The sequence below is a fragment of the Amblyomma maculatum genome, chromosome 1 (assembly GCF_055883805.1).
Source record: "Amblyomma maculatum isolate TAMU_Amacu chromosome 1, ASM5588380v1, whole genome shotgun sequence".
Lineage (NCBI taxonomy): Eukaryota > Metazoa > Arthropoda > Arachnida > Ixodida > Ixodidae > Amblyomma > Amblyomma maculatum.
In genome coordinates, this window is record NC_139344.1 from 219730345 (window position 1) to 219874523 (window position 144179).

A 144179-nucleotide genomic window follows, 5' to 3' on the forward strand; every position below is an offset into this window, starting at 1 on the left:
TATGCCTGTTTCCAAGGGATAGAGGAGCTGCACTGGTTGCCTTATGATGGCCCCGGGTGGCATTTTTCTCTGCTTTCATGCCTCTAGTGAGGCAGTCCGCTGGGTTACTGTTTCACGCGCAATGCCGCCATCTCTCCGGGTTGGTGGCACTTTGTATCTGTCACTCTGGTTTGCGCAAATGGTTTCCAGTTTTTCGCTGTGCTTCTAATCCAGTGAAGCGTAATCATTGAGTCAGTCCAAAAGAATACATTCATTTGATGATGAATTGCGCCTTGTAAGTAGGAGGCCATGCGTGATCCATTTATAGCCGCGATCAGCTCCAACCGAGGCAGCAACAAGGCTTTCAGAGGCGTCACGCGTGACATGGCAAGGATGAGATTGACGCTCACCGTTTCGTTGTCTTCTCCGATGCGGGGTAGGCACAGCACCCGTAGGCCATCAGACTTGCATCGCAAAAAATGTGGAGCTGCTAGGAAACTTGGTCGTTCTGTACGATACAACGTGGGAAGGAAAGTTGTCTCAGATTGGCGAGGTCTAAACACCAACTTCTCCATTCCGCTTCCAAGTCGCTCGGCAATTGGTCGTCCCACTCGATACCTCTGTCCCATAGCCTTTGAAAAAGGATCTTTGCTCGCACCCCGAACGGTGCGACGAGGGACGGCCTGTCTCGAGGAAGAGAGCGCGCGCTCTTTCTCACGGCCTTCTCAATCGCCGCGGGAACAATGGGAACTTTTCTCCTTGAGTTACGCTCTCCGCCACCGCAAGGGGCACGACCTGCTCACTGTTCGCTCCGCGTCTGCTTCAGCGGCGGCGGGTGGCTTTTACCCGGTTTGGCACGGTCGCTCGCGATTTTCGTGCTGAGTGCAGCCCCGAAATTAAAGAGCACAGAAGGTAGATGCTGCAGTGGCATGTCGTCAACGTACCACACGTGAACGGATATAAAAAACACTGTCGTTCAGCAAACGTTCGACAAGCATGGCATACACTGCGGCACGGTAGCTGCTTTTGTCCACTTAAATCCGAATTTTCCCCAAGCGTGTACAAGAATAGGAACAAAAAAAAAAAAAAAACTGAATGAGCAGTGATCACATCGAAGCTTCTTCAAGGCTAACATGACAGCAGATCGTCTGCAACAAAACCATCTTTCAGCGCTAGATGCGAAACCATTTATGTAGCACCTAAGATGAAAATAATTTCATAAAAATGCAATGTAAATTGCAAAATGTTTGCATGATATAAAGCATTAGTATAACAGTCAAAGTAAACGTTGTAGGGTTGAGTTTTAAATGTTATTACAATTCATATATTAGGCAATGTGTGGTATTATAAACATTATTTTAATTTTGGAAATAAACATTGTTTTAATGAAATTTTTGGATATTATGTTTATTATGAAAACAAAAAATGGTTTGATATTCATGACACCACTTGTGCTCGAAGTGGTAAAAAAAGGCCAATAAATGATGGTGATACTTGATGCAGTGACTTACAAATGAGTTCACCTGCTATATCGAAAGTATGCAAGAAACTTCTAAAGCGTTAAAGAAGTACACTCTCACTGAAGACACATTTTAAGCCTTATATAGCGACCCATTGATCTCTTCAGGAAAGTAAGGTTAATATGCGGAAGGGAATGACATATGCTAGATGCGAGGGCCGTAACAGCTAGCGGCACGACTACATTGTCAAACGGGCGTTTCATCTGAGAGCAAAATCAAGGCACTGAAGGAAGTGGTGGCATCTCCTACCATCCCATTCCCCACTGTCACATATTCCGGTTCACCTTACGTCGCTGGATATATCGTTTAGTTAATCAACTTCAGGTGTGACGCTTGCGCTATTCTTCTTGAAACTAGCGAAAGAAGCAGCCCCATGTAGTACACTCTTCTATATGAGGACAATATTCTAGTGGATTGCATTATCCGAAACCAGAGCTTGTTGCCCTATTGGACAAGCTTTTTTTTTTTTTTTTTTCGAAAAAGCTGCCGTGCACCTACTACACACAAATGTACTCGAAGTACTTAAGATCCTGATTCAGTCAGCATTTCAGAACTCAACACTGAGTTGTCCGAACGGAATTGACAACAGCTATGTTATTAGGTCCGCTTCTTTGATATTTGAAACATTTCTCAGAATTCTTCTTAATTAATTATGCCAGGAAAGTGACGGAGAAGACCGAGAGGCGAACTCCTTATGTGCATAAGCCGTGCAGGAAGATTTTGAGCCTGAATTTTCTAGACGCAGGTCGTATTTTGATGAATTGATGAGTATATAGTGCAATGTGCAACTTTGAAGGACAATTTTTTTATTGTTTGCCGCTCTTTTCGATTCTGCCTAACTGTTTATGCCCATTTCCTCGATTAAAAGTAGTCGCGAGACTACATATACATCTTCGGTCTTTCAACCAACTGATATGATTTGAATGAAGCTAGAACAACCCATGCCACTAGACAAGTGAAATTTTTACTATATGAGTAAATTTTTGTTCTTTACTCTGAATCTGAGACGCGCCATGAATTTTTGCCGGTGCCTCTTCTGATCTAAACGAAAATGGTAGCGGTTGACAGAATCTCCACCCAACAGTTCACCATGCACTACGTCAGGTCGCTCTACACCTGCTTAAAATATTCAAAGGCAGATTGCATAGCCTGGTAAATTTAGTTTTGTACAAAACTTAGGGGTAAAAAATGTTGAAGTGTACCCAAAGCTTCATTCGACCATGCACGGCCGCACTGACCAAGGAGCGCGCGTGTGAGCGGATTGTTGACTGTATTTTATTCCTCGTACACGATAAATGTTCGATGTTGATGACGGACTTTGTATAAACCATAAGGGGCAAAATATCAGGACCTGCCGTTTACAACTGACGCGGGCGAAGCTAAAAGCGAGCGCGCGTTTCCCTTGCGCGTGAACAGCTGTAGCGGAGGAGCAGCAGTGGGGCGGTGGCGACCCCACAGAGGCGCGGCGGGCGGTGGAAACAGACCCCATTGGAGAGGCCGTAAGAGAAGAGAAGCGCTCTCTCCCTCGAGACCGGCCGTGGACGAGGCCCAAGGGGTCGAATATTCTTACAGACGCCTGCAGCACCGCGCACTTCGACACAGCTCCGCTAGTTAATGCGCTGATCACACTGGCCAGGGATATTGCCATCTTGCCGTCAGTTGCGTTCCATTTCATTCCCAGGATCTTCTGTTCACTGTTTGAGGGTGTAGTTTCGTCATCCCCAAGCGCCGCGCGGACTGCATCGGGATTCGAGGACCATTTCATTAAGCACATCCCGACGTCGTTCATTATGTCGGTGGCTTCAGTGGCTATTCTCAACGCCTCGTTTACTGTAGCCGCTCCCGTCACCAGATCGTCCACGTAAAAGGAGTCCTTCATGAGGCTCGCCTCATGAAGGCCTCACTACGTACGACTGGCTGATGTGGCATGTAATAAACTTTCCTAGACACTACTTCTTCGGTCACCCACTCCGCATGCCCTGCCTCGAAATAACTCCTGATGGCATCGTCGTATTGCTCAGCGAGTTCTGGACTGCGGCATAGTCGCTTTGTCAGGTTGTCGAGTCGCCAAATTGCCATATTTTTGTTGTCGTTGAGTTCGTTGGATGAGTCTTTCCATGGCAAGGCAACTTCATAGCGCTGACCTTTCTTTTCCAACTTTACCTTGTCCAGTGCTCTCTGGCTGGGTGCCTCTAGGGAATCTTTATGCCTATGGCGTCTAGTTCCCAGAAATTCTGCAGCGTAGTGTGGACCTAGTCGGCCGTTTCCAAGCCTATTCTTAGTATGCAAACATTGTTTGCGAGTGCGAGGTTTGAAGTCACACTGAACGGTCCCTGGATCGTCCAACCTAACTTTGTATTCACCGCTGCTAATCCTTCATTTTCGTTGCATCTTTGCACCTCTCCCGTTTGAAATTTCCAAAGGTGGTCGGCTCCAATTAGTAATCCAATCCCTGGCACTGAAGACATGCCCGGATGAATCAGTCTGTCTGCGAGCAGTGCTCCTCAAACTTCCATCTTTTTCACAAAACTGTGATCTGCGGGCACCTGCCCGATGTCCCTGCATATGGAGGGCACCTCAATAGCCTCTATTGCTATTTCCTGATCTCCGTATTGGCTCCGAAGGCGAAGTTCTACCAGCCGGCAACTTTGGACTTGCGCGGCCGCAGTCCCAAAGGTGTTTAGGTGGAAGTCGGCCTTTCCTAAAACTTTCAAATCAGGTGTTTTTGATACGTCTGCTCGAATGAATGTTTTTTGACTTGCACTGTCCATTGCCCCCCGGATGTAGCCGTATTTAGTGCTCCCCAAAGCAAAGGCACGAAAAGTCTGCAGTGCCGTCTCTTGTGTTTCTTCTGTTTTGGCTTCTGCATGCACATTAGTGGCGGTGACCTCTGTTTTTACGTCAGTTTTGATCGCTGCCCAATTGGGGTTACACATTGACGTAGCATGCCTTTTTTCACAATTCCCGTATTTTATCTTTCGCCTGCAGTCTTTTGATCAGTGTCCCCACTTTGTGCATTGAAAGCACCTTTTCGCCCAGGCAAGTTTTTCGGTTTTTTCTTCGTTCGTCAGTGCAGCAGTGCAGATCTGTGTCGTGCCTGTTCGAATCGCAGAATGCGGATTTCTCTGTTTTGCCTAGTTACGCATAAAGAACAGCGGCACTCAGAGTCAGCTGCTTGACGCATTTGCCGAGATTGCCCCTGTAAGCGGGCTTCTCAAAGTCGGGACCTTGCCTACATCACTCTCGACACTGTTTCTACCAGCAAAAACTGTAGCACCTCCTCTAGCCTTCTGCCAGATCTGTCTGCAGCCTGCGTCGAGGCGGAGGACTGCTGCGCTGGTGACGCGGGACTACTATCGGGCGGCGACAATACATCTGTCTTGGTTGCTCGGCTTGCCAGACGGTGAAACTCCGCCATTATGTCTCGCGGCAGCGCCGTCAGGATAATGTAGAAAAGCATTGCGCAGTAAGCATGTTTGGTCACTCCGAGAGCAGTTAGCCCGCAAATGTGTGCTTGAGCATGATCATAAAGGCGGCAGAGTCCTCTTACATCTCCTGACGACGACACGGGCGGGAGTGTCCTTAATTTGGCAAGGTGATCTTGTTCGATTAGCCCCTTGTCTCCGAAATGGCGCTGCAATACCTGTACAGTGTCGTCATAGCAGGCCTCAGTCGCTTGTAGCCCTTTAACTGCCAACGCGGCAGGCCCGGTGAGGAGGCTCTTTAAATAGTGGAACTTCTCCGTTTTGGACAGGGCCTGATGATCATGCACCGCTTCGCGGAAACATTCCCAAAAGGACTGCCAGTTGGCAAGCTCACCATTGAAAGACTGGATGGAGCTGCAGCTTCGGAAGCCTGATTCCAGTGAATATGGGCGTCGGCACCGACGCTTGCGTCGATTCGGCGTTGTGTCCAGGCGCAGTTTGTCGTGAAGCTGCGATCCAAGCCCTCAGTTGGCCGATGAAGTTTCTGGCCCGGTCGTCGTATTCGACGCTTTCTGTAAACTCGGTCTCGAAAGCTTCCTCCGGTAGATAGTTCTCCAACACGTTGTTGATCTTCCGCAGTTCATCATTGCTGACTTCCAGTCTGTGATGTAGAGCTGTCAACTGTTGGACGTTGGCTGTCGGCAGTGCTGTTGTGGCCTCGTTGATGATAATCGTGTTCTGCCCTCGTCGACTTCGCCTCTTCACTTTGAGCTTTTCCATTTTGTGTCCGTCGTGGTCTTTTCGGATTTCCCCACTATTTTCTGGTCCCGGGTTTCGGCACCATGTAGTAGATGTTGATTTGATATTAGACTGAACTTTGTTACTACAACTTTAAACTTTAGGGGATTCGAAATGAAAGTGAAGACATCACACACGGACAAAAACTGGTTAACGGTAACAAAAATACTGGATATATTCAGCCAAGTTTACACGCGTCTTTCTCGGACGAAGTCTCTTTTAGCATTGTCCCGTCCGCTCTTCTTCTCTCTCTCTCTCTCGGCCAGTCGTTCTTATGCAGGACTCGCACCCTGCACGCGCGCACAGCCTCGTCGTCGCCGGCCCAGGCCCCTCGTCTCCTCAGCGGGGTGCCACGCCGACTCTTGTTGTTCCCAAGCGCGCGCTCCCCGATCGTTCCGGGAAAGTGGACCATGCCGTCGTCGGTTGGCAACTTGAAACCTAGGAACACGCTGACTTTTGCTGGCTGTTCCTTTGGGAGCAAGAGCTTGGCATTTTTCCTCTGCTTTGTGCTCAGATTTATGGCCCTTTTTTCGTTTTTGAAGTGGAGCTTCTTGTCGGTTGTTCTATTTCTTTATATGTTCTTTAAAACCACCGTCACAAATTATCTACACTGTTTGCCAACACGAACTTCAATTATTCCAGGGGCCGAATCCACGAAAGAGTTCGCTTTGGAACGCATTCGCTTTCTCTCTCGCCGCCTCGCTCCATTGGTCGCGTGCCGCCACCGCTGGCGGTGACGCCATTTCACGAAGGCGGGACCACGGATTTCGTTGACGTCACGAGACATGTCAATCAAATGAAAGCGAACGCGTTCGGTCGCTGTGTGTGGAACTCGGTAAGTGGCGTTCGCTTCAGCGCGGGAATCATGCCGTACGTGCCCCCCGTCACCGCGCTGTTGTTCGCAGTGCTCAGCGAATGTGATCGGTGGCTTCGGCGGTCGCACGCACATGACGATCCTTTCGACATGTCTGACGATGCCTTCCGAAGGCCCTTCAGACTGTCGAAGGGGCTTGTACGCGGGCTATGCGAAGAGCTAAAACCCCACCTTGGTCCGACGAGGAAACGCGCTCACAACAAAGAGGAAAGTACTCGGCGCGCTGCGGTTCTTCGCTACTGGAGGCTTCCAGGCGGCAGTCGTCGGTGAGCCGGACAAGTTTGGCCGTCGCTCAGGCAATCGTGCGTGTCTGCACGGAGAAAAACTAGGTGTCGTTTCCTCCGACTCCCGAGGAGAAGGCCCGCGCCAAGGCAGAGCAACAGAGATGGGACCGCCCAGCAAAGCCGATTGGCTGTTCTCTGCCCCCAGCGTTCATCCCACCCTTCTCCTCCCAATGCCTACGTCAAATCGACGTCACGGCAAAGCGAACGCATTCCAAAGCGAACTCTTTCGTGGATTCGGCCCCTGCCAAGTGGAACAATCTACCACCGCATGCATTTACATCTTATAATGTTCTTGTTGCGATTGAAAGTGTGTTTGACACAAAGTTTTCGCTGATCTGTCGCAATTTGTTTCTTTCGAGCTTTGTTTTCTTCATTGCTTGTGCAAAACCTGTGTTTGATATTGTGTCACATTGGTCATCTGTGTTACTGTTACCCCACTCCTGCTCGGGCTTTTTTTACAGCCTGTAGTATTGTATAAATAAAACTAAAACATCACCATTTTTATAAGTGCCATTGCCAATGCACGGCACTGCTCTACAATGTATTATGCTGGTACTGTTGCAATTAATAATTGCTCATTCTTGGTCACTGTGACTCTGTGTATTGTAGAGATATGTGTTATGCTGGTGTTATTGCAAACAATTGCTCATCCTTGGTCGCTGTGGTTGTGTGTATTGTAGAGATTGCTTTCTTCACGTGCTTGTTCACTTATCGAAATGTGACCTCTTTTGGCATGATAACCTTTACACTGATGCTCGTAGCGACTTGGCATATGCTGGAATCTGAGTTGTGAAGATTTAGTTATTAGTGAATTGTTAGACTTTTGTGTTTATGTGCCATATCTGGAAATGTGCACTGTGGTTTCACCTGTGCTGTACCAATGCAATGCTCAGTACCTGCTGTATGTTTTCTAAATACAGTTGAACCTGGATATATCGAATTTTGATTATATCGAACTCACGGAATATCCCCTTGAACATCCCATGTAAAAGTATAGGAAAACCGCGTCATATATCGAACTCAATTTCACCGGTCGTTCGATATATCGAACTCCGCACCTCGCACTGGAAAGTGTGCCTTATCGCGCGCCCTATCCACAAAGACGCGCGCATCTGCGGTTATCGTTTCCCGCACGCCAGCACGTGACGTTTGCAAGCCATGTGCGTGAATGAACCAGAGAGAACCGGTGGGAACGAGAGGGGGAAAACGCGATAGAGCGAAGCGTAAGGGTGTGCCCATTCTTTTGCCGAGCTATCTCTCTTCTTCCTCTTTCCCGGCCTTCGTTCGCAGTAGCACCCGCTACGCAAGTGCCGAGCCAGCTCAGCCCGTTTTCAGACAGAACGTCGGATGCTTTCTCCAGCGTGTGTTGCGAACCCTCTGCGCGCGGCGGCTGACGTGGCTATGGCGCCTGCGGAAGTTAAGAAGCGGCAGACTTTTTTTTTTTGCGAGTCGTTTGTTCTTATCGTTGTGCTGTACGCGCGGCGCGGCATACCGTGAGATATGAAGTTACGAATCGGCTTTTTTTTTTGAGGGAGTCGTTCATTTTTGCATGTATGAATTAACGAAAGCACGCGGTCAGCTGCGATCATGACACCGGCTTTTAGCACTTTCCGCTTTAAACAGCATTTGCAGCTACTTTATCACGCTTTTCAATGATTTTGTGGCAGTATACTATGCCCGCCCCAAGCGCGGCGTGATAAATCGAACCAGGCTTGTGCAATCAAGCCATCACGGGCAGTCTGCCAAGTTCGCTACCCGCCGCAGCAAGAGCTATCAAAAGATAAACGCGCCGCGACATTATCGCTGCGCAGCATCTTGGCACGCTGCCAAGAAATGAGCTGTGGAGGAGACGACCGAAACGGAGTGCGACATACAAGCGATAATGCTGGCGATTTCTGCCGCGGCGACACAGAAACCTTGTTTTGAGCTGCCGCGGTGGCTCGTACGGCGGAGTTCCAAGTTGGAAATTTTTTGCTCTGTCGCTGCTGCTCGTCGCTGAGATCGATTAACGCTTGCATGTGAGCGAGCTGTTCTTAACGCTTTTTTTTTCCCAAATTCTCGAGTACAAAAGTGGAGGGTGGGTTCATTATGCGAGTGAGTTGATTACACGACAAATACAGTATCGTTTTTTCGCATCGTAAGTGCCGTCCCAAGCCGATTTCTGTACATCGAATTATCGATATATCGAACTATTTCGCACTCCCCTTCGAGTTCGATATATCCGGGTTCGACTGTATATACATACCACCATCCGCTTCTTTTTGTTTGTGATTTACTTTATTTTTCCAATACTCGGCATACCTGAATCCTGTGTAATGCTGAGACGGGAACGCACTACGAATTTTCAGCACTACACAGCTCTGCAAGGGTTTTCGATTGTGCTTGCCTAGTCTGTGCCATATCCAAATGGCAAACTGGTAGTATGCAGTGCTCCTGTACCTCCTGCAAAGAAGAAATAGCAGAAAACATGTGCATATGCAGGTTATTTATATCTAATAGGGAATATGTGCATCATTTGCATGATTTGCCTGTGGATGTCGGCTGCATAGATTAATGAGCGGTTGAGGTACATCATGCTCAGATATGCGATTTCTAATGCATGTATGTTCACGCATGCTGCTAGAAAAGTGGGATGGCTGGTGATGCAGTTCCTACCCTCCAGCTTTCCTCTTACTTTGGGGATGCTGTGGCAGCAGACATTTTCAGTGGCCGTTTCTATTAAATGGCAGTTACCACAATGACACCTGCAAAAAAAAAAACCAAAAAACGTAGCAATCCAAGGAACAATGCAGTGTTATTAAGGTGGCGGTCCCACTCAAGCGGTGAAGAGACGACATTTTTGGTGAAATTCATACCTCTACTGTGCCCCACTCGTTTAGTTTATAAACGTGGTTTTAGTATCGTTGTAAAGCTTATTTTCTCTGCTTTTGAATGGTGCATTTGGTTTATAAATAGCTGCGAAGATATTTAAGCTGTAAAGAAAAACGCAAAGGTAAGAAACTGCTTTTTAGCTCTACTTGTCTCAGGAAAAGCAAAATTGTGCAAAATCTTTTGCACCTAGAACAAAACCGTTCGAGATCTTTTGAGATGAGATATTAATGAACAAAGTTAAGCATTTTTATTACTGTGTATCGCATAGTTTATTAGCCACGCACCTGTGAAAAGTGTATAAAACAGGTAATTATACATACAATAACTTTCAAGATATGCATTCTGCTGCAGAGCTTTTTTGCGCAGTTGGAGGTCGTACATAGTTCGCTCTTTCCTGAAAATATCATCTGTCTGCTTCATTTAGTGTAAAAGTTATTTGTTATCAAATTTAGCGTTTTTTGTAAAATGGCTAAAAGTATATGCAAAACTGTTCAAGTAATAAGCTTTTATATGTGCTGAAATTTCGCGTGAAAAAACTTTACACCTTGCTGTCAGAGGATAAGCATCGGTTTTGTTCTACGACTCTCGAGGAATGTGCACTGTCAGGATGATTTCAGCTAATTTTTTCGTGGTTCACTTGAAGCGCGCGAGCTCTTCATGAAGTATTTTAAGCATGATTGAAATGCTCCATGGCTTGTTTTTTTTTGGCGAATATAACTTCAAGGTTCGGGCTTTCGTTCTTTTATTCAACCGGTAACAATTATCAACTACAAAGTCTACAAAAAGCCAATAAAAGTGGAATAACAAAGCCAGGTATAATAAATGTAGTAGTTAGCGCCATCTATGAAATTTCATGTGCAGTAAAATGTCGCAGTTCAGAAAAATTACGAGGATGGCGCCACAAACACCCTGAATCGAGGGGTATTTACGAGAGGGTATTGTGCGTCTACAACATTTTTCCTTTGCCCTTTCCTTTCCATCGGGCGAGAGAGGTAAACACTGGCGTGACGGGTCGAGTGGTCGGGTCGGGTCGGGTGTAGGTGCTTCGCGCGCTCAGGTGCTTCGCTCATGCGCAGTAGCGCTACTTGAAAATGGTCCTTTGACAAATGTACACTTGCTTGCTTTGATATTTATTTATCGCCTCGAATTAAGTGTGTCATACTGTTTGTGTGCCGAAACGTTGCCAGCTAAGGCTCTCGCGCGTGCAGCTGAGGTGCGCCGGCTACAATCAACACTGTACCCCGGCGAACGAAACGTGCTTCTTGTCCAGTACAAGTAGTGGCTTTCGTTACTAGAAAGATATATGCTTGTGTTTGGCAAAAGCAGGCATCTTTCTCCTCGTAGGGCTGCCACGCACGAGAAGCGTATTACCGCTAACATGGGAAACCAACGAACAAAAGAGGCCTCTTTCCTTCTTCTGAAACGACTAAGCGGAATGAGCAATTCAAAGAACAGTGCTGCCATAATTTGAACCTAGCAGCTAGAGATACATCCAGACAACGCGAAATCTCTGCATTCTTATTATCGAGTCAATCTTACACTGAAAGTGAGACAATGAAATCTTGCGCGTTAGAGGGTCGGTACCATGCAAGTACCCTCAAAGGAAAAATAGAACTTGATGCTATGGAAATTATCAAATAAGAATAAGAGGTTACGTGCTGCACAAATTTATTGCATGACATGAAGGTTTTACGAGTTTACTACAAAGATAGAAACGGTAAAAGAAATACTAAAATTCTGCTTCGCTCTGCCCACATGATAAAGGATGCATCGGCTACTAAAGTGTAGTTTATTTACTGGTATCAGCCCAACTGCATTGCTGTTTGTTTATTTTCCATATCTTAGGCAGGACAGGAAAAAAAATTACAAAAGTGTGAATAAATTTGGCTTTGCCGCCGCAGCCGAGGGAGGAAAAAAAGTGGTTGGAGGGTCGTAGTTGCTAAATGACCCGACCTCTGTCTTCTGTGCTCAGCGTTTCTTCTGCGCGTCCCCTTTCTTTTGGACGGGTTTGTTTATTTTATTTGCGCGCTTTTTTTCGCTAAACTTGCCCTCTTAGTTGTTTCCCTGAGTGGCAAAGAAACGTTAGCGGTCAGAAACAGCGATCTTGTGTACTTTACCGTTCCCGTCATGTTCCGTGAGAGTGGAACCAACGACATCGGTCTCAGTGACTTTTTGCAGCTACCTGTTGGGTCGGCAATTATCAAATGGGCCGTTTTTAGGCTTTTCATCATCACGAGCACTGAGGTGGTTTCGTAGCTTCTGTTCCTGCTCCTTGGTCGTTTTTACAGTTTTTTTTTTATTATTTTCCCTTCGAAGCCTAGCTATAGCGATTGTGCCCCGTTCCACTGCATCTGTTTTCTCAACAGTACCAGTGGAAGACAGAGTATGCTGGCCATTTGTGTCTTTCATGTTCGCCGGCTACATTTTGTTACTACAGAAACTACGCATCTCGTGAAGCATTCGTCCTCGCCCTCAAACTATCTTTCGCAGCCTATCCCTCACCTCACCGCCTCTGCCTACCTTCATCCTCGTCCTCGCTAAAAAGATATACAGGGTCACTGACCAAGTCAAAGTTTCATGAAAACGTACTAACGTTTCGGAAGCCCTACAGCTTCGTTGTTCACAATGGATAAATCAGACATAAAGCATTCGTTTATATCTTCTTCAAATACTTTGACTTGATCAGTGGCCCTATATATATATATATATATATATATATATATATATATATATATATATATATATATATATATATATATATATATATATATATATATATATATGAGAGAAAACACTTAATTGGTTTCCCGTTTGATGCTTTTATTTGCGCTTATTTTATTTATTTTATACGTGCATGATGTCCCGTCCTCTTCCCAGCTAATTCCGCTTCGTGAAGGGGGATATACCGCGGATTGTCCGAAGCATTACGGCGTCTAGGGTAAACCGTAGCATCGCCCGCTACCGCGCTTTGCCGCTGTGGCCGGGGGCATGGAGCGTTCGGTCTGGTTTGCCCAGGCACAATGAAGACGGCGATATTGCTAGCACTGTTTACGATTCTTAGAAAAACGCGCCACTCATGCAAGTGAGCAACAGAGCTAACGCTCTAAAAGCCCGTCGGCAGGCAGAAGAATGGGGCCCTTATCTCGAGTAAGGTAGATACCGTGTCACCCAGGCGTCAACTCACCCAACGTCTCAACGCCCAATTTGTTGACTTTATATTTGAACCTTGTTTTGAAGCAACTCGACTTCCTGTGCTCTGAAAGCGGTCTGATCATGTTCCCAAAACTGACATAGCATGTGAAAATTTCGGAGCATACAATGAACGTGCTTCCGTTTGACCACATGAAGTAAAACCACTGTACTGCTTTGGTATGAAAAAAGTCACAAATTATAGCGCATGCCAAATCTGACAGAACGCGATCTGATCGCTGCGTCTAATCGTTTGGCGTTTGCAGGAAAACATTTGGTAAGCATCGGCGCTCTTGCATGGAGTAAAAGTGGGACTCTGATTATTATGTTGCAAATGTGTGAATGTACAAGTGCCACATCACGAAATTATTTACTACCAACACATGAAGCCGAAAGGCGGGCTCAACAGTATACTTGTTGCATACGTGTGTGTGCCCTGTGAAATGAGTACAATAAAGTCAGGCTCCAAGCTAATAATGAACAGTAGTCCATCCAATATATTGGTTCAGAAAGCGCATGCATCATCACGGGAAGCTGCAGCAGGACAGGTCAGGGTCTTCCATAGCATGCTACTTTTCACATCAGATTTCAGTGTCGAGTGAAATTCTGCAGGAGAAAAATGTTTCCAGGAGACTGATTGTTAAAATTTTATTCTAATTGACTGAAAATAGTGTGTTCCTTTAATTGCACACACACACACACACACACACACACACACACACACACACACACACACACACACACACACACACACACACACACACACACACACACACACACACACACACACACACACACACACACACACACACACACACACACACACACACACACACACACACACACACACACACACACCCGCGCGCGCGCGCGCGCGAGCGCGAGCGAGCGAATAAATACAATGAGGACTCTGTGGAGCATCCAATTGGCAGTGGAGAAGTGGCCGCCATAAGCGCCTACAAAACTGTCCCCGTTAGGTCCTTTCTTCTGGCAACATTCCTTTACAACCCCCTCTCCCCTTCCCCCATTTCTCACATAGTTTAGTGTGAATGCGCCTCCTCAGTGCCGAAGAGAACATGAATACATGCCGGCCTCCTGCGCGATACATAGCCTCTTGGTGGATTTCACATCTATTTCGAAATATCGATTCATCTCAAAAGGAAAAAATTAGCAATCATTCACTTATTTGCACATTGTAACTTACCAGGTCTAGTTTCGAAGATTGGACAAGCACGAACAAAAAATAAACAAGGGCGATTGTTGACTGAAGTTCAGCTAATTATAGCCACATTATCATATTTGTAATCACGTTTGATAAAGCAAATTTCTGTTGACCGCAAGAGCTGGCAGCTTCCACTCCAGTCAAGGAGTGTTCCGATCCCTACTATATCTATGGCATCAACAATAGGGAGGTTTAGAATATGGTACCCCTACCGCTTAGGGGGACAGGGTAATAGCGGGGGGTGACAGTAGGAGCACAATTCTCTATTATTGTGCACACGCTCCGCTATTACTCTATCCCACGAACGGATAGGATCGCCGTATTCTAAAGCTCGCTAATGATCACTCGATTGTATAGCCCAAAAGACGAGGATCAAAAGAACAAAAGACAGGCGCCGAATTCAACTAAGGTTCATTGACGAAGTCTGCAGAAATAATGCAATTCGCTTTTCCTTTTCACTCGTACTAAGGTTGCACTGTGCAATCATGTTGACACCCTGTTTTGTGTTCAGTCAAGCTAGCCTACTGCAGTCTAGTCCAACACCCCACGCTCGGCGGGTAAGAGCAATCGGGTTTGTAGCTCTACAGCGGTAACTATACTTCGTCTCACAAGATATCTGCAGCCCTGGGAAAGGCAGAGGAGCCCTTTCAATTGTGCTCCTAAGTGCCTCTCGCCCGTGCGCACTATAATAGAGAATTGTGTTCGTACTGTCACCCCGCCAATTTGAGGGGGCGAGAGGCGCTTAGGAGCACAATTGCCTATTGTACGCCTGATCCTGGTTGGACCGGCTGGGGTGCCTCTGCCTTTCGCTGTGCTGCAAACATCTTGTGAGACGAAGTATAGGCAAGAGAGGGAAGGCTCTTGACTCATTGTTGGGGAGCGTATTGTTCGGAGTAGTGGTGCGGTGGGGTGAAGAGGGGAGTTCAATGGGGCAGCCCATGCTGCGCAGGACGGGGACAAAACCCCTCCCCTTCTCTGCCTGGACACTGCTGTGGAGCCATAAAAACTTTTGGAAGTCCGCGCAGCAACACAAGAAAAGCGTTCAGGCAGCGCAAGTCGAGAGGGCTGGGTACTCAGTTCCTCACTCATGGATAAGTGGCGTAGCCTGGTGGCAGAATCTGAACTACATCCAAGATGGCGACCGTGGAACCGCCACCTTAAATGAAATGTATGCTTGACGCGCAATCGGGTCGAAAATTTCGCGGAATCCGGGTGCATGTTTATTCTGTGTTGTTTAATGAGTCGCATATATGCTATCGGCCCTGTACAGCAGCATTTGGGCTTCGCGCTGATTTAGTGACTCCAGAGTTTTTAATGCTCACTTGCTTTCTGCAAACGAAAGCTGCCAATGCATATTGATGTTAGTTCCTCAGTACTAAAATAAACGAGCTTGACATCAGGTCCGTCGATAACAACTAACGCAAATGCCGCAGCTCGATGTGCTAACGATCGTGCCCAGCATGACGCGCGAAGGCACGAACGTACAAGCAAGTTTGATGCAAGCATTGTGCGAAAACTGCGCGTGATATGCAAAACTCCCCAACTTTACAGTTGTGCAGGGTGGTAAAACGCACAGATCGAGAACTATAGCAACACTAACACAACACTCGTGCTACCAATTAGAAGGCTTGCTCATTTAAACGGACGTGCATGACATCACTTGCGGCAAGCAGCTTTCAACTTCAGATCATACTCTGAGACAATTCAACAGCCATAATAGGCAACCTGCCGTGGCCAGGCGGCGCTAGTGGAGCGCAGCGTTCAGCGCCGCCAACGGCGGCGCCGAGTATTCTGAGTAGGCTGGCGCGGTCGGGTTGCGTTCGCGTTGTACGGCTAGAAGCATCTCGGCTCTCATTTTCTGCAGTTTTAAGGCAATCGAATGTCTTGAGAGCTACTTCCGAAAACCAATACTGACGAAAGGACACCGCCTGTTCGAGAATGCTCATGTTTAAAACGTGAACGGTGTCGACGTCACCGCGAAGTGCGCGCCGCTCGCGACGGAACACCCGCGCGCACAGCTTTGAATGTCGCGTGAGTAGACGGAATTTTTTTTAACGAAATTTATTCTCTCAGGGCATTAGTCGGATATGTGATGATGAATTAAGAAATAATTAAATGAATGAAAAATGTTGTAAACGTAGCTTTTCATTCACCTATTGCGTTCACACCTCATACCCAAACATTGAAAGTGCAGAGAGAACCTGAGAAGAGATTGATCGCCGTTTCTTCTTTTTTTTTTTTTGTTCTTGCTGTTTGATTACAGCAGCATAATAATTTCCTCGCGGTTTTGCTTTAAAGTTTAATACCATGACGAACACTTTTGTTCGTGGTGCACCTTTCGACAGTGCTGCGGAAGTTACAGGAGGCATGGTGCGGTACCCGCTACGGATGTCGTGGCGATTGCAAGCACTGTGCGGTTGTAGCGTGCGTCATCAACGAAAACTGTGCGTGCCGGGGGCGGGGAGTAGGGGGCCTCCTACACCGTTGGAAAAATAAAGCCCTTAACAACAACAATAACTGGCATGCATTTTGTATCTCCGTACCTCAAGCTTGGGGAAAGCCGGCGGGAAATGCTGGCACTCAACGGCAAAGCTTTCGTAACGGAGGTCGTTAAGAGTTAGAATTTTTTACTGTTGTTACTAATGATGAAATATTCTATCGTCTGAGACAAGAGACTCTTGAGTAGCTTGAGCAGTCGGTGAAAGAAATATTTGGCGCGGAACAATAGAACGAAGTTCCATTCTCAGCGTCCAGTATCACGGGCCTCTATACACTCCGCCACTTCAACTTTTTCAGCACCTTAAGAGCTAATTTACAGATAAATATGCTTATTGAAATCTGTAATTGGAAGTTTTGAAGATATTTTGGCTTTGTGGTTCCGAATAGACACCGCATTAGAAATCCGGTTCACAGATCCACGAACATTTTTTTTTTTTTATTTCGCCTCCGTTGAAATGCGGCTGGAATACGATGCTGCGGCTGCACGGCTTTGTTGATTTTCTGGACGTGTGCCACTCGATCTTGCACAGCATATACCAGTACACGCCAAATTTTACAGCGCGTACTGAGTAGTGTGCCCCAACCAGCGTGCGACTCCCCGAGTCAGAAGTTTATACCGTTTCCTCCGCTCACGGGCAATCGTCTTATTTTAGCTTCTTGGCGTCTGTACGCCAATGGCCCCATAACAAAACAAATTTCAGTTACATTACTCTCTCGCAGCCAATATCTCCTTCTCTCATCATTCTCCCAGCAAGCGGTACGCTTAGGTCTCCTTCGTGATTGTGGTAGTCTTTCTCGCCGCCCTTGCGCTTATTTTTATTCTTGTTCACATCCGTAGTAGTCGAAGCATCGCACGAGACCACAGAAGTCACTAAATGAGTAAATCACACTCACTGGGATAACAAAACGCGAACGCAGAAGGAACACAGCGGCCGCAACATATACGGCGTCAGCTTCTGCGCCGACTCAGTATTAGCTCCCGTCGGCCGCCAGGTGGCGCCACATGTCTCAGCAAACTCCATTGCAGGTTGCCTATACTCACCATGGTGGAGGAACTTCCTCAGCACCTCTCGCGAAGCCGAGGTCATTGGCAACATTGTCGCCTGCATTGCCGTCGACACGGTCATCGTCGTTGCTCAATTCGGATGCGCTTGGGTCGAAGTCGAAGTGTGGCATGAACCTGGGGTTTTCATTCTCGCTCGGAGAATCCAAAAACTGGTCGGGCGACGACATAGTACCAGCGTATGAGGCTCAGTCCTCCAGCGACAGCTGTAAAGCTCGCCGCAGTGCGTCGTCCGCGCCGACCTCACGTGGTGTACAAGCGGTAAACAAAATTTGTAGCAGACGACGCAGCCTCTGCGCTGCCTCTATGACATCGCTGGGTGCCTTTCAAAATGGCGGTTGCCGCTGGGGGCCGAGCTTGGCGACCGCAATTTCAATTCACAAATTTACTATAAATATTGCATTTAATGTTCGTAGTTAATTCACTCTAGCTAGAGGAGCCAATCTACCATTGAATGAAGCCAAAAAAGATGACACGATCAGGGGGCCTGTCATCGCCCCCGAAATACTGGCCACTAGAAATGATGCACCTCCTGCTGCCTCTCAATTCATACGTATAGAAGTGCCACACACACACAGAAAAGTCCGGTTGTATCTATCCCCCGCCATACCTCGCCCATGCCACTTGGGCACATCGAGAATCTACCCTTTGAATTAGAGGGTTGATGCAGCTTTTAAATTTGTCACGAAGACCACGCCTGGCCAAATGTTTAGCAGTATCCCCCAAGGTGAAGTGGATTTGTAATAAGGGAGTAACTATTCATTGATATCCACCCCGGCGCAGCCATACAGCTACAGAGGAAAGCTATACAGGTTTCTCAGAAACTTCGTAGTTAAAGAAAAATTCGTCCTGCTCTGGACAGGCGGTGTCCTGGCTTTTCCCCTCAAAGAAGCAATGCCAGGTATAAGAGATGAAAAGAGGTGCAACGTGGCTTTAATGGATGAATGCTGGCCTCGTAAGCATTGGTCAACACCACTGGTTGAAGTACTTCCTTTGAGAGGTAAGTGCCATTATTTTTCTTGAGTTAATATCTGGCTACATATAACTAGTTCACCTGGTACTTGTTTCTTTTTTTTTTTTCCACGGTCATTCTAGTGTTTTTCGTTATTCTTTGATTAACTGCTGAAAATGCACAAAAAAAAAAAACACTATGGCGAAATTGACCTCTCACTGCAACATACAGTTCAGCAACAGGTAGTTTTATATCCTCAGTTCCAACAATACTCAAAGAGATGAAGTGCATGGAAACATTTGCAAAGTAATCAAAGAGAAAAGCTTGCTTTTATTCAAGGCTCAATTTAGTATGTCGCACTTGAAAGTGATATTCCTTTGAGGAGCACATGCACGTGCCTTTAACATGCACAAGTACTGCTGCCAAATTCAATCGCACATGGTATTCATTCCACATCCATTCACACTTTCCATTCCTTAACCTAAAAACCACTTTCATAGGAAAGTAATAACACTTATTCAGGGGTGGAAGCAGGCTCGAGCATTTTGGAGCAGCTTTGGGAGCAATAGTGAAGCCATTTTGGAGCAGCTTTGGAGCAACAAAACGAGTATTAGAGCATTTGAATTGTGTTTTGGAGCCCGTTTCCAAGGTTAAACGCCTATGATAATTGCAGGTTTCTTTTTCTGAAATACAAAATCTTCAATCTGATTCCTTTTTATGCAAGTTTAATACCTTTACAATTTCGCACTCACCTCTGACATGACAAATGGCTAAAGCACGTAAAGATGTAAAAACTTGGAACAGACTAGCAGCAAACGTAATACTTGCTGGTGCGCTTCATACCTGAACATCTAGTCCGACTTAATTTGTTTACCTATTTTGACTTGATAGATTCAAATGTCGAGTATCACTTGGATGCGCTCTAGTAGCGATACTAACTTGGAATTCAGATTAATGGGCACGACATTTCTGCTCTCTATTTTGTGCATATCTTTTTTATTTTATTTATTTAGAACACACCTCAAAGCCCCCAAACATAGGGTATTACATGATCCCTTTTGACCCTATGCGTGGGCTGACGAATTTCTGAGCACATGGATATTTCGTCTGCCAAAAAGGCGCCTTCAGACCACAATAACGAGCATTGACAAGCTTAGCACCGGTGCCGCTTCAGTGCTTTTTGCCTACCGTGGGATCGCAGACAACTGCAGCACAACCTTGATCGTCTTGTCCGTTTGTAAATATGGTGGAGGTCTACAGGAGTGGAAGCAGGCTCGGGCATTTTGGAGCAGCTTTGGGCTACAGATAGATGGCATTGAAGGATAGCCTTTCCATCCCACAGGTTTTTTACTTCACTGCCTCCTGCCAATAGTTTATCATTCTTTGCTTGAGCAATGCTACGGCTCCTTTTTAATTTTTTGGCGACAGGCCCAGTATGCCTTTCAACACTCTTGAGAAGCTTCCTAGTGAGTGACAGCGTTGGCGTACCAACCCATAACGCTTCAAGTATGGTTTTGTCTGCCGTAGGCCTGGCAAGTTTGCCACTGACAAAGAAGCTCAATGGTGAAGTACCTGCTTGTTTTCACAGCAGAACCCTTAGAATAACACATGCAGTTTTTGCAGTCAGACAAGTTTTCTTCCTAACGGCTCACAATAGTTTGCGCTACCTGCTTCGCTTGCTGATCTCGCTTCTCTCCAGCGGCAATTCAAAAGGCTGAGAGGAGGTGCTACGTCACATGCACAGTGCATCTTTTTTCCGCAATTATCTCTAACCGCCGGTGGCTCATACTAAATTTACTTGCGAACAAATATTTATTATACTCCATGCTTTCTTCCCTTACAAAAAGCTCATTTGTATTAAGCCCAGTGCAAGATGCGTTATATCTTTGCCATTGATGCAATGACATTGTTCCCATGTTCTGCTAAATTTGATGGCAAAACATCAAAACAGCCAGTTTGGAGCAGTTTTGGAGCAATATTGCATTTTAGAGCAGGATGGAGCAGGGAAAGCAGTTTGGAGCAGAATGGAGCAATAGGAGCAGCACTTCCACCCCTGCGAGTCATTTTATTTAGTGATTAATATAATTTAGCAGTGTTGATACAAAATTAATATCTTGAGGCATTTAAGAGGGGAAGAGGGTCTTAGGTCACTTAAGAAAGAAGATGAAAAGTGTTTTTAGTGATAAAGCCAGATAATAGAACTTTCAGGGAACATGTGTTTTTGAATGCTAATTCCAAATATGCAATTAAATTTTATGTAAACGAAGTCATTATTCACCTGTGAAATTTTTCATATACTTTTTACCACCAGCTTTCAAGAAATTTTATGGCAGGGAACTTGCTAAAATACATGCCATTGGTTTCTTCAAAGTCAAAGAATGTAGTAAGGCTAAAATGGTCATTCTGCCCATCTTCAACACTGATTTACAGCATTTTAAACGTGTCCCTTCAGGAACGACAATACGAATTTTCCTTCCAGTTGTTAAAGTGGCAACTTCAAAGTACAATAACTCGATTTTCATGACATGCAGGATCAACTGATCCCACGAGCAACCAATGCCATGCATTCTAACAAGTTCCCTGCAGCAAAATTTCTTGAAAGCACGACGTGACGAAAAGTTACATATCACCTAAGTGCAGAACGACTCGTTTTACGTGGAATTTAGTAACATGTAAAAATCAGCGTGCAAGAACACATGTTCTTTCAAGATTTTGCTAGTGTGACTTCATTACTAAAGACTAGCTTCCCATCTTATACCCATGTCACACGAGCAAGCAAAAACTCTTTTACCTAAGCGGTCTTTTAACGAGTTGAAAGACTTTTATTCAAAAGGAGTTGCATAGCAAACACACGGCGCTGGCTATCTCTTTTTAGCGTTTCCTTCGGAGGACGCTATTGAAAGCGCGGCGCTACATCTTGAAATAAAACTACTCAGAATAAACCCAATAAACCGATGTATCGCAACATATAAATCTAATACGTGTGTTATTACACGTTGTTTATAGTAAATGTAGCTACAGTATGTTCACAAACAGTAAATTAAAAAAAAGATGTCGCGCATCAGCATCGGCGGTTAGCATCACGTGACATCTTCAAACTGCACACGAGAGTGCTGTAGAAGAAGTGCATTATTGCGTCTAGTTAATCTTCTACGAAGCATAAATATCTTTTTTCTACTGTGTAAACATGACACAAAAATAAACTGCTGCTTTCTTTCTTTACTAGATAATCACTGATGTCCACTGGTGTGGAGGCTATGCCTTTCCAGCCGTCAAAGAGATTGGCGATCTCCAGTTTTGGAAAAGACCGCTTCTGGAAAAGCAATTGAACTTTGTTGTGTGTCTGCGGATGAAACTCCTTTTGAGGAGGTGTCTTTTTATTCAAATGCCTTTACAGTGCCCGTGTGACACGGGTATTAAACACAACTTGCTAGTTGCAAACTCATATATTAATGAAAGGTTTCAATTAACCACATCCCTCACAATAACGAGCAAGGATGTCAATAGAATACTAATGCATAACCACGAAGCATAATAAAGGTAAAAATATATGTAATAAAACATTCACCATCCAAGAACATATGCACTTATGCACTGCAGTCCACACAGTTGCTGCACCATTAAAATCCAGTTCACTATTGTCAAGCATCAAGGAGATCATGGCCCCATTAACACATGAAAATCGAAAATAGCAACAGTTGTACTGGGTTAGCAGGATCCGAATATCCTACGAACACCTTTAAAGCCATTCTTTTCGGCCACAATGCACTATCAAAAATGAACTAGCCCAAGCCATCACTCCACTGGGCGACAGAACAGTTGAGGAAAAAAGCTGATGTCACACAAGCACTTTTGATCCTAATCAAGCTGATTAAAATCTACCATCACTGTTAAAAAGCCATTTCAATCGCAACAGTGCCTGACACTGCGGCAACATCAATCTGGTTCTTGATGCACGAGTGAGATTTTTTCATTCGTATTAGGGAGCTGCCACCACTGCATTTAAAGCCAAGAAACACTGAAATGCATACTAATTAGTGGCCACACTGCTTGGTTGTATTAAAATTTAAGACTGCATGGCTTTAGGTCAGGGTTCAGGGATTGGTCATCTGACTTCCACCCAACCAGTCACGACATGAAAAAACTTTGCCGAGTCGCTTCTGCCTTGATATTGCCTTCACAAACCATTAGTCTTTTGATAACCCTATTTGCAACATTTGTGGCAGTGAGGAAACAATTTCACGTATTCTTGGTAAGTGCCCCTAATACAGTGAGAAAAGACTATTTCTAAACCGTGCACTAGAGACTCTAGACATATGTCCACTGACAGAGGAAAAGATCCTCGGTAAAATAGCAGCGAAAATAAGCCGAGGTGAAGACCTGCAAGGCACTTCTCCGTTTCCTAAGAGCGTCAGGCCTGCTCGACAGGTTGTGACTTCATTGTACATGTTTCGCCTAGTGACTTATTTGCCCCTTTTACCCCTTTCCGTCTTCTTAATAACCCTTCAACCCTTTTCTCCAGTGCAGAGAAGCAAACCGGCTTCTTTTTTCGGTTAGCATCCACATGCCTTCATCCCTTTTCCCCAGTGCAGGGTAGAAAACCAGCTTCTTTTGCCGGTATCCTCCACCTTTCCGCCTTCTTCTCCTCCTAAAGGTACATGACAACACCTTTTTCAAAACAAGTTTGTTTAATTTTAGGTCATTAAAAATTATTTTTCTTTGCCATTACTATACAACTATGCATGCATGTAGTGCCACCTGGTATGTAGCAAGTCAACTCATTGGTGAGGGTTAGGTGGAAACATGTAGCAGTGTTACAAGTCAGGTGCACACAAAATTTCAATCAGGATCAGACTCAATCAGGATCCAAAGTGTCTGTGTGAGTTTCTGCAAGGACCCAGAGTGAGAAATACAAGGACGATCATAAAACAGCAACAGCTTCCTGTTTTACCTCTGCTGAAGCACTACACATGCCAAAGAGAGAATTGCTATAGGAGAGTGGATGGCTCTACAAGAAAAAAAAAAACAGTCGGAAACAAAAAACATACAATAAGCGTCACGTTGAACCCTTTCACAAACCAGCGGATGATGGATGCCTGCGGTGCTTTTTATTACCACATCTAAGATGTTTGCGTTAATTTAACTAATGAAAGGATTCTGAGAAAAAAAAGCAACAATAAAACAGTGCTCACTTCCTACAAGAACTCGTCTCTATAGCCAAATTTTTGTTGCAGCAAAACTGAAGTTTAAGCTCACAATTTGACGACTTAGTGTCGCGACTACAGAAAAAGAAAAAAAACTGCAGTTCACAAACTGCACTTGCCTAATATCACCGTTCAAATTCTGGCTCCCTTAAAATCATATTCAGCTCGAACTGTACCGGCACAGTCTATGACAACGTGAATCTTTCAGTGTCGCCTGCTCTTGCGCTCCAATTTCCTCTGCTTTTTGTCATCTACTTCTGGAGGGGCAGGCTGGAAGAACCATGGTCCTAGGACATTGACCCAGAGTAAGTAGAATGCATAGCCAGGAGCCTGCATCAATAAAACTTTGCATCAAAAACAGCTCGTACATAACCATGCTACTATTAATTTGCCACATTCAGTCCTGTCTCTTTGTTTTCACTTCTTTTACCTCTACGATTCATCCTGAAAGCCTTCCAATGTCTTCTGGCAATATGATCCTTCAGCCTTGATATGCAGCTTAACAAGAACGACGGCCATGCTTCTATGCAGGCGAAACACAAGCCGTCCGTGTACTGTGTGATGTCAGTGCACAGTAAAAAAATCCCAGGTGATAAAAATTACAGCAGCCTGCCATTATGGTGTCCCTCGTAGTCGATGTCACTTTGAAATGCTAAACCATAAGAAAAGAAAATGTACAAACAATGGCATTCACAGCAAAAAGTGCTAGGTGACGTTTGGCATCAATATGAGTGTTAAATCATGTTCTTTAATGGCCAGTATCAAAATTGCTTAAGAAACAGAAGTCCTAATATGCTTCAATACACTACACAATATTCTTTAGTATGTGCGTATTTCAACACACACTGACAATCCTCTTGAATACACACTCCACACAAGAGCACCAGCAACTTCAAGGCTAGAAAACCAATGCCGACTGTGGCACGTGGGCCCATCATATTCATATGCAAAGTTCTGCTTATTGCCCGCAGCAGTGGCTCGGTGGTTAGCACACTGCTACCAAGCAGGATAACAGGACAATCTAATGCATTTCATAAGGCTACACTTTCTTTTTTCACCAAATGAAAGCACCAAGCAAACAAATACAGTGCAGTCCACTTATAAAGATATTGAGAAAACCGGAAATTCTAATTGTTATAACAGATTATGCCCCGCCGGGGTGGTGCAGTGCTAAGACGCCAGACTACTGATCCTGACCGCAGCGGCTGCGTTTCGATGGAGGTGAAACGAAGAGGCGTCCGTGTGCTGTGCGATGTCGGCGCACGTTAAAAATCCCAGGTGGTCGAAATTACTCTGCAGCCCTTCACTACGGCTCCCCTTTCTCTCTCTACTTTCACTCCCACCTTCCTCTCTTCCCTTACGGTGCAGTTCAGGTGTCCACAAAACAAGTGTGACAGATACTGCACCTTTCCCTTCCTGTGAACCGATTATTTTTATTATTACTATAACCGATTATCATTATATCTGGACCAGTAAAAAAAAAAAAAAAAGCCCACATCCACATATTTTCCCATGCATGTAGGCTTGCCTACTTGCCAGTGATGAGTAAATAGGGTTGAACAGCGCTAATCATCGTAAAGAGCACTAAGCACTTTATTACAGTATACATCAACAGCCACAAAATAACTTAAGCATACTTAAAAAAGTCGGAATTCACAGCCGCTTCAGCAGCAGCTGTAGCTGGACAATCGCTATGAGCACTGCTTCCAGTAGCGTGTACGCTGGCGGGAGACTATTTTGCGTGCGCAAAACCGATTAGCGACTGCATGAACTGCAGGACATCCCCAGCCTTGATGATTGTTATAATTGTAGAGTGCGAATTCCCGTATTTTTTCACGAGACTTCCAGCCTTGAAACCCTGCCATAAATCCAGATGAATCTGCTGTTTCATGTCAAGAGCTATTGCTCCATAAATGCGGTGTGGCGCCACCTTCCACGGACGCACAATCGGCGATGGCGATGACGATAAGGCCGCACCCTTTGCACGGCAACAGGCAGCGACTGCGATGATGATAGTGCTTATTTTCTAATCGCATGCAATCGCACTCGCGGATTTCTCCACGACAGTCGTTTTCGCCGCATGTTGAGTTTTTATGTCATTCGCTCCTTAGTGGTTTATTTTTTATTAAACATTCAGACAAATTTTCGGGTAGACATCTACTGGGCGGCGATAAAGCTATCATTGTATCCGATGTACCCCATATAATTGATCATTATATCTGGTTTAATATTACACTGGGCCAATAAAAAAATTGATGAAGCCCAAGAATTTCATTGTTATAAGCGATATATTGTTATATCTGGTATCGTTATAAGCGAACTCTACTGTACACGTTTGTGACGTTGAGGAAAAAAGTGGAACAACTGAAAACCTGGAACCTAGGTTTTCCCATAGGTAGTCTCGCTTCCTCATGGCAGTCAGCATCTGTGAATCCTGATGTCGGGGATAAAATGTTAATAAAGTATAGTAATTCTCTACAGTATACAGTATAGTAATGGAGAGCACTATGGCTTGTTGCTGACTGCTACACTGTGACTGAGAGCACTATGGCTATGACTTGTTGCAATAGAAAGACCTAAGATGTCTTGATGTTCTTAAAACAATGTTACATAATATGCTCAGTCCTATTCAATAAGTGTAGTGTACTAATGGTTTGGTTTAGTTTGTGGGTTTAACGTCCCAAAGCGACCCAAGGCTATGAGAGACGCCGTAGAGGAGAACTCCGAAAATTTCGACCACCGGGGGTTTTTCAACGTGCACTGACATCGCGCAGCACACGGACGCCACTCCGTTTCGCCTCCATTGAAACGCAGCCGCCGAGGCCGGGATTCGATCCTGCTTCCTTGGGCACAGTAGTCGAGTGCCTTAACCACTGCGCCACCCCTGGCGGGGCTGTAGTGTACTAACTCCCAAGTGACTATGCTCAACTACTACTAGGACAGCTGCAAAGTTTCAACAAAACACAGTGTAGCAGTCAGCTCTGAACCAACTTTCTTTGCCAATTTCAAATATAAATCCTTACCAAATACAAAAGTTCTGTTTTTGCTACTGTCGCAATAGAAGAACATCTACAAGAACATGGTATTTTTAACCATGTCTCCAGCATTAGAACAGCTTCTCTGTTCAAGAAACACAGTATAGTACTTCAGCACACCAATTTATTATTTAAAAGCATTGCAAACAATACATCAGAAGAAACTTCACAGAAATGAAGACTGAAAATGCTCAATATCTTTTAAGGAACCTAAAACTTAGAACATCAAAAGTAGTAACAAACAATGGAAAGCAAGAAGTGACCTATCAAATACCTGGCATTAATAACAAATTTCAAGGAATGCTAAAATTTGAATGTAGAGTCTTTTTCAAAACTGTAGAGATCAGGGGGCCTGCTTCTGAGCCACTGTGTGCAGCTTGAAATGAATTTCCAGTGTCCCAAATCTCTTTATTGTAAGATGTTTTTTTGTACCAACCACTCCAATGGGAAAGACCACCATTAATGCTAAATTAGTGCCAACCATGGCTCAGAAGCAGGCCCCCTGGGCTCTACACTTTTGACAAAAGCTGTATTTAAACGCCATGCTATGGCGATATTGTTGTCTGCTGGCATAAAATACCCACAGATATGATCTTTTTTTTTTTTTTTTCGTAAAATAATTTTTCTGTAACACAGAAAAAATCATTGTGTATTTTGTCTTGTGACCGTGTTATTCTTTTCATCTTTCGTTATGTGTAAAGTTTTCACAGTCTACAAATGCAATGGGCCGTATTTTGTGATATGTCGAGTACAGCTGAACCCCACTACAGCGAACGCCGCATCAATGAAATTTTCATTTCAACGAAATATTTCCTATTCCCCGTCAGCTCCCCATAAAAACTAATGGAAAAACTTTCCGGCCGTGATCAATTTTTGGGATGCGTTTCTGCTTCAATGAATATTCTGCTAAGTGATGCTGGATTTAAAAATGTATTTGTCAATAAAATAAGCAAATCACTACCAATATGTGCACTTCCGTACGTCCACACTCTTTTGCTTTACTAAGAACTTCCTATCGCTTCTCTAGTGACCCATCCGTTCAGAGACACACGAAGATCATCACTACTAAGTGGTGATGATGATTGGGATGACTGCCTTGGGAAAGGCACAGGTGTCACTGCTGCCATTTCTTTCCAAGCCAGAGCCGCAATCAATCTATCTTGTAGCACCAATGTACTGCACTAAATGTGATGCAAGCATGTTATGTGGTCCACTGTTTTTTGGTACCCACGACAATGACTTGCGATGTGACTGCTCACAGAGAGTGTGAAAATCTCCCCACGGTGCTTATGGCAAACAAAGAAAAAAAAAAGCAGCTGACTGAAAACCTTTAAATAAATCACATTTTTTGGTTGTGTAGTCCAATCTGATAGTGTTTTTTGGGCAGATTTCACCCCAATAAAATTTTCACTTCAACAAAAAATTTTCATGCGTCCCGTCAGGTTCGTTGTAGCAAGGTTGAACTGTACCAAGTAATGTGTAATTTTTTGCACGTGCTACTTACTGTACATTTGAAGTATTCTTGTAATTCTAGAACAGTGTAAAATGTCATGTTAGTATATACCTTGTCTTGTTCAGAAAAACAGTTTTTTTAATGTACGTAACAGAACAGGGTTCGTACAGATTCAGAACGGGCAAATTTAAGGACATTCAAGGAATTTCAAGGCCCAGTTGGAGTACTTTCAAGGACTCAACGCTACATGCAGCCGTTTTCAATATCAGGTACCAATTTGATTGAACAAAATCAAAAAAGAAACATTTCAAGAAACAGCTTGTATTGCACTAAGCCACCACTGTACTAAGCCAACATAATTAAAAAATGTTCTGTCTTGAAAAACACCCTGCAGTGCATTGCACCAATGTTGAAGAGCAATCCATTCTGCAAAACTGCTAATGGCAACTTCAGGGGAGCTCCTGCCGCTTTTGCTGAATCTTCTCGTTGAGGTTACACAGTTCCTCAGTCTTGCTTCGTGCAGCCTTCCTCAGACTATTGGATCTGACAATGTACTTCACATTGTTAGCTGCCTCTGCCTTTTCAGCATACGTAGCTGCTGAAGCCTGGAGATCAGCTATTGTTGCCTCGAGTTTCTTTTTTTTTTTTTTCAACACACCAATCTCTTCGTCGATATAGCGCCTCTTTGATTCCCTGACATCATCACACTGATTCTTTTCTACTGCCTCCAGGTGTGCAGCATACTGCAACCGGGCAGCTGATACAGCAGTCCTTAAGTCTTTCGTAATACATAGGAACGTTAAGAACGCCCCCTGCCTTATCCACAGCTTCACATACAATACGTTGCGAAATATACAAGAGGTCCTTCAGGTTTTCTACGGAAACCTGGCGGTTCACACGCTCCACAGTGGTCTGCCCATGGCTGAGCACAAGCAAAAGCTTGACAACTTTCCAGAGTTCCCCATATGATGAATTAAACTTCATCAGCTCAGACAAGGACTCGTCCACCCTGTTTACATTCTTCTCAAACATTCGCAGGTTATGCATCTCTTCCTGCAGGAACTCAGTGTACTCCCCCAGTACAGTGTCTCTTTGGAGCTCAGACATTCTGCCTGCTGTAATGAGGGCATCCAACACTCTTCTGAAGCCGGCCAGGCACTCATCTGGTTTAGTACACATTTGTGGTGGGTCTAGAGAGGACAAACTCCTAACGATTGAGAATCTCAGTGGGCTTCTCTAAGCACCTTCTTTGTCACACTGATCAAGAAGTTTTTGCATCCCATGCGGAACTGGAACACGTCCTTCTGGCTTGCTTTAGTTTTCCTGACAGTCTGTTCAGCGGCATGGCCTACATCCATCTTTTCAAGCGGAGTGTGGTTCTCGGTGCTTTCAATGTCCACCATCAGCAGACCAGTGGCTCCTTTTGCTGAAGACAAGACCGAGCACTTCAGAAACTTTGTCAGTAGCTTCCCAACTAGTGGTTCCAAGTCCCTTTTCAAGAAAGAACACCATGGGCTGATCTGTTTGGTACTCAGTGAGGAATGGTTTGAAGGTCATGGCCACACCTAGTGCAAATTGAACCTTTAAATTATACACATTTTAGGGGGCTTACTTTCTTCTTCCTTGCAGCTGCAATAAACTTCTAAATATCACACCACAATAGCAAGGCTCTCTCTATTACAGGGACATTCTCCAACCACCGGTGGGAAACAAATTTTGGGAAACAAACCTCAGGGGAAAAAGTCTCCTGACCGGTAACTGCTGAGAAGTTTTCCCTCCTTGCAGGAGAACCATGGAAAAGCGCGTTCAGACTGGAGAGCAGACATTAAACTCTCCACTTACTTGCTATAACGCCTGCCCTGTAGGCGTTGTGCATGGTGTGGAGGCCACAGGTCCCAATGTCCAGACGTTGAACTTGGTATGCTTGATGCAGGTGCTCTTGGAAATTCTTGAGTAACCTAAGGTTAACATTGAGACCATCCATTGAAATCTGAAGAATTTTCTCAAGAGGGAAAAGCTCGAGCACACTCAGCAGCTTTCCTTAAATGTCCTCGAATGTAGAGTTCCCCATAAACACCGAGGTATAGTACCTTGTTGCCACCTAGCGAGATGAATTCCAAAACCGGATGCGAACATCCATTTGTTTCGGCTGGAGATAGTCATTTGTGGACTCGTCAAAGAGTACCACGTAGTAATCACAATCTTTTATCTCCCACTGCAAAGCAGATAAAAAGAAGGGCCTCAGACCATGGTATGTCAAGTAGGCACATTTTTTCTCTCCGCAAGAAAATGCTTAGGCCACGGCACTGTCCAGGAACATACACTGGAATAGCTGGCCTGCTTTCGATGATGACCGATAGGAGAAATGCGATGTGACAACCTTCAAAGTCCACAGAATCTCTGCGTTCGTCACCAGCTCGTGTGCCTTGCAAGCATCGTCTAGCTTTCCTGATTGCGAAGAAGGCGGGACGGCTAACTGTTGGCTGCAATCTTCATGACACCGGCGTGCTTAGCACTCTTCATATAACTCTTGAACGTCGACTCGCCCATGGTGGTGATATCGAAGGTCTTGCTGCAAGGCCTGCATCTTCCGCGGTGCTCACTCGTCGTATCTGGTGCAATCCAGTCTTCGTAAGCGTCGTTGTGAAACCACGCGCCTTAAAATTCGCATTTCCCAGGAATTTGCTTTGCAGTCGGATGCTTCAGCCGCAACAAGTCGGGTGCAGAACCGACGTAAAAATGCAATGCCGTCAACCACCATAACAAAGCGGCAAAATCAGATTGGATTGAATCAGCTCAAGTTGGCTTTAAAGCGAGTGGCTCCAATGTGGCTAACCGACGCACAACGTTGGCTATATTAGAATAAACTGATTTTTTACGCCTGAAATTCAGATACTGAAACCGGATATTGAAAACACAAATATTTAAACCGCATTTTTTTCTGAATAATAACCATTTGCATGCAGAACGCTAGGAATTCAAGGATTTTCAAGGAGCAGCAAAAGTTCCAGGATTTTCAAGGGCCTTTAAAACGAAATTTTCGAATTCAAGGGTTTTCAAGGACCTGTGTGCACCCTGCAGAATCACTCAAACTGCATACTGTCACCGGCCTAGTCAGGCACCAACTACCTTTAGCCACAGTCCCAGCACCAGGCTTTGTATTTTATCTTGCTGAAATTGAAATAAAGTAAACATCTTTTTTTAACCCACGGGCCTTCAGTTTGTTGCCAACAGGCCTCCATGCTCCTCTTATTATTTTTGAACATGCACTTTAAAAAGGCATCATTAAACACTGTAAACAAACTCCCACATGAAGAAGAGTGATATTAGGTTTCAAGTTTTACTAAAATTACTCTGCGCAGGAATTTTGTTAATGGCAGCAAAAAGCTTGATAGCGCTCGTTAACGTGTGCCAGACAATGAAGCTCAAAGATTAGACAGGCAACTATTTTTATTCACAAGCAGACAGTTCTGCTTGAAAGCTGGAAAATTTAATTTGTCTTGGTTAAAATCACGCACTTCCCCTCTGCACTCAACAAGCAGACAAAAATATCCATGGGCCATCCTGTAAGTACTGGGACCTTGTCTATGGTAGCAGGGCAGAAAACAACAAAGGAGCAACAAAGAAAAGCCAACCAGGTAGAAAATACCGATAAGTCAGTGCCAGCAATAAAAACAAGAACTAACTGCAGCAAGAAGTAAAACATGATTAATTAAATGAAAATAGCACAGAAAGACCACTGCAAATATACTTGGCAACTTCTACAATAAATCTTCAAAAAATGACTTAACTAATTATAATTAAGTATTTTGACCAATACAATGACAGGCTTCTTTTGTACAGCCACTATGGTGAAACTATGAATACAGCTGTCAGCACGTTGTCAGAAAATGTCACTACCTTAAATCCATGCGAGCATCCGCCCATGCTTGAGCATCCGCCCCCCTTTTCCTTGAGATTTCGAATTTTCCTAAAAGACTGAGCAAGCACCCATGTTCCATGTCCGGAAATAGCTTTAGGCAAAAGCACTCATACACTCACAAACCTCGACCAAGAAATTTGTCCAATCTTGTTTGTTTGTGTTGTCGCTCTGATTGGCTGACGGGTCTTTTAAGTTTGCCAGCCAACAGAGAGAGTGATGAAGCCTATATGACTGACTGACCAACGACTGACCATTGGCCTCTTGTAGTACTTTCACAATTAAAAAAAAAGAAAACCATTGGAGTGGATAGGAAACGGTCGGGTTTAACCCAATACTCGGGTTCTGTAGCCAAGCGTCTTTACCACTGAGCCACTGCGGCGGGTGCTTTTCCTCGGTACAACCAGGTTTAAGTAGGGGCAACATTCACTATCTGACACAGCGGCTCCCAGATGGAGCCGCATGTACAGCTGGAACTGCAGCACATCAGGCCCATGCCCACGCTATAATCGATTTGAAAAATATACCCGTGCCAACTTTTTCCATGTATTTCCATGTCTTCTAATAAACTGAATTCTTTGTCTGGTATTTTCTGTGTTTACGCTTTTTAATCTAGGTTTAATTTAATTTAAACTAGGCGAATGCCTAACTGAACAGAACATACAACTTTCTCCCTGCATACATTTTTCAGCTAGAGAAAGTCTGCATTAGCAGAAAGCTTAAACAGCATATGGCGTGTAGAAAACAATGTTTGTGTGCGTATACGAGTCGACATATATGTGGGAGCATGTGATCAATCTTCTCCATTTTTTAAACGGGCTTCTCTGTGTCAACTTCAGCAGGGTGTGTTCATACTTTTAATTTTGAGTACTCATCTATAACCAAGAAAGATTGGCAACATGCCAAATGACCTGATAGGGTTGTGCAAAGTGATATGGAAACAAGTCACAGTTTTGTGTTTTAGTTCAAAGGCTCATAAACGTTCTTATTTCTCTTCCGTTTCATTTCAGCATATGTTTATTTTCTTTACACTTTCCTTTTACCTCATTTTCCCCAACTGTGGCCTGCTGCATGAAAAATGGGTGCAGATAGCCACAATGTCATCTTGAGGATGCCGAGGAAAGTAATGACCAATGTTTGGCACTTCCTGAGGCATCACCAGAGCCAGTAAAACACTTCTAATCCAACTTGAAAAGTACCGTATTTACTCGCATAATGATCGCCCCCCTGAATTTTGAGGTCAAAATTCCATTTTTTAAATTCCCCGCGTAATGATCGCACCCCGAACATGGAGCCGCCTGGTGGTTGATCTGCAGTCATCCCGCAGCGAATGCATTCCGACGAGTTCCCAACCTAGTCTAGTAACGTTGGAGTTCCCATGATTCCATGCTTTGCGGCGTTCGCCATTTTGCAATTCGGCAGCGTCGTAGCGTGCTTTGCGTTTTTGTGCGAGTTTACGCCATTTCATCATGGGGCGGTATGCCAGTTACACCGCCGCATTCAAGCTCAAGGCTGTCGACTATGCACTGGAGCATGGCAACCGCGCTGCTGGTAGGCATTTCGGCGTGGACGAAATAAGGATACGCTATTGGAAGAAGCAGCGCGAGAAGCTGATGGCTACGAACAAGACACGGCGGGCTTTCCGTGGACCCTCAAGTTCCCTCGTGTTGAGGAGGCGGTCCTAGAATACGTGAGGGACCTGCGCAAGGATGGTTGTGCGGTGTCATTAGAAATGATACAGACGCAGGCGCGCACAACTGCCAGGAAGCTGGGGATCGCCGCAAAGGATTTCCGCGCTAGCTCCGGTTGGACGACTCGCTTTATGCGACGGAATGGACTTTCCCTGAGGCGGCGGACGTCGTTGTGCCAGCGGCTCCCAGCCGCGTATGAAAGCAAAGTGATAGACTTCCATCACTTCGTCACTAGGCTTCGCGAAAAATGCGGTTACCTCATGTCACAAACTGGAAACGCCGATCAAACTCCACTGACGTTCGACATGCCCCGGAATACAACTGTGAACGAGAAGGGAGAAAAAAAATAAATGGACATTGTGCACTCCATGTGATGCTTAATGTGCGTGTTTATTGCGAAGGTAAGCCTTACTCAGCTTTTATTTTTGGTTGTAATCGAGATATATGTTCTAAGACGTCTGACCTGCAACTTATTTGCGTTTTCGGTGGTCAAAAATTTTTTGTAGAAAATTTGCCCCGCGTAATGATCGCACCCCGAAATTTGCGTCAGTATTTAAAAAAAAAAGTGCGATCATTATGCGAGTAAATACGGTATATAACATCCTCAAGCCAATTTTTGTAGTGGTGTTAACCGGTGTCTCTCCATGCCTATGATATCTGTTCTAATTCTGTATATAACGACCCAACAGCTGATGGTGTCAAAACTACACTCTTGCTTGCATAAGGCAGCGACTCGGAAGAGTCACAGGCCATGCTTTAGCCATCTCAGGGGCTGCAACCTCTTTTGAGCCAAATGTTGCTGGAAGACATCTAATGTCCCTAAGAAAAGCATGCTACTGGGCAGACATAACTAAGCTTAGAACTCTATCAATCCTTAAAAGAAGGACTGTGCACACAAACAGCAACATCAGAAGACATTCTCCAAGTGCAAGTAAATGGGTCTGTTCACACAGCATGATCGCCAGCTGTCGCACTGCATCTATTTTTTTTTTTTTTTTTAATTCTAAGCATTCACGAGGCTGCTGAGAGGGACATCAACTGATGAAGGTTCCAATGGACTGCCTCAAACTTATTGTGTGTAGTACCACAAATGCCTGCAGTTCTCAATCATTTTTGTGGGTAACCCCAAAAGCTTTGAAAAGGTGCCGAGGAACTCCATGTGGCCTGCCTTCCATACCTTCTCGCCCTACATGCATAAAACAAAGGTACGCAGACACATGGCACCTCAACAAATACCAAAATTCAGTTAACAATATGTGGCTGTACAGAAAAGAAAACTTGGCTGCCACTTAAGCTCCCCCTTCAAGAGTATTATGCAACAGCATTAATAGATCCCATCTGTGAATCCCGTTGTGGACCTTCGTTCGTGTATGTGCACTTTGCTACTCGTCTAAACATTAATCCCTTAATTTAAGCGAGCTTTTGTTGTGCCAAAAACTTGTCACTGTATCCCAGCTCAAAAGGGACCGTGCAAGGATAAGGAAAACCGTGCCATGAAAACACAAGACAGTGCCAAAGCGGGAACTGCAATCTGATACATCTCTGCCAACACATAAGGCGCTACGCCACATTCTAGTGAGAACCGCTAGGCCCAGATTCTAAAACACTCCTCACCTTACTAAGGGTGTCTCACAGCCTGTAAGGCACCCTAAAACCAATTCCAAAACACCCCTTACTAAGGGACACCTGTGCACCACTTCCAAGGGCGAGTCGAAAAATGCGCCAGAAAAGCAGCTTGGTTTGGTTTTGGGGTTTAACATCACAAAGTGACTCAGGCTATGAGAGGCACTGTAGTGAAGGGCTCCGGAATTTTCTACCTCCTGGGGTTCTTTAACGTGCACTGACATCGCACAGCACACGTATTGCCACTCCATTTCTCCTCCATCGAAACGCAGCCGCCGGCGGTTACGATCGAACCCGGGAACTCTGGCTTCCATTCCGACCGGAGCCTGCTACATTACAATGCAGGCGAAACGGAGTGGCGTCCATGTGCTGTGTGATGTCAGTGCACGCTAAAGGGACACTGCGGCAGTTTTCAAATGTGCTAATACTCTACATTTTTGAAGGAGATTATTTATTGATTACGTCTGCGAAGTTATGTTTTCGAATTGCCGACTGAAAGCACGCAATTCAAATCTTCCGCGCCCTACGCAACTGCTACAAAGGAGGAAAGCATAGAGAGAAACTGCGCTTCTCCGCCTGTTGTGACGCCACTTTGAGAAGCCGGATGCATTCAAAGCCACCCGAGGCAGATTTCGGCGTGCGCTATTCTTCGTCTTGCGTGCGTTGGGTACACACAAAACATGTCAACTTAGTGTTGTGTGCCCGATACAACACAGTTCTGCATGCGTTCATATGCACGAACAGCTGTGGGCACGACAATGCCGTCTTCCATTGTTTTTCGCAATGGCAAAAGCTCATGGTGCAATGCGAGGCTGCTGAGAAGAGAAATAAATTCAAGCCGACAAAAGGAAACATTCTACTCGAAGCATTTTCATGACTGTGACAACACGCAGTTTGTTCCTAATGAGATTTCTATAGATTTTTGTCAAAAAGGCATGGTTGAACCATGACGCTGTTCTATGTATTTCCTCGCACAGAAGAGTCGTGCCAGTCACAATTCCATAGAATCGTGTTTATTAAGGGAAGAAAAGGGAGGTAAGACTTGTATTTCTGATTATAGTTCATTACTTTCTGACTATTCAGGTCTCATCTGGATGTGAACCGTTGCGTTTAGGGTTGATTGTGATCTGTTCACAGAGTGTAATCTCAAGATAGTACGGGCAGACAGCATCGACGCGTGGTTGTACTTCGTGTCTCGTTTCCTTTTTGTTTTGTTTTTGTGCAAAGGTACGCGGAAGGGCTTCTGTGCAAAACATTGGACAACTCATCAGCAGCACACACTGATGATCCTTTGCGAACAAGCAGATGATTAAAGAGAGCCCACTGTTGTGTCGCAGCTTCGCAGCTAGGTTGTGACGGCTTTGCAAGATCCTTTCCAGCACGCCAGTGCCTGATATGTTCGTGGAATCCCTACAGGAGCGTTAGGAGGTGAGGCAAGTACCACTCGGTTGAGTATGGGAGCATTCAGGTATGGAGTGCACAGAACGAGATTTCCTTCAATGCGTCCAAGTAAGCAATTATCGAAGTTGTTCTTATATGGGCTTGTGATTTTGCACCCATTGCTGCCTCGTCATTTTACAGTCTTTTCTATTTTGAGGATGATAAATTAAATTAGAAATGAAACCGAAGAGGCTCTTGTAGAAGGCAGATTTCAAAAAACATGCTTTTCTCATAAAGGTGTGGGTGCTGTGGAGCAGCAGCTTGGCTTTCAACATACGTCAGCCGTCATTTTACTAAATTTATATTGTGAGCGTATGATAAAATTGAAAAGTTCTCTACGTCAGCATGTTCCATGACCCAAGCAGCACTCTGCACATGTTTGACTTGGTCTCCAGCACAATAGCTCTGTCAATGCCTCGCATACATCGCAGAGTTCGGCAACCGCGCTTCGATTAATTTCATTTGTCTGGTGGCGCAGCTGTGTACTGCTTCACCCTTTCTATAAAATTCATTTCCCCAAGGTACTATGCCTGGCACTCAAAGCAGGATTTGGTACACCACCCCTTGGGACCCTTTTTCACAGCAATAAAAGCAGCGCAATGACGGAGACGCATCGGCAGCTTCCTCGGCCCTCAAAATGTTGTCACGTGACGTCTTGGCCAATCACAGGCAGTGGCGCAACCAGGGGTGAGCCCTGTCGCACGGACTGCGTACTTCTGATTAAAAAAAAAAAGAAAAAAAAGTTTTCTGCTTTTCCTGCCTAATTTCAACCTGATATTCAAGTTCGCAGCATAAAAAACTGTGGATTTCTGCTGAAAGCCCAATTTTTGGAAAAAGTGCCGTAGTGTCCCTTTAAAGAACCCCACGTAGTCAAAATTTCCAGAGTCCTTCACTACAGCGTCTCTCAAAGCCCGAGTATCGTTGGGACAACCTTACAAACCAAACCAAACCAAAAATTAGGCATCTATACTCCTTTAAACTTTGCCTTAAGAGTAGACGTAACAGTGGGCGCACTCATTACCTCACTTTTAATGCCCATACCTCGGCATCTCACCTTCACTTCAACTATTTAGCTGTCTCTTGCCAAGCATTTTTCACCTTCTCGGCATTCATCTTACAAGTTTCCTTGGTAGTCGTGCACCACCATTTGGGTTCGTGTTATAATTTGTAATGATACGTAGGAAATTACTGCACATAGATCCGCCCCGTGATTTACGCCTATAATTGAATTTCTTCTCTCGCCAGTTTCGTTTTTGGTTTTAACACCCAAGCGATGGCTGCGACATCAAATTCAAGTCCAGGCCACATCAGGGATGAGGAAAATATAATTGTTCCTGTGTCGTTTGAATTCAGTCTGCCTGCCAAAATTTTGCCAGTGGGTCCGAGTGAGTCCTCATGATTTTGCCAAGGAAAAGAGAGGACTGATGATATGCATGACCAAAATATTCCAATATCCACTTTTACAAGAGACTGAAAAAGTTCACAGCTATCACAAGAGCACTGAAGTTTTTCTGGTGGTCTGATTCATTAGTGAACTACCTCTAAGCAATGAAGCATCAATTTCAGTCCTGTTAGCAAAATGCTGGGTCACCAAACAATACTGAAAAGGTAAACCACAATGAAAAAGCATGTGCTTTGCAGGCTGAGTGTGACAGAAAGGACTTTGATGAAATATACCCATAAATATACACAGAAACAAACCAACATTTAGCACAACATCGACCATCAGTTTCTGTAGTAAACTGACAAAGGATAAAAAATAATAGCATGGACAAACTAAAATTTTTTATAGGGAATCCTGTTAGCTTCATTACTCCTCTTTTACTGGAGCTCCCAGCCTGAGTAGGAGTACAGTCAATAGAATACCACTGCACAGTTTAACCTACTCTGGTAAACACCAGCAGAATGTAGAGCTTTGTAATTAAAGTAGAGAGCCACTAATTCTTTAAAAAAAAAAAAAGAAAGAAGGCTTTCTGAGGTATAAAGAGGGCTTTTTTTTTTTGGAATAGTAATAGCAGTGTTTGTGGATGTCAGAAGACAGATCAGTCATGTAACCAGTGAGCTGGCTAATCTGACTGAAACAGTTCACTTTTTAGCCATTACTGTTAAGCACATCATTGCAATCTAAGATATACAGCTGGCCATTAGTAATAGCCATATCCTATTAGATTTTCAAAAACACAATTGCCTTTGAAGCCGTGGCTCAAAAAGTTTTTGCTATCTTGCATGACTTTCCTGTGCCTTCGAAGCATGCACAATGCCCACCAGTATTCATCACTCAAAGGAACACATATTAGGTGACCTACTCTGTGCTGTCTGCGTTACAACGGCAAGCAGCAGCGAGCACCACGGCACAGGCATAACAGAGGAGACCACGTTGCTTCTTTTACACCTCGAAAAGCCTACTTTTAAAGACTGGTAGCAGACAGCGTATTTTCAGGTGCATAAGACATACCTTTATATAAGGTGCCTACCCCATATTTAGAGGCTTTCAATGAAAAAGCTAGTTATAGGATGCATCCTTGTATAAGACACACCTCAATTTTCCCAGTTAGGGCAATGGGCCTTGACTACACTTGCTTGTGCTATCACTGCAAAATGCTCTGCACCTGTGAGAAAACTCGTTATGCTAAATGATAGTAAAAGAAAAAAAAAGAGGCAATGCTTTTGCCCAAAAATACCTTTGCACAGGCAGAACAATAACATTTTATCTTTACTCAAACCTTGTAAAGGCGTCATCTTTGGACGTGCCATCAAAAAGTTCACCAATTTATGGTGGCAACGCTGCTGAGACACCCTTTTTGTGTGGACGTCGCCATTGCTTGGCATATCGTTATACAGTAAAAGCTCGTTAATTCAAATTCCACGGGGCCGCCAGGCCAGTTCGAATTAACCAAAATTCGAACTAATGAAAGTGAGCAAAAATGAAGGCGTTTGATGCCCGGAGGGCACGAAAAACATTTATTTAGCAAAAAAGTCTTATCATCTTCTGCTTCTTCTCTCTGAGGGCTATCGTACTCACTCGGTCTTCTAGCATGCGAATGCGACGCAGGGAGTCTTCTTCCCCCTCTTCAAAGCTGAAGAAAAGGCGCGCGACATTCAGCGCTCCCATAACTTCTGCCGCGGATGGACGCACGGGCTCTTGCTCCTCGTCGTCGTCCTCGTCTTCTGCCTCTTCTGGGACAGACTGCTCCCCAACAATTTCAGCGACAATGTCCTCATCACTTAGGGCACCGCACACTGCTGCATCGCTGTCTACTCCAACGTAATCATCAAAACTGACGTCCTGCAGCACAGCACGCACAGCCGCAGGCAGAGGCTCCGGACTCCCATCATCGCCACTTTCTTTCATACTTCCGGCAGCAAAGCCACAGTGGTGGAAGCAGTTTGCAATTGTGGACGGCGTGACCTGCTCCCATGCACGCACCAACATGTGCATTGCTGCGAGCAATGTGATGGTGCTGGTTTTCTGGTTTCCAGTGCACAAAGTCATGCGCTCGATCATGTGGCGCCTATAGAAACATTTGATGTTTCTGATCACCCCCTGATCCATCGGCTGCAAGGCCGCAGTCGTGTTGGCGGGCAAAAAGACGAGCCTTGTGGCTTTCAGCTCGGCGTCGACTTTGTGTGCCGAGCAGTTATCCACAATGAGGAGAACTTGACGCTTCCCTAGCTCCATCCTCCGATTGAATTTCAAGAGCCATTTTTTAAACAATTCGCCCGTCATCCACGCCTTGCTGTTGGCGGAGTATTCCGTCGGCAGCGTCCTAATGTTCTTGAAACATCTAGGCTTATGTGCCTTGCCGACAACAAAAAGAGGGACCTTCTCCGTCCCGGTCATATTAGCGGCGACCAGAACAGTAATCCGCTCTTTGCTTCGCTTGCTGCCAGCGCAGCTGTCCCCTTTAAATGTTACTGTTCTGTCGGGCTGGAGCTTATAAAACAAAGCCGTCTCATCAGCATTGAATATATCATGTGCCGAGTAGCTTTCTAAGTACTGCTGCAGAGCACCGCTTCGCCACGTGGCACAAGTTTCTGCATCCACTTCTTTGGCTTCTCCAGACAACACCCGGAAGACAAGATTATGTCTGTCTCTAAAGCGGTGAAACCATCCTTCGGAGGCGACAAAATCTTCCACATTCAAGCGCAGGGCGAAATCGGCCGCCTTCGCCATGATAATTGGGCCGCTCAGTGGAATGTCAGCGCTTCTCATTTCTTTCACCCACGTGATCACAGCGGTCTCAATTTCCGGATACTTGGCTAACCGAAGCCTTTTTCTGTTGCTGGCGAAATCTTCGGCTTCATAGGCATCCTCGATGGCCTTCCTATTTCGGACGTACGTCGACAACGTGCTTGGTGGAATCCCGTGCTTTTTCGCGATTTCCACTTTGCTGGCCTTCCGTTCATCCACCTCGCGTAAAATAGCCACTTTCTCCTTCACCGTCTTGGCACAGTATTTCCCACGCGAACACATCTCGCGGACACAAGCTCACAACAAGCGGCGTGCAAAACGAGGGCTCACGAAATGCAACACGAAACCGTGGTCGATAACACTAAAACGTCGTTCCTCGAAGGAGTCGCGGCAGGAAAGACTGTTTAGTACTTGTTCCAGCACCCTAGCGGCGCCCCGATGGTTGTGCCATCTATCGTTCTGCCGTGAAAGCTTCCAACGATGGTTTTTAACAGCGCCGCTTGGTGGCGCGCAGTTCGAATTATGGGTGGCGGCGCCAATTTTTGAGTGAATTAACAAGCTGTTACGCGCATAGACTTCTATGCACTGCGGACCGGACCACGATGACTATTTCGAATTATCAAAAATTTCGAATTAACGAGTTGTGAATTAACGAGCTTTCACTAATGCCTAGGGACTGTGAGACGAACATAGGCTTCGTAATCGCGGCAGTCGCTACTGCTGCCATTTCACCATAAATGCATTGAAAAAAATATATATATATATGTGTGTTATACATTGAAAAATATGGCAGCTAAAATATTATGATCTGTTTCAATAGTCGCGCCATAAACCGCCAAGATAGCAGGATGGTACTTACCACAAGCCATAAGAACCAGGCATATGTGGACACAAGTGAAAGTGTTTGAATGCACGCAGTCAAGATGATCAAGTCTTTCAGGTGCCTAATAAGAGGATACAAACAAAAGAAAGAATTAAGCAGATGCACTGGCAGTTGGGATGACAAAAAAGCAGTAGCAGTACTAGTGTTTTTGTTGAAGAAAATGCAGCATGTTCCACCATTACGTGGCAGAAAAGCCATGCAGAATCATACGTTCCATACTACACTCACTAGTACTACACTCAAGGCTTTCATAAAATATGAACCATTTTGTGCAACACCGGGAAATGCCAAGTCACAGTGGTGAACATTTTAACTCTGTCGGGCCGTGGGAAAAAGCCGGCGATTCTGAGAGGCCTTGGAGAAGGCTTTGCATATATGCAAACTGTCACCAATCCATATGTGACATGTATTAAACTATGCATGAACTGCATATAATGTGAAAAAAAAAGGGAAAAAGAAAACTCATTTCCAAAACCTGGGGGGGGGGAGGAATTACGTGCTGAATAAGCATGCTTATAAAATTAAGAAATGGTAAAAAAAAAATTTCACGAATACAAAAGTTGACATAAGCCTCCCTTCTTACTTTTGAAAATATAGGTTAAGTAGGTGTAATTTTCCTTCTCTGGTGTTAAGTCCTTCAGGACCATGCAGTCAAAATAGGTAACCCTGAGAAGCCTTGGTAAATTTTATTAAATATGTCTGCATGATTCTGTTGTAAAATATGCTAAAAAGTGGTTAAACGGTCTCTCACATGCATACAAATTCGTTTACTTTTATAAATGACAAGAAAAAAATCTGATTTTGAGAACTTGCTGGGAAAAAACCTTGGGAATGTTAAGAAAGAAGGCTTGAACATCAAAATGAAACACTGCAATAAAGATATTTCAGGACACCGAAGAAAAGCTACATTGTTTCATCTATTAGTTGTAAACATTTGGCATGCCTACCTAAAAAAATTGTAAACTGATTTATAGAAAAGGAAAGGCACAGTATCTTTCACACTTTCACATGACAGTGACAAAAACTTGGAGCTCCTATGTCCGTACATTCACGAGCTCAAAGTAAAGGGAAAGCTGTGCAGGGTCCTTCGGGCCAATTGTGCCACAGTCAACATTGTTCATCCTTCCTATGTTAAAGAGCAGAACTTTACTGGGGAAGTGGCGTGGTTAAAACAGGTGCTAGAAGATCAGTGTGCACCTTCCGATGGCAATGGTAGTGATTTCCGGCCAGTTCGGAGAGCTGTAAACGGAAGCTGCCGTCTCGCGGGCAGTCTCATTACAGTATTCGTAATAGACTGAATCAGTTGCTGCATGAACGGGGTCAGAAGCTAGTAGAGGGAACAAGGTCGAAATCAGGCAAGCTGGCTGCCAAGCTTACATACAACCAGACATCAGGAGCATCTGGTGAGGGGAAAGACATCCCCAACAACAAACGAGTCAATTGCAGTGTGAGCAGACGAGGGACAGCCCGAACCAGTGGCCAAAGAAAAGCTGTTGAATGGCAGCATACGAAAAATGCACTACAGGTTAGGTGTTGCCGCCGACATCTCCTTTCATGGACTGCCTGTTAAGTGTTAACAGATTCGGTAAGAGTTCAACAGACCTGTCAAAGCTGCACTTTAAAGCTCACAAGGGCATCTTTAGGCACAATGTGACACTGTACCACAAGGGCAGACTGCTGTAACAGCCCTACAGAGACAAAGAGGGAAGGACACTAAACCAGCTGGTTGCCCCTGAAAAGCATCAATCTGATATATTAGGTTTTGCCATGGAAACAGTTGGTCAGGGCACCTAGGCATGAACAAAATGAAGGAGAGGCTACTTGGAGAGTATTACTGGCCAGGCTGCTTCAGAGATGCTGAATGCTACGTTCAATTGAGCGACACTTGTCAGCGCCCAGGAAAGCCAGGTGGAAAGATGGAAGGCTCCTCTAAAGCTGGTTCTGCTGATTTCAGAATCTTTCCGTTGACTGGTCATTGACACCGTGGGATCACTGCCTAAAACCAAGTCCGGATATAAGTTCGTCCTCACTATGATAGACTTTGCTACAAAGCTTCTAGAAGCGGTACTTCTAAGGGAGTTTAGTCCAGTGAAGATATTCGATGCACTCCTTTCAGTTTTCGCTCGAATCGGCTTTCCAGCATAAATTCAAGCTGACCATGGGAAAGTTTTCACGAATGCACTGACGACCACGTTTTTGCAGAGGTGCAGTGTAAAGTTCATACATAGTTTGGCTTATCACCCCCAGTCCAACAGTGTATAGAAGTGACACTCCGAGTTCAAAATGGTGGTGCATGCTTCATGCTATGAGCAGAAAGACGACTGAGAAAGTTGTCTGCCAGCAATACTGTTTATCCTGGTGTTTGAGGGCAGCCGTCAAAATAGGGTGTGGAAAAAAGCAATTTTTCGACACAGGCTATCACTCAAACAGATGAAAAACCTCCTCACACTGTTAGAGGAAGACGCTGAAAATGTTGAGGTTGAAGATTGTGAGAATTTTATTCACTGGGTGAAAGAATGGGTGATGAAGTGCACCGAGAAGTGGAAGAAGATCAAAAGGATGGTGGGATCAAGAAATAGCAGAGGCCATACACAGGAGCAAGAAATGCTGCAGGGAACACCGCCATGCACTCCGAGGAAAAGAATCATCTCGGATAGCAAACTCTATGGGAGCAGTATAGAAGAGCTAAGCAAATGGCTGCACAACTTGTACAGAAGAAGGTCCATAAACTCAGAGCTAAACTTACTGAAGACCTCAAGGTGGCTGGTCGCGATGCCCCAAAAAAAGTTTTGGCAGCCTATCCGAGCAGAACAAGCCCAGCCAACTCAGACAGCGACTACCCTCAGAGATCATGTCTCTGGGGAGGTACATGAAGGTCTGGCATGCTTGAGGTATGTTCAAAATTTCACGGCACAGAAGCTCGCCCAAGTCATGCCAGGAGAGCACCACAGTACTGAAGCGCTGACAGCTTTGTGTGACCGGGAGTCTATCACACAGCATGAACTAGAGAAAGCCCTCGAGCATATGAATGGACACTCAGCTAAAGGCCAGGATGGTATACCAGTTCAGCTGTTGAAGGCACGGCAGAGTACGGCTGATACCGAAGAGGGGTGGAGATGCCCAGTCACTAGCCGACAACCAGCCAATTTCAGTAACATCGGTCCTATATAGACTTTTCGCACACATCGTCAGTACTGGACTACACTCCTGGGCAGAAAAAGAGGGCATCCTTGGGGAGCTGCAGATGGGCTTTCGGCCAGACCCTCACGACTGCCTGGTTGTAGTCACCCAAGCTTGGGAGATAGCAACGCAGGAAAACAGGGCTCTCCTGCTAGCTCTCCTGCAAGGAGTTCTAGACATCTCTCAGGCATACGATGGTATAGTGCACAAAACACTCTGGACAGTATTGAATGACCTTGGACTTCCAGCTCAATGGATATAGCTGCTTCAGGAGCTGCACAAGGGAAATCTGGCTGTCATACAGTGGGGCAGCGATTGCTCGGAATCAGTGGAGGTACAGCGAGGTCTGAGGCAAGGGTGCCCGTTGTCCCCTCTTCTCTTCATGCTGTTCATATCGCTATTGACCCGACGGCTAGAGACGAGTGGCCTTCGTTTCAACCTTACATACATGGAGGAGGGAATAACCAAAGAGCGATATCTTCTGGCGCTCCTATGCCGATGACATTGTTATCCTGGCGAACTCGAGCCAAGAACTCCAAGCACTTTTGGACATCTGCTCAGAAGAGGGCAATAAACTCGGCCTGACATACAACCAGAGAAAGTTGGCTATTATGGTGGAGAACGACGCCAGCACTGACACTACACAGAAAGGAGCCATGCTACTCCAGAGGAATGAGGTAGAATGGGTAGATACCTACACATACTTGGGCGTCCTGCTCACCAATGACAGAAAATACCTCCAAGATTATGAGACAAAGCTGAAAGGCAGTGCAGCAACGGGCCTACCTCATGCACGGAGCCCTTCAAACTTTTAGTCGTTTCGAAGTAGTGTGCGCACTGTGGAAGCTAGTGGCTGTACCCTCTCTGACCTTTGCGAATACGGTACTGTGCCTCTTTTCTCCTACATGACAGGCCCTCAAAGTTCGTCAGTGAGAAGCCAGACATGTGGCTCTTGACGTATACAGATTCGTCCCCAATGCTGCCATTCAAGGTGATGTTGGCTGGTCCAAGTTTGAGACCCGAGAAGCCAAGGCCAAGCTCCTATTCGAGCGAGAACTCAGCGCACTACCGGACGGCAGGTGGGCCAGAGAGGTTTTCAAGTATGTGCATCTACGATGCCTACACACTAGGTAAAATAACCTGACCTGGTGGCTCAAAGAAAAGTTTGAGATACTTGGAGTGGCACTGACAGCAGTACGCGAACCCACCTGGTGCCGAAAGGTGTGTGACAAAATCAAAGAAGTTGAGACGGCTGTGTGAAGACTGGAAGCAGCACGCAAGTCGTCCCTAGTACTCTGCAGCACCAATAAAACAGTGATTAAAAAGGAGGCCATCTACAATAACACCACTGGAAGTGGCCTCCTAGGCAAGGCTAGGGCTGGCGTGTTGCGCACCCGACGACTTCGAGAAAAGTTCTCCTCTGGGCTGGACACGGCACGCACCCAGTTAACTTTCTTATATATATATATATGGATGATGTGGTGTTCCAGATGGTCCGTTGATCCGGGGACACGTTGCAGGAAACGGACGGGACAACTTTTCGAGCGCTATGGGCACTTTATTGAACGGGTCAAAAACACATTTTGCTTTAGCGAACACAGTTCGCAACTTCCTGCCACCAGTTGTAAGTCGGCAGTCAGTCTGTCTACCCGTCTGTCTCTTTTCTCCCCAAACACCCGTCTTAAGTATACATTTTCAACATCCTGGTGACCAACCTCGTGGCCAATCGGAGGAAAAGAGCTTCTTCAAGATCAGAATGACAAAGCCACATTTTAAATAGCCAATGCAATATCGGCACCTCCGAGATTGGTCCTTCGCGAGCCCCACGTGCCTCCCACCAATCGTTCGCCCTTTCCCCCTATGGGGACGACGCACAGATACTCTCTCAAAATCAGGGGCGGGACAAAACAAATTAGCAAAGACACGTGAATGCCACTTTCACTTTCACCAGCAATGCACACACGTGCAAGGGCACACAGGGCAGCAAGAAATACGAGGGTAGTGTCCGGGCCCCGCCGGCCGTAAGAAGAGAATTTATTGCTACCACGCTCATCAACACGAGCGCCGTGGCTGCGGCGATGTTTCCGTCAACTTTAGAACCGACAGCACCGGATGTGCCGTACTGTTCTCCCGCGTCTTGGCCGGCTCGGCGAGAGCGCCGCGGGGATATTTATGTTCACGCGGGAGTCGACAGCTCGACGGCGCGGTGCGCGCCTTTCCACTCGAATACTACGAAGGCATCACATTAGAAACGGCACCCCTGGCCTCGCAGCCAGAAACACGAGACCGCTTGTGTGTAAACGTCGCGCTTCCCGAGCGACCGTCCGTTTTCGCGTTTTGTTTTTACAGCTTACGGTTGCGTCGGTGCCGTCCCATCGGTAATGCGCTGATAAACCTTCGCCCTTTATTGGTCTGAGCTGATAGGTTAAACGACGACGCGGTTCGCTCTCCGCAGTCTTCGCGTCGCCGGCACGCCTGACTTGTACGGATCTGTCTCAAGGATCTGTCTTTGAAACTTAAACAATGTGTGCTACCCGTAAGACGACTCTGGGTTTCCCACGCGGCTGCAACAGCAACCAGCGCACTCCTTCGGTCGCACAGGCCAAAGGTCACTGCAGCGTGCACATTTGCAGGCCCCTTAAGTGGTACGAGTGGCAGATGCGGCGCAGGTTGTTTTCCCCGAGAGTCATAATTCCCGCGTCTGGCACCGAGCTGCCTATTCTGTCTCACGGTCTGACCACCACCTCCCAAGGTCTCAGCTCCGAACTCCCGGTAAAATAACTTTTCCTCGCATATTTCAAGTTCAACGGGCGCCCGGACGCGTCCTCATAAAAAAACCCTGACAACAAAGTTAACAATCAGAAAGAAAAGACAAACAGAAGAAGCGAGCCGGCTGTTTTGGAGTGCTCCCCTCCTCCACAACGGTCCAGCAACTTAACACACCCGATGTCAAATTGCAGAGGAGACGATCAGCATATTGTGTTAGAACGCCCACAGCTGTTGCCACCACTCCCTCCAACCGTGCACGCCATGGCGGACATGGACGACATGCTGGCGATAGCACTCAGGGTGCGCCATCAAGTGCATGACACAAGCGACAAAAACAAGGCAGTGGAAATGACCAAGCGACACCTTGAGCACTGGTAGCGGGGACGTCTGTACAATAAATTTTGTGAATAACGCACTGGCGTTGTACGGAACATTTTTGTAGGCCTGATCCAGAACCCGCTGTGATCACCCGTCAAACAGGGTTTGGGCCATGCAATCATCATCATCATCATAAGTTCAGCATGAAGCCACAGCTTTCACTCCTGCCAAACTAATATATGGAAGAGCTCTCCATTCCCCGCTTAGATTGCTAAGAGAGATGTGGGGAGAGACCAGCGGCAGTCAACCAGTCGTGGAGTATGTGCTGCAGCTGTTAAATCATCTGAGTACCATGTGAGAACTAGTGGACAAAAACCTGAAAATGGCTCAGGAAACTGCCAAGCCGTACTATGACAGGAATGCTAGAGTGAGAACCTTTAAGGTAAGAAATAATGTGCTGATTCTCAGGTCCGCGCCGCAAGAATAACAAGCTGCAATTCATTGGGATGGACCCGTAGAGGTTCTAGATCAACTTTCTGAAGCTACCTACACTCTGAAAATGCCTGGGAGAGGCAGCAGATAAAGAACTGCCCCTGCAATCAATGAAACCCTATGGTGAAAGGAGCTAGTGGTAAACATGGCAGTAAACACCCCTGAGGAACTACTGACCAAAACCCTCCGAGTGGAAAAAAACCGCAGCGAAAATGCTAGCAGCAGCAGCACAGTTCTCGTGGCTCGTTCCATGAGCACAAAGGTTCTAGAGCCAACTCAATTGCTGGAACTAAAGCAGCTGCTTTGCAAATTTCAGGATAGTTTTAGTGGCCAGCCAGGTAAGACAAACCTCCTCAGGCATGATATAGAACAAAACGTCTACTAAGCCAGTGATGTCGAAGGCCTACAGGGTTTCACCCAAAAAAAAAAGGAAAAAGGAAATAACCTGAGGCTAAGATCAAACACATGCTAGCATTTGGCATGATAGAACTGGTGGAAAGTGATTACACCTCTCCTCTGCTCCTCGTAGAGATACCAAGATCCTCGTCTCTGTGTGGACTACAGAAAGCTTACTGCCACAACTAACTACCAGCTGTATCCTATCTTAAATGTAGAGGAAAGGAGAGAGACCATTAGCCCTGCCCAGTACATCTCCAAGCCGGACCTAGTGAGGGGCCACTAACAGGTTCCTTTCTCGAAGAACGCACCCCAATAGGCGGCATTTATTTCACCTGTAGGCGTATTCTGGCCTCTAGTTCCGAGTTTCAGGCTGAAGAATGCGCCAATTAGCTTTGCTAAGCTAATGGACCTTGTCCTCAAGGACTTAAGAGGATTTTGTGCTCCCATATCTCGATGACATAGCTGTCTTTTCTAACCTATGGGAAGGCCATCTTTCACATTTAAGGAGAGTGCTGACCATGCTGCGTGATGCAGCATGGTCATTGTGGTTGCTCACATGTGACCTACCTCGGTCATGTGGTAGGCAGGGGAATGTGAAGGCCGTCGGATCCTCAAGATAACCCTTACAGACCTTATGCAAAATTGCTGCCATCTATCGACCGCCGCACGCGTTTCCGCCATGTTCAAGGGTAGCTGCATTGAGGAGCGGCAAGTGGCATAGGGGGCTGCGCAGCCGGCAGCTTTAATGCTCGTTGTTGCCGATAATATCGACATACTGTTGTGCCCCTTGTTGTACGCAAAATTAAAATAAGGGTGTAGAAGAAAAGAAGCAGCAAGTTACTATTGAGCTTTTTTTTTTTTCTTGAGGCTTGTGTTAATCTGCTCTCACGTGGTTGTCGCGCTGGGTGCACATTCCATCAACGGCGCGCCTGAATTGTAAGATATCTTATTTAGCGTGCATTGTAAGTTTGCAAATCAGTACCCGGTGCTAAGGCAGACGAAATATATCGCCCACGGTGTGTTAAATTTGCCTGTAGACAGACTGCGCATTGCCTTTTTGCATAAAAGATGTGCAAGAGTGTTGTTCCTGATTTCCTTGTTGCGCTAATTCATCTCAGCTTTTAAGGTTTCATGCATACAAGTTGTCAACAGATTTTGCCCGTATGTATGCGTCCAGGTATCCAGATAGAACAGGTTTCGGCACTTCAAAGGCGTCAGACTGCTCTCTTAAATTCCAGCGCAATATTCTAACGTCTTTACGCATTCAATTCATCGATTAATTGAATATAGCCGATACGTCCAGGCTTCAGTTGCTGAGATGAGTCTCCAGAACACGACTTGCAAAAGAAATGACTAAGGGTATATAGATGGCAGCAACTGCCCCTACTGTTTAGCTGCTCTCGCCCACTACGAGTTCGCATGACTGTTGTTGCTATAGGGACCGGACAGCTGAACGAGTGGCGCCGCCTCTCGGCGCATCGCTCAATCGCTGGAATGCGCCGGCTTGGGGCCGGCGCATTGCCAGCGCATTGGAGCGTGCTGTTTGTCGCTGGTTTGTGGGGAAATTGGAAATCCCAAGGTTTAGATAATGTTGTGCGTGAATATATCTTCAAGAGAGCAGAAAATTGAGCTAGTTGTGTGAATGTGTCCAGTGAAACGAAGTCTGGCCAAATAAGGGTGGCGAAACGTGGTGTGTTGTTGGCTGCACTGGCAGCTACGCAAACTCGTTGGACGCTTTAAGGTCGATTCATTTCTACGGGTTTCCACACAAGCATGAGTAGCGGGTGACCTAAGCATGGTTCTTTGAAAGGCAGAGGCATGAATCTACGTATTTGGCTACTGTGTGGTCAGAGAAAGTACCAAATGTTTAAAATTCCGGTCTGGATGCTTCGTGCCTTCTGTTCCCCAGGAGTGACAGCACAAGAGTCTCGGAGTCGAAGCTGCACTCCTTCATCTGTAGTTACTTTATTGACAATTGGAAAACGAAGGAACCCAACAGCGTAAGTTACAACGCTAGCATTTCCCCGCCTGTGTACAAGAAAACCCCAGCACGGAAAAAGAAAAGGCAGCTCCACCACAGTCGTTCGGGCTGCGTTACAATCTTCAGTGATGGGCAGAGACAATGTTTGCGCAGCTACTTTCCTGACATAGCCATAGATAATTTACTTTTTCTCTTAACAGAAAGAGCAGATAGGAGACATGAACAATACCTATTACCATGATCTTGTACTTTTTCCTCTCTTCGTTTGTCAACTAATGAAAATGTGCTGAGAGTTCTGCGTTAATTATCTTGGAACTTGTTAACATTTGTTTGTGGCATGTCTATTTCGCCTAATAAAATCACTCATTTCACAGCTCAATCAACACCGCACGGTCATAAAATCTGCTGTCGGCTTCATATAAAAGTCGAACAAGAAAAAAATACAGTATAGTAATTTGAGGAAACGAGCATAAAGGTAACACTTTTTTTTATTTTTAAGGCCATGTAGCAGTTTTCTTTTCGCATTCACGTTGCACCTGACACGGGTTTACGTATTTTCTCAGCAGTACCCATTTCCTGGCCCGCCTAAATATGTGTTTCTCATTGGCGTTTTAGTGAACGTGAGATTTCCCGATTGTGGCGTAGTAAGACAAGACTGTTTTACCTCTCTGAGAAATTGCTTCTATGGCCAATCTAAACAGATTTAGCCGCAGTCCGGCAAGCTGTAGTGACAAAGTTGTAAAAAGAATGGCTTTCAGTTATCCGGATTCCTTTACGTGCAAATAGAAAACTACCTACATGGCCGTGTCCCCTCGCACTCATCAGGTATCGAGCGGGTCAGGTATCGGCCCCGCAAGTTCGTGGTATGCTAAGAAAGTAGAACACCTTAGCGAACGAGCCATCAGGATTCATTTAACAATAGAACGCTCTCTTAGTTGTCGGTGGCTTATCTTACAACACATCACACTGTGTGTGTGTTTTTTTTTTTTCGATTGTATTTAACAGTTTTACAGTATTAGACTATAGCCTTCAAATGTTCAAGGCAACTGCGGTCAATCGCATTGAACTTCCTGCGCTGAGAGAACGCCTAAATAAGCAAAAGCCAAATACTACCAAGATCTCTCCATCATAGCAGGCGTCCGAAAAAATAGGGCCGCTGATAGCAGGAAATTTAATTTTTTTCTTTTCACAACCTCCGCAGCATGTCGAGAGAAAGGTATTTATAGTATAATATTTTCTAAGTCAACTACATGTAGCAGCTCCGACGTGTTCAACAAGAGCATCGTCGTATATGTAAAAATGATGCTGAGGTGGTATTACTCATGTGGCTTATATTCTGATTAAGTTTGATAGTCTCAAGGCCGGGTTCAGTGAGCTATTGTAGCGTAATTGTGCAGTAAGTCCTGGAAGTATATGTGTGTTTGCTTTTCCAACCATAAATAGGATCCTACTTTTGCCTTGCTTGTTTATTTTTCTCCTTTCCAGCTCTCGTTGCAAGGTTGAAACTGGAATGTCATTTGCAATTATTCTACTCTGAATCGTTTGAGCCTAGCTATTACCAAAAATGACAGGTGCAGCATTTTTTTCATTTTACATGAACGCTGACCATTACAACTACCACTACTACGGCGCCACGGCTACACGGCTCAGCGGTATTTGATCTTCAGGCGGGTTTCGACTAGATTTAATATAAGTTGAAAGCGCAGTGCAGGCGTAATTCCCGTCTTTGAAGTCGTCTTTACAAGCGCCTAACGAAGGTGTTCCTAGCGCAATGAAATCACGCGCGCGGCATTTTCGAGTATATAACACAATACCATGCGCCGGGCGGTTTAAAAAAAAAAAAACATGCACGCCCCGCCGAGGACAGCCCTTTCCTTTTTCAAGATTTCCAGGTCGAAAAATATTCCTTGCGATTACTCAAAGCAGCTCAAAGTTCTCAAAGCCACACCGCAAAACAACGGGTAGGGGCGTGCTCAATAACGGCTCGCAGAACGGAAACGACTGCGCGCTCAGCTGCCTTGGCACTCCGCTGCTTCGGCACTCCGCCGCGGGCGGCGCTGTTCCACCGAGGCGACGGTGCCGCCATACAACGGGTGTCCGGTCTCTATAGTGATGACGATCACCGCGCTGTTTGCTTTTTTTTTATTAGTACGAGATCTTTTTTCTTCGAGTTGTGTGAGGTGCATCGAAAAGGACTTGTGCCTTAGTTTGGACCACGCCAGTTTTCTTTTCTCCCATCCATATCACTGAATAATGCCGTTTCTTCGTTTAACCTTCATGGCGCGCCATGAAAACAGTGTAAAGAGGTAGGAATTGAAACTGTTAACCATTTGACACTATCCACAGAGCAATATCGTTTGTAGCGAGCCTTACTGCGCTTAGCAGTGAGGTTTGCTACTGCGGCTATCGCAGTAGAAGCAAGAATGAGCGCACACGTCTTCCAACTTTATTTTGTCTAAAAGTATCTAGCCCTATACATGATGCATCACATTTACTGTATGCCCATTGCTTGGTGCATTCTACTACTTCCCTGAATTGCTGCTGGCAACTAAATTTGTTGTTTTGCAATATGCCAAAAAAAAATTCCATGCATCACAGCTCCACACTGAAAGCATTTGTGTTCTTTCAGGTGTCAACTGACTGGACGCCCCATAAATTCGGACTTTGCAAAATATCTTCGGCAGCTATAGAAAGAAAACCGCCATTTAACATTAGACCGCCCGTATATGTTCGCTACTTTTTCGCAAAACGATTTCGTGAAGAATGTCGCTAGAGCCGAGTATTGCATGAGAATGCAGTGCGATTAGTTTTTCATTCAATATCTTCACAAGCAAAGAAAGCCATTAAAACTCGTTTGCCCCCCCCCCCCCTCTTTTCCTGTCTCACTACTGAGCTCATCCCTGACATGGACAACGAAGAACAATTGAAATATTTTAATTCCGTCAAGAATTACGGAAAGAAAAAGAAAAAATGCGGTATTGGAGAGGAGAAAGACTTTGCTGCAAAAACTGCGCATTGCACAAAGCACTGCCTGAATATGCGTCCACGAAGGAGCTTGACATTGTGTCTGGGTATAAGGCAGACCTCTGCTGTGTGACTTCGCAGGCAGCAGTATCTGCTATATATCGATTTTCACGAAACAGAACCACGGTGTGACGGCAACAGGAGCTACATATCTGAGGAGGATCAGCGCGCACGAAATCACGTCGTTGACCTGTCGCGTTTCGCCAGCAAATTCACGTGGTTGGGGGGTTTTAGCCAGTAACATATAGAATATGGGATTTGATATATGGTTGATTACATGGCAATGAGATACATCAGCTGCTAAACGTTGAGACAGAGGATGGGAACAGTAGTGCGCGCGCTTCACTGGGAACAGTGAAGGTCCATCAGAGCGCAGTAATTATTAGGCATCAGTCTTATATAAAAAAAACAAAAAAAAACATTAAGCTCCTTTGTGTAAGCGTAATGACATCGCAGATATGTTTTACACCCGGAAGCAACATCAATATGTTTTGCACTTTCATGGACACCTATTTGAGTAGCGTATCAAGGAATGCCCCGGTGCTACAACGAAGGTTTTGCCATTTGCAGCTACACTGTCACCACCATTCGCTAGAAGTTTAGGCAGTGCAGTATCGCTTCACGAAGTAAAATTGGAATGTAGGCAGATAGGACAAGTCAATTATCTATTATTAAATCATTTTTTACTTTGAATGCGAACAAATACATGGAAATCACAGCACAAAACAGACGCAGCTAACGCGACGGCAGCAGCTGTAAGCGCAGCCGACACACTCAACCCTTGAGCCAGGCGTCACGAAGCGCGGTTCGTTGAAGGTCTGATAGATGGCAGCAATTTTGCATAAGGTCTATTAATGAGTTTCCGGAGCCTAGGACTAAAGGAGAAGTAAAGTCCCTCCTAGGGCTTGTGCGGTACTACCAGAGGTACACACCTAACTTTTCCCAGCTGGCATGTCGCTTGATTGATGCGCTTCCCAAAGGAAGGCCAAATGGCGTAATTTGGGATGCGGCAAAGGAGAACGCTTTCTGAACGCTGAAGAACATACTAATTTTGCGGCTCGTGCTATGCATACTGAACTGCACTAGGAAATTCATAGTCCAGTGTGATGCTAGTGACAGAGGAATGGGGGTTGTGTTGAGCCAAGTCAGAGACAATGAGGAGCGCCCAATCCTCTATGCAAGGTGGAAGCTAACCATGCGGGAGGAAGCCTACAGCACTCTGGAAAAGGAATGGGCTTGCTCAGTTTGGGCAGCCCAAAAGCTGCCTTGTTACGTGTATGGGGCGAAGTCTGTCTTCGAGACTAATCACTGCTCATTCACTTGGCTGCATCAAATGCCACCCAAAAATGGCCGCTTGCTCTGAGTGAGTCTAGCATTCTGACATCTTTGCCATTCGGTACGAAAAAAAAAATGCAATGGCAATGCCGACGGACTGAGTAGGACATCCCCGTAATTGAGGTAGTGGTCCCGCCTCAATCCAGAGTTGTACTGTTTTTGTGTATGTTTTTCAGTGGGTATACAGTATGCATCTGTTTACTATCTGTGCATTTAGCCATTATTTCTTCCCTCTTCTATTTTTGTTTTAAAGTTTTGCTACCACTCTTCAAAAGGTTGTGAGTGGTTAGGCTCAAGCTTATGAAGCCTTTGTATTGTATATTGGCCTGGCGGCTTTCATGTGAATTCCCTCCACAGCCCGGAGAGTGGTGCTGTGCCGTGTGATTGGTTTTAACTACTGTCTTCACTGTGAGAGGCCTGGGATACCTGTTTGGTGCTCGCAGAGAAAACAAAACATCCTACAGCAGAACCCTGACCACCTCCTTCAGCAAGTGATAGCAACCACTGGCCAATTGAGATTTTCCCTGGCCGTGGAGGAGCTGTTGAGGATGACAACAAGTCGAGCGCGGAAGCAGCTGCCTTGGACCACTGAGGCAAGAGCTCAGAGCCATCTAGCTGAAAGCTGTGAAGCTAGTATGGACGGTGACGACAAGACACAACTTGAAGCCGCCAACACAGCCCAGACAAAGAGGAGCTTGGCATGGTTTGCCTGGCTGCAACTCGGCGAACAGACAGTCGGGAACAAAAGGGCCCTTTCCCAGTACTCTGCGGCCTTCTCCCCCTTCCGGTTAGCCTGACGAGGGAACAAAGTGACCATTTCTGGCTACGATTCACTATCTGCATGACGACAGTGCATGCCAGCTCCTTTGAAGCCGGTATGCATCCCGAACCCGAAAGTAAGCCACCAGCAGACACTGGGCATTTCTTGTGTCGCCATGTACACCACCTCAATGACTTCCTCCTCACCACCACGCATGGGGGGGGGAGTGGAAGTGTGAAAGTGCATGCAAGTGTACAAAACTGAAGTGAACAGGACACTCCATCTACTGATCTGCCCTTCACCTAGGGAAGCTAGGGAATACTAACCCTACAGAACTCTGACTGTGTCAGGGCCTTGTTCTTGCTTCATCCCTGTTAAGATGTAAATAAACTAAGTCTTCTTCGCCTCCAATTCTGCACTCCTGCACTTCTTTTCCAGGAGGAGCGGGTATTGATGCGGCCGATGATCCGTCAAGCGGCACCCGAGTCCCACCTCTAACACAAGGCAGCAGATCAATTCTGTTTGATCCCACTTTTTCATTTCAATGAAAGTTCTTTTCTTTCTTCAGAGGCACTTTGTAATGCTGTTTGGCTGAGGTTGCAAGTGGATGGTGTTATTAATCTGCAGAAACCCCTGAAACCAGGCCATATCACGGGGTATTGCGATACGACAAACCAGTGACCAATGTGTGCTCGGCCATGTCTCTTGCTAACTGCCATTTGCAGAAGCGCCTGCCAACCTAAACTACAAAATTCCCTGATTGGTTGAGAGGCTGATGGCATCACAAGGTCCTGTGACCTGGCTGATCTTCAGGTTGTGCGACGTCAAGAGACCATGTCGCCACTCCTGACCAATCAGGGGTTTTTATGACACATGCAGGAAGCTCCCTCGACCAATCAAGGATTTTTGTAACAGATGCACGGCACCTCCAGGCGTTTTGTAGGAATTAGGACTCGAATGTTATGGCATTAATACTTTGGCCAGCATGCACACCTCTCTTGCAGGTTTTATCATACCACTAGAGTGTACACAATGCTCTAGATACTGCAACCAAACCAGCTTGACAGACCAAGTGATAGACTGCTACCCCAATGATTGCCTCTGAATGTACCAATGAGAAAAATGTTTGCTGGAAGAGACGGTGAAACCAATTCTAAATAGCGCTGAAGAAACCCCAGGGCCCACACTAGACCACAAGCTGCCTTCACTCTCTTATTCAGGTGCAGCCTCATTTCCTTCTAAAGTGGCTCTTCCTATGATGCCTCGAAGACCTCTGAAGGATCCCAGCAACCTGATATTCGTGGGGTTATTCTTTGTGACAATAATAAAAGCAAGGCCACATTACAATGATAAAAGTCTTCTGCTGAGCCAGCCCTAGCATAGCATTCACTCGACTGACAAATTGATACATGATGCAATTGAAGCCCACAACAACCTAATAAACCTGCTTAGAACTGCTACACGCACACAACAGTAGTAAATGTTTTGAATCAGAATAGAGACGCATGCAGCACATTGCCATCGGCCCCATGAAGTGGGCAAATGAAGCCATAGAAAACCATCCAAAGCATTTTTCTTTAACATATGTGCACATATCTGCACATGTGTGGATAACTATTCAATTGGAAGTCGGTGCTTTGTGAGTCCGTCATGCCCTTCCTTATCCCATCTCTTCTACACCATGTAGCTTGGCACACAAAGTACTGCCTCGCCCAAGCTTACATCTAGCCAAGCTAAAGCAGCATGTACACCTGGTGTCAAAAGTTTACAGGGCACACAAGTCTCAATAAAGGTCAATTTCTTCTGAGCCACTGCATGTAACCTTAAATCAAAAAGTGCAGCTGCACTTTAGAGTGGGATCACAGCAAATTGCGTGCAATTTTTAGGCTTTGAGCCAAGGCTATCAAGGTAATAGCTTTTTGCAGCTAACCACATGGCCCACAAACTTTAGATGCCAGGTTTACATGAACTTATAATTGCTCCCAGTAAAGATTCGTGCAAGCATTTGGAGAACGAGGAGGAAGAAGAGGATTTGGGACTAGGGCGTGCGAAAGGGACTGAGCGCCATATTGGCATCTGGTAATCAAGGTTAAAGGCAGTTATACACTAAGCCTGGTGTGTGCCCTCCTCCATTTTATGGTGCCAAACCCGGAAGAATATTGTGAGTTCCACTACCGATCCTTCGTGGAAGTTAGCGGGAAGAACGCCATCGAACCCTCCAGGAAGGCTGCCACATAGGAGCTCTGCCAGTGAACCTTCCAGGAGAAGAGGAACACACTTGAGTAGAAGTTTTGGGGCTAGTTAGTCACATTCTTGAATCATAACTGCAGCGAAAAAACATGATCACAAAAGGAGAAACACACAACCAACAATACACAGGAGCAAGAATAGAATGCCAAGAGAGAGAAGAGGTTTATCATGTAAGCAAAGAAGACATGAGTGACGAGTCAATTTTTATGCACACGTCGGAATTGGACCTTTTCTAGGCAATAAGATAAGATATTTTCTGTTGTTACTTTGTCATGTTTCTGTTTGTTCTCTTAGTAGTGCACAGACCCGAGGAACCTTTCTATCTGCAAGCCCTGTTGCCATTAAAACTAGTTGCAAGTGCAGCGTTCATCCGCCCGTGTGTTGCGCGTTTCTTCTTCTGTGGTCGCGTGTCTTTGCTGCAATTAAGGTTCGAGAAGAGGAACACCCTTCCGATAGTAGAACCCCTTTATAGTAAAGTCATTGGGACCAGAAAAATCTTATACCAGGGTCTTTACTATACCAATTGTTGGTGATAAAAAGGCCCTGAAGTTGCTGTTTGGTAACTAAATGGCGTTTAATGAAAAAAAAAAAAAAAAAAACTCCATTCAAATACCTTCCATCTCTTTCTTATTGTCTCTTCGTCCCATTTTATCAATTATGAGATTTTATTTTTACATCTTGTGGAAGTACTTTTCAAGCATGGGGGCAACGTTGATATGAATACAAGAGAGTTTGATTTCACGTAAAAACCAAAGCATTGCATGAACATGGCGTCATCTTCTGCTGTTTCTGTCATTCTGTCAGTAAGAAGGCAATAGATAAGAAATTTGCGCGGCAGTCAAGTGCTGAAAGACCGCAAGCGCCGCACCTCCAGTTCTTGCCACTGCTGCACAGTGCTGCACAGTGCTGTGTTTCTTCCCTTCCGTGATTCTCACTTCCCTTCTACTCTCCTTCACTTTCAACAGATCGCGCCGACTTCTTTCCATGCTTGTAGACAGCTTTACTTTTATATTTTCCAATGCGCTGCATGCTTTCCCTCACGGCTCCAAGGCCTACGTAAAGTTTGTTTCTCCTGAGTGCTACTAAGCCTAGTGGTAAAGCCATTTAAAAAAAAAAAAAAAGGACTCTGAATATACTTTTTTTCTTTCTCGAACAAAACAAATTGCCTCGCGATTATGTGTAGCACGCGTGGGGCGATGTCATTTCGTGGGAAGTCGTCACCACGGCAAGACGCACTTTACTATAACTGATTTTTATCAAATCTGTCTTTACTATAAGGGGGTGAAAATATACAGTCATCTATGGCAGGTGAATGCTGGAATGCTAAGGTCGGAAGTGAAGAAATATCCGGAATTATAGGCAAGTTCGGTCTTGGCGAGCCAAATGAAGCTGGGCAGAGGCTAGTAGAGTTTTGTCAAGAAAACAACCTGACCATAGCAAATACTCATTTTCAACAGCACAAGAGGCGCCTGTACACATGGACTTCACCGGACGGTCTGTACAGGTATCAGATCATTATATTCTTTGCTGGAAGAGATGGAGAAACGCTATACAAGCAGTAAAAACAAGGCCTGGGGCTGATTGTGGCACCGATCATCAGCTTCTTGTTGCCAAAATTAAGCTTCGATTGAGTAAAACGCAGAAAACTAGAAGGCCTTCCAGGTATGATCTGGATCAAATTCCATTAGAATATGCTGTGGAAGTGAGGAATCGATTTCAAGAATTAATCTAGAAGACAGAGAGCCCGAAGAGATGTGGACTGATGTTCGTGATATAATACAAGAAGTTGCTATAAGGTAGTTCCAAAGCAAAAGAAATGCAAGAAAGCAAACTGGTTATCTGAAGAGGCTTTGCAAATAGCTGAGGAAAGGAGGATGGCAAAAGTTATGGAGGAAAGAGAAAGATACAAGGTTCTCAATGCGGATTTTCAGAAAATAGCAAGGAGAGATAAGAATGCCTTCCTGAACATACAGTGCCAAGCAGTTGAGGACAACAGCCAATTAAAGAACACAAGAGCTCTGTATAAGACAATCAAAGATATCAAAGGAAGCTTCTGTGCTAAGCTGGGCGTGATAAAGGACAAACGAGGCAAGGACCTCACTGAAGCCTCAGAGAGAAAGAAGAGGTGGCAGGAATACACAGAGGAACTGTACAAGAAGGACCCGAATGTGCAAACCCAACATAAGATGGTTGTGATTACTGATCTCGAGCCGGGCATCCTGAAGAGTGAAGTTGAATGGGCCTTAGCCAGCCTTGCTAAGAACAAAGCTAGCAGAATTGATGGCATTCCAGCTGAGTTGCTCTAAAACCTCAACCATGACGCTGTTAACATTCTGCATACATTATGTCAGCAAATTTGGACGACACTGCAGTGGCCATAGGATTGGAGGTAGTCAGTTTACATCCCCATCCCAAAGAAAGGCAGTGCCAAAGATTGTTCCAACTACCGCACGATCGCGCTTATTTCGCATGCTAGCAAGGTGATGTTGAAAATCCTCCAAGGTAGGCTGCAGCAGTATGTGGATCGGGAGCTTCCGGACGTGGAAGCTTAGTTTCGGAAGGGCAGAGGAACTAGAAACCAGATTGTCAACCTTCGCGTGATCATGAAAAAGCAAGAGAGTTCCAGAAACCGATCTACTTCTGCTTTATTGATTATATGCGAAAGCGTTTGACTGCGTAGATCACAGCAGATTGTGGCAAGCTCTCCAAGAGATGGGAGTTCCAATTCACCTCATCTGTCTCCTCAGGAACCTGTATGAAGGGCAAGAGGCCACAGTCAGAACTGGGCATGGTCTCACTGATTGGTTTCCGATTGAAAAAGGAGTGAGACAAGGCTGCATACTGTCGCCCTGCCTATTTAACCTATATGCAGTGTGCATCATGAGGAAGGCCGGTCTGGACGAGTCTTCAGCTGGAGTGAAGATTGCTGGAAAACGTATCAACAACCTTAGATATGCGGATGATATCCCTTTAATGGCAGAAAGTGAAGTGGAACTCAAGAGACTTCTGATGCGCGTACAAGAAGAGAGTGATAAGTTTGGGCTTAAACTGAACATTAAAAAGACAAAGATCATGGCGTCTTGCCCTATCAAGTCCTGGAGCATCAATGGACAAGAAGTGGAAGCTGTGACAGATTTTCTCTTCTTGGGCTCCAAGATTACCTCGGAAGGAGACTGCAGCCATGAAATTAGGAGACGCCTGCTTCTGGGAAAGAGAGCAATGGTTAGCCTTGACCGCCTAGTAAAGAGCAGAGACATTAGTCTGCCAACCAAGATTCGTATAACTCGTGCTATGGTCTTTCCAGTTGTGATGTATGGATGCGAGAGTTGGACTGTGAAAAAGGCTGACCGCCGAAGAAGTGACGCGTTTGAATTGTGGTGCTGGCGAAGGCTCTTGAGAGTTCCTTAGACGGCCAGAAGATCAAATCAGTCGATATTGTCGACCATAAACCCTGACTGCTTAATGGAGAGTCAAACTCTAAAGTTAAAGCTCAGCTACTTTGGTCATCTGATGAGAAGAGAGGAGTCGCTGGAGAAAGATTTGATGTTGGGAAAGGTTGAGGGTTGCCGGAGAAGGGGTAGGCAGCGAACGCGATGGTTAGATGGCATCCTCGAGGCACTGCAGATGAAGTTACGTGATGTTAGGAAGATAGTGACAGACCGGAAAGCGTGGCGTGACATGGTCCATAGGGTCACGAAGAGTTGGACACGACTGAACGACTGAACTACTACTATGGCAGGTGAACTGGGACTTCAGGTTCACTTTACTATATCCGAGTTTACTAGAGCGAGGTTCTACTGTACATGCCGCCTTTCTGGCTCCAGATGAACCAAGTCAAAGCTAAGAATCCCGTCCAGCATGCTTTATACACTCGGCTGCAGAACGAGGTGGCTTGTGTCACCGAATCAAGCGGAGGCACTCTGCTCGCCTTCAGGTAGTTTCACATATGCCTCAGGGCTTGCAACAACATCTTGCGACCTCTGAATGAACAGCCAGAGCCATTTCTTTCTTTCAGACGAGGAAACGGGTAAAGAATTTACATCAGTTTTGCAATATAACGTTGGAAGTACTCCATCACCACACCGAGGCCCTTCAGGCTGCCACTCCTGCTACGGCTAGCCATTTCGTGAACGCAGCTGTCGAACTCTTTGCAGCAGCTGCATCCTCCTCAACAGAAGCAGCTATACTGAAGGAAATTTCAAGTGCTTCAGTAAATGAGAACTTGACTCAGCCCAAGGACCTTAGCAAAGATCCGCCGACGTCGACAGACATGACCAACTGCCTGTTTCCCACTGAAGCCCAGCTCATCAAGACAGAAAAGTGCAACCCAGGCTGGGAAACCACGCTAACATTCAGCAGTAATCTTTCGAAAAGGTTGAAGGATCCATCTACCAGGTAAATTACGACATTGCCGCGCGACGTAGAGTGCAGTCATTCATCAGCGTGGAAGAAGACTTTTGCTCATTCCAGAGGATGTCAACCACAGAGCCTACACCGGCTGCAGTCCACAGAAGCCTTTCACAGTCTGAACTCCTGATCACTGAATCACCACTCAACCGAACTACGGAGCATGCCAACGAGCGTAGAGAGACGCAACTCCCAAGGCATTGTCAGGTGAAGTCCGCTACACTGAGACATCACCTAGACTCAAGGATCAGAGCGATGATTCCAAGTGGGCCTAAAGCAATGCCAGCTGTCATCAAGGAGCGGCTGTTGTACTGTTCGACACACCTTTGGAAGTCATGGATTTTAATAAGGGACCGATCCAGACAGGGCTTTCGCAGTGAGGAAATGATCGAGCCAGTTACGCGAGTTGAAAGGAATGCAGAGACAATTTCCCAAAAAAGAGCACTTCCAGTAAGACAAACCAACCAAAAAGACTTCAAACAAACAAAAATAAATTCTTGAGCCACTGCTCGAAGAAGTACTCACAGTGGGATTTTCCAAATGACTCAAGTTACTCAGCCTGTTGAATTATGAAACCGCCGAGGAGGAACTGCTTATTCAATGCAGTGCGAACGACCTCATACAAGAACAAAAGGCAGGAACAGAAGATGCTGAAAGGTATGCATCAGATCAAAGCAAGCTTGAATAGGCAGTGACCACGAGGTGTACACAGGCTTCCTCGAAGAGCTCTGCAGTGCAGTCCTCAATAGAAAGGCTTAGAGCAGGACCCTGCAAACTCGATTCTAGACGACACACTAGCCAATGCAGATGCTACCAAAAAGGCCAAGCTGTACCATGAAGAGCCCGTCTCCGATGTTGCTAAACAGATGCAAGAAGAGAGTCGTGTTACCCTGTGAGGGCTTCCACAGTACGCACGATTTTGCAACAAAGAAAATGACTTTTCAAGCAGCATGGCATTGCGGTAGCTGATTCAAAAACACAGAAGGTGAGGAAGGCCAGCGTGCAGGTACGAAAGAGATGACTAAGCTGGAGACTGTTCAGAGTGTTTGTTCCACAGTTTTGCGTGCAGAACTTTGCACTGCAGCTATGAACTTCCAGCTTCCAGCTTCAGCAGCTGTCTGAGATGTTTCCAACCTCGAGGCGTGGAGCATGTAGAACAGTGGTTCTCAGCCATGGATGTGTTGGGGACCTCTTGTGGACCAGCAGAGTGATAAGGGACCCCTTGAGACAAGAGGAGGAGGAGGAGGAGGAAGGGGGGGGGGGGGGGGATCTTGAGCGGTGATCTTGTGAGGACTGCTGCCGCAGTTCCGGAAGCAGGCCGCAGAATTGTGATTGAAAGCTAAACTGACCTCTAAAGAATGTGCAATTGGGAAAAGGCAACACGTTGGCGCTGGTGTACATGCTGCTAGAAGGGATTCGACTCCTACTAACACCGTGCCACTTGCACATTGGACACCTGAGATGCTTTGCATTGCAGCCCCATCCAGCAGCACAGCCAGAGCTCGATTTTCACTGATGTCAGCATTAACAAATGCCGTAGATGTTTTATCTCTGCCCCTCTCTCTCACGCGTGCTCACAGTTTATGCACATCTCTCGAGTTTCTTTCGATTTGAGAAAATAAAGTTGGCTTTGAACCTCCATGCTTGTGACACTGCAAAACTGTGTCTAACCACGCCAGAGCTATAGCGTGCTCCTTGTCTTTTTTTTTTTTGAAGGGAGCTTCGCAAACCAAGAAAATTGTCCTTTTTCAATACTCTCTACAAACAAATTATTGTATGGAATAACATCTTCCCTTATTTTGTGAAGAGGGTTGCAAACATACTGCAATTGTGAATGCTTCCCCATAAAGCTTTTACCTCAATATCCCTCCGTCTTCAGCTCCACAACCCAGGTGTGCTGGAGAAGCTCGCAGCGTTTCCGCATATTTTATTGAGTGCCCACCTCATGTGCGTATTGGGTCTCCTATTATGGTAGCTTAGTCATGCACTGGCGTCAAAGTAATATATCGCGCCTCGCCTTCCAGCACGGCCGCCGTGGTATAGCCGTGGCGTGCGCTACAAAGACCACAAAATAAAAAAAAATATGAATAACATATACCTGCTGCACACCAGCTTAATATGAAAATGCACTGCAAAATATATCATGCCATTTTTCCTGACTGGGTGAAAATTTTGATTTCCCTGACATTTCACTGATTTTTCCCAGTGCATAAAATTTCCCTGACAATTCCCAGTTTTCCCAGTTATCCCGGTTTCTAGACACCCTGCAGATAAACTGCACCTGGATATTGCAAATTATTGACTATTAATAGATTACAATCATTATCCCCTTCAACATCCTCTGTAAAAGTTGTGAGAATACGGTTTTCCCCCTCCTTCACTATGCGGCGGACCACCACTAGCAAGCATTTTGGCTATGCCGGCTGGGAGAGGAGGTAATTACCTCTCCTTGGGGGAAGTGGAAACAGCGAAGGATGCGCTACCAAGACGTCTACAGGATTCCCGCGAGAAGACGACACAGAGAGCTTCTGGATCCGGCCCTCAACGCGAGCGGTCGTCTCTTGCCACCTTTCCTAGCAAATGCCAGGGGATAGCTGGCCTGGAGTATGCGGTTGTATCCTCCGCATCGCGCACAACCGCCCATCTTCTGGTTCCCAACAGTGAAGTGACCGGTAAATACTACACACTCTCGCGGCAGACGCCGTGGTATGAATTTGTCCGAAGAATGCGGTGCTCACGGGAGATTCCCGCTGCCATTACCGGCGTGCAAATTTCGCCGCCAGAGTCGTGTCCTCCTTCCCCAATCGGTGAATCAGAAGCCCTTCTTACATAGCTTTCTCCTTCCAAGGAAAACCTTGTTGATGTTGTATACCTAGTCGGGCATGCTCTGTATTATTTGCAAGTGCAATAAATAGCATTCGAGTAGTAACGCTGTGTAGTCCCATTCCTTGTCCCATGGTTCCCTCCGAGGGTCGCTAGCAAGGACGCTGTATCTGCAGAGTCAGACTGGCAGCGAGGTGGAAGACTGCCCCCCTCATACCGCTATAAAGTACAGGATTGTCACCCAATATACGGAACCTCAATTGTGCCAGATGTGCAAAATATAGAATTGTGCACCATACCTCGCAAGTGACACTTTACCTGTCATAACATTTTGATCCCTTTTTGAGCATAAAGGAGGGCTGGACAGCTCCCTGGGCACTGTTAGCACTAGCATTGTGGAACCGTATTAAAATATCAGCATGTGGTGTGCTTAAGGTCGAAATGTGATCTTGTGTGTTCTTACTCTGTGTGTTTGTGCCAGCCTGATTAACTAAAGCCTTACGGTGGCCCGCCTGGCTTAAATTACTACAAAAGGCATTGCAGAAACCATCTGTGCCATGCAATTAATTATTTATAGTGTGTCGAGAATAGGGTTAGACATCTTATACTGTGCAGTGGCTAGCTCAAAACTGTCCACTGCAGCTTTAATGTGGAGCTGGTGATGCACAGCAACGCCTAGCGACTAGTGTGTTGCCAATATACAAGCAGCTGGCACATCTCTGCAAGACTGTCAGTACTGTGAGTGCAATCCATTCTTACGTCTGTTAGAGAGAAGCTTACCAACTGCCATTTTTATGCACCAAGTTATTGCTATATCAAATCAGTTTGCAGTCCTCTTTGAATCTGATTTATTGGGAAATTTTATACTTTGTGTTTATTTTTTTTTTCCTCAAATAGATCAAAAGCGATCTAAGCTAAACTTCTAATATTGAAAAAACATCCACCAAGCTATGTTTTGAAGTATTACAAATTTTTTCTCAGAGTGAAAAAGTTATAAGAATGCACTGCCAACAATCTTTTTACATTCAGTGCCAGAAATAATTTTCTATAGCAAAAATGATTTCAGTAGTTGCAAACTTTTAGTGACTAGTTTCCTTGTAAATTTAAAATATTTTGTAAGTTCCAGAATGTGTTTGCATTACTTTGTCGATAAAAATTTCCTTTAACTCTTTCCCTACCGCGCCCATTGAGCATCGTTAGCCCGCTAACGATGACTTTGCGCGCCGATTTTGAACCCTTCCATGTCGCTCATGAACACACTATACCATCTAGTGCGTAATCGGATAACTGAAGTTTCGATTTTGATGCTGTTTACATTTTTCCCACGAAGTAGCTATTTTTGAGCGTGCTCTGAACATGCGGCAGCGTCCAAGACGTATGCGAGAATGGCGGCATCCGCGTCGACGACACGCGCTTCGAAACGTCGCAAATCTGACGACTCAGCACTGTCTATGACCGATATTATCGATGATCCAAGCAGCAGTGACTCTTTAGATGCTGCCTTATCGTCAGAAGTCAGTTCCGACCCCGATGACGATGGAAACCAGCCCGGAACATCGGCGGCCACACTTTGTTGGCCTGTTTAGCATGCGTCAGGGACCGCTCTGGATGTTTTGTTTGTGCTGTTGGTGTCATTTATCTCATACCCAGGGTGTCAACATCATTTGGGCATAATATCTTGCCTCTCGCAATACAGAGAGTGGCGTTCTGCCCAAGAAGAGAACCGGGCATCCATTTCGGCATGGTGCTCTGCAGCGGCCCTTATTGATTGCTCATTATGCATCAAGAACACTATTCAGTACTGAACTTTTACTTTTTCACAGGGAGTAGCCAATATAATGTCTGCATTTTGTATATCTCGAAAAAGTTTTGTCGTTTCATTTACAAGTTGCCTCAAGTTTTGTTCAATTTTTTTCTAAAGTCTGGTTTTTGGGAAATTATATTGTGTGTTACAACCCACAACTTTATATTCAATGTTGTATGTCTAAAAAGCGAATCTATTTAGCTTTCTGTTCGTGTATTGCATAACCTTTTAGACATGAAAGTTTTACAGAAAAAAAAAATCTACGGAAACGGTCATTTTGCCCACGGTAGGGAAAGAGTTAACTTTAGATATTTTTTTGCATTTGGTGATTCTTTTCACATTAGTCACACACAGCATTTCAGTTTAAATAGATACATGTCTTCAGGAAGCCTATACTATTGATGTCATTTTCATTTTTTTTTTTTTACATTCTTAACACCTCGCAAACTTTGCAGCAAATAATCCTGTCTAAGACCTCTCCAAAATGGAAACTTTTTGTTTCGTTGGGAAAGAGTTCAATCAATGCATTAACGATATCTTAACACCACATTCCAAACCCACTTTCACATGGCATTATACATATTTTCATACATCCTATACTCTACCAATCTGTTAGATACAGAACTAGACTGGTCATGAACAACAGGTCTAAAACTGCTATGAAGCAATGACCCCATCTTGTGTCAGTGTGCATCTTTAGCACAACAACGATGTCTCCTACTGTAAACGAATTACACCCCAGAGTTTATTTTGCATAGATTACGAAGCCACTGCTCTTCTTGCTTTGAACAAGCTGAGGAAAGAAAGCAGTGAAAAAAATTGGCTACCAGGGGCCAGATCCAGCGACTGTTCCGTTCGGGAACTGGTTCCTTTCGCCGTTTCTAATTGGTTGCCTGTGTCACGTCTGGCATGACCGCAAAACTTCTGGAGGCGGCTCCGCGTTTTTCGCCTATGTCACGGGGCGGGGCCACCGCTCCGAAAAGAACCGTTTTGCCGGCCAGCGCAGGAACCTCGACGAGTTGGTTCGCTTTGAGAACGAACCGCTCTGCGCTCGCTGTGGCGCCTCATGGCTGTTAGTCGAGTAACGACGCGCGCTGGAGCTGCTTGAGTTCGACCATGGTATCTCTCTCTCTTTTTTTTTTTGCAGCGCATTGCGGTCAGACTGTATTCTCTATATATTTATTGCCAGGATTTAACAGACCTCAACATACATAGCAGAAAAAAAAAAATAACCCATCAACTCTCAACTCCTACGAGTATGGCTAACGATCGCAAAGGGAAGTGGGGACGAAGGGGTAGGCCGGGCTGCCGTCAGAAGCGAAGGTGCTCTACGCGCTTCGACCGCTACTTTGCGATTGGGAGCTCTCTGTCAATAGCAGTGCGACTATTTGAATTCGGCAGTTGTAGAGACAAATAATTCGCATCCATAAGTGTGCGGGCTGGGTTTTTGCCCCCTTCTACATCAGCGGAAAGGGAGCAAACGGTGGCTGGATGGATCGAGTGCGGTCGGATTCCCTGAGTTATCGGCTGCATCCTACATTGACAGCTATTCACAGAAAGTTCACACACACTCACGACGCTTGAGCGGCCGATAAGGCTAAGGACGCTGTCCCGCTACATTGGCAGGCGCGGATGCCTCGGCGCAGTGCCTGTATCAAGCAGCTTGTTCGTACTTGCAATGGCGACAGCAAACTTACCGTTCATAGAGCTAGCGTGATTCAGACTGCATACTACGGGCATTGTAGACCTCACTCTTAGGATATTTGCCATTCTGTGCGAAAGACTGAACTTATAAAAACTTCATAGCGAGCGAGGAAGCAGACGCCGCCGCCGCACGTGTGACACCATCTAGCAGCGGAAAAGGTACTCATAAGCCAAGAAAATTGCTCGGCAGTTAACAGGACGTTTCCAACAGTATTTCAGATTATTATTCACTAGTTTGCATTACTATGTAATTATCAGATTCATTTCGTGCTTAACACCACTTCGGTACACATATTTAGTACCAGAAAAAGTCACATGCTCGTGGCGGACATGCCTACGATTTGGCACCATGGCTGATTGGCTGGTGCCTTTCCCGCCCTCCCCGCGAGGTGACACCCGCTCTTTAGCAGACGTCAAATTGACATCATCTTCAAAGAAAACGGTTCCCAAAAGTAACCTCCGCTGGATGCGGCCCCTGTGCACAGTGCACATATTTCAAAGTTCTCCTCTACTGTGGCCCACAGAAAGGCGGCGTCAGCTGGGCAAACACGCAACACGAAGTTACAAAAAAACATAAGCAATGACATTATGCAAAATAAATTACCATTACCATTTGCATTGTGCATTATGCAAACAAAATAAATTACCTCCAAAACACATGTAACTTTGTCTCTAAAAGAGCTGTCATAAGACAATGCAGCTGGTGAGCGGTGAGCACTGAGTGGTCTCATCCCCCCGCCCCCCCCAAAATGCTTGTTACGACAAAAAGCACATAACTCAATGTATTCAGTGTGAAAAGGAAATGAATCTACATACTCGCCCATGCCGGCTTGCACCATGTTAAGGTCCAGGCCTCCATCCAAGAGCTGGCCAGTCTCTGAATAGGACGCTCTAGCCATATATCGCATGGTCTGGATGCACCCACCGTAGACAAGCAGAGAGAACGCGTACAGAAGCTGCACCAAGTAGACCAGTCCATTACACTCAAAAGCGCACACGCATTCAGCCTTTGGAACACTTCAGATAACTTTCCTGCTTACAACCTCACCGTGATGCACACAGCACATTATGTATATCATTTAGACAGAAAGATCATTTAGACAGAAAGGCCACTTCAGGAGCAAGAAAACAAAATATCATAGCTTATTTTAGCCTACACACCGAACTAAAACACAAATAAAAATTGAGATTTGATGCAGCACTACTAATCTATAATGATTACTGGCCCAGCAAACTATGTTTAGGGAAAGTCCCCAAGCTAGAGTAGACTTCAAGAGGATGAATGCATTGCGTAAATACACCCCAGTGAAAATTCAAATCATGCTACAGATTTCCCATAGCATGGGTGGGATTGTAGTAGGGGTTTCATCTTTTGCAATCTTTTTCATGCTCCTTTGTGCATTCTAGGCAGTGTAGTGGTAAGTCACGATCCTTGGAATGAGCTAAATCATTCTTATGTTCTCTTAATATTGGTACGTGGCAAGGTAAGGCCAATAGATTAGTCCAAGATGACTCTGCACACAGCACACAGAAACACAGCAGCGTTAATCGGGCACCAATCGACACTGCTCGCACGTCGTCTTCACCAAAACTCACGAACTTCTTCTTCTTCCATCCTTATGCAGATATCCGTGCATGCACCACCTAATGTAGCACTGCCCCGCCGGCTGAAAAGCACCATCCCGGTGCATACTAGCGTCCAAACCAGGGTCCGTGTAGTACGGCTTGAGGCGCGCAACATGGACCGTCTCGGTGCGTGGTGTAGAGGTATGTGTTGCGGGGTGCAATGGCGCAGTTTCATATGTCACTGGAGTCACTTGTCGTAAAATACGGTAGGGTCCTGTATAACGGGGCAAAAGTTTTTCCAAGAGGCCAACGCGGCGAGCTGAGGTCCAAAGCAGCACGAGAGAGCCGCAAGAATACTGTGTGTTGCGATGACAGGAATCACAGTGATGTTTCTGGGAGCACTGGGAGGCTGCGAGTCGGTTGCAAGCAACAACGCGGGCAGCATCAGCTCGGGCTATGGCGTCACGAGCATATGAGCTGGCAGTGGCGGCCGAAGGGAGCAGGCTGTCAAAAGAAAACAGAGGTTCACGGCCGTATAGAAGATAGAAGGGGGAGTAGCCAGTAGTGTCATGACGCGACGAATCGTATGCGAATGTCACAAATGGCAGCGTTTTGTCCCAGTCGCGGTGGTCATCAGAAATGTACATAGACAGCATGTCAGTTAATGTCCGGTTAAGGCGTTCAGTAAGCCCGTTCATCTGTAGATGGTAGGCAGTCATAAAAGAATGACGAATGTTGCACAATCGTAGGATCTCGTCGACTATAGGTGCAAGAAAGCAACGGCCACGGTCGGTGAGCAGTTGGCGGGGAGCTCCGTGGACGAGTATAACGTCGTTGAGGAGGAAAGCAGCGACATCAGTTACACAACTGGTTGGTATTGCTCGTGTGACCACGTAGCGTGTGGTGTAATCAGTGGCCACCGCAATCCATTTGTTCCCCGATGCGGACAGTGGAAAAGGCCCCAGAAGATCCAGACCCACTCAAGAAAACGGATCTATAGGGATGTCGATCGGCTGCAAGAGTCCAGCTGGTAAAACTGATGGCTTTTTCCGGCATTGACAGTGGTCACAAGCAGCCACATAGCGGCGGACTGCGCGGTATAGGCCTGGCCAAAAGAACCAACGGCGCACACTGCCGTATGTGCGAGAGACGCCTAGATGACCTGCTGTGGGAATGTCGTGAAGCTGTTCAAGGACGGCTGTGTGTAGGTGCTGAGGGAGAAAGTCGGGGCCATCAGGTCGCATATTGTGCCGGTATAAGGTGCTGTCGTGATCACAAACAAACGAAGGGAAGGGTCATGGCGATCGGCGCTGAGGCGATTGATAATTTCGCGAAGCTGAGGGTCCTGGCGTTGCTACCGGCGAATGTTGGAAAAGTCAGAAATAGAGAGCACGCAAGCGTCATTGTCCCATTCAAGTTGGCTTGGCGGGTCGACTGGATGACGGGAAAGGCAATCGGCGTCTCGATGCAACTGGCCAGACTTATAAACTACTGAAAAATTGTACTCCTGAAGGCGCAAGGCCCAACGTCCAAGGCGGCCAGTAGGGTCTTTGAGTGTGGAAAGCCAACACAATGTGTGGTGGTCAGTGACTACTGTGAATGGCCGCCCATACAAGTAAGGGCGGAACTTCGTAACGGCCCAAACTAGGGCTAAGCACTCACATTCGGTAATGGAATAATTCTGTTCGGCAGCAGAGAGGAGTCGGCTGGCATAGGCGATGATGCGAGGGGAACCGAGCTGACGTTGTGGGAGAATGGCAGCAATTCCATGACCACTTGCGTCGGTGCGTACTTCTGTGGGCGCTGACGGATTGAAGTGAGCCAACACTGGCGGACCGGTGAGGTGGGCAATAACAGCGACGAAGGCAGACGATTGTTCGTGGCCCTAGGAAAAGGAGACCCCTTTTTTCAGAAGCTGCGTGAGTGGACGGGCAATTTCCGCGAAGTTTGGTTAAATCGAACTCACGGAATATCCCCTTGAAAATTCTATGTAAAAGTATAGGAAAGCCGCGTCATATATCGAACTCAATTTCACCGGTCGTTCGATATATCGAACTCCGCACCACGCATGGGAAAGTGTGCCTTCCCCAAAGACGATCGCATCACCCTTGGCCGTTTGCCGTGTGACGTTTTCAAGCTACGCGCGGAAGGAATGAGAGGGGACAGTTTGGCGACGGCTGGTCTGGGAAGCGCCGCGCCCATTCCCCAAAGGCACGCATCTGCAGTTATCAATTCCAGCGCGCCAACACATGACGTTTGCAAGCCATGTGCGTGGGTGTGCCCATTCTTTTGCCGAGCTATCTCTCTCCTTCAGCATGCGCTACGCATGCGCCAAGCCAGCTCAGCCCGTTTTCAGACAGACGCCGGACACTTTCTCCAGCGTGGGTTGCGAACCCTCTGCGCGTGGCGACTGACATGGCGATGGCGCCTGCGGACATTAAGAAGCGGCAGCTTTTTTTTTTTTTTTTTTGCGAGTCATCCTTTAGCGTAAGATATGGCGGCTGCGGATGTTAAGAAGCGGCAGGTTTTCTTTTTTTTTGCGGGAGTCGTTTATCTTTGCATGCATGAATCAACGAAAGCATGCGGTCAGCTGCTGCGATCATGACGCCCGCCCTAAGCGCGGAGTCATAAATCGAACCAGGCTTGTGCAATCAAGCCATCACGGGCACTCTGCCAAGTTTGCTCCCCTCCACCGCAGGAGCTATCAAAAGATAAACGCGCCCTGACGTCATCGCTGCGCAGTATTTTGGCACGCAGCCAAGAAATGAGCCGTGGATGAGACGACCGAGTGACGCGCGCCTTTGCGCCATCGACACGCAAGCGAAAACGCTCGCGATTTCTGCCGCGGCGACACAGAAACCTTGTTTTGAGCTGCCGTGGTGGCTCCAGCGGCGAGAGGGACGCAGTTCCAACAAGTTCGAAATTTTTCACTCTGTCACTGCCGCTCGTCGCTGAGATCGCTTGCATGTGAGCGAGCTGGCCTTAACGCTTTTTTTTTCAGATTCTCGAGTGCAAAAGTGGTGGGTGGGTTCATTATGCGAGTGGGTTGATTACGCGACAAATACGGTATCGTTTTTTCGCATTGTAAGTGCCGTCACAAGCAGATTTCTGTATATCGAATTACCGATATATCGAACTATTTCGCGATCCCCTTCGAGTTCGATATATCCGAGTTCGACTGTATACAGCCGCCTCGGGAGGTAAGCAAGTAAATGTACTGGAGCGGAGGCGAGGCTGGGATTGGTCAGCACTAGGGTCGTGAACACAATGGGGCAGGGTTAGGCGCAGAAGTCCGGAGGCACAGTCAATGAGAGCGGAATGGGCTGTTAAAAAGTCTAGGCCTAAAATCATGTCTCGAGGACAAGTAGTAAGGACGGCGAAGAGCACAGGAACGTGATGGCCGGCGATGCTGACGCGTGCAGTGCGCATTCCGATGATGGTAGCAGTGTTTCCATCGGCAACACGAACTGTAGAGGTGTTAGCGGGCGTAAGAACTTTTTTGAGGCGCTGGCGGATCAACGAACTAAGGACTGAAATATGGGCTCCAGTGTCAATAAGGGCAGAAACGGAGACTCCGTCCACAAGAATGTCAATGAGGTTATGTCTGGGTGTGGGGGTCGGTTCCGAGCTGGCAGTCCGGGTCGGTAATGCAGCGTCACTCCCGGGTGCTGCACTCGCTAGTTTCCCGAGTAGGTGCCGGCGTATGATGGGGAAAGAGCTGCGAGGAGGGACCGGTGAGCGGGATCGACGAGCCAGTGAGGATGGAGATTGGCTGGCGCGACGGGCAGTGGGGACGATTTCGTTGCGAGGCTGATCTGTTTGAGGAAGATAATGTCCAGGTTCATCATAGGCGGGGCTCCTCAGGTTGGGCAGGGAAGCGTCGAGGTCCATAGTAGTACCGACGGTCCACGTTGTAATAGGTGTGAGGGGTGGGGAACGCACGGCTACGGCAATAACGAGATGTATGGCCTGTGCGACAGCAAATGAAGCAAATTGGCCTGTCGTCTCAGGTGCGCCAGTCTGCAGGATTGTGGCTAAGGTAGCGACGTGGGGAAGCCTGGCTCGCGGTAGCAGCAGCCACAACAGGAACAGGGTGCGTTGGTGACGGTGGCGGCACGGGGCTTGAGGAGATGCCGACATTGGAGAGTTCTTGGCGAACAACGGCCTGTATCATGGCCATAGTGTCGGGCGGCGGAGACGTGAGTGGTGCAGGAGCCAAGGCCTCGAGTTCTCTCCGGATGATCCGAGTGATGTTCGCTAGATGAGAAGGCTGTTCCAAAAGCGGAAAGTCAGTGCAGGATGATGTAGCCGCCGTGTTTGGAAGGCGTTGTTTAGCCTGCTCGAATTTTGAACAGACTTGAAGTACCAAGTCGACGGTAGCGCAATCCGTACAGAAGAGGATGTTGAACGCATCATCCGCTATACCCTTGAGGATATGCCCTATCTTGTCACTTTCTGGCATGGAGCTGTTCACCTTGCGGCACAACGAAAGGACGTCATGAACATAGGCAAGGTGGGACTCCGTAGGGGATTGGGTGCGAGTGAAAAGTTCTGTTTTTGCTGCGCGAGCCCACCCAATCGGCTTTCCGAACAAGTCCTGTAGCTTTTGTTTACAGATTTCCCAGGTCACTAGCTCTTGTTCATGATTTCGGAACCACGTCCGAGCTGTTCCCGCCAAATAGAAGATTACGTTCGCCAGCATAATGGTCGCGTCCCAGTGGTTGTTTTTGCTGCAGCGCTTGTACTCATCTAGCCAGTCGTCAACGTCCGGCTTGTCTTCACCATTAAAGATGAAAGGGTGGCGGATCTTCGTGACTACCACTGGCTGAGCCGATGTTGCTGCGATGGTAGGGGCTGCCTCGGAGGTCCTAGTGGTCATTGCGGACGTCGTCGTGAGCCCAAATAGGTGGCAGCCACTGTGCAAATCCAGATTTTCTGTGCTATTTTGCTCTTATATTCTGTCCTGAGCACACGGGGATCTTCAGTCACCTCCACCAAGATGATATGTGGCAAGGTAAGGCCAAGAGATTAGTCCAAGATGTCTCCGCACACAGCACACAGAAACACAGCATCGTTAATCGGGCACTAACCGACACTGCTCGCAGCACATTGTCTTCACCAAAACTCACGAGCTTCTTCTTCTGTCTTTATGCAGATATCCGTGCATGCACCGCCTAATGTAGCAATATCATTCACGCAAACAGGATGGCACCTGAATGATAGATTAAGAAAACATACAATCTTATTATTTACTAATAGACGATACGTGAAATGCGAAGTGCCATCTCTTAGCCCTCCGAGAACTACGCCCGCCATGTTAGCTCGGTCAACAAAACGAAACCGCTGCCCTGTGCTGGGTAAATACAGATATGCTTCTTGTAAAAATAAAACCTGGATGCAATGTTGTGCTGCGCTATTCACTCTGTGAGAATACTATGAATACTATGATGTGTGTGGGGACCAGGCACTTATCAACCTTATGTTTATTTTTATTTTTTTATTGAGCGCGAAAATGCAATGCGACCTATCCCATGCAAACACACCGTTACAATACAAAGCGTTTAGCCCATGCACTGATTTTCCATAAGCCTTTGCAGGCTGTTCACGTTAAAAATATGATACAGAATGTGCTATATGTTATCTGTAAACAAAAGAGGGCCAATATACAAGTTAATTCTCCAGGAAGCATATTTGCTAGTTGAGAGGTAAACACGCTGAAACATTTTTTTTTTCTTTAGCTGGCGTATGCCGATGCCGCCCGAAATTGCAGTCCGGCCGCAAAGAAAATTTTTAATTAAATTACTGGCAAATCAGGCCCATAAGCTTTTAATGCACTTCAGCCACAAACCTCGATTGGTCATGTCATGAGCTATTAAGTGCGCTCATAATGCGCCCACTTACATAGTTTGCTATGTGTTCAGTGCAAGGAAACTGAAGTGTGGAGTTTCATTTTTTCAGGGTTTCCGCAATCGCTATTCACTCGATTCAAGTTCGTTCAAAAATGATTAATTAGTTACTGCATCGTGCCGGACTCGAGAAACACGTTTCAAAGTATGGCAGTATGCTAAAACCTCTTCAAGTAGTCCAATTTTATTATTGTTGCAACAAGCGGCAACGGTTGGCTCCGCAACAAAGCCATTTCCACTTTCTGCAACCTTGGTAGTGAGCAGATTAAATGTAGGAAGCCATCAAAGCATGCTGACTTCACGTGATTTAGCCCAAACAGCAACTGTCATATGCTAATTTCTTGAGGATGCTTTTCATGGTAGTAGGGAAGGTCGCTACAATATCACAACTAGGAATTAAATAAAAAAAACAACTGTGACGCTGCTTGCAATATTGCAAATAATATCCATCTGGCCCTAGAATTAAGCTAAACAGCACAAACCAACAAAACAAACACCTTGGTCTCTGTAACTGTGATGCTGAAAAGCTGATGTGCATCACACATTGTGCTTAAAGGGATATTAGCACCACGCAGCTAACAGAGGCTCACAAACGATCGTATACTGCAGTTGCTCCAGCCAACACGTGTGCACGCAGGGTAAAATAACCGCTCATTACCTTATCAGAATGCTGGTCCACTTGAGAATACAGAGATGATAATGCGTGAAGATTGAGCCAGTGTCTAAATGCGTGCATTAAAACAACAACGGGGCGGAGTCAGACTTTTTTTGTGCACACACGGTGTCCATTCCTGCCAACAACAATACGAAACTTCAGGCGAAGCAGAAGACGTGGTAGAAAGCATGCTGGTGCTCATTAAAGGACAAGAAAGGACCTACAATCGGCTAAAAATTAGCAGTACAAACAGTTCCGTGGCTCTAACGTGGCTCTTAAATTTTTTATTGAAATATTTGTGAGTTTTCCCGGTATCAAGAAGGAAGCCCGCACAGCTGGCGACATGCCGATGACACGACCGCTCGACTGAGCCAAGATGGCAACCGGAACCTGCGGCCATGGTGTTGCCATACCATCAAGCAGTTTCGCATATCGTCTATTCCAAGGATAGCAACCTGCCACTTCCCTGCCTAAAATGCACAAAGGAGCATGAAAAAGAGTGTGCACTTCTGTTTGTTAAATACAGGACTCGCAGACAAAGCAAAGACTGTATTACAAGCGAGATAACTACTCTGCCTAGTTTGAGCACAGGCAAGAGATGGCCGACAGAGAGAGACACTCTCAAGCCACTTTTAGATGTCCAGAAAACACTTAAAGTGGGAAACTGCTGATGCCAAGCTTCATTCACCTCACAAACGTCAAGCTACGTCAGACTGTCAACGAGCTTTCCATGATGGTTGGTAAAAGAAATCAGGCAAGAGGTGCTTTGTCGATGTTAAGGGTAGCAGCACCACATTAGTAACTTGTGGACAGTTCTGTGCGAAAATTTCGATAAAGTGGTACTTCACTCTGAAACGGAATGTCTCGATGAGAGAAAACCAGCTGATTTCCTAGAAATTGAGAGCCACACTAGATCCATTCCAGAAGCGACTGCCAAGCCACTCGTTCAATGACTACCGACCTCTCTTGACCTCTGTGAGATGCGATGTAGACTCGCTTTACAGGGAACTTAACCAGTGCTTGCTGGGAGCAAGCCCCATTAGTGCAGGCAATTGAAGTCACGGACTATTGACACAACGCAACTGTGTGCTACCCCAGGCTGGCGAATGCCACATTGGTAGCTGTAATGTTAAGAGAAGATTCGCTAAACTGATATACTTCCAAAGACCGGACAGGCCTCCTATGCACATTGAAATGCTGTGCATGCAGATTATGTCTGTTAACAAGGTTGTGTAAAAAATCAATAATCAGCTTGTGTGAATAAAAATTTTTCATGCCCCAAAACTGACCCAGGCCATCTGGTGGCAGTAATTATTAATTACAAAAGAAACTCGGAATTCTGAAAAATATTTTTAAACTCAGACTTTGCCCCACTTAGCAGCCTGAAACTTGGCCCTAATTGTTACCCTCTGATTAAAAATAAAATTTAATCAATTATTATACTTGTAAACTTGACCGGGGGAAAAAAAAAAGGAACAAAATTTTACATTTCCACTAAAACTCGATTTCATCCCTATTATCAAGTTGGAAAATACTGCCCAATTTTTACCTCTCAATTAAAAAAAAATTAAAACCACAATACCAACAGTGAACTCTGTGCATAGATCAACCCCCCCTAATTCCAAGATGGCCATTTTCAGAAAAAAAACAACAACAAAACAAATGTTCACTTATATGCTGCAAGTAAACTTACATGCTCTTCAGTAAAGCAATAAGGCCTGTTATAAAATAACAAATAAAACTACAATCCTAGTCTTAACACAGTTTTCAGCCACAGTGATGGGAGGCCCTGTGTTCAACATGGTATGTAAAACTGTTCTTCAAACCCTGTATCATAATACAGAGAAACAATAAATTAATGCCACATACTTACCATGTAGGATAACGTGATGGAATCTCTCCACAGAATCATATGTACCCCAAGGTGAACAGCCTGTGCGAGGAATTATGTTATGGAGTTAACAATGACTCAACAAGCAAATGTTCAAGAGCGCAGACCAAAATGCAATGCAGTATTGTAACTGGGTTATGAAATTTTTTAGCAGCCTTTGGGAGCAGCCAAAAGTGCATTCTGAGCAGCAATAAAACAGGCTTTTGAGCGTGTACCAAACAAATGAAAGGCATACAAATTTTCATGGTACACGAAATGAGGGTACTGCTGAGGGGTATATTTTGAGATTAACCAGACTATCAGTGGTGAAGCATGTTTTGTAAGCAACATCGATAACCTATGTCCACTGCTATTAGAAAACTTAGAACTTCACAAATACACATCAATATGATTTTTCATTAAACATTAGCTTCCCATAGAGCCTCAAAAACAAATTGAAAGATCCACTCACAGAGTTAAGGGAAGTTAATCGTATAAAAAGAAATGATATTAAAAGACAAAACTAAATGCACGAAAAAAATGCTTGAAATAAGGCTGTTGACAATGGCCCAAAGCTCTTCACTGCTTTTAAAACTACAGATGTCACCTGTCATGCAACAATCTCCCTCCAAAGCTGCAATGCAATGAAAGTTGATGATGCAGTTTCGGTTTTAAAAAAAACACCAAGGAATGATGCCTGGGTAGCATGTTTCCCCTGAAATATAGCAGACGTGCTAGAATTAACCTTTCATTGAAGCTTCGTGCAATTTGCACAGTAATTACATAACCTACATGAACAGTAATGAAAGATGCTTAAAAGAAAATGTCCTCATACTGCACAACTGTGAAAAACTAAGGTATTATAGGGAGTGTGCTGAAGGATTGGTTTGCTCCACTGCTTCAAAAAGTGCTTTGGGTGTGACATTTTGCTCAAGACAAACGGTCATGTCAGAACAGCCACTGGCTATTAAATATTTCTTTAAATGTCATCCAGGTGCAAATTGTTGCTCCCAGGCAGGAAGAATGGCTTTGCTCTACAATGTTTTGTGCAACCTGCAAGTAAAAAAAAGCTATCAACTTTATAGTCAGCATCTACCAGTGAGCCACTTTCTCATTCCATATTATAAACAGCTTGTCAAGGTTCCCAAAAGTAAGAGGGCCAGCTCCAGAAAATACTACTAGTCTATCTCTCCATATAAACTATGCTACACACTATTGAAATTAACAACACTATGCTATACTTTTAGAAATGTACATCATTACCAACTTTCCGCAAACACTAAACTACCAAAACACCAAACCATAGTGAGTGGGATACAAAATATCCTACCTTGACGACAGTGCTCTCCACTGTCACTGCACAGACAAGAGAGAATGCTTTCCTTTGCTAACTCTTGGCTACCTTGAGCAAGATTTGCAAGGTTACAAAAGAGCAAGTATAATTCAATTAGTTGAAAAATTTTTCCCCTAAGCCTCAAATACGCATAGAATTTTCGCCCAGGAAATCAAAGCACAATCAACAGTTCAGCCAGAAAGGTGAGCGACATACTTACTAGGGCTGCAGCTGCCATAATACTGTAGAACTTGATTGTCTGCTTATTCTCTTCTAATATCTGCTTTTGACCTTTCGTCCCTTGTTTTCCTTTTTGAGGCTGCAAGTGAAACGCTATTGCTAGTGAGGAATGCATCGTCAGGTATCACTGCAGTTGCTTGCACTATAATGAATAAGAAGGTTAATACTGCTATATTCACTGACCACAGTGGTTGGTTTCACATATGAAAGCTGCAACAGGTCCCTGGCCAAAATAGGATTTTAGTACCTTCTGATTACAGAAAAGTGGGTACATAAATGACCAAGTGCCAAAGCCTGGAAAGGAAGCAGCTAAGTTGGCCATGGACCTTATAGTAGACAGCTGTACGTGCACTGACATTGCATAGCACATGGCAGTCTTTTGCACTTCGTCGCTGCTAAAATGTAGCCGCTAAAATTTTGATTCAATCTGGCAACCTTGGACTCCACCGGAGTCCCGGAGTCCATATGATGTAGGCGTCTGGGAGGTGGTGAGTTGTGGCGAGACGGAGGATTTGAAGTGCTATGCTGGAAATTCTTCCCTTTTGGTAGTTTCTGCATGCAGACTGTGAATCAGTGAGAATGCCGACATGTTCTTTGCTCATCGAGATTGCTAAGGCAATTGTGGCCTCTTCGGCTGCGTCAGTGTCATTCGTTGGAATAGTTGCAGAGGTGTTTTCTGTAAATGTGGAATCCATAAAGCTAATGGAGCGGGCTTGTCTTCCCAGGTATTTTGCTGCATCAGTGTATCTCGTTTCCGGATTTGTTTCGTGCGCTTTGCTCAGGGCCCGAACTCTTGCCTGGCGCCGGTCTTTATTGTATTGATGCATATTTCATGGGATGGGTGCTACGGTGATGTATGAGCAGATTTCGTCCGGGATGCGCTGCTTGGTGTTTTTTTGTTCTAAGCCTTCCTTGTATCCCAGTTTCTTGAGGGTTGCACGTCCAGTTTCTGTTAGTTTTAAACGTTCCAATTGGTTTACTTTGTGGGCCTCGGCAAGCTCCCCCCACGTGTTGTGAAGGCCGAGGTGGAGGAGGCGTTGTGTAGAGGCACGTTCAAATATACCAATGGCGATTTTGATGGCTTTACGGATGAGTGTTGAGTTTTTCCACTTCTGCTTTCTTTAGATCTAAATATGGTGTTTCGTAAGTTATGTGGCTTATGATGAGAGCCTGGATGATGCGGATGGTATCTTGTTCTTTCATACCGTGTCTTCTGCTGGCCACGCAGGGGACCAGCTGCGCCACTTGAATACCAGTAGCCTGAAGTCTTGGGAGTGTTGCGGACCCTGATCTATCTTTCAGGATGTTTAGGCCAAGAATGCGGAGAGAGTCAGCTTGAGAAATAGGGGTTCCGTCAAGAAAGATTTCCGGATCAGGAATGTCATCTTTTGGTGGTCTTCCTCGAGTTCTGGCTTTAAGAACTAGGAGTGCAGATTTCTCTGTTGTGCAGAAGAGTCCGCAATTTTTTAGGTAGTCATTGGTGCAGTCGACGGCTTCCTGAAAGGTGTCTTGCTGCTGTCCTGGGCAGCCGCCTCGAATTTATATTGTTATATCATCAGCATATAGAGCATGTCGTATGCCGTTGATTTTATCTAGATACTTCCAGAGTTTCATCATAGCGATATTAAACAAGAGGAGCGATATAACAGAACCTTGTGGGGTGCCTTTGTCCGCTACCAGGAATTTGTCCATCTTGAGGCTCCCCAGGCTTATGGTGGCCGTACGATTCCTCAAGAATGTATGAACATAGTTATATGCTCGCTCTCCGCAATTGGTGTCCTGTAGGTTGTGAAGAACTGCAGCGTGTTAAACATTGTCAAACGCTCCCTTTATATTCATTGCAAGAATGATGCTCTTATTGTATTTGTCAAGATGGTCAATAATATCCTCTTTGAGTTGGGGTAGGATATCTTGTGCGGATAAGTGTTGTCTGAATCCATAGTGTGTATTGGGGATGTGCCCTTTAACCAACAAAATCTTTCGCAGCCTTAACCAAGAAGCAACGAAGTACCTCCTTGAGAAAATCAACAACAGCTGGGAGACAGGGGACATACCAGGAGCGTGGAAACACGCTGAGGTGATCATAATTCCGAAGCACAACATGCCACCAGAACTTGGGAACCTGCGACCTATATCCCTCACTTCATGCGCAGGGAAGCTCTACGAGCACATGGTCCTGAACCGCCTCACAAACCTTTTGGAAGATCAAGAGTTGTTAACAGAAAAAAAAAAAAAAAAAACTGTAGAAAGAATTTTTCTCAAGATACCCTTTACATCCTTTTCACTCTGCAGTTAATGGCTGCTAAAGAGATTATGGTGAGTAAGAAGGCATTTGGCTTGAATCAATTTGGCCCCATGGGCTCTTATGTACAACACAAATAATGGAACAGCAACGTCTGGGAAGTCGTTTCAAAACAGTTGAATATGAAGCCAGCATTCAGTCTTCTGTACATCACAAGTGTTAATATGCAAAATCATCAACAATAACATTTTTAAAACACACTGCCAACAAGGCAGATTTGTCAATAAAAGTACTGCAATCTCATGATTTGAGCAATTCATACAAATGCACCAGGTGCATTGCATTCAACAGAATGTGCCAACAAAATATTGGCTAGATCAATGAACCACTGTCACTGCTACAAGGCACTACATCGCTGTACGCCAATTATGTAAAAATGAATCTTTTCAAACACTACCCTTTCAGTATAAAACTTACAACTGAACAATTTAGGCGGTATCCATTCTACTGGTGCCGGCAGTATTTCCAGAGCGAAATTCTGGCACTCGCCCGATTCCCTGCTTAGGACAACAGAGGGCAATTCTTTGCCTTTTTCTTGGACCAGACTCTTCCAGTGCTGTTCATTTTAGCCACATCTGGGTGAATAATTTGCCAATGGTAAAACTTGAGCAAAGTGAGCTCGGGAGTAGTTCCTTTTGTGGCCCCTCTCAGCAAGAACCTTGAAGTGGAACGTACCGTGTACCAAGTATGACAAGCTCTGCTAAGATAGCAAAAAGGATCACCTAAGTTCTGTTTAGGCAGCTTCGCAGTTGTGCACAGACCATACTGTGGTGCTCCCAAGTAATTAACCAGCTAATGAACCTGCCACTAGTGTGCGTTTTTCTCCTGCTCCTGTAGGTGTTGTACACAAAAGCTTGTTTTGAATACACTCCCACAGAAAGCACTTCGTGCTCAAGAGGCTGAAATCATCATCATCATCAGCCTGACTATACCCACTGCAGGGTGAAGGCCTCTCCCATACTTCTCCAATTAACCTGGTTCTGTGCTAATTCACTTGACCCCTGCGAACTTCTTAACCTCATCTGCCCACCTAGCTTTGTGCCGCCCCCTGCTACGCTTTCCTTCCCTTAGAATCCAGTTTGTTGCCCTAAGCGACCATCGGTTAACCTCTCTTCGCACTACATGTCCTGCCCATGCCCATTTCTTCTTCTTGATTTCCACTAGAATATCAGTAACTTGAGTTACTTCTCTCACCCACTCTGCACGCTCCCTATCTCTTAATGTTACCCCTACCGTTTTTTTGTTCCATAGCCCCCTGCGTTGTCCTCAACTTAACCAGAACCCTTTTCGTTAGCCTCCATGTTTCAGCACCATAGGTGAGTACAGGTAAGATGCAAATGATGTATACTTTCCTCTTGAGCGATACCGGTAAGCTGCTAGTCATAAGCTGCGAATACTTGCCAAATTGCTCCATACCAATCTTATTCTGTGAGTTATTTCTCTTTCATATTTGGATGAGCGGATATTCGCCTACTACTTCCAGTTCCTTGCTACCTAACGTAAACTGACGTTCCTTCCCGAGGTTCTTGAACATTACCTTAGCCTTCTGCGTATTGATTTTCAAACCTACTTTTCTAATATTCCTGTCTAGTTCATCAATCATTCTTTGCAGTTCATCCCCTGAGTTACATAGCAAGGCAATGTCATCAGCGAATCGCAGATTACTGAGGTATTCTCCATCTACACTTATCCCAAATGCTCCCATTCCAAGTCTCTGAATACTTCCTCTAAGCAAGCTGTGAATAGTACTGGGGAGATCGTGTCTCCTTGCCTAACACATTTCTTTATGGCAATTTTGTTACTTTCTTTATGCAGAACTATGGTTGCTGTGCAGCCACTATATATATCTTCCAGCACTTTCACGTACGGCTCGTCTACCCCCTGATTTCGCAATGCCTGCATCATTGCCGAGGTTTCTACCGAGTCAAATGCTTTTTCTGAAATCTGTAATTGCATTGGGCTGAAATCACCCACTGCAATTTTGTCACACAAAAAACTTGGGTGATATCAGGTGCACACGCATAGACTGCCTGAAATATATTGCCCAGATTGCTTGCAATCACTTGCTGTCCAAACAGCATTGTAGTTTTTTGCCAACAATGCATTACATGCAGCACGGACAATTAGGAGTACTTAAGAGTACTTAGGACCATTCAGAGATGAATGTAACAAAACGTGGTCAATTACTGCTGTTTTCAAGGGAAAGCGTGACATGGCCTATAGTTCATGGGGTTTAATGCCTCAAAGTGACTCAGGCTATTATAGATGCTGTAATGGAGGACTTTGAAAAATTATCTGAAAAATTCCAGGGGTGCACTTAAATTTACCACTATCACAATCGCTCTGTTATTTCCACAAAAAACGTGTACCGTCTGGGGACACGGCTTTTTTACCTAGGTTAAATGAAGGAGTGGTGCTGATGAAACTTCATGAAGACGACAATGTTCAATGCACAGCGTGAAAGAGTTTTGCAGTTCGAATTTGATGAAGGCAACAATGTTTACTGAGCAGTGCGAGCATGTGCAGCAGTTTTACACGAGGCATGGCCGGCTGTGGCTACAGTATAATGCTTTCGGGCCTGGGATAAGGAACCCGATCTGCTCGGATGGTGGCTTGAATCCTGGAGGTGACACATTTTTTTTCTAAAGTGTCAGTACGAAGGACGTTTTCTGGTTACACGAGACGTATAGCAAAAAATGCTTTCACATTAAAATTTTCACTAACTGAGGTTTTTTGATATGCACTAACATGACACACCTCACAAGCACCTTGCAAACGTTGAATAACTTGCAAATTGGATTATAGGAAAGGAAAAGCGCACTATCTTTCACACTTCTCGCTGAACACCTCAGCCATGCCGTGCGGGAAGTGAAGGAGGCGGGAGTGAAAGAAAGAGGTACCATAGTGGTGGGCTTTGAAATAATTTCGACCACCCAGAGACTTTTACATCCACTGACATCGCTGTGCCAGTTCTCAATGCTGAGCTGCAATGCAAACCATTCCAAACAGTGTTTTCGCGCGTCTTAATCGATTTGTGCGGAGTTCCCCGGCTAATGTTCTGGCCGGGGTTTAATCCTGACTGCTCATTGGCGGGTCAAATTCTAAAGTTAACGAAAGCTCAGCTACTTTGGTCATCTGATGAGAAGAAAGGAGTCGCTGGAGAAAGATTTGATGTTGGGAAAGGTTGAGGGTCACCGGAGAAGGGGTAGGCAGCGAACGCGATGGTTAGATGGCATCCTCGAGGCGCTGCAGTTATGTGATGTTATGAAGATAGTGAGAGACCGGAAAGCGTGGCGTGATATGGTCCATATGGTCACGAAGAGTCGGACACGACTGAACAACTGAACTGAAATGAATGTTTTAGCCACCACCAACTTAACAGCGATTCGTGTGAATGGAAAATATGATGCAAATTATGCTTCCACCACTGCATTCACAACCGTTGTTTTTTTTTTTTTGTTTTTTTTTCACTGCTTGCCGATTGCAGTTGTCATGACGAGAGTACGTGAGTTCCAGTTGCTGGACATTCGCGATGGTACAAATGCTGCGACAAGTTTACTGCCTGGCATCGCAAGACAGTCACAGCTATGCACTACTTGCGATCCAGCCACGTGTGAAGAGCCCATGGATTACGAATGATATTTGCTTGTGCCCATAAAAAAAGTACTATAGACTAAACTATCAAACATCCATTTTTATGGGTGCATTAATATCGCATATGGCATAGTCTCTGGACGGTTACGGAAGATACCGGTATCTCAAACATCAATGCTCACTCGAATCGCGTAAAGAAACTCAAAGATGTAAAAGCATCAAAATAACGGACACTGCAAGTTATCCAAGCACACAACTTGAACACTTTAAAAGCAGTTTGTGCCAAAAACTAGTTGAAATCGACAAAACGTCATTACCGCCATTGATGTCTTGCCAACTTCTAAAACTTTCTCAGCGATGACTCCAGAAGGTGCAACAGCTACGATATATTGACAAAAATTCACGGAACTAATGCAGGTAAAATATTTAGAGCAGACTGAGTAGGCATTGACGAATTTTGAGTAGGTGAAAGTGAAACAGATTGAGCGCTGACCGCGCAGTCCGCAGGAACCAGCACGCCACGAACAAAAAAAAAAAATAAATAAATGAAGCTCCTTTAGCCCTCTAGACTATTCTCCCGGCAGCCGTGAGAATAGGTGGTGTCCAATCTGAACGAGCCGCAAAGCACGTTGGGTAATTCTAACTTCCGGTTCTTCCTGCGAGACGCGCGTCTACTGCGTCCACTGCGCTGTGCTTAAAACTCAGCACCGACAAGCTTAAATTCGACTCTTAACGTGTTTTATAAGCGCTAATAAAGTGATGGAAAGGGTCATAATTATCTGCACACATGTTATGACTCTATTTAACGTTTTTATTTGAAGGAAACGGGTGAAAAATCGCTGCAAGTGCAACCATTACGACGTGGTCGTCTGTTCGCGCTGAAGTTTGCATGCTATGCATTATTCATTCGGTCAAAGATCGTTTTTCGTTGATGTTTTCGTACAGTTGCTACATATATCTCTAAATATACTAGAGCAAGCATTTTTTAGAGGTATTTCGCTAGCAGAAGCCGGTTAATTAGACTGCCGGCATCCGCAGTTTAGCGATACCTAGGAGCTGACTGTCGCGCAAGTTGCATATGCCTTGCAAGTTGTAGCTGCGACGGTTAGAGCTGAAAGCATGCAAATACCACGCTGACATTGTGCACTTTTTCTGCAGCCTTTACAAAGCGTTATCGGTTTATGCTGCACTGTCCGAGATCGTCAGAGCAGCTAGGGTTTCTTGTCTTGCGGTGTCTTGCAGCTATCTGCATGCACGGCCGAAAAAATTGCGACATAAGATTCAACAGTGTGTTGTGCTATTCCTCCAGAAGATCTAGATTTACTTAACAGTGCTTCGAAACCTTAGAAGTGTGCACAACCTTCGCTATTTTAAGGTACATGCTTAGCTCAACTGGTTTTGTTTACATATGTGCTTTTTTTTTTTTTTTTTTTTTGCTAAAAACTGTAGGAGGCAGAATGCCAAAGAACTGTATCATGGTTAACATCATACTGTTAGTCAATGAAAACATTACAAGGATCACAAAATAAATAAAAATATCTCTCTGGAGCATTTGATTTTTACTTGAGTTGTATTACGAAACTGCAACAGCATGATATGTATGAGCTGCATTTTTAGCGCTGTATTCATTTTGCATGCATCATACCTCAAACTACATGTAGCCAAGACCATACGGCCAAAAAACTCTACTAATGTTTGTTGAGGGCCTGGGTCGGCTGCTATTCCTTCAGTCAGAGAGACATGTATATCCACAGGCGTGTATGCGAGAAAACCCTTCTCATAAACAAAATTAACCTAGTGTGTTGGACATTTTTCACCATTCACATACAACTGTGGAAGCTCTCCATGCTTGATTCCCCAATACTGATTGCTGCATTTCATCGGCCAAAATAGGGAAGTACTAAAACAAAAACAAATTTGTTTTAATGGCATCTCATATGAAACCTCCAGAAACTTCAGAATCAGAATGCGAAACCGTTATTTTTTCTAATAAAAGTTGGGAAGAGCCTGTAGCTATTTTGCTGTTGTGTACTTTGTGCTGGAGTCTGACAGAAAAACTACATTGTATGCATTCAGATGTTTCCAGCAGGCACATATATATAGGCTGTTAATGCATACATACTGAAATGTGGGAATGTATATCTTCTGCACTATATGCAATGTGTTCAAGGTAAAGGAGTCAAGTACGAAAAGACAGGCATAAAAGTCTGGTTCTTCATAATGAAAACATCAATTGAAAGCAAGGTATCAACGATGTAGCATAGCTTTGCTACGGGCACCAAGAGAAACAGTCAGGCACAAGAAAATAGCCAAAGATAAAAGTTACTAGTCTTTATCATATAGCCATGAAAGAGCAAAGATTCTTGGAAATGGGAAACCGTTCGCATACTGTAATTACACCTCATATTACTTTCTCCAGCCGAACTTTTGCAGCACATTGTTTACAGCATATATGTGATTAATCGGACTCCAAGCAAAAATAAGGCTCATGCAGAGTAAGGAACAGTAATTAAATTGTGACAAAATGCCTAGTACAGGCTGAAGAAATGAGCTTCAATAGACCTGTGGGTAAGTAACAGCAAGCTGTAAGAAAATGCATAGTACAGAGTACAGAAATTTTGCCCCAGAAAGATTCCTACTTCTTATATACAGACATAAAAGCTGCTATCTAGGCCAGCCCCTGCCTACTTTGCAGAATTTTACACTTCTTGAGATAGCCAATGACCACCAGTGCATTGTTTTCCATCTATTTCTAGGCCGGAAACACGCGAAACGGAAGACGACAGGAGAAGCGTGCGCAGTTGGAAAAGGCCAAGCAAAAAACAAAGCGGGTGGGGGGCGTAAAAAACACGGTAAAAATGCAGAACAATACAAAAAATCATTTGTGGCGAACGCCCCCCCCCCCCCCCCCCCCCCCCCTCCCCAAGTGGGGTACGGCTTCACAAAGGCTGCAGCTCGAATGGCCCCAAGCTGAGGTGGCTGAGAAAAAAAGAAAAGAATCGAGTGGCCGAGAAAGATGGAACGAGTGTGGGAGAAGAACAGGAATGAATGAAGCTGCAGAGTGAAAGAACATGAAAAAAGCCTATAAAAAAAAAAATATCGACAAGCCTGAAAACTCGAGAACGCGATTACGCAGACGGTTTTTGAAGAGCTTTATAGATGTTTTCTGGTGAGATGGTTGCCACTTTTCTCGACGATAAAGGAAAGGATGGTAGATGACATGCATGTCTTCCTTTCTGTCACATGTCAGAATTGTAGCATGCCTAATTTTCTTTTTAGTTGAAAGAATGTCCTGCCTCATCCACACTTGAATGCTAGTTTTCTTTCGTGTTTTTTTTTTTTTTTTTAATGATCGTTATTGCCTCTTTAACGGTACTTTCAAGTCCTCTGCCACAAAATTAAGTTAGTTTTGACAGGGGAAGGTAACAGCTAGGTGGCAGCCAGCTGCTCGACAACATTTTGTTTGGACCTAGGCCTTGGCATGTAATGAATGCAAGATCTGTTCAGAGCGTCCACGAATAAGTAAAAAAAAAAAAAAAATATTTATTTTTTACTATAGTCTCGATTGAGCAGTACTGCATGAGAAACAGCTCATCATTCGAGGATCAACAGCTCAGTAGACATCAAAATGTCATTAACACAACTAAATAAATAAAGCGTATGGAATGGCAGACTGGGTCGGGCTTTAATGAACCACATCTACAGAAGAGGGCGAAGCGGACAGACAAAAGAAACCGCCCAAGAGGAGAAGGAAAGTACGGCATAAGCGTGGAAGGAAAGGGTGTGGAAAGAAAAAAAGGAACGATCGAGCTGAGAGGGAGGAAAAAAAATGCAGGCAAGCAAGCAAAAAAAAAAAAAAAAAGTTGCCAAGCTAAATTTGCGAAACTAAGCGCAAGACATAGTAAATGTGCAATTAAAACGTCCCATTCCCGTTGATAAAATCTGCCTTGTACTGGTGCTTATGCAAGCTATCGTAGACAGGAAAATATAGACCACAGGACAGCTTTAAAAAATTTCATTAAAACTTCCTGTTGGGCGAGTAGGTAGTTCATCTTAATGTAGGGGTTTTAAGCTCAAATAAATACGCTTAAAACCCCTACATCAAGCTGAAATAAAAATTACGCAATGAACAACTGCATCCGCGAGCGCGGCCCGGGCGCGCACGGCGGTCCCAGTAGCGCTGATGCCTATGAGTTGCCCAATTTCTTTAAATATTTTTTTCCTGCGGGTTGAGAAAGGATGCTAATGCAGGTGAAGGTAGTATGTCCTCTTTTCGAAAAAATGCTTGGCAGTAAATCTGGACGCGGCAATACCCAGGCATGATTGCCAGCTCACGTTGGACGACAGCGATCCAAACTTATCGTCGCTTCGCTTCGTAAAGCTTATTCGGTGACGTGAAAAATATTTTATCAGGCCAGTGAAAATGTGTGCAACAGCAGAAAACCAGGAATTACAACCTAGCAATTCCTTTGTGACCATAGAATGCCGCGAATCGAAAGAACGAACGGCGAATATGCGCCCCACGCACAGCAGATCGCCGCGTATCCGCTGTATGGCCCGTCTGACTACGAAACTGTTCTTCCCGCCGCGAGGGGCGCGCGCATCGCGCCGCGAGTAGGGTGGTGCCATCCTTTGACCGGCCCCATGCCGCCTGCGGCGCCATGTTGAATCACGACGGGCGCTCGGTGCGGTCGCAGTCGCATGGTGCAAGCAGCTAAACTTGCGTTGTTCAAGGCTGCGGATAACTCGCTAGTGGTTTTACTTATTTGAGATTGTTAGACCGCGTGTCTTACGAGCTTGTCAGGTCAACAGAATGAGCATTACGAGAATTTGAGTGTGCCGATATGCACTGGGTGAACCCGTAAAGGACTAGGTTGTTTTCATTTCCCCTGGGGCTGAAAGGGAAGATAGAAGTGGGACCGACGGAAAATAACTAAGTCATATACTGGCGATGTAAGTTTCAAGACAGTTTTGACCTATATTTTGTTTTGAACATCGTTTTTCTATTCGCGTAGTGTCATAGCTAGAGTCGAATGAAGATGCTTTTTGGTAGCGATGTCTCGCGGATCTCAAGTCAAGGCTCCTAGCTTATTTCTTTAGATAAGTACATATTGCACCGTTGTAATCGCAAGCGATGTAGCGAAATTTTGTTTGCGGGTATATATTTGCAACACGACAAATGCGCTGTTCATTCATTGCCGTACTTTCTATTATGTTGCGGAGCAAAATGCCTAAGCATGATGTGACATATGTAAACATGCCGTCAACACGCATTATATTACTCAAATTTTTCCTGGGTTTTCTGGATCGACATCTGTCGTAGACTGCGCATTGTTTATAAATATGCGAGGCTCGGTAATGTTCAGCAAAATTTTTGTGAAAACGTTCTCTTCATTACTTTGGATAATATTTTTCAAAGTATTTCTTTGTATGACTTGAAATTAACCTTACTAATCACGCTTGGTGTTTTGTCATTCCTTAGTAGCACTTTGATGAGGACGAGTTTGGAGAGAAATTGATAGGATGGACGCCGCCTGTTAAATTTCAGAGCTTTGACCATGCTCTTTTACTGTAGATGTAACTGGAGAGTATAATTTCCTCAATTTCCAGTGATTCAAAACGATAGCACTTGCTTTTAATTATTTATTCAGCTCAACAGAAGCCGAGTAAACTCTGCGAGACGGCCTGCCTAATGTACACCTCCTGGAAAGGAAGACAGCAGCTCCTCCTCAACTGTTGGTGCAGAGGCCGGCTAAGCAAATTTGAGGATTGCGACGACAATTATGGCAGCTATACTGTGCTGATGTCAGCTTGGTGAAGAGTGCTTTGTGTGAACTGTTATACCACACTGTACACATCAAATTTACCAGTCTTTCTTGCTCGCTAGTTCGTGGTTGATGTCTTTCCTATTTTTTTTTTTCATTTTCATTATTGCTGCGAATGCTTTCACACTGCGCACATCAAAATGTTTGCTCTAAGGTTTTTACATAATTTGTCATTTGCATCTTTTTTCACGCTTTGCTTTCATATCTTTTCTACAAGAGTTACAATCGACTATACGTACACAATATATATGTCCTTCCGGCTCAGTAATTTATATTACAGTTTGCATTTTTTTCCATGTTCGACTGCACTCAACATCAGAAAAATGATTTGCATTCTACGTGAAAACAAACAAAAAAAAAAAAACAGCGGAAAGGACGCGTTCATAAGAGTACAGGGGCGGCGCTGGAAACACAAAATAAAATTTCGTGAAAAAAAAAACATTCAGTGGTGTTTCCAGCATCAACCGGTGTACTTGTTTTTATTATGAACATGTCGTTTCGGCTGTTTTTTTTTTTTTTTTCACGTACCAGTCATCAACTGGATCAACAAGCTACGCCTTTTAAAATTCGCATCGTATTCGGTTTTGTTGTCTTTACTGTCTGCGAGGGGTGAGGTTGATAAGTTACGTTACATACTTGTCTGCATCAGCAATAAACATCAACCTTTAGGCGTCTAGCATTTATTTTTACAGCAGCCTGACTGTTCAGTACTCAGTCAGAAAATGTAGTTCAGGCATAACCAAAGTAATGCAGCTTTTTCAATCAAACCCTTTATGGTCGCATTATTTTTGCAATGAATGATTGTTTAAAGTCGATTACTCTTAATTTCGAATTTAAAAATTTTCAGAAAACAGCATCTATAGTTTATGATGACCTCAAATTAATCATTTGTGTAGGTTCACATGCATAGTCTAATAATCAGTAGAGATCGCCTTGAATAAAATAAAGCAGAGGGATCGCAGTCGAGCAACCGCGGCATATGTCCATGATGCAAGCGAACTCGACATGCGAGAAAGTTCACGGACTTCCAGCGAATGGACGCCCATGAGGAAAACGAGACGAGTGAAAACCTTACTTAGTCATGTATGCTATCAACAACTAGAGAAGTCGGTTTTCGAGGGAGCCGAGAAAAAAAAAAAAAAAAAGAAACCGCTGTCGCAACGTTCGTATACTGAAGTTCACGCATCATTAGTATATACCAGCGTCTGCCTGTAAAAAGATGTAATTGCTCCTTGTAAGCAATATACGGCCAAACAACACGCATTTTCACTTCGAATGATTAACAAGAGACCGACATCAGTTTCTGCGAGCTCAAAAAAGAGAAACAGCCCGCGCAAAGAAAGCAAATCCAACCGCAGGGCGCGAGCGGCTGACACGCGGCTGTCAACAAAACCACGGATAAAAAAAGGCCATGTGGAAAACAATAACATGATTTCTTCAACCCGCACAGGGCAGCAGAACATGCTGGCGAAGGGCTCTGTTAAATATTACCAGGTTTTCCAATCCCACAGCCGCACAACCTCGGTCATTTGAGGCCTTAAAATTAAGTCGTATAATTACGTATTCGACAATTCAATGTGTAAAATGGCTACTGAGAGTGAAATTCCACGCAGTGCGATAATGATGGAAAAGACAATTCAACTCAAAGCCCTCTGAAGCGCCGAAATCAAGAACGGCGCCGTTACGCCTGCTAGCGCCGCGGATCCCGTGTGCTTCAATATGGCGGCGTCGGCGAGGTTGTCTCCACCCTGGACGGCGGCGCTGACATCGAGGTTCCCTAGCCGCGAGTTCATGCTTTCATGCTTTATATGATAAACCTGGAACGGAGGATACAAGACAGTAACCTAGGTTTTAACCTGTCATATAGATTAGGTGGAAAGGCGGTAGAGCAGCGCCTCCCCGGTTTGATGTATGCAGACGATATTGTGCTGCTAGCTGAGAGTCTGGAAGAATTGCAAACTCTAGTTAAGTATTGCGGAGACGAAGGGGACGCTCTAGGCTTCAGTTTCAGCGCAGTTAAGTCGGGTCTGATGATTTTCAACGGCTCAACTGTTCAGGGTCTTAAAATATGAAATACCCAGAGTAGTAGAATACAAATATCTGGGGGTATGGGTAAACGAAGGATTGGCATACATTGGAAAGCATGAACAATCACTTAAGGCCAAAGGACGAAGGAATGCCGGGATGATGAAGCATAGGGCATTGTGGGGATACAACAGGTATGAGGTTTTGAGGGGTATTTGGAAAGGAATTATGGTGCCCGGACCTACTTTCGGAAATGCGGTTTTGTGCCTAAAATCAGAGGTACAGTCGACATTAGAAATAAATCAGAGAGCCGTTGGACGTTTAGTACTAGGTGCCCACGGCAAAACCACAAATGGGGCGGTACAGGGAGATATGTGCTGGGCATCTTTCGAAGTACGGGAAGCTCAGAGTAAAATATTATATGAGGAACACCTGAGGAAATTGGACAGTAACAGCTATATGGGCAGCTAAAGTATTTAAATACCTGTACTTAAAAAGCGTTGACTCACAATGGAGGAAAAGAACTAGGAAACTAACTAGTAAGTATGCTAGTCACAAGGACGGAGAAATAAAGAGCATTAAGCAACAGGTGAAAAACACAGAAGGTAAAAATTGGATAAAATCGTTGGAGAAGAAACAGAGTGTGGAATTGTACCGAAAGTGGAAAATGCAGATCAGGAAGGAGGCCTTTTTTGATAACTCAAGAGGATGTGCCCTACTTTTTGAAGCTAGATCAGGGTGCCTTAGAACACGCAGCTACAAAAAGAAATTTAACAATGAAGATGACGCATGTGCTGTATGTGGTAACTCCAGTGAAACAATTGTCCATATTATACACGAATGTAGTGGTATCCACCCGGAAGTTGATGCAGGCGCAGTAACTGTTCCTGAAGCTCTGGGGTTTAGAGATATACCAGTGGCCGGGTGAATAAACCGGCGGTGGAAACTAGCAAAAAACGACTGGAAGGTTGGTGGCTTAAAAGCAGAAAAGTGACATAATGTTAGTAATGTAGAAACAAAAATTTAATAAATAGAATGATCGTTTAGTGCAATCTAAATCAATAATTAAGATATAGAGAGAAAAATGAGCATGATAGCTACTGCTACCACCCCGTTTCAAAGGGGACGCTCCTATATTCCATCCATCCATCCATCCATCCATCGAGTAACATCAACCACAAGGTAGCTTTTTATGGCATTCGTTTTTCTATTAGTGACTTAACATAAGAGATCACCTGCATTTCCCAGAATCGGTGAAAAACTGCAGAAGGCTGCGGCAGGTCTCTTTCTTACGGTGTGCGAAGCACCTAGCTGAGCGCGGTACCTTTGCTGTGCACGGCAACTCTTTCGACCATTCTTTCTCGGGCAGCTGTCCGCACTGTGCGGAGAAGTCTTCGGACATTTACCACATGGTTTGGGCCTGCCCTTCCAACCCTGCTATCCCCCCTCATCCTAACCCCCCTCGGGAGGACTGGGAGGCGACCCTGCTCGGATGCCCTGACCTACAGGCCCAAAAGGCCTTGGTAGAGCGCGCCCGGGCAGCGGCCGACGCCACTGGAGTCCCGTAATAGGGACCCCATCCAGTGCTTGTGAACACTGGCCTGTTAAGGGTTGGTCCAATCATACCCCTGTGAATGCTCTTTTGAGCCAATAAATGTCTTTCGCCACCACCACCACCTGAGTTTACAGGCTGCGTCACCTGGTGAACAGCGAGGGCCCTTAACTGGAAAATTGGTTGCTTTTAATTCGCCAGAGGACGCACTCTGTCCAGTCCACGTTATTTTTTTAAAGGTAGCGACAACTACACGAGCGCCCTCTCGAGGGGTCCACGGGGCAGCGCCAGCAGACGACGCGCCGCACTCTTTCGTGCATACCGTGTACTCACGAAGCCGTGCTCGGTGCGCACATAAACTGTTTAATTCAACATATTTGTGTCCTATCCTGCTCAAAAAGCTTCAAAAGACAGGAATAATAACTTAAACATGCGTGTGCAGCATAAACGCCAAAAAAAAAAAAAAAAAAATACGCGTGCGTTAAACCAGCCAGCTCATTCTTCTGACCGCTCGCCTCAGTACAGCGGTTAGCAAACTGTTCATTAATTATGCTTTGAAATTAGTAGCGAACTTAAAGTAGAAACAATATTTCACTAAACGTATTGAGCTCGGTTCCTTACTAAAAAAATAAGTAGACTGCGAGTTTTCTGCAACGTTTGAGAACGTCGTTGCGCATAGAGCTCTAATGCAATATGGGCGTCATTGCGTTTGTAACCGTTCGGCTATACTCCGCTTTACACACTTTTTTGGCTCGCGTTTATTTCATTTACACAGTATTTCAATAGCTTATTTTGGAGAAAAAGTCAGTTTCTCTGCAGCTGTGCGTTGCCAACGCATGTGTATCTTCCAACTACAAAAGAAAAAAAAAACGGGTATGATGCGTTACAAAGCTCGCGGATGTTTTCTCACTTTTATATTCTTTATTTGCTTTATATTGGTTTCCTTATAGCCTACCGGGCAATAATGTTACCAGTAATTTTGGATGCCGCCTCTTGAAACTTGACGATCCCTGTGCGCATTCAGTGTTTGCATTCCGTGCAACGCCGCGAGACTCCTCCGTTAAAAGAATAGCTGAGTAGCGTTTCACACACACGGGTGCTTTTACACTTTTTATTGTACACATTTTTGTTTTTTGCTGTTGTAGTTTTTTTTTTTTACTTTAATACACCGATATTTAGCATAGGCAAATATTAACTTTCCATTTCGAACAATTTGACACATTCGCACCCTCCTCTTTTTCCAATTTATTTATTTATTTATTTATACAAATACCTCACAGGTTCCAAACATGGAACATTGTGTGAGGGGGAGGGGTTACAGTATCAAAAGGAACAATGGTACATAGTTTAAAATACAAAAGTTAACAGTAATACAGGACTGGAACTGCAAATAAGTATTATGTTTCATTTTCCATTTAAATCAATTCTTCGCAATACATTTTCATAATAAGCATTATCAAGCATTTCCTTTTCATTCTGAGCATTTTGACACCACTAATTGCACGCGTTATATTGCAGTTCTGATCTGTTCGGAGAAAGTAAGGGGGCGCGAAACGGCAGTGAGTTCTCACTAGACATCCAGAGTACAAGTAATGGCTGCATAGTCATAGAGTCCTTGATATTTTGCTGATGAAATAGCATATGCCCAAAAAAAGGTCATGCCGGGCAAGCGAACGGCTTTTTAAACAGACAGAAATCATTTCTCATAGTCGGGTGTTTTCTGTGGCCATGAAAATCTTACGCCCGATTCTATAAGGCCATAGCTTCCTTCCGTTGCTATTATCGTCACCGCGAGGAATGGAAAATGACTTTTTCGCGTCTTCCCCACGGTTCCGGCAGCCGAAAGCACAGCAGCCCGGTGGAGCCGCATGTCATTCGTGCGCTTCAAAATTTGAAATCAGAAATGTAATTCTTGCGTTAGCTTAAGCATTAAGTACTGCATATACACTCCTAAAAATGCAATAGAGGTGTGTGAAGTACTTTTTGCTTAACTAACCGGCCAATATCAAGCGGACAAGCGCAGATCGCAGTGCATTTCAGTGGCGCAGCGAGCACCGTTGGACCCTTTGGGCGGAGCTTGGTGGCGAAGAGGTCACGTGCAGCCAACCGGCCTATCGGAGGGAGGGGCGGCTGGATCAAGACCTGTCGCTATACTGTCGCTACCTTTCCTTAACTGTTACGGGGCGGATGTTTTTGCAGATCGACGATGCGCAATCACATGACACATAGGGAACCAAAGCTGGAGTTTGCTCCGCGACGCCAGCGCTCGGTTTCCAGCGGAGCGGATAGGAACTACAAAACCTACGCTCATCCGCGCCCGCGCTGCGCGCGGCTGTCTGCGGAGTCTGCGCAGCCCGCTCGCTCGGGAGCGCGTGCTACAGGCGGCCGCACGTGCACGCGGAGCGGGAGAAGGAGAGTGAGGACGAGGGGGGATGGTCGTGCGTCTGTGCGCGCAAAGCCGGCGCTCTTTGCCAGTGGTGTTTCTTATTTTTGCTTTTTTCTGTGCCCCGGCTGACATAGAGGCTGGCTGGAGGCACGCTTTTTATCGGTGCTTTCGAAAGTGAGAAATTATGATTAATTGATCGCCGCGGACATTGTTTTCAAAGAGCGCTTGTTGGCAGGCTCAGACAAAACAAAAAGCATGAACGCGAATTTGGTACTCGAAGGCAGAGGCAAGCGACAGGTATATTGAAGGGCTTCAGGCGGCACCTCTTGATGTCTCTTCCATGTTGTTCAGAGAATGAAGGGTCCAGCCTTCTCGTTGAGAATTGATACGCGTGTACACAGTGACGAGTGTTCCGGGCGCTGGTTGGGGAGCTTCCTTTCCATTTGTGACTGCTCACTTGAAAGGTTCCTATTCAACTCCTTGGGGACAGACGTGTTAGGTGATGCTGCCGGCGCCGTGGTGCCTGCTTTCGGCGCGTTTAGGACGCGTTCCCTACAAAGGCACAAAGCATGCCGCCTTACCCTTTGGTTCCTGCTGACAGCGGTCAGGGGGAGTTCGCTGCTGTGGCGCTGCCATGCGAAATCAATCACTTATCTACCTTTAACGATGAGAGGTTTCTTAACGACCTGGATCGCTGACGAGAAGCCGAGGCATGCCATTCTTTCGGCAGTTTTCTCTCTCCGTGAGACGAAGAGCGAGGAAATGCCTGACGACTTTTCATGCAGGCGGGGACATCTCTCCAAGAAAACCTTTGTCTTCTTAATTCCACAGCTACGCTGTGCAATCCCTAGTTCAGTTATCTCCTTTAGCGAATGCGCAGTTTTGAGCTCCCGAAGCAGGATCGCGTATGAGGATAGGACGATTAACCTATGTGTTTTCCCTTTATAAGCACCGAGTGATGGCATTAATGACATATATCTGTTTCTTGAGGCCGACTTGGTTCTGCGATGGCTGCTGCGGCACCGCCAGTTACAAACAGAGGTGCGAGATACGAGCGGTCCGAGATACCCCCCCCCCAAAAAAAAAAACCGACAACCATCGTTTCAACACGAAAGAGAGAAAAACACTTTCACGAGTTTTGCGAAAAAGCGCGCCGTCACTTTTTCATTCCTGTTTTTTTTTTTCTTGCCCCCTTTGTTGGAGCGCGACGGAGGCCAGAATGCGGCCGGAGGAGGAGAGAAACAACCGAGCGCGCGCACGCAAACACGTGCTGGAGAGCAGCGCGGAGCAGACGACAGCATGCTTTTCTATGCGGCGGGGAACAGACGACGCGGCCGCACTGCGCGTAGGTTTTGATGAGATCTCCATGGAGGGCGCTGACGCACAGAGCGGCGCAGCGCCCCCTGGCCCAGGTTTTCTCCCCAACCAAAGCTGGAGCACGGCCGGTTTCGAGGGAGAGGGCGCGCACTCTTTCTTACGGCCTTCTTTTCTCCTTGAGCTACGCTCTCCGCCACCGCAAGGGGCGCGACCTGCTCACTGTTCGCTCTGCGTCTGCTTCAGCGGCGGCAGGTGCTTTTTGCCTGGTTTCGTGTTGTCGCTCGCGAGTTTCGTGGTGAGTGCAGCCCCGAAATTAAAGAGCACAGAAGGTAGATGCTGCAGCGGCATGTCGTCAACGTACCACACGTGAACGGATATAAAAAACACTGTCGTTCAGCAAACGTTCGACAAGCATGGCATACATTGCGGCACGGTAGCTACTTTTGTTCATTTTAATCCGAATTTTTCCCAAGCCTGTACACGAATGGGAACAAAAAGAAAACTGAATGAGCAGTGATCACATCGAAGCTTCTTCAAGGCTAACATGACAGCAACTCGTCTGCAACAGAAAAACCGTTTTTCAGCGCTAGATGCGAAACCATTCATGTAGCACCGAAGATGAAAATAATTTTATAAAAATGTAACGTAAATTGCAAAATGCTTGCATGATATAAAGTATTGGTATAACAGTCAAAGTAAACGTTGTAGGGTTGAGTTTTAAGTGTTATTACAATTTTCAGAAAATAGCAAGGAGAGATAAGAATGCCTTCCTGAACATACAGTGTCAAGCAGTTGAGGACAACAACCAATTAAAGAACACAAGAGCTCTGTATAAGACAATCAAAGATATCAAAGGAAGCTTCTGTGCTAAGCTGGGCGTGATAAAGGACAAACGAGGCAAGGACCTCACTGAAGCCTCAGAGATAAAGAAGAGGTGGCAGGAATACACAGAAGAACTGTACAAGAAGGATCCGGATGTGCAAACCCAACATAAGACGGTTGTGATTACTGATCTCGAGCCGGGCATCCTGAAGAGTGAAGTTGAATGGGCCTTAGCCAGCCTTGCTAAGAACAAAGCTAGCGGAATTGATGGTATTCCAGCTGAGTTGCTTCAAAACCTCAACCACAACGCTGTTAACACACTGCATACATTATGTCAAAAGATTTGGACAACCCTGCAGTGGCCACAGGACTGGAGGAGGTCAGTTTACATCTCCATTCCAAAGAAAGGCAGTGCCAAAGATTGTTCCAACTACCGCACGATCGCGCTTATTTCGCATGCTAGCAAGGTGATGTTAAAAATCCTGCAAGGCAGGCTGCAGCAGTATGTGGATCGGGAGCTTCCGGACGTGCAAGCTGGGTTTCGCAAGGGCAGAGGAACTAGAGACCAAATTGCCAACCTTCGCTGGATCATGGAAAAAGCAAGAGAGTTCCAGAAACCCATTTACTTCTGCTTTATTGATTATGCGAAAGCGTTTGACTGCGTAGATCACAGCAGATTGTGGCAAGCTCTCCAAGAGATGGGAGTTCCAATTCACCTCATCTGTCTCCTCAGGAACCTTTATGAAGGGCAAGAGGCCACAGTCAGAACTGGGCATGGTCTTACTGATTGGTTTCCGATTGAGAAAGGGATGAGGCAAGGCTGCATACTGTCGCCCTGCCTATTTAACCTATATGCAGAGTGCATCATGAGAAAGGCCGGTCTGGACGAGTCTTCAGCTGGAGTGAAGATTGCTGGAAAACGTATCAACAACCTTAGATATGCGGATGATACCACTTTAATGGCAGAAAGTGAAGTGAAACTCAAGAGACTTCTGATGCGCGTACAAGAAGAGAGTGAGAAGTTTGGGCTTAAGCTGAACATTAAAAAGACGAAGATCATGGCGTCTTGCCCTATCAAGTCCTGGAGCATCAATGGACAAGAAGTGGAAGCTGTGACAGATTTTCTGTTCTTGGGCGCCAAGATTACCTCGGAAGGAGACTGCAGCCATGAAATTAGGAGACGCCTGCTTCTGGGAAAGAGAGCAATGGTTAGCCTTGACCGCCTAGTAAAGAGCAGAGACATTAGTCTGCCAACCAAGGTCCGTATAACCCGTGCTATGGTCTTTCCAGTTGTGATGTATGGATGCGAGAGTTGGACTGTGAAAAAGGCTGACCGCCGAAGAATTGACGCGTTTGAATTGTGGTGCTGGCGAAGACTCTTAAGAGTTCCTTGGACTGCCAGAAGATCAAATCAGTCGATATTGTCGACCATAAACCCTGACTGCTCATTGGAGGGTCAAATTCTAAAGTTAAAGCTCAGCTACTTTGGTCATCTGATGAGAAGAGAGGAGTCGCTGGAGAAAGATTTGATGTTGGGAAAGGTTGAGGGTCGCCGGAGAAGGGGTAGGCAGCGAACGCGATGGTTAGATGGCATTCTCGAGGCATTGCAGATGAAGCTATGTGATGTTAAGAAGATAGTGAGAGACCGGAAAGCGTGGCGTGACATGGTCCATAGGGTCACGAAGAGTCGGACACGACTGAACGCTGTTAGGTTTGGGTCGCGAGTGCCGGGGTTGCGTACCGCTGCGGCACGCGGCCCCTTGGTAGCGTTGGCCTGGCTGCTCCGTGGACGGCGGACGGCATGAAAAGTGCCAGCAAAGACGAGGCGTCTTTTAACGAAACAACTTTTACTGCAACATCATGAAGAAACGGGCAGTGAAGCTGACCCGGAGAGATTACAGACACTCTCACACAGCTGGTGTCTAGCGTCGTGCCAACGGCGCGTCAAAGTAGTCTCCGTCTCAGCGGAGTCGGCCGCTGCTTTTTATAGTTTTTCCAGTTCACAGGGAAAGGGTGAACCCTCACAGGAAAGGGAGAGCCAAACATGTTGGTTCACGACGAATGACTCAATAACAGGTGTTCCGACCTCATCTCCTCCACCTCCTGCAGACAGGAGAGGGCGACGCACTTTCCCTCGAGCTCCAGGCTTGGCCAGCTTTTGCACACACACGCACGCACACACATTTGGCGCGTGGCAGGAACACGCTGAGACTTGGCGGGAGGAAGCGTTGCGCGGCCGATGAACGGCGCCGAAATGGCCGATCCGCTCGCGGTTCTGCCTGTTGCTATGCGGTGGCCGCGTCAGCTGTCCCACTTCTCGGGGGAGAAACGTAACAGACTGCCCCGCCGAGGGAGGGAGATCCCGAAGGGCAGGGGACTGCATCCGCTGTCCGGAGGGATCGGGATGTTGCTGCTAGCCGGGTTCATCCGACTCTGTTTCTCTTGAGCCAGTCATCCTGAATAATTCCTTGGCAAGTCCGGGTTTCCAAGGCACTCTGCAACTTGTCTTCAGGAGAGATTTCTGACAACCTACAGCATCACAACCACGCTAAAAACTCAACCGGTCAGCCAGCAAGCACGGCACAAACTTCGCTAAGTTTTGCCAGACTATTTCCCTCTTATGCCCCCATCTACATTAAAGGGCAGCTTAGCAGCACTTGGAACGCGTCCACAAATTTGAAAATCGCATTTTCAAAACAGCACTTCAAACAAAGATACAATACAAATGTTCAAAATCCTATGTCAGGAAGAAAAACACCAAGAAGTGAAAACTGGGGCTTCTTCTCATGTTATGGGCTCCGACTTAAGCCATCGGCGTTACCGTTGAGATCACCCGTTTCACTAATGCTTCGGCTGTCCGTTTCACGGAACAACCGTAACTTCCTGTTTCTGTGCAAATACCTACATGAGGATGAATCACTCACTTTCATGAACAACCTATCCCTCTCCTTACGGGTTGCGCACCAGTCACGCATTTTCTCGGCACGGGCGCATTTGTGCCTTTGGGATAGTCGCTTTCTTTTTCGCGATAGCCTCAACTTGCTCCACTCTTTCTCGCGCCTGCCTTTCCGTTTCTTTTTACGGCAGCACTGAAACACAGGCTTTCTGCTTTCTTTTTGCAACCGTTTCAGTTTTCTCTCCTTACGATGGCAGCATTCTTTCTCGCGCCTGGCCTTTCGCGTTTTTCGTCGGCAGCGCTGGAATACTAGCCTTCTGCTTTCTTTTTGCAATCGTTTGAGTTTGCTCTCCTTACGATGGCAGCATTCTTTCTCGCGTCTGCCTTTCCGCGTTTTTCGGTGGCAGCACTGGAATACTCTAGTCCTACTTTCTTTCGGCGCGAGCTCTGGCAAGCTAGCGGTAACCGGAGCTAGTAGGACACCGGTGTCGTCTGAGTGGTCAAAGTGCGGCGCCGCGTCTGCATCGCGGCCAGCAGCGCATGACTCACCTCCAGACAAGTCCGCACAACGACTGCTCACGCCAGCCCTCAAGCTGGGCATTTCCTGTGGCGGCGCCGCGGCTGCATCGCATGACTCACTTTCAGTCAAATCCGAACAACAACCGTTCATGCCAGCCCTCAAGCTAGGCATTTCCTCTGGCGGCTCGCCACTCACGTCACCTCGCTCAGAGCTAACCGGCGCACGATCAAGCTCTTTCGACAGCTGGGGCGCTTCGGATAGCGTGAGGGTCATGTGTGCTACGTCCGCGTTCGCACTGGGGTTGCTTTCGCGAATACAACCTAGCGTGGTATCAGGGCACGAACGATTCTGACTCTGCTCTGGTCGCTCGCTGTCGCCTTCGCAAGTCTCGCTCTCTACAGCGGACGCGCACTCCTCGTTGGTCTGCCCTGGCTGATCACAACTCGCGGGCTGCGCTGTTTCCCTGATCGGCACTTCGTTTCTCTGCTTGCCCTGCTCTACGACACAGCTGATTTCGGAAACTGAAAGTTTCTCCTTTTCTAGCTCATTTCCATCTACATCGCGCTCTACACAAGCTTCTGCTTTCGACTCGAGAGGCGGTTCAGTTATTGCCAGTTCCCCACTCTCATTTGATGGAACTGTATCTCCTACAGCTATTTGGGTCGGCGTGCAGTTCACCTCGCTTAACGGCGTCACTTCGGACTTCCCGCCGATTAAGCATGTGCTAACCGTCTCAGCTAGTGGCTCGACCAAGGTAACACGATGCTCTCCTGTTAGAGGCTCGGTCGGCTCGCTACTGCGGTCACCTTGCTCGGCCGCTTCCCCAAGCTGTTTCTCACACTCCGGTGCAAGTTCGATTTGCTCCGGAACTTCCGCACTGTCTAGCCATTCGCTTACAGCGGCTTTCAACTGATAGGCCAAATCAAAGTACGACTCGTCACAATGTTTCTCGCTCTCATACCTCTTCCGAAGATCAGGAGGCGTTATCTGATATCGTATCAGCAATGACTCTTTTAGTTCATCGTAATTTTTCAAGCGGTCGCCAACCAATCGCTTGATTTCTTCCGACGCTTCAGCGGAGAGAAGAGCTACCAACTTCTGCGCCCAACTATCTCGCTCGAAGCGTTTACTTCTACAGAGACTTTCGAAGTCTGCCAAATACTTTGCCATATCCTCGGCGATGAGGAACGGTGGCGTACCCTCTCGCGGTATCGAGCCGTTATACTGAAGGGCATTGAAAGCCTTAAGCTTTTCCACGCTCATTCTATGGGCTGAAATCTCCAGCTGCATCAGTTTCCTTACGCGGGCGTCCTTTTTCTCGTAACGTTCCCTACGTTCACGATCCTCTTTCTCGTAACGTTCCCTACGTTCACGCATCTCTTTCTCGTGACGTTCTCTACGTTCACGTTCCTCTTTCTCGTGACGTTCACGCTCCTCTTGACGTTCGTCAATGATCTCAAGGCATTCCAAAAGCTCGTCATCTTCAGCTTCCAACTCAAGAATAGCCTTTAACACTTCTGGTTTTCTGAGTTTGTCTGACAAATTCAGACCCAACTCCTCCGCAAGCTCCAGCAATTTCGGTTTGCGCAACGACTTCAAATCCAAACCCATGGCTGTTCCGAATGCTGCCTTCTCTACTGCCCACTATTGCCTTGCTGCACTTAACCCAGCAACAACGACAACACAATTACCAGCTCTGTTCTCTACTTAACAAAAGCCTGGCAAAACTCAGTAGAAGAAAGTCCCGCACTCACCAACCTCGCAGCCAAGAATCCAACGCAGTCGTTCCGCTGCAGGCAACCAGTCATCACACAGGGCTCGTTGCACTGCTCCCGCCTTTCCGCTGAGCTGCTTTGATTCACGGGTCACGCCTCGGACATCTCCGCTCTTCCCACCAGATGTTGCACCTCAGTCAGGCCTGGCTCGTTTCACCGACCACGGTCACCGCTTGGTCGTCCTCGTCTCTCCGCTGTTCACCAGTTGTTGGACGACGGTATCGCCTGGCTCGTCCCTCCAACCACGATTACGGCTTGGTCGTCGTCATCCCACCGCTGCCACCAATTGTTAGGTTTGGGTCGCGAGTGCCGGGGTTGCGTACCGCTGCGGCGCGCGGCCCCTTGGTAGCGTTGGCCTGGCGGCTCCGTGGACGGCGGACGGCATCAAAGGTGCCAGCAAAGACGAGGCGTCTTTTAACGAAACAACCTTTACTGCAACATCATGAAGAAACGGGCAGTGAAGCTGGCCCGGAGAGATTACAGACACTCTCACACAGCTGGTGTCTAGCGTCGTGCCAACGGCGTGTCAAAGTAGTCTCTGTCTCAGCGGAGTCGGCCGCTGCTTTTTATAGTTTTTCCAGTTCACAGGGAAAGGGTAAACCCTCACAGGAAAGGGAGAGCCAAACATGTTGGTTCACGACGAATGACTCAATCGCAGGTGTTCCGACCTCATCTCCTCCACCTCCTGCAGACAGGAGAGGGCGACGCACTTTCCCTCGAGCTCCAGGCTTGGCCAGCTTTTGCACACACACGCACGCACACACATTTGGCGCGTGGCAGGAACACGCTGAGACTTGTCGGCGGGAGGAAGCGTTGCGCGGCCGATGAACGGCGCCGAAATGGCCGATCCGCTCGCGGTTCTGCCTGTTGCTATGCGGTGGCCGCGTCAGCTGTCCCACTTCTCGGGGGAGAAACGTAACAACGCCTGAACTGAACTGAACAATTCATATACTTGGCAATGTGTGGTATTATAAACATTATTTTAATTTTGCAAATTTTAATGAACTTTTTACACGATATTATGCTTAATATGAAAACAACAAATGGTTGATATTTATGACACCACTTGTGCTCGAAGTGGTAAAAAAAGGCCAATAAATGGTGAAGGTGATACTCGATGCAGTGACTTACAAATGAGTTCACCTGCTATATCGAAAGTATGCAAGAAACTTCTAAAGCGTGAAAGAAGGACACTCTCACTGAAGACTCATTTCAAGCCTTATATAGCTACCCATTGAGGCTCTCTTCGGGAAAGTAAGGTTAATGTGCGGAAGGGAATGACATATGCCAGATGCGAGGGCCGTAACTGCTAGCGGCACGACTACATTGTCAAACGGGCGTTTCATCTGAGACTAAATCAAGGCACGGAAGGAAGTGATGGCATCTCCTACCATCCCATTTTCCACTGTCACATATTCCGGTTCACCTTACGTCGCTGGATATATCGTTTAGTTAATCAACTTCGGGTCTTACGCTTGCGCTATTCTTCTTGAAACTAGCGAAAGAAGCAGCCCCATGTACGCTCTTCTACGAGGACAATGTTCTAGTGGACTGCATTATCCGAAACCAGAGCTTGTTGCCCTATTGGACAAACCTTTTTTTTTTTTTTCGAAAAAGCTTCCGTGCACCTACAACACACAAATGTTCTCGAAGTACTTAAGATCCTGATTCAGTCAGCATTTCAGAACTCAACACTGAGTTGCCAGAAAGGAATTGACAACAGCTATGTTATTAGGTCCGTTTCTTTGATATTTGAAAAATTTCTCAGAATTCTTCTTCTCAAATAATTATACCAGGAAAGTGACAGAGAAGATCGAAAGGCCAACTCCTTATGTGCACAAAGCATGCAGGAAGATTTTGAGCCTGAATTTTCTAGACGCAGGTCGCATTTTGATGAATTGATGAATATATATTGCAATGTGTAACTTTGAAGGAAAATTTTTTTTATTGTTTGCTGCTCTTTTCGATTCTGCTTAACTGTTTATGACCATTTCATTGATTAAAAGTAGTCGCGAGACTACATATACATCTTCGGTCTTTCAACCGACTGATACGTTTTGAACGAAGCTAGAACAGCCCAGTCCACTAGACAAGTGAAATTTTTACTATATGAGTAAATTTTTGTTATTTGCTCTGAATTTGAGACGCGCCACGAATTTTTGCCGGTGCCTCTTCTGATCTAAACGAAAACGGTAGCGGTTGACAGAATCTCCACCCAAGAGTTCACCATGCACTCACGTCAGGTTGCGCTACATCTGCTTAAAACATTCAAAGGCAGATTGCATAGCCTGGTAAATTTATTTTTGTACAAAAGTTAGAGTTAAAAAATGTTGAAGTGTACCCGAAGCTTCATTCGACCGCGTGCACGGCCGCACTGACGAAGGAGCGCGCGCGTATGCGGATTGTTGACTGTATTTTATTCCTCGTACACGATAAATGTTCGATGTTGATGACGGACTTTGTATAAACCATAAGGGGCGAAATGTCAGGACCTGCCAGTTGCTACTGACGCGGGCGAAGCTAAAAGCGAGCGCGCGTTTCCCTGGCGCGTGAACGGCTGTAGCGGAGGAGCAGCAGTGGGGCGGTGGCGACCCCACCAAGGCCCGGCGGGCGGTTGAAACAGACCCCATTGGAGAGGCCGTAAGAGAAGAGAAGCGCTCTCTCCTTCGAGACCGGCCGTGGCTGGAGCAGCTGGAGTTTGCTCCGCGACGCCAGCGCTCGGTTTCCAGCGGAGCGGAGAGGAACTACAAAACCTACGCCACGGCCGGTCTCGAGGGAGAGCGCGCTTCTCTTCTCTTACGGCCTCTCCAATGGGGTCTGTTTCCACCGCCCGCCGCGCCTCGGTGGGGTCGCCACCGCCCCACTGCTGCTCCTCCGCTACAGCCGTTCACGCGCAAGGGAAACGCGCGCTCGCTCTTAGCTCCGCCCGCGTCAGTTGCAACCGGTATGGTCCTAATTGATTACGAAAAAGCATTTGACTCAGTTGAAACCTCGGCGGTGATGCAGGCATTGCGAAATCAGGGGGTAGACGAGCCGTACGTGAAAGTGCTGGAAGATATATATAGTGGCTGCACAGCAACCATAGTTCTGCATAAAGAAAGTAACAAAATTCCCATAAAGAAAGGTGTTAGGCAAGGAGACACAATCTCCCCAGTACTATTCACAGCTTGTTTAGAGGAAGTATTCAGAGACTTGGAATGGGAGCAGTTAGGGATAAGGGTAGATGGAGAATACCTCAGTAATCTGCGATTTGCTGATGACATTGCCTTGCTAAGCAACTCGGGGGATGAACTGCAAATAATGATTGATGACCTAGATAGAAAAAGTAGAAAGGTAGGCTTGAAAATCAATATGCAGAAGACTAAGGTAATGTTCAACAGCCTCGGGAAGGAACAGCAGTTTACATTAGGTAGCGAAATACTGGAAGTAGTAGGCGAATATGTCTACTTAGGACAGGTAGTAACCGCAGATCCGGACCATGAAAAGGAAATAACAAGAAGAATAAGATTGGGATGGTGCGCATTTGGCAAGCACTCGCAGATTATGACTAGCAGCTTACCGGTATCGCTCAAGAGGAAAGTATACAACAGTTGCATCTTGCCTGTACTCACCTATGGGGCTGAAACGTGGAGGCTAACCAAGAGAGTTCTACTTAAGTTGAGGACAACCCAGAGGGCTATGGAACGAAAAATGGTAGGGGTAACATTAAGAGATAGAAAGCGTGCAGAGTGGGTCAGAGAAATAACTCAAGTTACCGACATTCTAGTGGAAATTAAGAAGAAGAAATGGACATGGGCAGGACATGTAGGGCGAAGAGAGGATAACCGATGGTCGCTGAGGGTAACAAACTGGATTCCAAGGGAAGGAAAGCGTAGCAGGGGGCGGCAGAAAGTTAGGTGGGCGGATGAGATTAAGAAGTTCGCAGGGGTCAAGTGGATGCAGCTAGCACAGAACCGGGTTAAGTGGAGAAATATGGGAGAGGCCTTCGCCCTGCAGTGGGTATAATCAGGCTGATGATGATGATGATGATGATGATGGTCCTAACATTTCGCCCCTTATGGTTTATACAAAGGCCGTAATCAGCATCGAGCATTTATCGTGTACGAGGAATAATATACAGTCGACAATCCGCTCACGCGCGCGCGCGTCTTCGTCAGTGCCGCCGTGCACGGTCGGATGAAGCTTCGGGTACACTTCAACATTTTTTACCCCTAAGTTTTGTACAAAAAAAATAAATTTACCAGGCTATGCAATGTGCCTTTGAATGTTGTAGGCAGGTGTAGCGCGACCTGACGTGAGTGCATGGTGAACTGCTGGGTGGAGATTCTGTCAACCGCTACCGTTTCCGTTTAGATCAAAAGAGGCACCGGCGAAAATTCATGGCGCGTCTCAGATTCAGAGTAAAGAACAAAAATTTACTCATATAGTTGAAATTTCACTTGGTTGGTGGAGTGGGCTGTTCTAGCTTCGTTCAAAACAAATCAGTCGGTTGAAAGACCGAAGATGTATATATGTAGTCCCGCGACTACTTTTAATCAAGGAAATGGGCATAAACAGTTAAGCAGAATTGAAAAGAGCGGCAAACAATAAAATTGGTCTTCATATTCACCAATTCATCAAAATGATACCTGCGTCTAGAAAATTCAGTCTCAAAATCTTCATGTGCGGCTTGTGCACACAAGGAGTTAATTGGCCTCTCGTTCTTCTCCGTCACTTTCTTGGTATAATTAATTTAGAGGAAGAATTCTCAGAAAATTTTCAAATATCAAAGAAGCGAACCTAAAACATGGCTGTTGTCAATTTCTTTCGGGCAACTCAGTGTTGAATTCCCAAGTGCTGATTGAATCAGTATCTTAAGTACTTCGAGAACCTTTGTGTGTAGTAGGTGTACGGCAGCTTTTTCAAAGAAAAAAGCTTATCCAACAGGACAACAGGCTCTGGTTTCGGATAATGCAGTCCACTAGAATATTGTTCTCGTAGAAGAGTGTACTTACATGGGGCTGCTTCTTTCGCTAGTTTCAAGAAGAATAGCGCAAGCGTCACACCCGAAGTGGATTAACTTGTTTGTCAAATATTTAGGGGAATCCCCCAAGGTGGAGTAGATTTGTAATAAGGGAGTAATTACTCATTGCATCCACCCAAGCGCAGCCATACGGCTACAAAGGAAAGCTATACAGCTTTCTCAGAAACTTCGTAGTTAAAGAAAAATTCGTCCTGATCCGGGAATCGAACCCGGCACCACCGCCTTTCCGGGGCAGTCGCTCTACCGACTGAGCTAACCAGGACGGTCAGCAGAGCAGACGGTAGGGCCAGAGCGAATTGATCTATAACTCGAAGTGGGAATGGTGTTTGTCAAATATTTAGGGGAATCCCCCAAGGTGTAGTAGATATATTAACTTAACAATATATTAACCGATGTAAGCTAAACCGGAATATGTGACAGTGGGAAATGGGATGGCAGGAGATGCCATCACTTCCTTCAATTCCTCGGTTACTGATTGCGGCACAGCAGAAATGACTTTTTTTTTTTTTTGGCATCGACGCAAGGTGCCTTGATTTCGCTCTCAGATGAAACGTCCGTCTTGACAATGTAGTCACGTGCCGCTAGCTGTTACGGCCCTCGCATCGAATGTCGTTCCCTTCCGCACATTAGCCTTACTGTCCCGAAGAGAGCTTCAATGGGTCGCTATATAGACCTTGAAATGTGCCTTCAATGAGAATGTCCTTCTTTAACGCTTTAGAAGTTTCTTGCATACTTTCGATATAGCAGGTGAACTCATTAGTAAGTACTGCAATCACCTTCATCATTTATTGGCCTCATTTTACCACTTCCAGCACAAGTGGTGTCATGAACATCAAACTATTTTTGATTGTTTTCATAATAAGCTAAATATCATGTAAAAATCTCAGTAAAACAAGGTTTGTTTGCAAAATTAAAATAATGTTTGTAATACAACACATTGGCTAATATATTAATTGTAATAACATTTAACACTCAACCCTACAACGTTTACTTTGACTGTTATACTAATACTTTATATCATGCAAGCATTTTGCAATTTACATTACATTTTTATGAAATTATTTTCATCTTTGGTGTTACATGGATGGTTTCGCATCTAGCGCTGAAAGACGGTTTTGCTGTTGCAGACGAGTTGTTGTCATGTCAGCCTTCAAGAAGCTTCACTGCCCATTCAGTTTTTTTGATATTCCGATTCTTGTACAGGCTTGGGGAAAATTCGGACTAAAATGGACAAAAGTAGCTACCATATGCCACAATGTATGTCATATGCTTGTCGAACGTTTGCTGAGCGATAGTGTAAATATAATAAAGACTCCGTTCACATGTGTAGTAAATGACGACATGCCGCTGCAGCATCTGCCTTCTGTGTCCTTTCATTTCGGGGCTGTACTCACCACGAAACCCGCGAGCGACAGCGCGAAACCAGGCAAAAGCCCCCCGCCGCCGCTGAAGCGGACGCGGAGCGAACAGTGAGCAGGTCGCGCCCCTTGCGGCGGCGGAGAGCGTAACTCAAGGAGAAAAGTTCCCATTGTTCCCGCGGCGATTGAGAAGGCCGTAAGAAAGAGCGCGCGCTCTCCCTCGAGACCGGCCGTGCCTACGCGCATCCGCGCCCGCGCTGCTGTCTGCGGAGTCTGCGCAGCCCGCTCGCTCGGGAGCGCGTGCTACAGGCGGCCGCACGTGCACGCGGAGCGGGAGAAGGAGAGTGAGGACGAGGGGGGATGGTCGTGCGTCTGTGCGCGCAAAGCCGGCGCTCTTTGCCAGTGGTGTTTCTTATTTTTGCTTTTTTCTGTGCCCCGGCTGACATAGAGGCTGGCTGGAGGCACGCTTTTTATCGGTGCTTTCGAAAGTGAGAAATTATGATTAATTGATCGCCGCGGACATTGTTTTCAAAGAGCGCTTGTTGGGAGGCTCAGACAAAAAAAAAAAAACATGAACGCGAATTCGGTACTCGAAGGCAGAGGCAAGCGACAGGTATTTTAAAGGACTTGAGGCGGCACCTCTTGATGTCTCTTACATGTTGTTCAGAGAATGAAGGGTCCAGCCTTCTCGTTGAGAATTGATACACGTGTACACAGCGACGAGTGCTCCGGGAGCTGGTTGGGGAACTTCCTTTCCATTTGTGATTGCTCACTTGAAAGGGGCCTATTCAACTCTTTGAGGACAGACGTTTTAGGCGATGCTGCCGTCGCCGTGGTGCCTGCTTTCGGCGCATTTAGGACGCGTTCCCTACAAAGGCACAAAGCATGCCGCCTTACTCTTTGGTTCCTTCTGACAGCGGTCAGGGGGAGTTCGCTGCTGTGGCGCTGCCATCCGAAATCAATCACTTATCTACCTTTAATGATGAGAGGTTTCTTAACGACCTGGATCACTGACGAGAAGCCGAGGCATGCCATTCTTTCGGCAGTTTCCTCTCTCCGTGAGACGAAGAGCGAGGAAATGCCTGACTTTTCATGCAGGAGGGGACATCTCTCCAAGTAAACCTTTGTCTTTTTAATTCCACAGCTACGCTGTGCAATCCCTAGTTCAGTTATCTCCTCTAGCGAATGCGCAGTTTCGAGCTCCCGAAGCAGGATCGCGTATGAGGATAGGACGATTAACGTATGTGTTTTCTCTTTATAAGCGCCGAGTGATGGCATTAATGACATATATCTGTTTCTTGAGGCCGACTTGGTTCTGCGATGGCTGCTGCGGCACCGCCAGTTACAAACAGAGGTGCGAGATACGAGCGGTCCGAGATACCTAAAAAAAAAGAAAAAAAAAAAACCGACAACCATCGTTTCAACACGAAAGAGAGAAAAACACTTTCACGAGTTTTGCGAAAAAGCGCGCCGTCACTTTTTCATTCCTGTTTTTTTTTTTTTCTTGCCCCCTTTGTTGGAGCGCGACGGAGGCCAGAATGCGGCCGGAGGAGGAGAGAAACAACCGAGCGCGCGCACGCAAACACGTGCTGGAGAGCAGCGCGGAGCAGACGACAGCATGCTTTTCTATGCGGCGGGGAACAGACGACGCGGCCGCACTGCGCGTAGGTTTTGATGAGATCTCCATGGAGGGCGCTGACGCAAAGAGCGGCGCAGCGCCCCCTGGCCCAGGTTTCCTCCCCTATAGGTGACGTAGCCTACACGTCACGTACGCGTTCTCGCGGAGTCTTTTTTTCTTGAAGAGGAAGCGCTCGCGGAAGGTAGTTTTGTCCACGCCATGGCTCCTCCTCCAACACAGTCTTCACCCCTCCCCCATGGCTCCAAGCAGTAAACAGAATATTCCTTCCCCGGGGGAATGAGTGAGCGCAGATTTTGTGCGTTCGCAGTCTTTTGCTTTCGTTCTCTTTCTTCCGGTGGTCTGGCGGGGTTAGAGCTGTTCGAAGCGACGCAGGGACTTCTAGTCGCGAGTCCGCTTCTCCGCAGCGCGCTGCAGGGATTGTGATTGCTTCCTCACTACAATTAAAACGTGCAAGAGTATTCACCTTATGCGGGGCCTCAAATATATTGAGTACCTGCGCATGAGTTATTTGCATACACGCGCGCCCACACACATGCAGTTTTTTAGTGGCAAAAAGCAAATAACTTTACAGCATCTTGCGGCGCGTAAACGTTGATGTTTGGAATTAAGCTGTGAAATTATACAAGATGTTACTTAGCTTACGGATACGTCAATATATATGTATATATATATATATATATATATATATATATATATATATATATATATATATATATATATATATATATATATATATATATATATATATATATATATATTGTGAGCACTGAGTGGCGCTTCATCTTCCACACGGCTGAACGTGCTGCTTCATCTTTATCCTGCTGCTCCCTCTTGTAGATACCCATCGTCATCGCGGAGTGTGTTTGGCTGCAGTATGCGACCAAGGCTTCAGGTCTGCAATAAAGCCTGATCTCCCAAGTGCGACCTTCGCGTTACCTTATACGTGGTGGAGGTGCGCCTTGATTTCCCCGCTGCTTCGTCACCTGCATCCACCTGGAGCTTCGTCCTGCCGCCGTTTGACCCCGACCACCATCGTCATGACTCAAGAGGGCCACTCCGCTATTCCGGCCTCTACCAACTCGACTCCAGCTCCCCTTGCCACTTGGACTGTCAGTAGCCGTCAGCGCGACCCGTAGATGTTCGCCGGTCTCCGCGGCGACGACGCTGATGACTGGCTCGACAGCTACGACCGGGTCAGTGCTTTCAACCGGTGGGACGATTGTCTTAAACTAATTAATGTGTCCTTTTATTTGACGGATGTGGCCAAAACGTGGTTCCTAAATCATGAATCGACGATTCCGGACTGGGCTACCTTTAAACAAAAGTTACGCCAAATTTTCTGCGCTCCTACTGTTCGCACGGAGTCCGCCAAGAAGAAGCTAGAAGCCCGACTTCAGCGGTCCAATGAGACATATACCTCTTATATAGAAGATGTTGTTGCACTTTGCCGGCGCATAAATGACACCATGCCAGAGGCCGAGCGGGTTCGGCATGTCCTTAAAGGTATTGGGCCACTCGCCTATAACGCCCTGGCCGTGCAGAACCCTACCACAATCGACGCCATCATATCGACTTGTCAACGCCTTGACGAACTACAGTCAATACGCCTGCAGCCTGATCCCACTTCATTTGGTTTCACTGCCGACGCTGACCTCCGTGCGCTTATTCGCGGAATAATTCGTGAAGAGCTCTCGGCTCAAGGTAATTTGTGCCGCCCTGCATCTGAGCTACACCCTTCAAGTGCCGGCCTGCGTAGCATTGTCAAAGAAGATCTGGCCTCAATGACCTATCCCCCCCCCCCCCCAACATCGGTCGCTCCTACCATCTGTCAGGTGCCAACGTACGCCCAGGTCACGTCCTTGCCGACCGCAGTTGCAGCGCCTACACCACCGGCGCCTACCACTGCTCATGTCGCTGCATTGGCACCACCTACCGCGGCGCCGACATACTACCCCAACTGGCACCCAGCCCGCCCTGTTTGTTATTACTGCGGGTACCGAGGCTATATTTCCCGCTTCTGTCGTCGCAGGCTCCAGAATGAACGCCGCGGCTACGACTCATTTGAAGCAGACTACCCTCCTCGCTTTTCCGGCTCTAACCACCGTTCATTCCCTGATAATCCCCGACGTTCATCATACCCGCCAGAAAGCCCCGCTCCGCCTGCTGGTTACAGGCTTTGAAGACGCCGTTCTCCTTCGCCTTTTCGCCGCTCAACCTCGCCTCGCCGTCAAGCTTCTCTGACGACCCCCCGCCTATCGGAAAACTGACCACTGCAGTTTTAGGAGGGAAAACTGCACTCTTCGACCATCCCAAAAATCCTCCGGAACGTCCCTGGAATATTATTTTAGTGTGGGTTGAAGGTTTATATGTTGAGACTTTGGTTGACACGGGCGCCGCTGTTTCTGTGATACACACTGACTTGTGCTCCCGCTTGCGAAAAGTGAAAACGCCTTATGATGGACCTGAACTCCGTGGAGCTAAGGGTGCAATAATTCGGCCTTTTGCTAAGTGTACTGTGCGAGTTTTTGTTGATGGTGTCCGCCACCATGTACAATTTGCCGTGATGTCACCGTGCGCTCACCCAATTATTTTAGGCTGGGATTTTCTGTTTGCCGCATCAGCCAGCATTTCGTGTCGCGACAGGGTCATTTACATGAACGAGAGCGATCCGTCTTCTGAACCTCCCGGGCCCCGTCATCGCCTGCTTGCCGCTACTAACTCAGTGTTGCCTCCTGGATGCGAACAACTTGTCGCGCTTACTTCTACTGACATTGATAACGGAGATGTGCTAATCGTGCCTTCTGATCGCCATCTGACCCGTGGAATCGCGCTACCACCAAGTCTTGTTCGGTTTGAGCATGGCACAGCGCTTGTCGCTGCTTCGAACACTTCCCCAGAGCCCATTGTGCTGACTAAAGGGACATGTTTTCCTTGTGCCCTGGACATTCACCCGGTGTCCCTCACCACCCTCACCGCCCCCTCTTCCTCACCAGCAGCTTCTTCCGATGCTTCTGTGTTCTTTTTGGCACCATCAATCCTGACCTTCCTGCGACTCACCGCCAAGCTTTGCAGGAATTACTTCGAAAACACCAAGCCTCCTTTGATGTCACTTCTCCGACCTTGGGCCGAACGTCTTCTGCACAGCACCGCATTATTACAGAAGGTACTTCTATTGTTAGCCGCCGCCCTTACCGTGTTTCCTTATCAGAACGTAAAATCATAGAAGATAATGTGAATTATATGCTCCGACGAGACATTATTCGGCCCTCAGCTAGCCCCTGGTCATCTCCGGTCGTCTTGGTAAAAAAAAAAAAGGATGGGTCCGTGCGTTTTTTCGTTGATTACTGCGCACTTAACAAAATCACTCGCAAAGATGTTTACCCTATGCCACGAATAGACGACTCGCTCGACTGTCTTCAGGGCGCCGAATATTTCTCCACTTTGGATTTGCGTTCCGGTTACTGGCAGATACTGATGCACCAAGCCGACAAAGAAAAAACCGCATTCGCTACTCCCGATGGGCTTTACGAATTCAATGTCATGCCTTTTGGACTTTGTAATGCCCCCGCTACGTTTGAGCGCATGATTGACTCTTTTCTTGGAGGACTTAAGTGGAAAACATGCTTGTGCTACCTGGACGACGTAGTTATTTTCTGTGCGATTTTTTCCAATCATTTATGCCGCCTTGATCAAGTATTAACGTGCCTGGCATCCGCCGGTCTCCAGCTGAACACAAAAAAGTGTAATTTCGCCAAGAAAGAAATCAAGATCATGGGTCACCTCGTCAGCCGCGATAGCATTCGACCCGACCCTGACAAGCTTGCTGCAGTTTTGAACTTTGCACGCCCTCAGCGGACTAAGGAACTACGCAGTTTCCTTTGCCTGTCTTCATACTTTCGCCGTTTCATTCGCAATTTCGCTACCATTGCTGCACCGCTCCACCGCCTCCTTACCGACCGTATCTACTTTCAATTGATCCGAAGAATGCGAAAAAGCTTTCCAAACCCTAAATAATGCCCTCACTTCGGACCCTGTTCTCGCTCACTTCGACGACACTGCTGCTACCATTCTCCACACCGATGCCAGCAGCCTCGGTATCGGCGCCGTACTTCTGCAACGTGACACCGCTTCTCGGGAAAAAGTAATTGCGTTTGCCAGTCGAACTCTAACACCAGCGGAACGCAACTACACCATCACTGAGCAAGAGTGCCTCGCCGTCGTTTGGGCAGTTCAGAAATTCCGCCCCTACTTCTACGGCCGCCATTTCATGATCGTTACCGATCACCACGCTCTGTGCTGGTTATCAAACCTCAAAAATTTGACTGGACGCCTGGGCCGTTGGATTCTGCGTTTGCAGGAATACCACTTCGATGTCATATTCAAATCGGGTCGCAAACATCGAGATGCCGATGCTCTTTTCCGCTGCCCGCTCCCAGAATCACTACCTAGTGCTTCTTCGCGCCTTCCTGCGTGCACCTTCGACGTCCCAATGTCGTCCAGAGCTCCAAACATCGCCTGTGCTACTTCGGCCGCTGCTCCAGATCGCTACGCCATTATGTCGCACCAGCGAGCAGATCCCTACTGTCTTTCCCTAATCAACCTTCTCACCGGTGCTTCTCACCCTCCTACTGCTAGGATGCGCAGGCAACTCCAAAAGTTAAAACTTGACAACGGCGTGCTCTCCCGTTATATTTATTGCTCTGAAGGCACCCGTTGGGTCCCCGTTATTCCGAGAGCGCTTCGCACCCGTATCCTGGCGGCTTTCCACGATGATGCTACAGCCGGTCACTTAGGCTTTCATAAAACTTACCACCGCGTGAAAACCCGTTTCTTCTGGCCAGGCCTCGCCTCAAGTGTGACAAAATACGTCGCCTCTTGTCTGCCATGTCAGCGCCGCAAACGGTCCACTTCTCCTCCTGCTGGCCTACTACAGCCGCTACCTTGCCCTGCTACACCTTTTGCCGCTGTTGGCATAGACTTATACGGGCCACTTCCATTGTCCGCACGAGGTAATCGCTGGATCGTCACCGCCGTCGACCACCTAACACGCTACGCTGAGACCGCTGCCCTGCCTAATGGCTCAGCACATGAGGTCGCGACCTTCTTTTTGGAATCGCTCGTACTGCGCCATGGGGCCCCTCATGTGCTTCTCAGCGATCGTGGTCGGACATTTCTGTCGACGATTGTAGCCGAAGTTATTGAGGCCTCAACCACATATCACAAATTGACCTCCAGCTATCACCCGCAGACAAATGGGTTGACTGAGCGGTTCCACCGCACACTTTCTGACATGTTGTCTATGCACGTCGACCAGGACCACCGAAACTGGGACGTAATACTTCCTTTTGTTACGTTCGCCTACAATACGGCTGTACAGCGGTCCACAGGTTACACCCCGTTTTTCCTCGTCTACGGCCGTTCTCCCGCTACCTTTCTTGACGCCTCTTTCCTTTCTACACATGCCAGTTCCTCATCCTCTCTTCCTGACCAGTTCCTTTCCCGAGTGGCCAAATCTCGCCGGCTTGCTCGCGTCAACACGGAAGCTAGCCAGGAAGACCGCAAGTCTCGCTATGATGCAACCCATCGCCAAGTTTCGTTCCGTCCCGGCAACGAGATGTTACTTTGGACCCCATTACACACTCCTGGCCTTTGTGACAAGTTAGAGCACCGTTACATTGGTCCTTACACAGTTCTTGCAAAAACCTCCCCGGTCAACTATCGCGTCTCCCCTGTTTACCCTCCTCCGGACTGTCGTTACCGTGGCACTGAAGTTGTCCACGTTTCACGTATGAAACCTTTTATTCGGCGCAATCCTGCGGACTAATTGCGACCAGGCTGGCCGCTTCAACTGCGCGGGCGAAATAGTGTGAGCACTGAGTGGCGCTTCATCTTCCACACGGCTGAACGAGCTGCTTCATCTTCATCCTGCTCCCTCTTGTAGATACCCATCGTCATCGCGGAGTGTTTGGCTGCAGTGTGCGACCAAGGCTTCAGGTCTGCAATATAGCCTGATCTCCCAAGTCCGACCTTCGCGTTACCGTATAATATATATATATATATATATATATATATATATATATATATATATATATATATATATATATATATATATATATATATATATATATATATATATATATATATATATATATATATATATATAGTTGTATGTACGTAATTGAGGCGTAACTTTTAAGGTGCAAAAGCGGCTGATTGAGCCAAGTAAACGACAGCAAATCTTCAGCACTCCCTCCGCTGCCTCTCAAGCCAGACCAGCCCATACCTCACATCTAGCGAAAAAGAAGAAAGGAAGCAAGCGTGCATACTGCTTTACCGAGGGCAGCTCCAAGCCGTCACTCGTTTGAAACCACGCTGTCTATACGTTGGCTGGCCTGCCCGCCCCTACCCGCCCCTCCTTTCAACCTCTCCCTACTAATAGGGAAAAAAAGTTACGTAGAGCAGAGATACGTCACTTCTGCGTGTCCTGTGGACGTTCTTTTATTTTTTTTTTATTCTACTGGGGCAGTGAGAAAAGCGCTTGGCCGTCGAAGCGCGGTTTCGAGCTGGCGGAGGGAAAGCATCTAGCCGTCCGCACTTGACAGCACGCACGCTTTCTTCTGATTTTTTTTCCCTATTAGTGGGGAGAGGTTGAAAGGAAGGGCGGGTAGGGGCGGGCAGGCCAGCCAACGTAGACAGTGTGGTTTCAAACGAGTGACGGCTTGGAGCTGCCCTCGGTAAAGCAGTATGCACGCTTGCTTCCTTTCTTCTTTTTCCCCAGCTGTGAGGTATGGGCTGGTTTTGCTTGAGCGGCAGCGGAGGGAGTGCTGAAGATTTGCTGTGCCGTTTACTTGGTTCAATCAGCTGCTTTAGCACCTTAAAGGTTGCGCCTCAATTATGTATATACAACAACTATAATTTTAATATATATATATATATATATATATATATATATATATATATATATATATATATATATATATATATATATATATATATATACTGACGTAACCGTAAGCTAAGTAACATCTGGTATAATTTTACAGCTTAAAAACATCAACGTTTTCGCGCAAGATGCTCTCATGCAGCTAAAGTTATTTGCTTTTTGCCACTACAAAACTGCATGTTTGTGGGCGCGCGTGTGTGCAAATAACTCATGCGCAGGTGCTCAATATATTTGCGGCCCCGCATAAGGTCGGTACTCTTGCACGTTTTCATTGTAGGGAGAAAGCAAACTCACAATAATCCCTGCAGCGCGCTGTGAAGAAGCAGACTCGCGACTCGAAGTCCCTGCGTCGCTTCGAATACCAGCTCTAACCCCGCCAGACCACCGGAAGAAAGAGGAGGAAAGCAAAAGATAGCGAATGCACAGAACCTGCACTCACTCACTCCCCCGAGGGAGGAAAATTTTGTTTTTCTGCTGCCCATAGTCATGTCAGCACTGCTTGGAGCCATGGGGGAGGGGAGAAGACTGTGTTGGAGGAGAAGCCATGGCGTGGACAAAACAAACTGCCGCGAGTGCTTCCTCTTACAAGGAAAAAAAAAAACAAAAACAAAAAGACTCCGCGAGATACGTGTACGCGACATGTAGGCTGCGTCACCCATGTGCCACCCATGTGAGGTCCTTAACGCGCAATCATGTGACATCAAAGTGACGTAGAGCTACGTTACTTCTGCGTGTCTTGCCGAGGTTTTTTTTTTTTGTCTTGCTTTTTTTTTCTACTGGGGTAGTGAGAAAAGCGCTTGGCCGTCGGTGGTGGTGGTGACAAACGTTTATTGATTTAAAAGGGGTGGAGGTATGCATGAGCCGGATCTTTGAATATCCAGCCTTTACAGATACTAGGTGGACCCGGCGTCGGCCGCTGCCCGGGCGCGCTCGACCAAGGCCTTTTGGGCCTGAGGTCATAGCAGCCGAGTAGGGTTGCCTCATAGGTCCTCCCGAGTAGGGTTGGGGTGAGGAGGAATAGCTGGGTTGGATGGGCAAGCCCACACCATGTGGTAGATGTCTGAAGACTTCTCCGCACAGTGCGGACAACTGCCCGTGAAGGAAGGATTAAAACGTTTTAGTGCTGCCGGACACACAGAGTGTTGGTATACAGACGTAGTAGAAGCCGCTCCTCCGTCTTAGATAGACCTTTACTCTGGCGAGGTAAAGGCTATGGCAAGATTGATAATAAAGAACAATGTCTTTAAAAGAATACGCGGGTTCGAATTCGAGATCCTGATCCAGGGGGTCGAGATGGGAAGCCCGGAAAGAAAGCGCGCGGGCGGCGGCGTCGGTGGCCTCATTACCCTCGAGACCCATATGAGCAAGAGCCCATACTATTTTCCGGTAAGCGGGGTCCCCGGTATAGGTGCAACTTTGAAGTAGTCGATAGGCTAAGTATATGGCGCCCAGCCTTGCTCGACGTTCCGACAGGCCCCTCGCGATCGGAGATAATTGTTTTGGAATCAGTGTGGGTAGCTGCCAGCGCAAAGGCGACTTCCTCCGCATGGGTTATGTCACGGGTGCGAAATGTAAGCCTGTTAACAGTTTTGGACTGGTGGACCACTGCGGCAGTGTACCATCCCCCATGGTGGGGGCCGGAAGCGTCCACGTAGTAAATGCCGGGTTTCGACCCATAATGGCGGCCCAGGGCTTCCGCCCGCGCCGGGCGCCGGCCATTGTGGTCTTCACGTGTCATGTTTTTAGGAAGAGGGCGTACGTGGAGGGCGCATCTCCACTTGAAAGGGGACGTACACGTTCTTCCATAAGGGTGGTATGTTGGATGTGTAGCCGGGCAAGGAGGCGGCGACCCGACAGTGTCTTAGAAAGGCATGTGTTTTGGTTGGTTAAGTGAGCCTCTCGGATCTCCCGGAACGTATTCACCATGCCCAGGCCCAGTAGACGGTGGTTGGAGGTGTTCACAGGGAGATCGAGGGCTCTCTTAAAACTTTTGCGCAGGGTGACTTCGAGTGCATCCTCGTCTTGTTTCCGAAGGTGGAGGTAAGGAGCCGAATACAAGATTCGACTGGTCACGAATGCATGCGCCAGCGCAAGGCGTCTTTGCACCGCAACCCCCCCCCCCCCCCCCGTTTGTTAGAAACCCGGCGGACCATGCGGCCCACCTGGTATGAATGAAGAGCCCCAGTACCCGGACTTCTGTGCGTTCAGGAATTGATCCTATCTCTAAAGAGAGCTCAATTTTGGCCGTACACTTTGGTGGAAGAGTACAAATTGTGTACAAATTCAGATTTTTGAGGGAAGCATTGAAGACCGCAGCGGCGAGCATAACGGTCCACTATGGTTGCCGCTTGCTGCAGGTTGGCCTCAATATCTCCAAGGGAAGCTTACGTGGCCCACAGGGTGATGTCATCGGCATACAGCGCATGCTGCACACCAGCGACAGCACCCAACTGGGCCGGCAGGTGCATCATAGCCAGATTGAATAAGAGAGGAGACAGCACTGTACCCTTTGGTGTTCCTCTGGTTCCAAGTTGGAACGGGCCATGTTCGGTGTCCTGGGTTTTAATGTAGGATTGGCTATCTGTCAAAAATTGCCGAATGTATCTGAACGCGTTGCGTCCGCAACCGGTTTGTGAAAGGTGAGTCAGTATTATCTCATGAGTAACGTTGTCGAAGGCTCCTTTCAAGTCTAAGGTGATTATGACCCTGTCGTTGTGAGGGCATTCGACCGGGTCAAGAACGTCCCGATTAAGTTGTAGGAAAACATCCTGTGCGTACTTGTACGGGCGAAATCCGAACATGGAGTTTGCGAAGATGTGTTGATTTTCCATGAACTCGGACAACCTGTCACGCACCATCGTCTCCATTAGTTCGCCCGCACACGAGGTTAGAGAGATGTGGCGAAGGTTGTCCGTGTTAATGGCCTTGCCAGCTTTTGGAATGAAAGTGATCAGAGCAGTCTTCCAATCGATAGGGAGTGGCGCGTCCCCAAGCCAAATTGAATTGATGTAATCCAGTAAGGACTGGTAGGCCGGGTCGGGTACGTTAGCTAGTAGTTTGACTAATTTTGTCCCGACCCGGGGCTGTGCCACGTTTCATTTTCTCCAGGGCCGCCCGCAGATCGTGGAGCTGGAACGGCTGATCCAGCTCAGCGGGGGTCCTGGGTAGTGCACAAGTATTGGTCCCGCAACTTGTGCGCTAGCTGAGTTGTGTTGCCCTGAAAGCTGTGTATGGCACGTTGTAGATGTTTCTGAGTTTCTGTGTGTCTGCGTTGGGTTGATAAGAGCGCGGAAGAGCCGCCAGGAGCGCGGCTTCTTGCTGGTAGTGGTGGAAAGCATTTATTACAAAAGGAGAGGTTGCTTGGAGAGCCACCCCTAGTGGGCTCCTGCCCTAGCCGTCCGCACTCAACAGCACGCCCGCTTTCTTCTGTATTCCTTTTCCCCTATTAGTGGAAAAAGGTTGAAAGGAGGGGCGGGCAGGCTAGCCAAAGTAGACAGCGTGGTTTCAAACGAGTGACGGCTTGGAGCTGCCCTCGGAAAAGCAGTGTGCACGCTTGCTTCCCTTTTTTTTTTTTATTTCCCTAGGTGTGAGCTATGGGCTGGTTTGACCTGCGCGGCAGCGGAGGGAGTGCTGAAGATTTGCTGTTCGCGTGTACTTGGCTCAATCGGCCGTTTTGCACCTTAAAGTTAAAGTTATTTGCTTTTTGCTACTACAAAACTGCATGTTTGTAGGCGCACGTATGTGCAAATAACTCATGCCCAGGTACTCAATATATATTTGCGGCCCCGCCAGGGACTCCGGAACTGGGGGGGGGGGGGGGGGGGGGGCTCTCCCCCAAAAAACTTTTATTCCGAGGGGGCGGCGCCCCCCCCCCCCCCCCCCCCTTATTCCGCTGCTCACACTAAAATCATTTTTATGAGCGCTCAAACTCTAGAGCGTTAAAATGTAGACTGTGTTGTAAATGAGCTAGCATGGACTGCCACCATTTTGAAAACTTTTTCGTTGCGTGAACTAAATTAATACTCTAAAAAAAAAAACAAGTATTGAATGACTGACTACAGTTGATGAGCAAGAACCAGGGGATTGAAACAGGCCGTGCGCGAACTTCCTTAACTCGATGTGTACTATATTGTTCGCGCGTATACTGCTTTGAACTAAGATTTTATTTTAAATATATTTCATATCAAATTAAGGCCCTTTTTCATTTCTTTGCCTAAGTTTCGTTCGCTGGCTTGAAAATTGACTGATTGCAAGAATAGGGCACCCTTGAGCCAACAACCCAATTTCTTCTCGCAAAGAATCTGAAGGCAAGTTGTTGGGACCCTTAAACAACCTTTTTATTGGCTCCCTAAAGTTACGTATTCTCTTAAATCAGCTTTTCGATTGCTTGAACTTGAATCATGTTGGTAATTTTGAGTGAGTATAATAACGAGTATTTTGAAAGTATGAAGTGCGATAGTGTTTTAGAAGGCTGTATTTGCGAACAATTCATGGCCTCATTCTTCTTTAGGGGTAAAACATGGTTTCAAATCACGTAAAACCAAATTTACAGAGTGTAAATTTGGGGTTAAATTTAATTAAAGAATTAAGATAAAATAATAAAATAAAAATAAGAAATAAAATCAAAATTACCTGAAAAATAACAATTATGACCTGACAAAATTTGCCCCCCCCCCCCCCATCAAAAAAAAAAAGTTCCAGAGTCCCTGGGCTCCGCATAGGGTCAATACTTTTGCACGTTTTCATTGTAGTGAGGAAGCAAACTCACAATCCCTGCAGGGCGCTGGGAAGTAGCAGACTCGCCACTGAAGTCCCTTCATCGCTTCGAATACCAGCTCTAACCCCGCCAGACCACCGGAAGAAAGAGAACGAAAGCAAAAGACTGCGAACGCACAGAATCTGCGCTCACTCGTTCCCCCGGGGGAGGAAAATTCTGTTGTTCTGCACTGTTTGGAGCCATGGGGGAGAGGAGAAGACTGTGTTGGAGGAGGAGCCATGGCGTGGACAAAACAAACTGCCGCGAGCGCTTCCTCTTACAAGGAAGAAAAAAAAAGTCTCCGCGAGATACGCGTACGTGACGTGTTGCTACGTCCCCCATGTGTCACGTGATTGAGCATCAACTACCTGCAAAAACATTCTCCCGCTTCGGGACCATTTTCCTTCCTCCATGTTCGGGACAGCGCGGCCGTTGACAGGGCATTGTTCAAAGCAGCTGCGGCGACGAAGAGAAGGCTCACCGAATGGTGGTGTGCAGTTCGCCAACTGTGATGAAGTTTGGGTCGGTCGGGGGGGTAGGGTGGTTTGTGTGTTTGTGGGTAGGCGCGGTCGTGGGATGTGACCGAGTGAAGTGCTGTGTGTGACCTTCTTAGTTGTGTCTTTCGACAACTGTGTTGTTAACTTTTTTTTCCGGCTGGGACACCAACCTGGTGTCCACCCGATACAAAGGGACTAGCCAGCATTATCATCATCATCAACTGCTTCGCACGCACGGCCAGGGGGGGGGGGGATAAGTTCCGATCATGGTTCCGATGCTTCATCGTTACGTTACTTGTCGAAAAACGTGTACTATCAGAGGCTTCTTTGTGCTCAGTTTTAGAGCTAAAAGCCATTATTTTAGAGGAAATCGTTTTACAGCCCGAGCTGATAAATATGGTGAGACATTATTGGTGCAACACATAGGACGATGAGGAGACTGTCTCCTTTCTCGATAAATACCGAACATGCTGTATGTCATGATCAGCGACCTAACCATCACGCACCTTACTCATGAGCGATGGTTGGTGAATAGGACCGCTAACGCCGGAGAGGCCATAGGCCGCAATGGAGACCTGAACGTACGGTTCATCTTGCGATGCTCTTTCTTTTGAATGAATGAATGAATGAATGAATGAATGAATGAATGAATGAATGAATGAATGAATGAATGAATGAATCCTTTATTTGAAGGAAGGGGTGGCTCTCGGCCGCTGTTTGGGTAATTAGGGAGTTAGGATGGATGGGAGTGTATACCTTCGTCTTCACGGTTCTTCAAGCTGTTGCGTTGCTTGCCATGATCTTCGCGCTGTAAGTCGACCTCTAGCTCTCACACTACTCGAAGCTAGACCGCTTTCACTGCCGTATATGTAGCAATGAAATGTTGTATTGCTTGATAGAATCTGATCTGCTAGGGTGGGCATGTCATCGAGTGGAATATGCGTAATTTTGTTTCTTCCTCGTGAAAACAATGGACATTGCCATATAAGGCACGTGTTTCAGGTCTGCTGTACACTGTTCCTGACAGTGGGTGCATATGTTGTGTTTGAGTGTTTCGTGTCTTCCGAGAAACCACTTGTCAAGTATGTGGTGTGTAAACTGCGTTTGTTATTACTTTGTTGAGAAATATCTCTAGTGGTCGAGTGAACCCTTTCGTACGTGTTGTCAAACACCGGTGTTGGTGTTGCTTATTCATATAACCTAAGCTTGCTGCTGTGTTTTATTTTGGTGCGTACAGTGCATTATGTACGCGCCAAAATAAAACGCGACAGCAAGCTTAGGTTATATGAAGCAACACCAACGCCAGTGTTTGACAACACGAAAGGGCTCAGACACTGGGACATACTGTACGGACGGGGGAAACGCAGCCGCGCAAGCGGGTGGGCTTGCCTAATCCGATAGACTTAAATCCTTACCAAACAATGCTCACTAAAGGCTCTCCGGGCAGATCGATGATGCACTATGTACGCACCGAAAAAACAAAAAAAAAAAAACAAAAAAACAACACGACAGCTAGCTTAAGTTAGGTTATATGAAATGTTTTCGACAGCAGCCGCCGCTTCTGACTTTCGTAGTTGTTGATGATGGTGATAGGTGACCTCCAAGCCAAAATGGCACATGGAATGTGGGAGTTTATTCTAGTACAAATGGGTTGCAAAATCGAGCTGAAGTGCAAACTGAAGTGAAGTGAAGTGAATTGGTGATAAAATTAAACCAATTACTCAGAATTATTCACCTTTTTTACTTGAGGCTTAATCACAGTGACGATAGTAAGCTCATTTTAACTGAAGTTAATGGTAGGCGCAGTAGTAGACGCACTTGTCAACAGCACCAAGTTCTAGTAACGTTGAGCAGCACGACCAACGTTCGCGCAGCGACCATGCGACATCAATGGTGTCTATGCAAAAAATTAGGGCGACACTTGAGCCTGTATACTAATCGTTTTCTCAAATTTTTTTATTGATTTTTATATATTTTCTCTGATGATCTGCTAAGCGATGACGTCAACGGTAAGCTCGAACGCCGCTTTTTAAAACTTTATGCGTCCCAGTACGCGTTCAGTGGAATGCGCTGTTTGTGTTCGATGCAACCGGGGGGACTCCGCCATTAATTACGCAATAGCGTTCCACATACACGGAAGCTGTTTTTCAGTTTCTGTTTTTCATTAATTGTGGATTTTCGCATTACAATGGACAACAACACCGACACCGGCTTTTCTGCGATACGGGGCCCTTACGCTCTCACCTAAAAGGAGGCTAAGACGTCCAGGGGACCAGAGTATGTACAGGGCAACGTTCTTAGATACAGGACACAAGACCACCGAAAGAGTACGGTGAGAACAGCTATGGACAGTGCCTCCTTTAGTTCTCCAGGGGCCCCATTCTCGAAATTCGCTTTTTCGGCCGTGTTGTGACGTACCCGTGACGCGTAAATTGGGATCGGTACTTTTCCGACAGCAGCTTCGTGCGATCGCACTCATTCAGTCGGATCTTCAGTATCTTGAAGAAACCAAGGTCCTTCTTGTTGATTTCAGCTTCTGCCCCTTGGTCTGACTCCGACTATTGCAGCCGACAATAACGCAGTATACCATAGCTGGCGGCGAAGTGCAGAACTGTAGCGCAGCAGCTGACAGCTTCGCCTGCTCGGCTCGAACTGAACACAAAGATGGCGCATTGCCCCACAATGCACCGCGCTCGATGCGTCAGTAAATACTCCTTAACGCGTCGCGCGGCAGGGCGAGGCTGAAGAGACAGTGAGATACTTAAATTGCACATGTAGTTGCGGTCGTTGCGATCACAGCGCATCATAGTACACATGCTGTCGGACGTCCAGCAGCAGCTAGGCTGAGCGAACGGCGGTACTCGACGCAAACCCCACAAACAGCCGGTCGTCACGTGTGAACGATACCGTACTTGAGATGCGTGTATGTGCGCATAAGTTTCATTTATAGACTTCAGTCGCGCAGAGAAATCGGCGAGGATCAGGATCGAACTGGACCAAAATATTCAGACCCACGGCAGCTTTGCACATTCACTTTTCAGCTAGTGCGTATAAAGAATTTGTTTACAAATACTGAGAAGGAAGCGCTCAGTAGATTTTCGGGCTGCAGTTGCCACTAGAGAAAAGAGACACGTGTCCGACGTCAACACTGGCCTTCTCAAGGTATCACTGCCGTTGGAAACCCCACCGTTTCCATCATATGTTAGCAAGTCTGCTACGGCTACGTGTCGGCTTCAGTGGCATAGCGTGCGGATATCGGCCCGGTGGAGCGACGCGTAGTGTGAGTGCAAGATACTCAAACTATGAAAACACGTATAGTGGAGAGCTCAGGGATTAGACCATACCATATCTGGCAATCTTAGCCTGCGCTGGCATCGGACCACCTTTAGCGTGTCAGTTCCATCTAAATGCGATCGTCGTGACTTAATTACGCGTCTGAGAGCCGAGCGCCTATAATCATTATTGAGCCATCGTAGCGGCGACGTTTGCAAGCAGCCGCACAGGAAACATTACTGCGAATTTCGCCACAAAAATAAGGAGATATGATTTTTTAGCAGCAATGAAAATGCAATAAAAGAAGCGTAGCCAGGTACTAACAGCAACAGGTTAGATTTCACGCTGATGGCAGTTAATGTATCCTGAATTAGACATAGTATGCTGTATACGCATTTCACTGCATGCAGAGTGTGTCACTGGCAGATGTATTAATTACCTTGTTAAAATAAAAAAACCGTCGGTATAATTCTCCTTGGTTTCTGAGCATGTTGCATAAAAGCATTTTATAAAAGTAGCAACACTGCTCGTCTGATGCAGGTACACATTACACCACAATGTCACAAGTGAAACAAAATTTTTGAGGCACAGCCCAGTTCCTTTGCTACTGTTTAGCAGTTTTGCCCTTGAAATAGCATCTGGTGCTTTCTTTCAGTGCAGCAAGATTCCTTGGAGGAGAGAAGGGTGAAGAGGTAGGCTAGAGAAAAATGCCTTCACATATACTATTTGACGTTGGGAAAGTGAAGGAACAGACATGAAGAGTGAATATGATATATGATGCCTTATTACAATAAGCTAGACGCAGTATGGAAATCATTTTCTTGCAGCAATTGTCATTGTAATGTGCATTCATGCACACATTAACCAGTGCACATGTCACACAAAGCCCGAACCTGTCTCTGGGTGAAGCAAGGGAGCCAAAGGGGAAAACAAGCATGACTTTAAGGACACCATAAGTAAGAAGTAACAACACAAGAAAAGCAGAAGCGCACACACGGGCAATATTAGACAAAAAGAGGCATGAATTGCAAGACTGATGGGGCCCGCAGCACACTACTTTTAGGAGAGACAGCAACGCAAACGGGTAGTGTTCTGGGTTTTTTGGCAAAGGTTCATTAATGTCAGGTGATAATTCTCCATCCCCTGTGTACATTCCAGCAATGTATCATGTCCAATGTGCAACCGTGTCTAACATCCATTTTCTACACTCCTGACTCAAAGACGTGCTCAAATGAACCTCACCTAAATATGGGCATAAATACGGGAATAAAGCATGGAATTTACCTTTTCAATATTCTAATTGCAGATGCAGCTGTGGCAGAGGCTGTACCACAGAAACAACAGATGAATGTGGTCAAGATAAAATGAAATCGCTTTGTTCACAAATTGTACAGTATACCATGAAAAAGAAAGGCTCACTTATATGATGTCTACTGTATTCAATAGGATTGTATCTTCATGAAGTTATCTTTTTAGTGCAATCTTCTTAAAATATATTGTGGTGTTCCATTCAATTTGGCTGTACACATAGCAGACGTGCAAAATATGGAACACATTCTGAGGGTTAAATCCAGACTGGACAGTGTAGACAGTATTACTGAAGCTGATGTAATTAGGAAAACATAGGGACACTAGATAAGGTAGAAAACAAATGAGACAATAGGATAGGTGTAAGTGAAACTAATGCAACTGTCACTAATGAGAGCAAATAGTTATACAACTCAGTACTAACACAATGGTACAAAATGTTGAAGAGTGATGATAAAACAAATGTGTCCTTGAAAGTGTTCCTGCATAAATGAAATTAAAGTGATTGGCATACAATTTACGTCCCTTCCTTAAAATTCTGAATTTAAAGCTGAAAAAGAACAATCAAGATAAGGCTACAAAAGCAACTTGTAGAAAACAAAATGATGAAGCAGTTACACAGCTGCAATCATTCGATAAACATCTCGAGTGATGAAGCCATGTTCCAGCGGCTTCGAGCACGAATATATAAGCTTCAACAACCCTTTTTTAACAATAATGTGAGTGCCGGAGGGCATGTGGCAGCAGCAGTAATGTGTCAAGAAGCAGCTGGCCCAGATAGCAGCCGCACAATACGGGTATGGAAGGCCTACACAGGGCGCTACCATGGAGGGAGACATTTTATAGAACAAGATATGTTGCAATGCAAAAAAGGAGCGAAGCATTTTTAGAACTGCAGTTAAAAATTTATGAACCTTATTTAAAAGTTTTTATTTCATTCCTGCACTTGTGCATCATTATTGTGACTATGGGTTACATAGTGTAACATAAAATGTCAAGCAATTTGTCTCATACACAAATGAATGCATTCTTTCCCCTGCGGGGCCGGGGCCGCCTTCAAGAACTTTTGCCAGTGGGTACATATGTACATCAATATTACCTAGCAACAAAACAGAGAAGTCAATAGTTGCGTTTGTAAAAAAACTTAATACAAACATGTTCATTGATAGCCGAGCCACACAGATGATGCAGAGGTAAAACAGGTTATCTGGGATTTTGCTTTAAATCACCAAACAGCGTCAGTAAAAATGGTAAATTTCACAAAAGCAGAATATAACATCGCTAAAATGGGTCAACAAGTTGGCGGGAGTCTTTTTTGTGCATGCAACAATGAAAGACAATGACCACCAAATAGGTGCACAAATTTTCCTTGGGAAAAATAGTTGATTGCTGTTTAACTACATGCAGCATATGAAAGAAACAATAGAAAACAAGCACAAAGGCAACCAAATACGAAGAAGCACAGCTCGCTTCACTCTGCAGTTTGTGGAAAAACACAGGGCACCTCCTGTTTCACCATAGTAGCACACAAGATAGGTGTAAAGGAATGGACTCTGCTATGGTAAACGACTGCAGACAAAATCACCAGGGTGCGTGTATGTCAAATATTCTCACTGAAGTAGTACCTCCTTCTAGCCACCATAGTAGTACACCGCAGACTGCCTGCTTGCCACTGTTGTGGGCGCCACTGACAACAGCGCCCCAAGCGGCAAGCTAACCAGGCGGACCGCCGGGAGACCCCGGCATGGGCGGCCGCGCCAAGCAGAGCGAAAACGGGCGCCATTACCTTCTGCACTACATCATGGCCAACTGTGCATGGACTGTCACCTGACCTGAAAAGTATATGTCGAGGTGGCTAGTGATATTTCGCTAGTTGATGGTCTGCTATTCAAAGGCTACAGAATAATCATCCCGCCAGATATCAGAGTAGAGGTTCTGGAGAAACTCCATGCAGGCCACTTGGGCACAACGAGGTGCTGAGCGAGGGCAACAGAATGCATACGGTGACCAGGCATAGGCAAGCACATTGTAGACTACGTGGAAAAGTGTCCAACTTGCAGAGAGCACAGAAAGCCAGAAACAGAACCCCTGCTTCTAACTCCATTGCCAGCACACCCTTGGGACACAGTCGGCATGGATCTCTTCACGCTGGAGGGGAAAGAGTATGTTGTAGTAGTAGACTACTACTCCCGATTTTTCGAGCTAGAACAGCTGCCGAGGACAGCTACAAAAAACATAGCCCTAGTCTTGGAGCCAATGTTTGTACGGTACAGTGTTCCACGGACAATACGCACAGACAACGGGCCGCAGTTCCCTTCCACATAGTTCAAAGAGCTAGTGCATCACTGGGGAGCCACACACACAACCTCAAGCCCTTACACCCGCAGAGCAACGGTGTGTCTGAGAGGGCTGTGCAGACCGCAAAGCAGCTTTTGAGGAAGTCTTCCAACATACACGAAGCGCTGCTTGCCTACAGGGTGTTGTGACCGTGCATGGTCCGCGCTTGCGCGCACTATTGTTCGCCTGTGGGCATGGTATTGATATGTGCTGTTGGTGCAAGGGCTCTAAGTGAGCCTGTTTCCATGAATCTTTTTGTGTGAGCATGCTTTGCTTTGTCGTGACCCTGCAACTGCCAAGTTGGCCCTGTCAAGGGAACTCAAGAAAAATACAAAGAAACGTCGCCCTGTGAGAAATAGCCGGAAGTGCTTTTGTTCAACTGTTCACCCTTCCCGTCGAGAGGCGCTATTGTCAAGTAAGGAATGCCTATTGTCCAAAGGAGATGATCGGAGTGACACGTCCGCTGACGTACAGGAGAAGAAAGGAGCATGAGAATTACGGCCATTAGAGAATTTCCCGTGAATGCAGGAAAGAGTTGCAATTGCCGGAAAGGGACAATGCTGGGAGCAGTATTCATGGTGCGCACGTACACTTGGGCTTCTGAGAAGGAAATCCACTTGCCGGAACCACCATATCGGATCTTTGCAGAAGAATCGAAATTTACCTCCTCGCCGTTCCCAAGCTCTACCCGCCAACAAGTGACCACACCCGACGAAACCATACTGGACCAGTCAGTGCATCAGACCATCAGTGCAGTGATCCCTATTGAAACGACTCCGACAGTCCTAGCTGTTGTTGTTATTGTTGTTGTCCAAATAACTTATGGCACATACCCACAGAGGGGGATCGGCCAAGAATTGGGTAGCAAAGAATTTTTTTTTTTAATATACTTGCATAAAAAGAAATATATATATATATATATATATATATATATATATATATATATATATATATATATATATATATATATATATATATATATATTAATAATAATTTGAGGGGTAGAGGAAACGAAACAAAATGGGAAATAAGTGAAATATAATATGAAAAGCTAGCCGAAGCGCGCCAGAGTCTCCAACTTCTTCGTCTTTCAAGCGCTACCTCGAACCGTTAGGTGGCATTATTCGCCCCCCACGAAAAAAAAAACGCAAGCTCACAGAACAAAACTGATCCGGATGGCAAATACGGCTTTCAGTGGGTAAAATATGGCTTCATGCGAAGCACATGCACTAGGTCAGACAAGCACTGACGACTAGAACTCGGTACAGTTCCGTCTGGAATAACTTCGTACGTAACTTCTGAGAGGCGACGTAACACTCTGTGGGGTCCGAAGTAACGATTGTGAAGTTTTTCTGACAGGCCTGTGCGCCGGACAGGTGTCCACACCCAGACTTTGTCACCAGGCTGGAACACGACATAACGATGGCGGTCGTTATATCGGCGTGCATCTGTTGCTTGCTGTTTTGTAATGTGATTACGGGCGAGTTGGCGAGCTTCCTCAGCGTAGTTGGTGAATTCTTCTGCGTCAGCGGTAAGCAGCTGGTCTTCAGCCGCACATATGGCAGCATAGCGTCGAGCATGGTCTGTACATCGCGTCCGTATACTAGGCGAAACGGAGTGAATCGAGTTGTTTCTTGGACGGCCGTAAAATGTGACATAAGGCAATATCTCGTCCCATGTTTTATGCCGCACATCCACATACATGGCCAGCATGTCCGCTATTGTTTTGTTTAGTTGCTCAGTAAGGCCATTAGACTGAGGATGGTAAGCAGTAGTCTTTCGGTGATGTGTCTGGCTTAGTTGGAAAACTTCTTCAAGAAGACGCGCTGTAAATACCTTGCCACGATCAGTGATGACGTATGAAGGGGCGCCATGGCGGAGGACAATCTGCGTCATGAAAAATTGTGCCATTTCGGAAGATGTTGCACGTGGCACCGCCATAGTTTCCACGTAACGTGTCAGATAATCTGTAGCCACGATAATCCACTTATTGCCAGCTGACGATAGAGGAAAAGGGCCGAGAAAGTCCATACCAATTTGGTCAAATGGTACTAGCGGTGGGGAATAGGCTGCAGGAAACCCGCTGGCTTCAATGGCGGTGTCTTGCGTCGCTGGCACTCGCGGCAACCTCTAACATATCGATGAACAGTGGCGGTAAGTTTGGGCCAGTAGTAGGCCTGGCGCACTCTGCTAAGAGTGCGTGCAAAGCCCAAGTGTCCAGCGGTGGGTTCATCATGGCAAGCATGAAGGATTTCACCGCGGGGATCTGCAGGGATGACTAGAAGATAGGCTCGGTCACTGTTTCCGGCGCTTTTCTTGTAGAGGATTCCGTCGCGCGTACAGAAGGATGACAAGTTCTTAGCAAACAGTCGAGATACTATAGAATCGAAACCCTCCAGATGATCGATCACAGTTTTGAGGTCTGGATCAGCCCGTTGCCGGGCCTTTAAATCAGAGGAACTGATAATGCCAAGAAAATGGGCGTCTTCATCCGTACTGTCATGGGCCAACTCCACGGGTGATAGAGACAGTGTGTCAGCATCTTCATGTTTACGTCCGGATTTATAAACGATAGAGTAATCAAATTCCTGCATACGAAGGCTCCACCGTGCAAGACGTCCTGATGGATCTCGAAGACTATCCAGCCAACACAAAGCATGATGGTCTGTCGCAACTTTATATTTACGGCCGTAGAGGTAAGGTCGGAATTTCATTGTGGCCCAAACGACGGCGAGACACTCCTTTTCAGAAGTTGAATAGTTTTCTGCCCGAGAAAGGGTGCGGCTGGCATAACGATCACTTTTTCCTCGCATTGCTGGTGCTGGACCAGAACAGCACCCAGACCGACGTTGCTGGCGTCGGTGTGAATTTCGGTGGCAGCGTCCTCATTGAAGTGTGCAAGAATGGGAGGGTTGTGCAGCCGTTGGCGCAGCTCGATGAATGCCTCCTGCTGCTCGGAAGACCAGACATACGGGACGTCATCACGTGTCAGGCGCGTCAAAGGTTCTGCAATCTTGGCAAAATCGGCAATGAAACGGCGAAGTACGCGCACAGGCCCAAGAAACGTCGGACTGCTTTCTTCGTGGTAGGGATGGGAAAATTGGCTACAGCGGCTGTTTTATCAGGATCAGGCCGGACACCGTCAGCGCTAACCACATGACCGAGAAATTTCAGCTGCTGATATCCAAAGTGACATTTTTCCGGTTTGAGTGTCAAATCGGCCGAGCGAAGAGCGTCCAATACCGTTCGCAGCCGCTTAAGATGTTGGTCAAACGTTTCTGAAAACACGATGACGTCGTCCAAATAAACCAAACAGGTTTGCCATTTAAGACTAGCAAGTACGGTGTCCATCATTCTCTGGAGCGTCGCTGGCGCTGAACACAGACCGAAAGGCAATACTTTAAATTCATATAAGTCATCGGGTGTCACAAAGGCAGTCTTTTCCCGATCGCGCTCATCCACTTCTATCTGCCAATAACCACTTTTTAAATCAATGGAGGAAAAGAACTTGGCGTTGCGAAGTCGATCGAGTGAATCGTCGATACGGGGCAACGGATATACATCTTTTTTGTGATGTCATTCAGTTCCTGTAATCAACGCAAAAACGCAGCGTGCCATCCCTTTTCTTAACCAACACGACTGGCGACGACCACGGACTTTTAGATGGCTGAATAACATCATTATTAAGCATTTCCTGGACTTGTGTCCGAATTGCCTCACGTTCTTTGGCCGAAATACGGTACGGCTGCTGTCGAATAGGTCGGGCATCGTCATACGTTAAGATGCGATGCTTGGTGATAGAAGTTTGCCGGACTTTCGATGATAAGGCAAAGCACGGGGCGTACTCCAGCAGTAAGGCACGCAGGTCGCGTTGTTGACAGACAGAAAGGTCACTGCTAACATCGATGTGGTCTAGAACACTAAGAGTATCAATAATGTCAGACGCAAAACATTCAGAAACTTCCTTTAACAGTTCGCCGAAAGCGATGGCAGTAGAGCGATAGAGGTGGCGAGATTCATTCGTGAAGTTCGTGACGAGAAGCTCAGAGTGACCATTGCTGAGAATAATTAAGCTTCGAGCTCGAACGGTTGCCTTCAGTTGTTATCGGCCCGTCACGAAGCCCGTCGCACACAACACTCACAAACACGCTGGAGCGGGGAGGCACTGAAACACACTCGGCTGAAACTCGTAAGGCGCACGTACGTTGGCCATCGGTGGGGCTGGCAGCCGCTTTCTCCGTTGAGAACGAGACCGTTCGCTGTCGGAGATCGATGATGGCGCCATATTCCCGCAGGAAATCCACACCGAGAATCAAATCACGAAAACATTCCCGGAGAACGACGCAGCTGACAACGAACGTTGACGTACGAATCTGGATTCTAGCCGTGCACTGTTCAATAGGAGTAATTACATGCCCCCCAGCCGTGCGTATCTGCGTGCTACACCATGGTGTCATAACCTTCCTAAGATGCGCTGCCAGTTTCCCACTCAAAATCGGGAAGTCTGCTCCGGTATCCACTAAAGCGCTGACGTTATGACCATCGATGCACACAGAGATGTCCAGCGATAGCCGGTCTCGTGAACCAAATGCTGTCGTTTCTGCTCCAAAATCCATATCTGTTCTCATTGGGGGACTTCTTTGTGCTGACATTTAGCGGCCCCGCCCCCGGAGGTTGCTCTACTCAGTTTTCCCGGTGGGGGCTTGGCGAGCGACCAGGCGGTGCTCGCGGGAAGTCACCAGTTGTTGAAGGGGATTGCCGATGTGGGGATGGAGACCTGGATTGTCGGCGCGCCATCCGGAGGCTCTCTTGTGCGAGGTTGTCTCCAATGTCACGAGGTAGTTGACCGAACGTGCGTCTAGGTGCTTTGGTGTAAAAACCCTCCGGTCCCAGTTCCCGATAAGGGCACCACCGGAAAATGTGACCAGGTTCCCCACAGTGATAGCAAAGGCGGCGGCTCCGAAGGGCCCGCCAGACATCCGTTCGTCGAATGTTTGACCGCGGTGGCCGCACGTACCGCGTTGGCTGCTGTGCAGGAATGTATTGCGTTGGCTGCTGGACGGGCATGCACTGGGTTGGTGGTAACGTAGACAACGGAGCTTGGACGGGAACTGGGCGTCGGAGAATGTCAGCGTAAGTCGGACGAGAATAATCAGGAACAGGGGTACTTTACTTTGAGCTTCAGCAACATGCAGAGATGGCTGCGTGACTTGCTGAATCTCTTCGCGGATCATATGTGCGACAGAATCACCCCTGGGTTGAAACGTGCCACAAACCTTCTGCAGTTCCTCGCGTACAATTGCACGAATAAGATCTCGGAGGTGTTCAGTATTGCTTACAGCAGCTGTAAGAGGCTTGACAGCAGTCATAGCGAGGATTGCGCTTTCGTAGACCGCCGAGCGGCGCTGGTGTAGGATCTTTTCCATGGTGACCGCCTCTGTTAAAAACTAGGTAACTGTAGTTGGTGGGCTACGTATAAGACCAGCAAAAAGCTGTTCTTTAACCCCATGCATCAGGTGGCGCAGCTTTCTGTCTTCAGACATGTTGGAATCCGCACGTCGAAATAGTTTCGTCATGTCCTCAACATACATCATGACGGACTCGTTTGGCATCTGTCTCCGAGATTGCAGAGCACGTTCTGCTCGTTCGCGCCTATCCAGGCTGACATACGCCTCTATGATAAGACGGCGGAACTGGGGCCATGATGTTAATGTGCCTTCTCGGTTCTCATACCATGTCAAAGCATGGTCTTCCAGGCAGAAAATGGCGTTCCGTAGCTTTAAGTTGTCGTCCCACTGATTAAAGGATGCGACTCGTTCGAACTGAGTTAGCCAATCCTCAAACATCTTCATGAGCAGTGCCATGGAACGATTTCGGCACTCGGGGGTTTTGAATGTAAACAGGAGTACCTTGCATAACTGACGTAGTGCTTTGCGTGGCTGGCCGGAGGCTCGTTGTTGAGGTGGACTCCAAGGGCCCGTGTTCGGGAGGAAGGCCCAGGTTCCTCCGGCTAACGCGATGAACTGGCGTGTCCACAGGCAAAAGCTCGGTGTCGTTGGTTCGCGAAGGGGTGTGCGACATTGAGAGGACAATTACCCAGCGGCTCCACCAAAACTGTCACGAAGACAGGGATTTATGGGAATCGGCAACAGGGGCAGATACACACAGTCAATACAGAGGTTCCCGGGAAACGGTAACATAAAGATACAAGCTCAAGAGTCCACAGTCCTAGCTAGCCGAAGCGCGCGAGAGTCTCCAACTCCTTCGTCTTTCAAGCGCTACCTCGAACCGTCAGGTGGCAATGCAAAAGCAAAGTATACAACAAAGAATGGCAGCTCTTAGTGAGGGCCACAGCACTTGCAGAAGAACACACTCAGTATGTCTACAGATGGTAGACAAAAATTATAGCACCAAAGAAAGGTGAACTAGGTTCTTGCACATGCTATCAACACAATGTACATAAAAAAATGGTTATATCCCAAAACCACAGTAACAATTAAGACTTCGATGGCTTCTCAGCAGTATGCTATCGTACATGAAGCAGTAAGAATGTGCACATTGATCACTTGTGGCATATATCAAAATGATGACAGCGAGTGGAAATCCAAGTGCAGGTGATCAAGTTATTCCTGTCCAAGTTAATATAAACGTTGCATGTCCTCTTCCTTGCACTTGTTGGTGTTCCTGCTGCGATCACCATTTGCAGGTGGCGTCAATGTCATGTGATCTGTCACACGTTAAAGCTGTAACGATCTTCAAAAAGGGCTTCTGTCCATACTGCATAGCACTTAATTCACATCTCATGTGGCCGTCCAGGGACAAGGCGTGACCTCCCAGATTATACCAGCCTAGAAGAGAGGTTAATGATGTTGAATATGGCCCCAGGACTTGTCACAACATGATGACTCAGGTTGGGAGTGCTGCAACGGCTGCACAAGGTCCAAACAATCGCCTTCAAATTAACACATTGTTGAGTGTCTAAATTATATGCAAATAAAATTTGAATAGGCCTGATACAGGACTCAAGAACATTCAAAATCATCAAAGTTGCAAGCCAAGCTGCGGTAAAGTTTAAACTATGAATGCAAGAAATGGTCAGTGCAAAACCAGCCACCTAAGTGAACAATTTCCATAACAGATACAGACGCCTTCCTTGGTGGCGGACATTGTAGACTGATGGTTATGGTTAACTTTTTTCTGGCGGTTAAAGGAACGACTTATATCAGGCGATTTTACTTATTTTTCCTTTCTCGGTCGTCGAAACCAAAGACCAAGAAATCGTGGCAATTACGAGCACACTATGTTCTTTTTTTTTTTTTTTTAAGTTCGTGCAGTAAAGAGAAGCTGAAGAAAATTCTACGAAGTGTCTAAAGATACGTCCGACGTGCCCATTCGATTCTCGTAAAGATACGGCGGACGTCGACATACAGGCTAATGGCTTTATGCACGTCGAACGCGTATGTCCGCATTCCACTTAATTGCTACGCGTGAATGAATCTTATCCTCTATGATATCAGCTAGCCGCGACTGTCGATGAGATGCTACGAAGAGTTCGCCCATAGGTCACGGTCCTCACACAGGGTTGTGTACGGCATGCATCGCTTGTCACGCACATAGCTGCAGGCGATGCGACGTACTGCACCAACTGGCATCGAGATACGCACATTCACTAGCAGCTTTCGCTTCGCACTATACTATCACCTCGATCTGCCCGTAATGCAGGCGAGCTATTTCTAGCATTTATGCTGTCTTAGATCCCGCATCGACCTCGGAAGATCTAGCGCCGGCGCAACACACACACCTCGCCGTGCAGAACATTCGGCCGTCCAAAGTATGTATATACGCTGTATGTGACATATCATATTCTCGTTTTTCACATGCGGACAGAGGAAATAGGATGATTCTAATTAAATCCTTCCTTTAGATTCTGCCTCAGAGCCGTAGGTGGCAAAAGACATGCCGAATCTACTAGAAGCCTACGCTGCTACAGCGGCCAGCTGCACCGCAATACACGAGTGCACAACCGAAAAGCCAGAAGTGCGAATGATCCAGTTCCCTATGAACCGCAATGTTCTTTTGTACTAGCCTTGGTACAACAGGCAGCCGACCTGTTGGACGCCTAATTTGAGTCCTAAATAAAACGCATTACTACTACTACTTTAGGGGAAGACCAGACAAGTGTTCAGCCTGCATCTTTTTCTCGTCGTTGAATTTTGCGAACATGCAGTTTAAACACCCACATGCTCGAGGTTAGCGTGACCCGAATGAACGGCCTCAGCTTTGAAACGAGTAGGAGATATGCATGCGTCGCCGGATTTCGGTACGCGGTAGAAAATGTGCGCTGCACATTTCGTTTCAGAAGCTGACTCTTGGAATTTTGCAGAGGGTGCCATGCAAGTGATCGTTGCTACAACCACACATCCGTGTTCCCACACCTGGCCTCCTCTGAGGCGCATAAACGCTTCCCTGTGGAAGTATCAATGATCGAAGAAAGGACGGATTTTCATAATATTCACAACTCAGTGTTTCAGGTGTGGTCAGTTGCTTTAAGTTCGAACAGTTCGCCTGTCAAGTCAGCGGCGCCAGCGATGGACCGGCGGAACGATTTTTCACGCTACACCTCTGCCTTGCTGAAAGCCTACCTAGGCGGCGTTTGACATTCAGCTGCTTTTTGTGGACCCTGTAATGGAAAGCAACGCCTTCAGAAACGCGTTAAATGTTCAAAAATGTATTCTCTTCAACAGTTTCACTCCAGGCTGTCAAAGCAGGCGGATGTTGATAAAACAGTTGAGCACTCCAGTCTTTAGAGATCTGTAGAATCGCCTTCAGTTTGTAAAATTATTGGAATAGGTCACTTTCCGATCGCTGGGACATAGACCCTCATGACAGCGCTGTCACGAGAATAAGGACCACACCAGACCGAAAGCTTGTCTCATATAACATAGCTAACCAAGGTATACCTTACAGCATTGTGTTGATTTTTATGGTGCATAAGCGACTAATGCTGCCATGCACCAAGAACAAGGTTTAATGTATTTATTTTGTGTGTAATGACTAAAACGTTCTTTAGGATGTAGCTTAAAGTTCGTGCGTTGCTTATCGGCGGAATCATGCGCCAACCTTTGCTGCGCACGTGAGTCGATTTCATTTTTTTTTTTTTTGAGCTGGTGTTACGAGCAGTGGTATATTTTTATCGCAGTCTCCCTCCTGAATTGCTGAGTTTCAGCTTTTGCTGTCAAAGCTGTGATAAAGGTAACGCTGCTGTCAACGACAGCACAAAAGAAAATAGACAAATTCAACCATGTAAATGTCCACGTCGGTGGATCAATCCACGACCTCCGATTTAAGATGCAGTATTTCGGATAGGCCGTCGTCGGAATGCACTGCTTTCTGTCGGGGTGTGCTTGGCACTCGCTATCGGCGCGTACGGCGTCAATAGCGCCACGTATCTTTTTCCGTTGCAGCTGTACTCGCACCGGGGAGAATGTGAGGATAACGGTGATGAGAATTTCTACTATAGTCGGATAGAGGTCAAGAAAAAAGCGGCATCCAGCTATCAAAGGACCGCCCTCCAACCAATATCTGCCTAGCTATATACCATGACGTCCCGGCCGACCGTCTTGCACCCACCTACGAGTACCGCTTGGAACGTGGTTTTTTCGAGCGAGTCCGTGCTGGCAAATAGCTCCTAAATGGTTCGAGTTCCAGTAAAAATATATAGCTTTACTCAATTGAATTGATACTATAATCGTTTGCTCATCATGCTGAGTACAACAGGTAAAACGAGTTTTCACGAAACCGCTTCGTTGTTCTGCGGTTCACTGCATCTCTTTTCCGCCATAGAGCCCAGCCAGTTAGGGGAATAGGGTAATAGAAGGGCGACTGGGGAATACTGCGCTACTTGATAGACAGAGACAGGTGAAAGACGACACACGAATGAAGCGCAAACTTACAACTGTTTATTTTTATCGACAAAACACGTACATGTATACATATAGCATTCTCGTCAAATCGCAAACACATCATTCACGCGTGTGATCACGCACGTTATCATTTCGACCACAACTCCGCATCTGCACAGCTATCATATCTAGCTCCTCCTTTGTGAGAGCCACAGGTGATGTACTAACACACGTACCTTTTTCTGCTGACTCAATTAAGAAGGCTTCTACGATTTCTCATTCATTTCTTTCCTTTTGATCGCATACAATTTCAGTCCTGTGAAATTATGGTTTGCAGCCGGTTTCGCACCGCAAGCAATGCTGCGCAAGATTCCCAGGGTGGCTGATTTTCCCACAGTCATTATGATGTTCCCGGAGCCTCTTATTAACACATCTTCCCGTTTGTCCGATGTATTGTTTTCTGAACGAAATCGGGATCTTGTAAATGATTTCTTCCTGTCAAGATATGAACCTTTTTTGATGTGCAATTTCACAATGCGTACGCGCGGCGGGCTGTGATGAATAGGTGAGGGGTGAGGTAATTACTCTGGGCGTGCGCACTAGCACCCTGCTATTACCTATACGCCTATTCATCGCAGCCTTCTGCGTGTGCGCATTGTCGCCCCGCTATTACCCTATTCCCCTATCCGGTTGGGTCCTGATGATAGCATTGTGCAGTTTTGGTGGGGGTAGTGGTTGATTTATTTTTTTTTTTAATAATCAAAAAGAGGGAAAAGAGTATTGGCGGCCGCGGCAACTGCTATCTAAAAAACTGAAGCTCTTGAGCTGCGGCCGGCGGGAAGGAAAAGGGGATAGGGAGAGGATAGCGAGGGGAAGTAGAGAGGGGAGCGATAGGAAGAAAGGACAGGGGGAGCTTTGTACATTATTTACAAAGTAAAAACGGTCAACGAGTTCGCATCGCTCGCGCGCAAGTGTCCGAGCACTGTCCACAAATGCCTGCGCGCGAGCGGCCCCTGCAATTGTTTAGAAAATATATACACATGACCATTGATGTATATACATAGTCGCGCGCACGTAGCGTTCTGTCGCAGACAGATCGCGCGCGCGACACAATGCACCAGCTGCCGGGGTGGGGCGCCCGGCAGCATACGCCCAAGGTAGCACACACGGAGCGTTCAGGTCACGCACGCACTACCT

The 144179-nt window shown here is 46.3% G+C and overlaps 1 protein-coding gene and 1 non-coding gene across 5 annotated transcripts; both read right to left on the minus strand.

Moving 5' to 3' along the window:
- Nucleotides 1–9172: 9172 nt before the first annotated feature.
- On the minus strand, nucleotides 9173–87372 carry LOC146205646 (transmembrane protein 208). Of its 4 annotated transcripts, XR_014704239.1 has the most exons (7): nucleotides 87146–87370; nucleotides 80913–81011; nucleotides 79363–79422; nucleotides 70179–70318; nucleotides 42093–42177; nucleotides 23245–24210; nucleotides 18987–23179 (listed from the first exon to the last, which is right to left on the minus strand). XR_014704239.1 is itself a non-coding variant. In XM_084590319.1 (6 exons), the coding sequence occupies exons 1-6, from the start codon at nucleotides 87149–87151 to the stop codon at nucleotides 9215–9217; spliced, it is 498 nt and encodes a 165-aa protein (XP_084446445.1). In that variant the 5' UTR covers nucleotides 87152–87372; the 3' UTR covers nucleotides 9173–9214. The 4 variants fall into 4 exon arrangements, 3 of the variants coding, with proteins under 3 accessions (XP_084446445.1, XP_084446443.1, XP_084446444.1); XM_084590319.1 differs by lacking the exons at nucleotides 18987–23179; nucleotides 23245–24210 and adding an exon at nucleotides 9173–9322 and having other exon boundaries at nucleotides 87146–87372; XM_084590317.1 differs by having other exon boundaries at nucleotides 18987–24210.
- Nucleotides 87373–111157: 23785 nt separating this feature from the next.
- On the minus strand, nucleotides 111158–111231 carry TRNAS-GGA (transfer RNA serine (anticodon GGA)). The gene has a single exon. It is a non-coding gene; the product is annotated as a tRNA-Ser (tRNA).
- Between the last annotated feature and the right edge of the window lie 32948 nt (nucleotides 111232–144179).

Excerpts from the sequence above, each read along its gene's own strand:
- LOC146205646 (XM_084590317.1), bottom strand. Across the intron at positions 70,319-79,362 it reads CCATCACGTTATCCTACATG|CTTCTGTACGCGTTCTCTCT; the intron begins GTAAGTATGTGG and ends TACTTGGTGCAG. Across the intron at positions 42,178-70,178 it reads GTGCAAGCCGGCATGGGCGA|GCACCTGAAAGACTTGATCA; the intron begins GTATGTAGATTC and ends TCCTCTTATTAG.